The sequence below is a fragment of the Scardinius erythrophthalmus genome (assembly GCF_964197995.2).
Source record: "Scardinius erythrophthalmus genome assembly, chromosome: 7".
NCBI lineage: Eukaryota > Metazoa > Chordata > Actinopteri > Cypriniformes > Leuciscidae > Scardinius > Scardinius erythrophthalmus.
The window spans coordinates 28,719,655-28,863,833 of record NC_138227.1 but is presented as its reverse complement, the minus strand read 5'-3'; the positions used below and the strand labels follow the sequence as shown (position 1 = coordinate 28,863,833).

General features: G+C 39.7%; 4 protein-coding genes across 9 annotated transcripts; all 4 read left to right on the top strand.

The window, feature by feature from the left end:
* Positions 1-10,203: 10,203 nt before the first annotated feature.
* On the top strand, positions 10,204-13,677 carry LOC308693189 (sialic acid-binding Ig-like lectin 14). 5 transcript variants are annotated; one of them, XM_081369982.1, is made up of 8 exons: positions 10,204-10,319; positions 10,502-10,584; positions 10,850-11,245; positions 11,579-11,869; positions 12,090-12,350; positions 12,560-12,658; positions 12,911-13,028; positions 13,225-13,677. In XM_081369982.1, the coding sequence occupies exons 2-8, from the start codon at positions 10,515-10,517 to the stop codon at positions 13,322-13,324; spliced, it is 1,335 nt and encodes a 444-aa protein (XP_081226108.1). In that variant the 5' UTR covers positions 10,204-10,319; positions 10,502-10,514; the 3' UTR covers positions 13,325-13,677. The 5 variants fall into 5 exon arrangements, with proteins under 5 accessions (XP_081226108.1, XP_081226111.1, XP_081226109.1 ...); XM_081369985.1 differs by having other exon boundaries at positions 10,850-10,999; positions 13,225-13,668; XM_081369983.1 differs by having other exon boundaries at positions 13,228-13,660.
* Positions 13,678-45,974: 32,297 nt separating this feature from the next.
* Positions 45,975-76,975, top strand: LOC308693185 (cell adhesion molecule 2-like). Its single transcript, XM_081369978.1, has 8 exons — positions 45,975-46,010; positions 72,792-73,187; positions 73,521-73,811; positions 74,032-74,292; positions 74,509-74,607; positions 74,815-74,932; positions 75,069-75,123; positions 76,257-76,975. The coding sequence occupies exons 2-8, from the start codon at positions 72,971-72,973 to the stop codon at positions 76,614-76,616; spliced, it is 1,401 nt and encodes a 466-aa protein (XP_081226104.1). The 5' UTR covers positions 45,975-46,010; positions 72,792-72,970; the 3' UTR covers positions 76,617-76,975.
* A 20,884-nt stretch (positions 76,976-97,859) lies between these two features.
* On the top strand, positions 97,860-98,999 carry irgq2 (immunity-related GTPase family, q2; the record flags this gene model as incomplete). The annotated part of the gene is made up of 1 exon (XM_081369993.1): positions 97,860-98,999. One exon carries the CDS (start codon positions 97,860-97,862, stop codon positions 98,997-98,999), a length of 1,140 nt encoding a protein of 379 aa, XP_081226119.1.
* Positions 99,000-116,730: 17,731 nt separating this feature from the next.
* On the top strand, positions 116,731-136,912 carry LOC308693694 (B-cell receptor CD22). 2 transcript variants are annotated; one of them, XM_081370780.1, is made up of 18 exons: positions 116,731-116,963; positions 126,998-127,030; positions 127,503-127,550; positions 127,654-128,058; positions 128,965-129,285; positions 129,364-129,621; positions 129,730-129,996; positions 130,280-130,543; positions 130,634-130,912; positions 131,080-131,343; positions 132,317-132,568; positions 134,364-134,448; positions 134,624-134,732; positions 134,875-135,005; positions 135,318-135,375; positions 135,485-135,594; positions 135,761-135,815; positions 135,975-136,912. In XM_081370780.1, the coding sequence occupies exons 3-18, from the start codon at positions 127,514-127,516 to the stop codon at positions 136,233-136,235; spliced, it is 3,156 nt and encodes a 1,051-aa protein (XP_081226906.1). In that variant the 5' UTR covers positions 116,731-116,963; positions 126,998-127,030; positions 127,503-127,513; the 3' UTR covers positions 136,236-136,912. The 2 variants fall into 2 exon arrangements, with proteins under 2 accessions (XP_081226906.1, XP_081226907.1); XM_081370781.1 differs by having other exon boundaries at positions 134,624-134,714; positions 135,975-136,910.
* Positions 136,913-144,179: the final 7,267 nt, after the last annotated feature.

Sequence of the window (144,179 nt, the reverse complement as noted above, 5' to 3'; positions counted from 1 at the left end):
AAGGCCCTTGGATCTTTGGGACTGGCTCTGAAGTCCCTCCAGGAATTCCCTCAGCCGTAAATGCTGCTGCTCTGCTAGACACGGATGCTATTTAATTATTTATGTCAAATGTAAAGTCAGGTAGCCTTCACCCATGATATGCTCAAGCCTTACCTAATTGAATTATGTTTTTATATTTAATTTTCAGCTGCTGCCATGTTCTTTTAATACCTGCAGGATTGCACCTACATGAAAATTAAAATTAGGTTGAATAACATACTGTTCTTTCACCTCTGATATTATAACAGTTGGGTAAGTTACTTGTATTACTAACTACAAATGACATCTTCAACAGTGTAATTAGATTAATGTCTACTATTACTAATTACTAAATCCCATATCAACCTCAACCACTTGAACAATACAAGGAGAGACAAGAAACTGCACTTTTAATGCTTTCAAATAAACAATATACAATTGCATGAATTATTCTTGAATTGACCAAAGTGTATAGAGGGAGAAGATTACATAAAAAATATATAGCCTACTGTGAGGGACCAAGAGGTAAGGATGGCTGACGCGAAACAGTCGTTCCGAAGCTTTGCGAGATCCCGAAGCGCAGATGTTTCGAAACACTGATCCAAAGCGTGATTCAAAACACCTATGTCACGTGACTATGGCCAAACGAAGCCTCGAAGTGTTTCACTAAGTGTTTCATCAGGTGTGGTCCGCCGAATCAGCGTTTGATTGACACGGTCGGGAACAGACCACACAGTCGCACATCTGTATAAAAGTGAAATCAACGCATATTGACCTCGTGGGTTTTTGTGAGAGGAGTTTGATTTTGAGATAGCGGATTTTTGATGATATAGTGACATAGTGCGATTTGATTAGTTATAGGCAATTTAGGCTTGCATTTAAATTTAACATGAATTTAAATGAAACTGGAAAGAGATAGCAGTAATCTTTCCTCATTTGTATGTCCTAGCTAAAAAAATATTTCCGCCGTCGGCGTTAATGGCCTCGTGGTCAGTGCGCCGACATGTAGCGTCTTTGCACTCGGGCGTCCTGAGTTCGAGTCCCGGCTCGTGGACCTTTCCCGCCTCGTTTTTTTGTCATCTCTCTACTGTCCTGTCACAATAAAAGGAAAATCACCAAAACAATATATATATATATATATATATATATATATATATATATATATATATATATATATATATATATATCTTTGCATGCCAGTAACAAGTGTCCCTTGTGAGAGGATTTTTTCAAAGGCTGGAGAAATTATCTGTAAAAAAAGAAGTCCTTCCACAGCAGAGAAATGAATATTTTTGAATAAAAATCTCTAAAAAAGTGAGACATTGTGGCTTGATTTCTTTTATTAATATTCATTTTGCAAGACCAAAATGCACAGTGAGGAGCCTATAGGTTACAATCTTCACATATTAGAAAATTATAATAATAAAAAAACACCACATTTTTTTAATGGCTCGTCAAGGTTGTTTCAGATCAACACCTGCAAGTGACCACTAGGTGTCACCGTTGAGACGGGTGTCGGATTTATTCGAAGCCTCGAAACAATATGGCACATTTGGTTCAACTGTTTCAATTGCTTCACGAGGCCTCGATCTGGCCATCACTACCAAGAGGCAAGAACAAGGAACACAAGCTTTGCAAAAGAAAATGGGTCTTTATTTGAACCCAAGAAAAAAATAACTTTACAAACTCATAAACTTCTTACAACAAAAATAAACAAACAGAAAATGAGATCAAACAATTAGACAAAAACAAACAAACTAAAACTACTGACCTGCTCAATTCTTCTTCTTCTTCTTCTTTTTTGTTTTATTGGCAACCGCACTTAACAGTGCATTACTGCCATCACCCGGTAGCTTGGACTTTGGATCAGAAACATTCCTAAGCACCCCCCCCCCCTTTCCCAAAAAAAAAAAAAAAAAAAAAAAAAAAAAAAAAACCACTGGCGCTGCGTGTTCAGCTCCTCCAGCTTCCACCCCACTTCCCCACTTCCCTTTAACTCCCGCTTCCCATCCGTAACCTTATTTACCTCCAAATTTACTTACCCTGTCTCACATTATCCACATTTTCTACCTCTCTCTATAAGCCTAAATACATATTAATCCTACATTCTCTTCACTAAACCAGTATTATTCAAAAACTGAAACAACACATTAACCATATTATTCCCTATATCTGAGTCTAATATATTCTTTAATGTTAACTCTTTCCCTTCATTCTTCCATAATTCCTCTCTCAGCACTCCTCTTTCTTCATCATATCCATTACAATTAATAATCACATGTTCTACAGTTTCACTCTGTCCACATTTCTCACACAAACCCGTTGGATGCTTAGATATTAAGTGTAATGTTTTATTCAAACCGGTATGTCCCACCCTTAGTCTTGTAATTATACTTTCCTCCCTTCTATTTCTCCCTCTTTTTCTACCTTTTCCCACTTCCTTTTGTATTGCATATAAATGTCTCCCTTTACTCTCATTATCCCAATATTGTTGCCACTTCTTACTCATTTTCTCTTTTATTACTGATTTAATTTCTTTTAAACTATGTAGTAACTCAATTTCTACCATCTCTTCATCTACTGCCTGTTTAGCTAATTTATCTGCTTCCTCATTGTCTTTAATTCCCACATGAGCTGGGACCCACATAAACTGTACCTCTATATTAATTTGGTTCAATTCAAAGAGATTTTGAATTAAATCTGGTCTTGATTCTGACTTTTGATTATCAATACTAACTATTGCTGAATAAGAATCTGAACATATGACTGCATTTTTAATTTTTCTTTCCTTAATTATTTGTACTCCTAGCAGGATAGCCATCAACTCACCTGTATATACCGACAAATGATCACTAATTCTAGCTTTTTTCTTCACCATTAACTTTGGCACATTGACTGCCACTCCTATTCTACTTCCTTTTTTAGAAGCATCTGTGTAAATCTGTATATTATCTCCATACATTATTCTTAAATACTCATTTGCTCTCATTACTTCCATCTCATTATTTCCTTCATTCTGTCTTATCTTCAGTAATGTTAAATCTACTACAGGCTGAGGAATAATCCATATAGGAGTATGCGGATATATTACTCTTGGTACACATCTATAATTGTCTATCCCCAACTCCTTAATATCTTCTTCTACCACCCACCCAAAACTCTTATGTTTCTTTATTCCTTGCTCCCAACATTTTCCTAATATTTTCCTTGTTGGATGTACCTCATTCTGACTATTAAGATTTGTCCAATACACAGCCATTAACTGTTGTCTTCTAATACTAAGCGGCATTTCATTTGTCTCTATTTGCATTGCTGCTATTGGTGTTGTTGGATATGTTCCACAGCAAATTCTCAACGCCTGTGCTTGAATTCTATCCAATTTCTCTAACTGCGATTTTGCTGCCAACCCATATGCTATACTTCCATAATCTAGTACAGATCTTATCATTGCTATATATACTGTTTGAAGCGCCCCTCTATCTGCTCCCTACTCTTGTCCTGCCATACATTTCATTATATTTAACACTCTTTTACACCTATTCACTATCTTATCAATATGTTCTTTCCATGTAAGTCTAGTATCTAGCCACATTCCCAAGAATCTAACTGATGTTACTCGTGCCATATCCCTGTTATATATCCTTAACTTCCATTCATTATCTACTTTCTTGTTGGAAAATATTATAACTTGAGACTTCTCCACCGATAGCTTAAAGCCCCACTTGTATGACCATTTAACTACCTCATCTACAGCCTTCTGCATTTTACCCATAATGAACTTATTGTTTCTCCCTCTGAACCACCAAGCCCCATCATCTGCAAACAGTGATCTACCAACACTCCTATCCACCTTACTAAATATATCATTTATCATTATTATAAAAAGTACTGGACTTATCACACTTCCCTGGGGAGTACCATTTTCTATTATTCCTTAAGATGATATAGCATTTCCTACTCTCACCCTTATTACTCTTTGCTTAAGAAAGTCATTAATCCAATTAAACATTCTTCCCCCTACCCCCATCTCTTCCAACTTAATCATCAGACCCTCCCTCCATAACATATCATAGGCTTTTTCAATATCAAGAAACACAGCAATTACTGATTCTTTATTTGACAGAGCTTTCTTTATTTCCGCTTCCAAACACATAACCGGATCCATAGTTCCTCTACCTACCCTAAATCCACTTTGAAAAGGTGTTAATTTTCCTTCTTTTTCCAAAAAATATACTAACCTATCCGTTATCATTCTCTCCATCACTTTCCCTACATGAGATGTAAGGGCTATTGGCCTATAGCTAGCCGGCTTACTTGGATCCTTCCCTGGTTTCTTTATTGGCAATATCAATGCTTCTTTCCAACTTTGTGGCAGCACCCCCATTTCCCACACTTTATTATAGAATTCTAGCATTACTCTCAACGATTCCTCACTTAACTGCTTGATCATATAATAGCTGATTTCATCTTGCCCCGGAGTAGTTTCTCTCATTCTCCTCAGCGCTCGTTTTAGTTCCGTCATTTCAAATGGGACATCCATTATATCATCTTTTTCCTGTCTTTTCCCCAATAGATGAGGATGCTCTCGTAATACTTCCTCCCTTTCCCTCTTAAACTCTTCAGTCAGATTTTCCGTACTGTTTACTTTTATAAATGTATTACAAAACATTTCTGCTTTCTCAGTTTTCTATTGCTATAACTTCCCCTTCATTTAAAACAGGATATTCCATATCTTTCCTTATTCCATTCATCCTTCTGATCATACTCCATACTTCTCCTATTGATGTACTTCTCCCTATTCTATCACAAAACTCTCTCCAATGCTGTCTTTTTGCCCTTCTTACCACCTCTTTTACCTTTGCTTGTTCTCTCTTATATTCGATTAAATCTGTATAATTATGCATTCTTATTACCTTCTTGTATGCTCTCCTTTTCCTTCTAATAGCTTCATCACACTCCTTATTCCACCATGGTACCATTTTTGTCTTTCTTCTTCCTTTACCCTTAGGAATATTACTTACTGCTGCATTTTTCATAACTCCTATAATTTTCTCATTTATAGCTTCTACGTCATCTACCCTTCTTACTTCATTTATGTCTAAACCCTCCTCCACCCTTTTCACATATTCAGTCCAGTTAGCTTTTCCATAATTCCATCTCCCTTCTCTTCTTTCACTTCTTTCTACACAATTACTCATATTGGTACACATTTCAATCAAAATAGGAAAGTGATCACTACCTATATTACATTTCCTTAATACCCTCCAGTTAATTATTCCCCCTAACCTACTTTTTACAAGAGTTAAATCCAACACCGCTTCTTGACCTGTTCTAATGTCTACTCGTGTTCCTCCCCTATCATTCATACAGATCAAATTCATCTCATCCATCAATTCTTCAACCACCTTCCCATTTCTGTCAGTTACATTTCCTCCCCACATACTACTATGGGCATTGAAATCCCCACACCATATCACACTCTCTCTACTTTGCCCTTCTATCTTCAGCATATCTTCCAATGTCATTTGTCTACATGGATTATAAAAATTGATTATTACAACACTCTTATCATCCTTCCATACCTCCACCACCACATATTCCATTTCTCTCCCTATCCCCACCATTCTATACTGTATTTCAGATTTAATGAAAGTAACACACCCACCACCATTTCCCTCTTCCCGATCTCTTCTCACAGAAACATACCCTTTAATTACAAAATCAAATTTAGGTTTCAGCCAAGACTCTTGGACACATATCACATCTGGCTTTTCCTCCATCTTATTTAGGTAACCCTTAAATTCCAGTCCATTAGCCACCAAACTCCTAGCATTCCATTGTAAAATTACTAACATCAAAATTATTGTCCATCCCATGATTCTTGACTTGGCTGTATTTCTAAAGTTAGACCATCTCTAACCATTTCCCATGTTAGCCCTTTGATATCCAGGAACCTCTCTGCTGCTCTCACTATTATCTGTATCTTTTCTGTTCTTCTTTCAGTCTGCGCTGAACAATTTATGACCTCTGCCATAAATAACACAAAACTCTTTTTACTTACTATCATTGTGTCATCCGATTTTTCCCTTTCCTTTTCTTCATTTCTGATTTGATCGTTCCACATCTCCTTCTCCTCACTCTCTTTCTTTTTCCTTGTGTCTACTTTTTTAACTGCTTCCGCATATGACAGCTTATTTCCATCTCTTTCCTTCTGAATTTCTACTGCTCTCTTTCTCACTTCACATCCTCCATATGCCACATTATGGGCTCCTCCACAATTACAACATTTTGCTTCCACACCTCTTCCACATTTTCCGTACTCATGTTCTTCCCCACAATGTGCACATCTCTTTTTGGCTCTGCATACACTCGCAAAATGACCATATCTCTGGCAGTTATAGCATCTCAGCGGAGCACGCACATATTCTCTCACCCGAAAGCTAACATATCCAATCATCACTTTACTTGGTAGCATTCCTCCACTTTCAAAACGCAACATTACAGAAAGACTATCTTCCTTATTCCCTTCCCTATTCCTTTGCAATCGTTTTGCTTCAATTACATTTCCTCCTTTAATATTTCTCATCAACTCTATCATAGTGACCTCCAATGCTACCCCTGTAATTACTCCACATAACCATGATTTTCCACCTGTTTGATTACAACTTGAAATCACTTGTTTACACACAACCTTCATTTTCATCACCTTATCCCTCTGCTCATCATTATCACAAATCACCATCAATGCTCCATCCTGAAGTACTCTTGCACCCCTAATCTCTCCTGATTGTTTCCTCAACTCATTTGTTAACTCAATTGGGTTTACCCCTTTTACTCCTTGTCCCTCTTTAAATCTTACAATCATTTTTATTTCCTCTCTCCTTTCACTTATTACTTCCCTTTCGCTATCCTCGTCTGTACCTACTGACTCCTCTTCATTATCTTTCTTCCTCTTATTATTTGTTTTTTCAACACTTTTTATTCTCCTTCCGTCCACTTGTGTCCAACCCAGCTCATCACTTTCATCTTCAATCTCTGATTCATCAATTCTAGCTCTGGTTTCTGATCCAACCTCCTCTTTTTTCTTTTTCCTTGATTTCCCCATCGTATTCTTCTTATTTCAGCAACTTTTATACTTAATATAATTCAGTATACTTTATTTCACACTCACGACGGTTGCACACACAGTTTAGTCTAACTTCCGTTTCCGGTCCGTCCACCAAATCCGTCCCCGGAAGCTGTACCACACTCCAGTCCCCACTTCCGACCTGCTCAATTGAACAAAGCAACAGCTTATACATACAACCGGCGTAGCGTCATAGAACGTCTCTGAAAAGGTTCACGCCCACTTTTAGGGGAAAACAATCCGGCGAGCGCCATACACAGTAACGGATTGAGGACGTGTACTAACCCTTACAAACATGTAATTTGTATTTAAACATTTTTTTTTCACACAGTAGGCTACCCCTATTATGTATTTGTATTTAATTATTTTTTTCCACACAGTATTTTGTATTTTTTATTTTATTTTAAATACATTTCCATGTATTTATGCCCATCTCTGCCTGCCATCATCATCAATTTCGTGCTGTTATGGAAATATCATGAATTACGGATGATGCTATCGAAAGCTAAATCAGGCAAGTTGTATAGCTGGACAGAAACGTGCACTCAGTAGCTACTCTAAATATAAAGACACAATATTATACATTTAAAGATGTTTACTTATTAAAACCGTAGTAAAATCATTCACTGGCTACCTGGTGACTCGATGAGGTACGAGTAAATGTCCGGGTAAGCCACTGGGTGGGGTTGATAGACCAATTTGACGCTGGTAGAATGAAACGGGATATGTTTTTAAGTTGCCCAAATTAAGTTTATAAATGTATCGTTCACGCTCTATGGAAGGCAGGGTGGACATATAATTACTCAACGTATTTCATCTAAGTGATTTCTGAAGTTATACACGTCTGCCGGCTGTGTACGGACGTTGTTTTGTGCCGCTATTTTGTATTGAAGTCTATGGGAAGTCTGGTTTGTTTTCCCCTAAAAAGGGGCGGTTACAAAATTGACAGTTAAGTTCCCGGATGTGCCGGTTGTATGTATAAAGGAAAGGATGGGCCCATTACAAATTAAGAGGGGAAACAATTCAACTTTACATTCAACATATAACCATAAGTAAATCAAAGTCAAATCAAACAAAGGTATACAATAAATAAAGAAAAGAAAAGCAAAATGTAATCAAATATCATAAATGTACAACCAAATAAATCAATTGATAAAGACATTAACATTTCTTTCTCCCCCGGGCAATTCCAGCAAATGGTATGTTCGGGCGGAACCAATAACGGTTAAATTCTCTGTTCCTGCCCGGACTCTAATCCTTGTTACGCCAGGATGCGGCTGCAGCGGACCATGTCTGAAGTTCATCACGAACGGTAAACTTAAACTCAAAATAGAAACAAATATAAGTAACATACAACGCATCTAATTTGTGTGCACTTCAAATCAGTAACAATGTATATAAAATGTGCTGTAAATGTAAACATATGAAAACCTAACATTAAAGAAATAATTAATATTGTTTGTTTTGTGTGATTTATTATGATCCATCACTATACAGAAACAAATGAATATGAATGACAAAATAAGTTTAAATAAAAGAGTATTCTTAAATGTATATCCTTCGTGTAAATGTATGCATGTTGGCGTATGTGTATGTGTGTGTGTGTGTGTTGATACCACCATATTACCGCTCTTGTGCGGCCACCACTCGGGCCGTCACACATACCTTTTAAAAATGTATGTTAAATATACAGAATTGTTCCATAGTCTAATGCAATTACATCAGATTTTACTTTAAATTACAGAAGAATTAAGAGTAATCCCTTTAATTAAATTACAGTATTTAGATTACTTGGTAATTAATTACACCCAACACTATATAACTAATTAAAATGTAAAGGTGAGAAACATGCAGACCTCTTTTTGTCTGGCTGTTGTCATGGTGACTCATAATATCTGCGCTCCATTGATAATGGCTTTTTATAGTTGTGGTGCACGCGCTTAAAGGAGAACTTGGTAGCTTTTTTAACTTAATAAAACTGTCTAGAAATCATTTGGATGGTTAAACAACCTGTTCTGGTGATATTGGTGACTTTCCCCGCTCCCCCCAGCGTTCCCAGGCGGAAAACCAACCTTGCAACTTGTTCACTACCGTCCCGGCAAGATAGAAATTGGAAGTCTCGTGAGAAGCGAAAGCGAGAACGAGCGCGAAACACAAATTGCTTTACGGCAATTCGACATAAACACACACGCATGTATGATGTATTACCAGATTACCCACCTCGATAGACATAGCTCCACGCGATACAGTTGGCTTGCTCCGATCAAAACAAACGCACATGAGCAGCGGTAGAGAGGGGGAGGAGGCTGCCGCAAGTGAGTTTTTTACGACTGTGTTGTGAAATATACGCCCCACCACAGCTGTAGGGGGAGCTCGTGGGGAAAACATGCGACAACAAAAGGGAAAATCAGCGAAGAAGTGACTAGAGTTCGCTAGAGTTGCCGAGTTCTCCTTTAACTCAGAGTTGATTGAACTAACTCATTTCAGCTGTTCTGTAACCGAAAACTCAGAGTTTCCCATCTCAGGGTAAGTCAACTCAGAGTTCAAGTTTCAACTCAGAGTTGGTTGAACCTCCTTATTGAAACGGGCCCCTGTTCTTCATGTGCTCAGCTCCCTTTCTTGTTGAGTCCTTGTTTGTCTGAGTGTGTTCACTTCCTCTTGTTCTCAGCTCCCTTTATAGGTGTTATTTTGCCCTCATGGTTTGCTAGGTCTTCATATACTCTCTGTTTGCTACATTGTTTGTTTGATAGTCTAATGCAGTTTTTAGTCAGAGCTTATTTTAGTCGCACCTTGTCTCGTCGTATGTCTACTCTTCTATGTTCCTCCTGTGGTCAAGTCAGTCTTGTTTTCCCCCCTCTGGGCAGTTTTTGTTTGCATTTTGTTTTATTTTTTATTATTAATAAAGTCTGGTTTTCCCTGCAATTGAGTCCTTGCTCCTTCCATCACCCCCATACCTGACAGAATCAAAGTATGGTTGATGTATGTATTTTACTGAATTATGCTAATTATTTCCATATTTATGCTTGTCATGCACAACAATCCCTTATTTGTGCAAGTCAGTTTAATGAGGAAGTGCTCCACTAGAGGAAGGATGCAGCTTGTACACCCATGTGCTGCTTCTGCAGTTTTACAACTAAAGCTTCTGAGAACACTGTGAACGGTTTGACTTGAAGCGGTAAGGTCAATTTTAATGCTGTCAATTTTAATTTCATATGCAGTTTTCTTTTCTGCCACGACACGTGGTTTATATATACACTGCCAAAGCATTTGCATTCAAATATTGAATAATATATTGGAAATTTGAATGCATAGCATTTATATTAATGCTCAAGCAATGTTTCTTTTTGTTGTGTGCAGATCTGTGGAATGCATGTTTAAAATGCAGATCATTTCAAGCTGTACAATCCTCTCTATGTTAGCATTAAATATTTTGTGTACAGGTACGTATAACATTTTACAGTAACTTTTAAATTTAAATATTTGTATTAAATTTGAAAATAAAAATATTTTAATAAAACTATACCTCACACTCCTCAACCATCACTGCACTTCTATTAGTGAAATACTTGTACATCATATACACTACATGTGAAGTTTGTGTAGCTTCATACCTGCACATGTATTGAGCAAGAACAGGCAGCTATTATTGTAAGATATGAGATGTCCTGTGTCCAGGCATTTCATCACTTTCTTCTGTTATTCAAGGCAAAAGTAAAGCGGACTGGAACATCACCTTCAATCCACCAGTAATTACTGCAGTTCCAGGATTATGTGCTCTGATTTCATGTACCTTCACCTATCCAGAAGCAGCAAAACCTATTCTTAATGTACAGTGGATAGCGTGTAATACAAATGGTAAATGTCCAACTCAGGGAAGTATTTTCATGGGGAAAGTGAGTACACAACAAAGAAACAAACTGGAAGAGAAGAAAACCAAAACAGAGCGGATTAAGATGCTTGAACCTGATCTGACCAAAAACAACTGCAGCTTCATCATGAAAGATATAAAAGCAGAAGATGAAAATGAATATACATTCAGAGTGGAGGGGCAGACACCACATAAAAGCACATATAAACCCAGAGTTAAAATTATCATTCAAGGTAATGCTTGCTTGTGTTTGGCAAAGTTTAAAAGGTCCTGCCTTGTTCAGTAGTCTGATGTTCTCTTTCAGTTCTCAGTTGTTTCAGAGGGATGTTCAGCTCACTGCACACTTTCTGATGCTATGATTTCATAATCTCAGCAGAGGAACTATGTTGGACATGATCTCTTAAAGAAACTGAAACACATGGCTGTGCTCTGCTAATCACACTGCTTTTTCTTTTCATCTTAGTAAAATATGCTTTTGATCTGAATCTGTATTCAAAGAATGACTCAGTTATTTACACTGTGGAAATCTGCAATGTCTACATTATGTTGTGTGCCTCTCTTTGCAGACGAGCCTAAAATGGGTATTATTCCTCCTCTCCGTGAAGGAGTGGAAGCCAATCTGACATGTTCAGCTCCTTCTCCTTGCCCGGAAACTCCACCTGAAATAACATGGTGGATCAAGACAAGAGAAGAAAATATCACCAATCTCGAGGATAACATCACTCTGATCACCAGAAGCCTTTACACCTCAACTTTGCTCTTGACTCCAACCTCCAAAATGCACAATGCCACTGTAGGATGTGACGTGAGCTATGGAGACAAAACCATCAGTGCCAATAGGACTCTAGAAGTCACGTGTGAGTACAAGTATACATATTTAACCAAACTTCTTGAAAAGGCATGTTTCTTTGACAATTGCTAAAAACAAAAAATCAGAAATTCAGTTGAGAAGAGCGTAGGCGTCACTGCTGAGATCTACCATCTTCTACCATTGATCAATGAGTAGAACTAAAATTATTTATTACTTGCATACTGAGTCAATATGGAGTCAAAACTAATGCAGTTGCTCTTTTTCAGATGTACAGACTCTTCGAATTCTTGGCAATGACACAGTGATGGAAGGTGACACTCTCCGCCTGACCTGCACTGTTGAGAGTCGCCCACCGTCCTCTGATCCTGTATGGAGTTTCAATGGAACTGCAGATAAAATCAGGAACTACACGTCTGCAGAAAATCTCATCATTACCAATGTGAGAAAGGAGCATGCTGGGATATACGTCTGTGAGATGACTTATATGATGGAGACTTTGAATGCATCCATCACTATCAATGTCATTCGTAAGTAGAACCAGATTCCACATGAAATGTTGGTAACCTAACAATGTCACAGACTTACAAAATTACAAAATTGACAACATGTCAGCAACTGTTGTAATACTGAATTGTGACACATCTTGGAAAGTGCATTGCGTGTTTGCAGGGGACAGCCCTAAAGTCTGAATATATGTCTTTATTAATTATAACATCAAACATTTATCACATGCTAGGTGACACAAATGAAGCGAAAATAGACGAGTCCTTCACTCCCGGAGGTGGAAACTTGCTTGGCAAAGACGTTCTGCTTAATTCCACCAATACAACTTCAGGTAATACTCAGCATTTTATGCACTTTAGACACTGTATGTTTATTTCGGGGCAATTATGATTTAGCCAATTAGCCAATGTTCCTGGATTGACAACTTCCATTCAATCCATCACTACCAATGTCATTCGTAAGTAGAACCAGATTCCATTTGAAATGTTGATAACCATGACATAGACTTACAACATAATTCACTTATATATAGACAAATGTAAGAAATTCAAGACTATAAAAATGTTGTGTTCTTAAATTCAAGGTAAAGAAGCTATCCAAATGCAAGTGGACATTGGAATGATAATAGGATTTTTGTTTGGAATATCAGTTTCAGCAGTCATCTTCTCTGTGGTTTTGTGCTGTCACGAGTCTTGGCAAAGGTAAGGAAGTGCTTAAAATGTCTACATTTTGTTGCGCCTCCTGCATATCTTATACTATTTACATGAAGGTGTACTGAGTGATATTGAGATGGGATTCTGGTTTATGTGAAAGCATGTGAACACTGTTGTCCACAGTCATGATAATCAGTATATTTTACTCCATTTGCTTGTCTTATTCCCTGAATATGTTTTCCAGCAGAGACAAGATACATGAAGTGATGGACACAGACACAGACACTGAAGTTATACTGGAGGTTTTTTATGACCAACAAGGACATCAGAAAGTTTATTATTAAAAAAGCACATAGGAAGGTCCTTAAATTATGTTGGATTTTGCTTAATCTAAAATTGTAAAATATCTGGAGGTTATTGCTATTTCATTTGTTATGTTTATATAATTTAGTCAATATTTAATACAGGCTATACTTTTTACAAATACAGTACAGAAACTTACAGAGCTTATTTTTTTTGCTTATTATTTTGAGCTTATTAAAAATCCTTATCCATTTATAAATGTATATTGTATTATACAATATAAAATTATGAATTGAATAGTTTTGTCATTCCATATTGTTTTCTTCTTGCTCCAGGTGTAGTTTTTTTTTTTTACAATTAAACTGTGAATTACTTCAAAGTGTTCAAATTCATCATTTCACCTTTTCTGTGTTTTACAGTTTTTTCCAACTGCTTACACACGTTTTCAAAACTATGTCTCCTTTTTTCAAAACTCTACACACAATTCCCCAAACTGCACACACACAATGCAAAATGCCTCACATCTTCTTCAAAATGTAACACTGCATTCAAAATGCCATAAACACAAGTCAGAATGAAGCATTTGCATCAAATGGCAAACACTTCTTTCATAATAGTACATTTTTGGATATACCATGTAAACACTGTTGTTCTAAATCTAAAGCTCTTTGGTCTTTCATAGGCTTATATCTACATTTCAATACAATGTTCTACAGGGGGGGGGTCCCAGGAATCCATTATTTAAAACAGATTATCTGACCTGTGACCTATTTAGGCCTATACTGCAGTAAAGCAGTGATTGGTTAGTGATCAGTTACAGTTTTTCTCGATTGTTTACACACATTTTCTGAAAGCATGCCTCATACTCTCAGAACTCTACACACAAATCAAAAAACACACACACAATGGGCAAACCCCTTCAATTCTCCTGCAAAATGAAACTTTACATTCAAAACAATGTTACAGTATTTCTTCTCAAAATGGTATTTTGTTTTCAAATGACACACACAAACCATCACATGAATAGACATTTATAAGAACCAGTTGAACACTGATGTGCTCAATGTAAAACACTATGATGAATGGAAAACACTTCTCCAGTCATCATAATGACTTAGGCCTTTTTTTTTGTTCAGTGTTACACTTTCTACAGTACATACATAAGTGTGTTGTAAAATATCTGAGAATATTGTTTTTATACTCAGAACACACAAATACACGGTAACAAATATATTTTATTTTTTCCACAAAAAACAATGTACACAGTGTACATCCCCAACCAACACAAAGCTGCACATACAGTGGTCTACATACAAAACAACAGAAGAATTGACTGTATACAGTTACAGTAATAAAAAAAAAAATCCAATGTTGGCATCCATTGCTCATTGAAGAGCTGACCTGTTGCCCTTTTATGCTAAAGCTCTGATTGCTAATTGTAAAACTGTGTGACGGGTGTTTGCCCATGTGATGAGTCAGTGTGCATATCTGAATGGCAGTGTGTTCCTTGTGAAAACAAGAGATTTTCTGCATGAAAATTTTGCCAAAAGCAGAGAATTGTGTGTAGTGTTTTGAAAAAAGTGTGTTTTAGAACAACAATTTGAGTGTAAAGCAGGAATTGTGCTTGTAGTTTAGCAGAATTGGCTCAGGGGGTTGGTGAATGAGTTACATGTACAGGTCCGTAGCCAGACTATTGAAAGGGGGGGTTCTTTTTTTCAAAAAGTGGACCTTTTTGCAGTTTTTCTCGTACTTTTGTATTTTGTTTTTGTATTTAAATTGTGTCCAATTTCCTGTGCCCTGGGCATCAAGAGTCAAGGCCCCGGCAATTTGGATTTCTCTGATCTACATATGTGCAATTTAGGACTTTTGAAGGCCAAAAAATTATAAAAAAAATAGGCTAGCTTTAAAACCTTATCATTAGATTATTTGTCAATACCTCTCCTCATCTTCATATTTCTTTTTCTCTCAGTCTTCTTATCCTGGCCTATTTCTTCCCCTCCTAAAGCTGAACTTAGTCTTTTCATTTTCGTCTGTGTCAGTGACGAAAGTAGGCTCAACTGATATTTATACGTTTTATGAATAATTTTCTTAGAAAAGTTAATTTACTCAAGGCTAAAGCTGTAGCCTAAGTCAGTATTGACATTAGGAACCTTCTGCAAGCTTTGGAATTTGAAAACGTCTGTTTTTAAATGTTAAAAGTAATTTTAAATAATGCACATTATATACTACGTGCATCGTGCGCTGTGGAAACGCGTCAAAGCATTTTCAGGTATAATTATGCAGCATTAATGCACGAATGATTTTGAATGAATATTTTCATCATGTCGATATACAATGGTCACATAATATTAAAACTAATCTTGCTATTGATATCTTTATTAGACTACCGACCCTATAGAAAATGTCCGGCTATCGAACCTAAAACGAACTTTACCGCGCTCAACCAGGGAGTGCATTTCACGAATTAGTAATCGCTGGCGTTCAGCGGGGAGGGAGGAAAGTCTGCGTGAACCCGCGTAGATGCACTTTATGCAGTGAAGACTGTAAAGTGTTTGATAACTTTATTCAATTTCTGTGTATTTCCTCCTACTTGTCAGTGCCCCTTAGATGTCATGTGCCCCTGAGCAAGTGACCAGTTGCCCTAATGGTTAATCCGGCCCTCACCTGCCATGTCTATAGGCTTGCTTTCGGGTTATAGCCTACTATTATTATTTTTTACAGTCTATGGTTATAGCCTACTTTCCGCGACTGCGCAACTGGGTTAGGTTGCCAGGTTGAGGTGACAAATGGGTTGAAATTGTATATGGTGTGTGGATTGTGTGAATATAATGCATTTAATACAAGATCTGGCAACTGGTCAACATTAGACAAACATATTGGTCCGATTATACATTAAAGGTGTTTGGGCCATGCAAATTACGGGAGTTTCCTGGGAGAAATAACAAACCGGGAGGGGTCCGGGAAAAACGGGAGTGTTGACAGGTATCCGCGGCACACACACACAAGTCCAGCTACAATAATCATATTAATTTGAAACGTCAACCCAGAATATTTGTCTCTAAGCATCAGGCCCGGAGTGGGTAATCGGGAGAATCGGGAGTATTCCCGGTGGGCCGCTTCACTTTTGGGCCGGGCGAGGATTTTTTTTTTTTTTTTTTTTTTTACATTTCAATGTCACATTAGTTACATTAGGATACACACGTTCCGCATTCTGCCACCACAGCGCGCAACCATACACAGTAAAAGAAAGCGCGCAACTCAGCATGGGTTGTACCATGTGAGGGAGTTCTCCCCTCCCCTCCTATAGAAATGGTTGGGTCCATAGCCCGTCTTTTCCAGGTCTTTTCAAAACGTTTTCTCAGGGAGGCTACCGCGACTCCGCCGGCGCCTACTGATAGCTGGGCCGGCCGTAAAAGGCACACTGGATGCGTGGCGTTTCTGTTGCGTGTCAGCTGCGTGGCGGCTGCATCGCGTTTTCCATGTCTTTGCACACCAGAAGCGTGTCTGACGCGGCGCTGCTGCTGCTCGGTGACATATTGGTGATATATTTGACATATGGGGAGAGAGTTGTGGAAGGCCTATACTGTTAAACATATATAGCAGCAAAGACAACGTCGGCAGTGTTGACGGCAATATAGACTATAGAATATTTCGTTCTGTATTGACAGGTGCAGTATTTGAAAATCGATAATATTTTTTTAAATTGCATTTATATTTGCATTTATGTCAAACCCTAGACACTTTCAAACATCAAAATGACATTTATTAATATGTATTCGTGTCAAAATGTCATATAAACATCTTTTCCTATTCAATTTTGCCTGAAACGCTTCCAAGACGCTTGCGTGTCGCGTGAAAAATAGGCGTCGGTTCTATTTCTAGCAGGCAGGCGTTTTCCGCGCGGCTCGAGCCGCGCCTGAGACGCGCGTATCACGCACGCAGTGTGCAAGCTCTAACCTGTTAACATGGGAGCCGAAATAAAAACGGACACGCCAAGACGCTCACGCCACGCATCCAGTGTGTCACCTATGGCGACAAATCAATGCCAATAATCACCGAGCACACAACTAGTGCTGTCGCGCGCGGTAAATGACTTCCGCGAGAGCATAACAGATCTACACACGAGGAAACGGGAACTCGCGAGCTCATTCAAACCCACCGCGCGCGCATGACATCTCCTCTGCACGCAATACAAGCCCTCGCGCGCGCGCATGATCATTCCCCACGCCCTCGCGCTTGATCTTCTCTCACCTGTCGCTTTTGCTCGCTCGAACTATTTTATTTTTGTCAGTAGAGGGGCGGGACTTACTGTTTTAATAACATCAAATGTCATTGGTTACTTCCCCTTTTCCGGAAGTCGGTTGTGATTGGACGCCAGATATAAGATGACCCTTAATTCACTTGACCGACCTGGCTTCCTCAACGGAGCAGATGCATGTGAGTTTTTTATTGTTTATTAATGTTTGGGGTTGCACGACTACTGAATTCTGCTAGTCGATTTCTTATCAAAACAATACTCGAGTTACTCGACTACTCGTCGTTCATGCTACTGTAAATTAAATAGCTAGATCTTATCAATACACATTTATTAATTCATAGCCTAATGCAACAATTACATAAGTAAACTCTCAAAACATTATAATTACGACATTTCATTTTTAAATTTTCATGTAACAGTCTAAAGCCAAATAAATAGCCGTTCTTGCCTTTCATTTCAGACGTCTGCTTCTAGGGGCCGTTCACATATCGCGTCTTTTCCGCTCTCAAGGTTGTTATTTCAAATGTAGGCGCGCGGCGAGCGCGCTCATAATGAAAGAAACATGGTGCGCTAGTTTTTCCAGGCGGGTTTTTCCTTCTCATCTCCAGAAATAGATCTAGTAGTAAAGCTAATGCAAGGGCTAGAAATAAATGAATCCTTTGCTGAATGATACTTCTTCGTCGTCATCATGGAGAGCGCAGTTTGGTTGCATAGCGACGACAGACGCCACGGGAGCGCAAGCGCTTGTAGGAGACAGACAGCGGCACGGCCACGCGCGCTTTCCACACGTTTTTAGACGCAATATGTGAACGGCCTCTTGCAGAGTTGGCCAATTACAATATTTTTGTCATCCTTGATGAAATACTTCCACACATCTGACGCGTGGTGTCTGTTGGTGACGTTCGCAATTTTTAATTAATTTATGGTTAATGGACGCTCGAGTAGTCGATTGTTTCCGACAGCGTCGACTAGTGGTTGAAGTAGTCGATCTATCGACTACTCGACTAGTCTATGCAAGCCCTAATTAATGTATAATTTAATTTAATGCATTGTTAAAATAGATTCTTACTAGATATACACTAGTCTTAGAGGTACTAGTGATTGCATTCTTGTGTTGTTAAGAGATATTTACAGACTGTGATGGCGCATTTCCATGGTTATTCACATTTTATATTTATAACACTATGATTTGTTATTTGCATTAAAATATTTAAAAGAAATTGGAGCAAAATGGGAATGCAAAGTCATATTTGCTATAGTTCACCACTACATTACCACTACTCCCATTCACCATTATAGCCTATACGTTTACCCAACTAAAATTATATTGGTTCTGAGAACCTCAGAAATGTGAAAAGTGTCCATTAAATAGTTGTAAATATACTAAGGGCTTTGGATGAAAGATAAATAACGTGTTTATATCAGCAAGAGTTGTTGTGTAAGCTTTTTGTTATCATCCGGTGTATTACTATTATGCCAATTTTAAATATAAAAGGAATTCTGACTTCTAAAGGTAAGATACAGTACACAGCATGAATGAATACACCCCTCTGAAACCCAAGAAATTCAGAAATGTCTCTTTACATCTAGTGCATCTTTAGTTTTTTTTAAAGATATGTTATGTTTAGATGGGGTGTAATCATTTATGCTGTGTACTGTATTGCCTACTTAATTTTTCTCTTATTAGGTTATTATAGCTTACAAAAAGTTAGATGATTACGATCACTATATCATATTGTAATATCTAATGTTGCTGGGTTTAAGCACATTTTGTTCCTCTGTATTCTGCAGCAAATTCTGAAAAGGCATCTTTTGGAGGAACTTCTCTCTAAATTTGAGAGAGCACTTTTGAGATCTCCACTTGACCTGGATTACATGGAGTTTATGTGCCGTCAGCAGCTGTACCTCCTGCAAGCACTCTCAAGACATGCAGAAATACCCTACGAAATCATTCAGGCTCTGCAGGCAGTGTTTGAACTAGTTAGACAACCATCATATTTCACAGCTCCACATGCAGTGGTGGATTCAACTGTTGGTCTGAGAGGACGTCCAAGGTTTGCAATTGAAAGAGAAGAGTTAGCAGAGATGCTGCAGACAAACCTTCCTGTGCATTACATTGCAAAAATGATGGGCGTTTCCACTAGAACCATCTTTAGAAGAATGAACGATTTTGGCCTTTCGATCTCAGGGTTGTATAGCAGCATCACTGATGAGGAGTTGGATAACCTTGTGAGAGCCATTAAGGATGATATGCCTGTTGCTGGTTACAGAATGGTCAGAGGGAGGTTGCTGTCTTTAGGAATGCGTGTGCAATGGCAGAGAATAGCTGCCTCAATGCACCGCGTTGATTCAGTTGGAATCCTTTCTAGATTGGCCAGCTTGGGATGTGTGGTGCGAAGAACGTACTCAGTTCGAGGTCCCCTTTCTCTTGTGCACATAGACACAAACCACAAATTGATACGGTAAGTTATATATTGTGTGTATATAATTTTTAATTAATTTTTGTTGAACAAAAGAAAATGATATGAACTTTCTTTTTTTAAATCTTGTAAATAGATACAATATCGTAATATTTGGTGGTGTGGATGGGTATTCCAGGAAGGTATGTTTACAGTCTGTGTTGATATATAAAAAAAACACTGTTTCACCATGTTTGTATTTGATAGTTTTACTAGTCATCTGGTATCAAGATCATTCCATTCACTATGATTTCTATGAAAAAATATTCCTGTTTATTGAAAATTGGCATGTGTAATACATTAATTTCCAATGCATGCTATATTTTCTCCTACCTATATTTACTTAGTTGCAATTTGTATTTGCAGGTCATGTTCTTGAATGCAGCAAATAACAACAGGGCATCGACAGCATACCACTTCTTCTCAGAAGCAGTCCAAAAATTTGGCTTACCATCTAGGTGAGTATAGTAAAGAAAAAGCATTTGAATTTTATGTCTGGAAATGTATTGTAATATTGAAAAATGAATAAATCAGGGTCAGGGGAGACCAAGGAGTGGAGAATGTTCAGATAGCCCGGTTCATGTTCTCTTCAAGAGGCACTGACCGAGGAAGTTTTATATCTGGGAAAAGTGTCCATAATCAAAGGTAAATTACAATTTCAATTTCTAAAAAGGGTTAGTTTAATTTATATTTTGTAACTTCAATAATCTTTAGGTAGCTTTTCAATGTCACTTATGTAACAAAATATTTTATATTTATTAGTAAGTGATCTCAAATGCCTTTCGCTGCATTGTTTTTAAACCTAATTATTGTTTCTAATAGGATTGAGCGCCTTTGGCGTGATGTCAGAATCATGGTTACTAACAAGTATTCAGACACACTGCATTCCCTAGAGGCAGAAGGATTGCTTGATTTATCAGTGGCCGAGGACCTTTTCAGTGTGCACTACACTTTTCTCAAAAGACTTCAGGCAGACTTGGACACATTTTCAGAAGCCTGGAATCATCATCCACTCTCCTCAGAGGGCAATCGAAGTCCAGAGCAACTGTGGCAGATTGGAATGATGCACACAAATATTGACCAATCAGAGAGATACGAGGTATGGTAAACCTGCTTTAGTTACTCTGTCACCACTCTGCTGTTTATGTATTACTCTTGAGTAGATTTTTGATTATGTATTTAACTGCTATACCTTCAGGACATGGAAGAGCCAGATCTAGACTGGGACATGGCAGCATCTTATGATGCCTGTGAAGATTTCGGAGTTGTTGTTCCTGAATTTGATTCCCCTTTGTGTTCAGATGGGCTGAGGGCTCTCGAACTCCTGCTGAATGCAACTGGTCCTAATACCCCTGTCAAAGAACTGTATTTGCTTTGTCGGGAATTTGTTTCAGCAAATAGGGTGTAACAGAAGAAAAAAAAACACATCAAGCATAAAGACAGTACTGCATAGTGCCTTTTATTTTGCATTGAAGCTGTATATTGATATACATTTTTATTTCTGAATTGAGTTTTGGAACAATTTAGCAGCAATCTTTGCTGCATTTTTTGCAATATGTGTCTGATTTACAAAACTAAATAAAAAAAAAAGAATAAACTACATTTAAATATCTAAAAGCTACTGCATCCCTATCCTTTTTAAATACTAACACTAGAACAATAACGGAGAGAACACAGTACTATATTAGTAATCCATCTCATGAACGACCAAATTCTCTGCTATAGCTTACAGCCTGCCTCATAATGCCAAGGAACTCGGTATAAGTCCCTAGGTGCCGTGTAGGCAAGGTCACAGTACAGGAACATGCGTTTACAAGAGGGTAGCATAAATTGTGCTCACCATATCGTAGCTGACAGTCATGATCAAATTCTATGTGTATTTTAAATTTTTCTCTTTCTGCAGAAGTAATGGGAACATGTCCCTGACCAGTAAGCCACTGCATGAAGCTGCTGACGGTGATCTTCTCTTGTTCTGCGTCTCCTTTAGTGCAGTCCTCTGTTTTATCCACCTGTTCGTTGTCAACCTCACCTCTGCTCTCGCTACCACTGCTCCCTTCTTCTGCAAGAAAACAACCAGAACCATTTTTGTGTCTGCACCTTTACTTGTATTTACAATACCTGACATTGTATTTTTTAAATAATAGTAACTGAGAGCAACATACTAAAACTGATATAATTTAAATGTAATTCAGAGATGTCACCTTCGTCTTCAAGGCTTTGAATGAAGTCCTGCAAGTAGTTCACAATTCTCGATTCCCTCTGCCGCTTTACTGAACCCACCTCACTTAAAATTGGTGACAGGGCCATCGTGAGAAAATCTGCATCAGGCTGCAAAGAACAACCTTTTATTATACACATCTCAAAAGCCATTATAAAGAAAATGCAAATAACAACACTTACTTTTGTAAAATGGCCAGGAACAAATAAAGGCTGAAATAAAGTCTGATTTTGTTTCACCATTTCATGGAGGCCATAGAGCTCCAATCCTTTGCACATCTGCTGTAGCATTGGTAGGATTCGCACAGAAGAATGCAGGACAACAGCACTGCATATAAGAGTAAATCCATAAAAAAAGTAAGTGTACAAAAAATAACCTTGTGTTCATAAAGGTTAATAAAAGTGGTTGGTTCAAACAAAAGGGACTGAGTATAGAACATTAACCCTTGTGTATCAATTAATAAAAAGTTACACATATGTCCATAATGAACATAAATGTCAGTGTCAAAGAATTGTCATAAAAATTAAGCTTGGGAGCACAGACTTAAGGTTGGTCTTATTTTAAAGAAGACCCGTGGCAGATAATTGTTTAAGTTAAAAAAAAAGTTATAGAGGTTTAAGTTTATGAAAATGGTTTATGAACAATATTTTATATAAAATATGTATTTTATGAAACATGTTTAACTCTAAAACTGCTAGAAAATCAAAGCCAAAAATTTAAACATGTCATGTTTCAAATTTGAGATTGATATCTCAAAAAAATGAGCTTTCAGTAAGATTTTGTTTGGGCGCAGTACCAAATTTTCCCCATTAGATGCCAGTAAAGCTCCACTGGAACACACAGTGGTTGGATTTGGGTTATTATACCCAAATATACCATCTGGCAAAAACAAACAAACATAAATTTAATTAAAATTGTTAAGCCTGGCCAACAAAATGAAATCCTATTAAGAAAGATTGCATCATTTTATAGTTAAATGGCCCTGGGATTACAAATTGCTTTCAATTTTTAATGGCTTTCAATGGGGACATTTTTGTCCAATAGGTTCTGAGTGTAACTATTTTGTGCAACAATTTGTGCAAAACAATATTTGTTTTTGTTAGGAAATGGGGGTGAAATACTCAAATTACAATAAAAACACACACCTGTGCCAAATGTATGCAGTTGGCATTAACACATGCAAAATAAATAATAATAATAAAAAAAAAATCTACAAAAAAAAAAAACCTGAAAAAGACACAAATGTCCATAAGGATGCACAAGGGTTAAATGAAAGTAAAAACTGGGTTTAAACTCTTACTGAATCTCCATCAGATTAGAAAAGCATTTTTAAAAATTATTTTACAGACATCACCCACAGGCATTTCTAGTTGAAGAAATACTATAAAACAAAGCTTGAAAATGTTACATTTATTATATAAATTGTTACTTTTTCATGTCAGGAAATTACACTTTTGAAATTCACCAAATGAAATACCATTTTCCAGTACCATGGAAACCCCGTAAAAAGCAGGGGGAGTGGGTCTATGCTTATTATAAGGTTACAAAAATCTAACCCCAATGGGTGGATCGAGAGAAAAAAGTAGTAGAGATCCAGATTGAAAGAGAAGTACAAAACATCACAGAATCACATAAAGTATACTACACCTGACAATGTCCTCCTTTCTATCACACGTTAGAGGTCCAGTGTACCCACATGCTACAATTCCTTCAAAAAGGTCAAGCAAGGCTGTAGTGTCTGCGGTCTCGATCTAAAGAAATAAAACCAATACTTTAATGTGTACTTTGATTTGACTATTGCCAAAGTATACACACATTTATTAATTCCTAATTTAGGTTGTAGAGTTGAAATAAAAAACCTTAGCAATAAGATCTAGCAGGTCTGCATCTGTTACATCAGCCTTTGACAGCTGATCTTTACTGATCTCCCCAGTAGAGATGAAATTGTACATCCACTCCATGAAAAAGTTCGGTGGAGGGCCATCCTGTGTAATGCTCACAGCCATTATTTCACCAACTGTCCTAAAGTACAACAGAGCAGGTCATAAATTGGCAAAAAGGCATTTAATGAAAAACTCCATATAGAATACTAATAAACATACCTGAAATTGTCATTCTGAAATTCTGTAATGGAATACTTCATATTTTTCCCAGAATTCCCTCCCTCGAAGAATTTTGCCTCAATCCCGGCTATCATTTCTGTGGAAAATATTATCAGTATTAATAAACAAAGGAACTGAAGTAAGTTAAGAAAATGGTGACTATATTTTATAAAATTGCATAAATTTATGCAATGGCACTGCTGCACATAAGGACAAAACATACCCGTCAGGAATTCTTTCATAAGAGCACCACTGTCTATCCCAGGCTCTCCAATGAAAGTAACTCTGAGGGGATTCTTTGGAGAGGACTTCTTCTGCCGCTTCCATTGTGTCAAGCCTCGGTTGAACATGTCCTCCCTTGTGACGCAGACACTGAAAATGGTTGTAGGGTCTATTGCCTCTTTAAGTTTGCTGACTAATTCTGTAAGGCTTGAGAAAAACATATTACAGATGCATTATTTAGTTTTTGGCCGAGGTAAAAAAGGCACTATAACTTAAACGCACCTGTTTTGCTTGTCTTGCTTTTGTTCTGTAATGTCCAAATCTATGTTTGGTCTATCTTGAATTCTAAAAGAAAGAATACAATTTAGCTCAATACAAATTACTACCACACACACCAACGGTAAAGTTTGTAGGTTAAAGCAATAATTTCATGAAAACACAAAAATAATAACCTTTCCCCACAGGTACTTGCATGTACTTCAATGAAGTCTTCTGAATACATGGCAGAACACACAGGACAAGGTACCTTACAAACAAATGCAGTGAAACACTTTAAAAATGCAGAAAACCTAAATAAAAACAAATATCATAATCAAGTAAAAACGAATTACCTTTAACATTAATTAACCTGAAAATTAATCTGAAAATAAAATGTACTCATTTTTAAAATTACAACATTTCCTTCTGTAAAACTGCACTAAATAGTCCTGCATGCATTGGTCTTACCTTGACATTAATCACTGCTGAAGAAGAATCCAACTCATCCCCTAACTGTGGATGTAAACAAATGTAAAATGTATGATTCAATGTGAGAAATCACTTCATAATTTTTAATTTAGATGACTACTTACATTCCCACAAAAACTATACATTTTTGTGGAAGTAGATGGCACTTCGGTATCTGTATGTTCCTTTTATGTAAATCAGAGTTGTCAGACATGGTTGCATTCATTAGGGTAACACAAAATAATAATCTTGTACCAATTAAAAAAGTAGTAGACTTACAGTCAATCTGACTCGTGTCTGACGTGTTAATCATGTTAAATCCATTATTAAAGGGGAATTATACATTATTCAGAAGTTAAACTGATATACGCATGACACTGAACAACCTACATTGGCATGATCATCCTCCACTTTTGTGGAAAAGGAAGGCACTTCTGTATCAGACAGCGAGTAATCTCTGGGCTCCTGTAACAAATAAAATGCTAATTAAAAATTTTGACAATTGTAAATTTTACTTCAAATTTTATTTACTATGAGTGAAATGAAAACATTATTTAAAAAATGAAATTGACTTTACTGATTCACAATCACTGATGTCGATACACATGTCTGTCTCGCACTTCTGGACGTGCACAGCCAGCAGCTGAACAGGCATATCTGTTAGACATTTAGCGCATCGTGCCTGCGGCATTTTTTCAAACTCTTTTGCGGAGTACGGTAAAGGGGAGATGTCTAGAGTATTTTGTAGAGGCATGATATAAAGACAGCCCTTTGCTCCTGCAATTTTGATGAGATAGGACCCTGTGTATCCTTCAGCTTCCGGTGCAACAATGTTCAGCTTTCGCTGACCTGATCCACCTGAGTGAAAAAGATCAGAAGCCATTATCAGCTTATATCAAATAAATGTTTCAGAAATGAATGAATATTCTATTTCACGCTATTGATAGCCAAGGTAAACAAACTAAGACAAAGTAATTTTGTGAGAACTTTTAAAGCGGTCTTACTTTTAGCAGAGATGCCACTCAAAGTAACAATCCAGTCTAGTGATGTGTTAAATTGAAGTCACAATAAAACTTAATAAAATATCAACCAAGTTATCTTACCAACAGCTTTATAGAGCATCCAGGCTCCCTCCAATGAGTCCATTTTTGTGTACATCTCCAACAGTAGTTTAGATATCTGGAGGTATTAAACATCTCAAGCTTTATTAAGACAAGGCTGGCTACATAAAAACAATCAGACAATTAAATATACAACGAGACAAATTATATATAGTGAGCCTAATTAAGCTGAATGTATAAATTGTTTACATGTCTTAACTATGCCTGCTTTTAGGTAAATAAACAGTAATTTTGAAAAGGGTCCCTTTATATGTAAAACTTGAAGTGCAAGACCTCAGAGTGGTCTGCATCCTCTGGGATGGCAATTGTCCTCCGTCCTAATCCAGCCTGTAGAAGTATCAACTCATCAGAGGCTTTTGGGGTCCTTTCAACACTTTTATTAAGCAGAAAAAACTATATTGGCGTTGACCTGGCAGGCCTTTTTTTAGCAGTAGGGATAAAGCCTTTTCGTCCCTTGAACAGACCAGGGAATGCTCTGAGAGGAAAAACAATCTGATATGTCAATGATGTAATATTCTATCAGTCTTTAAGCATAATACCAAAGGGCTCATCTAAACTTCCAATAACAGGACTGTTATAACTTATAAATGTTTAGGAAGATATGCTTGAGACTTATGCCTAAGGTTTGCTTCATGCTACTTGAGGATTGCTACTGTAGGTATTTTAATTATTAGTATGTTGTTATTATTATTATTTGTCTACCAGTACTTTGTTGGCACATACTTAAAATGTCAAACAGAACGAGAATTTTAAGGGTTTAAATTCTTATAATGTGAACTATAAAACTGGGTTATTTGATAGATCCAAACCTGGCCATACTCTGGTCCACTGAATTTCCTGACGCAACACTAAGGGTCCGCTGTGGTCTCATTGCAGACTGCACCCTGTTGCCAGGGTTTGCCTGACCCTGTAGCATCCTGCCTGCTGTGACCTGCTCTCTCTGAACCTGCCTTTCATCTGTTGAAACCATTCAAAACTGTATACAAAACTGAATCCTTTGTGCCTATATACTACTCAAAGCCAAAGCAATATTACTATGGCCAATGGAAATTATTACATTCAAATGTAAGACAGGTGTGCAATGCTTATTTTTTTAATGAAATGCCGCACAACACAATTAACTTACCCATCCGTGATGATGAGCTTGACTCACTAGTAGTTAGGGCACTGCGTAAAAGGGACACAACATGCCTGGCAGCATTCTGCAACTCAGCCTAATGTAACGTTAAATGAATAGAGAAAGCATTATTAGCCCCAACTCTGAGAACAAAGTAGCAAGAAGACCACATGTATATAAGTTAGTCCAATAATAGTAATTATTCCACTGTTAATCTATTAAAAAAGTACTTACGAGTATTCGTCTATTTATTTGCTTTAACTACTAACGTTACATACATAAAGCATAGTCAAGCCATGTTTGTGGTTGTTGTGGTTACTAGCTGCAAGCTAACGTTAACATTAGTTAACTTAGTTGCTAACTGGCTTCATAGAATACTGAACAGAAATCATGTCTTGGACAGCTAATCTGCACCTTTACAATGTTTTCAAACAAATAAGCATAAACCAAACATGAATAAATAATTTGCCAATCACTAACATTACCTACCTCTCTTTGATCCATCTTGCCGATGCTGAACATTGATCGGTAACGGCTCTGGGTCGTACCTTTGCCGCTCTTGATTGAAAATAACTGGGGGAATGATCATGCGCGCACGAGGGCGTGGGGAATGATCATGCGCGCGCGCGAGGGCTTGTATTGCGTGCAGAGGAGATGTCATGCGCGCGCGGTGGGTTTGAATGAGCTCGCGAGTTCCCGTTTCCTCGTGTGTAGATCTGTTATGCTCTCGCGGAAGTCATTTACCGCGCGCGACAGCACTAGTTGTGTGCTCGGTGATTATTGGCATTGATTTGCCGCCATAGTCACCGGCCTATCGGTACGCGTCAGGGAGGATGGATGGGAGGAAGAGGCCAGGAGGTAGGCTATGGAAGCTTTGTTTCCGCCACAGAATAAAACATTTTAAAAGATAATTGCGACTTTTTATCTCGAGTTTACATCTCGCAATTCTGACTTTTTTTCTCAGAATTGCGAGATATAAAGTCAGAATTGCCTGAAATAAAGTCGCACTTGCGTGTTAAAAAGTCAGAATTGTGAGATATAAAGTCAGAACTGCCTGAAATAAAGTTGCAATTGCGTGTTATAAAGTCAGAATTGCGAAATATAAAGTCAGAATTGCGAAATATAACGTCAGAATTGTGTGAAAAAGTTGCAATTGCTTCTTATGCTTCTTATAAAGTCTAAGATTATTTAACCTTTACATTATTTGTTAACCCATGGTATTAATACTAACTACACAATAGTACGAGCTGAACTGTTGCTTCATTTATCCAATTTTAAAAAAGTGCTAATTTGGAATTCCACCATGGAAAAAGTGGGCCGGTCTTGGGCCTGAAACTCCCGGGCTGAAAAGTGGCCCCACTCCGGCCCTGCTAAGCATTGATTAAAACAATGATGACAATAATCACATTAAAAAAAAAATAATACAGTTTTTGCCCATTGCTTACACACGTTTTGCTAAATTTGGCTCATTGTGTCAAAACTCTACACACAAGCAAATAAGACACAACACTAGGAAATAAACCATTCACATCTATGTCAAATTGAAACTCTGCTATCAAAACCTAACAATCCTTTGTCAAAATGTCACTCTGATGACAAAATGATATCCACTTGCATCATATGAATACACTTTCAGATCAGCAGCAACACACTAGTCTACTTTATATAAAAAACTGCAGTCTTTTGCTTTCAATGTTTTTATTCAGTTCCACAGAGGGCATGTTTTCACAACAACCAAAAAATTAAATACTGTTTTCAAAATCATTACATTAGTATATTTTACAGTACAGTAAATTCAGTTAAATCAAAAATAAAGACAAACAATACACTACTGTAAACACAGAAAAACACAATTGTGATCAAGTGGGCTTATGGATCCTGCCGTCTGTTGGGGTCTGGCCACAGGATCTCATCAACATCACAAGCAATGTCTTCTCTCGCTAAGCATCGGGGAAAATATCCCCTTGTGTGTCGAATCCATCCCTGGATTGACCTCACCTCAATGTCTCCGCAGGCCTGTTCCATTGCCTGCAGAAGAGGCATACGGGCATGTGGTTGGCGGTCATATACGCGCCATCTCCAAGCGGAAAAAAATTCCTCTATAGGATTTAGAAATGGCGAGTAAGGGGGCAAGTACAGAACTTCAAATTGATCATGGTTGGTGAACCAGTTCTGGACCAGAGCAGCCCGATGGAAACTAACATTATCCCAGACAACAACAAACCTGGGCTGCTCTGGTCCATCCTGTACAACTGCATCATGAAGTGCATCTAGAAATGTGATTATGTGTTGTGCATTATAGGGACCCAGTTTGGCATGATGGTGCAGTAGCCCTCGAAGACTTATGGCAGCACACAGTGTGATGTTTCCCCCGCGCTGCCCCGGGACGTGCAAAATTGCCCTTTGGCCAATTATATTACGTCCCCGTCGTCTGTTTTTGCTAAGATTGAATCCAGCCTCGTCAATGTAAATACATTCATGCGGCTGTTCAGCTCCATCCATGTCCAAGATTCTCTGTAACAAAAAATACATATTGTGGATGGCTTTACTCAAAGCACACACTTACACTACACATACAGAACCGACCCATCCCACCACACAGGTACCTGTGTAGCTTTCTGAATGTATCTATGTGGTACTAATCCAGTGGTACATATTCATCTGTTACTGGACTGCACCCATTCTTTATTGTAAATGTAAAGGACTGAAACACTTACTTGTACATATTCATGTCGAAGTTCTTTGACCCTGACACTGTTCCTCTCAAATGGGACCCTGTACAGTTGCTTCATGGTCATATTGTGCTTTACCAAGATCCGTCTGATAGTTGTGATGCTCACTCGATTTATGTTGTTGAATGCTTGCCTATCTGCAAGTATTTGTTGCTGTAGCTGGTGGAGACGGATTGCATTGTTTGCTCTGACTAGGTTCACTATGGCAAGTTCCTGCTGTTGGGTGAACAGGCGTTGGCGTCCACCCCCAGTAGGTCTTCTAGCCATTCTGTAGAAAAATGCAACCACAAATTGTTCTCGTCTGCTTCTTTTTTACAGTACTGTGTATACTGAACTTTACTGTATTTACCATACACAGTACTGAAACATCTCAACACGTTATCACGGTATGTTTCACAAAACTACCACTTTTGTTAAAAAAGGAGCATTAGCCACCCTGGAATACAATACATGTGATACAGTAATGTGATATGGTACAGTACTGTAAATACTCTAGATACAGTCTGAGTAGAGTAGAGAGTTGAAGACATACCTGTTTTCCAGTCGGAATGTCCTTATTATGGATGCAACTGTGAAGCGGCTTAAATTAGGATGGACTCTCTGCCCAGCTTCCCTCATAGTCAGGCCATGGTTTATGACATGGTCAACCAAAGTTGCCCTTATGTCATCCGAAATAATGGTCCTTGCGTGGCCTCTTTGACCACGTCCTCCTCTCTCTCTCTGTCCTCCTCCTCCTCTCTCTCTCTGTCCTCCTCCTCCTCCTCCTCCTCCTCCTCCTCCTCCTCCTCCTCCTCCTCCTCCTCCTCCTCCTCCTCCTCCTCCTCCTCCTCCTCCTCCTCCTCCTCCTCCTCTGCCTCTGCCTCTGTCTCTAGCTCTCCCTGCCTCCATGCTTGCAAAGTTCTCAAATGGCTTAACTGAGGCCTTTTTGTAGCTGGCTGATTGGTGTTCAGTTTTGTAAGTAAGTGTTTTCAGGTGTGTGTCTATGTCTTTTCAATTAACCAATGTGTGTTGTATTTTGAATAGATGTGTTTTCCCAATGGTACCCTGAGATTTCATTTTTGAACTAAGTGTCTTATGTATGAAATAGTGTGTAGTGTCTAGGAGCAAGTGTGTTGCAGAAAGGAGCAAGTGTGTTACAGAATTGCAACTAAAGTGCAAAGCAGCGCTTTTGTTTAAGGTATGGTTACACTTTGTTTAAGGTATAGTAACAACAACTTCAAGTTATGTTACTTTGGTTTAAGCATGTGTCTATAGTGTTCAAGCAATGGGCAAAAACTGTAATAATAAAAAAAAAACTTAAATTCTGGACCTTTGGCCGTGAGGGGGGGTTCGTTCGAACCACCCGAACCCCCCCTGCCTACGGGCTTGGGTCATTGTGTCTCAAGTACCAGTATTTGTGTGTAAACAATTGAGAAAAACTGTAAGCAATTAGTGTTTGCACATGTGAGGAGTGTGTCTGTGTGACCTGGTGAATAAGTGTAGCATTTTGATTGGTTGTGTTTGGAAAAGGAAAGCAAGTGACTTCCTGATAGATCTTTGAGTTTTAGGCAGAGAATTGTGTGTAGTGTTTTGAAAAAAGTGTTTTATGCAATTGAAAACTGAGTCAAAGGCTGAGATATAGCTTATGGTTTTGAAGATTTGGCATGTAGTTTTGCACTTTGAGTGAGAGGTTTCAAAAATCGTGTGACATGAAAAGATTTTGTGTGTACGCAGTTGGTAAAAACTGTAAAGAATGTTTGTAGAACTTGTAAAGCAAACTGTAAACCCCCCAGGTGTATATTATCCATACATATGAGAAACTGTGTAGAACATGGAAATTTGAGTTTTTGTTGTTGTTGTTGTTGTTGTTGTTGTTGTTGTTGAAAAATGTGAGTAAAATATTAGACCTATTAGATATAAAGATTACAGTTTTTCTTGATTGCTTAAACACATAACACCATTTATCAAAAAGCACACATATTTCCCTAAACTATAAACACTATTCCCCTGTTTTGACACATGAGTCAGATTTGTTGAACTGTCACTGCAAAACTCTACACACAAATCCCTTAATTTCTCATTGCTTAGACCATGTTGTCATTTAGAAAGCACTAGCATTCAATATTGTTCACTCAAGTCAGCACAGCTTCAGCTCAGTTAGCACACAATTACCCAGGTGGAAACACTAAGAGTAAAAATTGAACACACATCAATCAGAACCTTCAATAGATATATAAAAGGGCCCAAATCAGTTTATTGGGTTTTGGAACAATGGATCCAGAAAGACATGAAGGAAGAGATCGAGAAGGGATAAGGAGGAGGAGGCGGACGAGGACGAAGGGCAAGGGCAAGAAGACAAGCAGTCTCAGATGTTGTAGTGTGTGTTTGTGAGGGCTTTTGTGTGATGTCTGAGGGCAAAGTTTGGTTTTTCAGCAAGAGTGAATGGTTTTGAGTGTAGAGCTTCATTTTGACCTGAAAGGATGTTTGGGGAACTGGGTGAGACGTTATGGATTTGTGTTTACAATTTTTTCGATTGCTATGACAGATTTTTCAATACTTTTAACAATTTTCCAAAACTCTTAACACAGTTAGCATCCGCCTGTGTAAGCTATACTATTAACACATTTCTTGTTGCTTTAACACAAAATGCATACAGTTTGCACAAATTTAAAATGCTTGAACTTATTTTACACACAAGATCAAACAAGACCAAAACAATGGATTTTTCCTGCCAAATTTACCAATGCTTTACCACTGTATGTCAGAACAGATAACACCATGTTCTAAACCTAACCTTACAGGCTAAAGTCAAGGTAAACAGCTGCTTATATTGTGAACTGAAACACAAATATATCCCCTGTATTTTATTCTATTCTTACTGAGAAACAGCTGATTGAATTATGCAAATAATTAGAAGATGACTGTTGAGGCAAAAACAAGTAACTAACAAAATAGCATCAGGCATAAGAGACATCAGGATTCAAATTGTTTTTTAAGGCAACGGCCCCTAGTCTCACAGCGTTTCTTGATTTTTCAGGCCTATTGTTTGGTCTCTTAATCAACTGTCATCTACGAACATTCTCCAGGTCATCAATTGGTCAGGTCAGGTCGTGTACACTTTGTCAGCGTCAGTACACTTCGTCAACGTCAGTCGAATAACAATCTTCCCCTTTTTACAATACATAACTGTTAAGGGCTCTCTGGATAATCTGATATTTACTTAGCCTACTGTACGTGTTTGTTGCTGTCAAATTTATAACTTTTTCTCAACACATGACTGACGGCTATCTACGACTTCACAATTCTAATTTATCAATACTTAAACCTGTCCAGAAAGTAATTCAAATCTACTGCACATCATGAATGACCAAAATAATAATTAACAGACAGAGCTCGATGATCAATCAACTTAAAGCTCATCCTGTTCTGTGTTGCCTTCTCATCAGATTGACTCACAATCCTCAGCTTACTTTGTCATTTGCCTTAACCCATCTATAATGCTAAAACACTCTTTCCAGAGGTTAATGACACATGTATACACACTATTCAGACAGAATAGTTGTCCTAAACTAACACATACTGTACAAAACATGAATTCACACTCACACTCTTCCCTGACTATGAACCGCTCATATTTCTTATTAATATCTTTTATCTAAAAAGATTTAAATTCTAAGTGACATTCTAACCTTTTCCTGTATCTTTTATCTAATGTTTTATGGCCTATTAACCAGTTTCAAAGCATGTCTGTTCATTATCCATCTGATTTTAGAAAAGTCAGCTGGATTGTTTTGGTGCATTATCTTATTTTGCTCCAGCTTTCTTTGGCTGACTGATAACAGAAAGACAGACAGAGTACCATCCTCTTCCTCCACTCAAGCAGTCTCTTTCTCTCTCATTATAAGCAAATAATCTTTTCAACAGCCTCCTAGGACTGTAACTAAAATAATCATAGTCATATTCAATCGTTCTATGATCTTTTCTAAGGTTATCTTTAGTTTAAATACTCAATTTACCTAACCTTTGTTTTCCAGAAAATTCTCTTGAGTCATCTTTAGCCACCACCATGTCTTATAGTGGTCCTTTGTCATGTCTAAATGATCTATAGGAGTCAGAACTGACACATTAGTTCAGCATCGACACAAATCTCTGTGTTTTCCTTGCTCATCAGGCAACTAACATTACAATTTTTTTTTTTTTTTTTTTTTTTTTTTAAGCTGTCTCCACAACAGATAACCACTAGTTCAATGGTCTCTGCTGGCTCCTGAATGCCCATTCAGATCAGCTCTTAACCTATAATTGTCTTTTCTTCAGGGTGTTGTCCCCTGGCATAGTTGCAGACACTTGTCAGAAAAACAAGCCATTCAATCAACGCGGTTTCTGGTGAGTGGTATATAGAGGAACTCACATTTTCTGGGTCAGACGGCCGTAACTTCTCACAGCTCATCTCGCCTCTCAATGATCTGCTGATGCTGGTCGCCACTCAGTCAATCAGCGCCACTCTCATATCCATCTCACATAAAAACACCTCCATCAGGAAATGCCCAGTGTTTTTGCGTGAATTCCCCTGTCTTAGGTTGCCCTTTTGGCCAGAGGGTCTTACCCGTCTCTGGGGTAAACACTTCGTACACACGTGGTTACCGCTCTTTACCATCACAGAATCTGTGACCGTTTTCTTCAACATAATCTGTTGTTTTCTGGAGCTTAGGAAAAGGCGCATTCAAGAGTCATCAGAGCCATTCTGACCTAATAGTGTTCACAGGGAGACAGGTTAATAACAACAGTATTTAATCACTTAAATTCATTAATCATCTTAAAGGTAGCAACCTGCTTAGATTATAGTCAGTGAATTTAGATCACAATCGTACATTCAGTGTACTGTTACTTCTGTAGCCGGAGCCATCAGCCCTGTTTTATGGTGGAGGCTAAAATCAGACAAAGAAGCGGTCCTAAAATAAACTAGTCAAAAATGTCACTTCTATCATTTAAGGTCTGCATTATTATTTTAAAGACTTCTTTCCACATCTATGAATCTTTTCAACTGAAACACTGTGCTTTACACAGCCTCAGACAACAGCTTTCAGCTGATATTGAATGAGAGAGACTCTTGAGGCATTCAGGACTGGTACACTGCATTCTCATAAACTTTTAACTTCAGACTTTATCTACCATCTTTTTCAACTGTAGCCCATCTTAAGGCATCTTTTCCATGAATTACATGTATTGTAATTTAGACATAATATCCACTCAGAATGAGTCTCTGTTGCACTGAAACTGTGGCAGTTTCAGTCACAGCACATGCCAGATTCAGATAAGCAAACCTGTTTTGGCCAAATCACAATCTTATCTTTTAAAATCAACATTAACAAGCCTTTGTTTAATCAAATGCCTTTTACACATTTTACATTTAGCAACTGTTAATCCTGTAACACTGCTTCTGTTTATTTTATCTTAAAGAAATAATACGAATTATTCTAGTTCTTAATAACAATTTCATTTCAATTTTACTTCAATGTTTTCTCTAGGAGTTTATCAATCTGCTTCTATGATTCACTTTTGAGGCTGCTCCCTGCTTGTGATACATTTTTTTTTGATTATCATTATAAATCATTCATTAGATTTGTCTCTCCATATCATCTAAAACCTTATCAAAGCATTTCATTCAAAACACAATCATCCTTTTAGTGACCGGTACTTTTAAAATATTTTGCAACTCATTTAGTCTTATCCGTAATTTTATGTCAACCGGTACTTTTTATAGTTCTTTCCTTTCAAAAGGAATTCCTTACACTTAAATCTTTCAATCTTCTTACAACTTTCAAAAGTTCCAACTATCAACTTTATTTCTCCCTCATTTACTTTTACAGTCATACAGTGCGCATACAGTCACTGAATGACCCAGCTGACTGCAATAAAACACTCTCTGTTATTCTGCCTTTTATCTTTCTAACAGCTTCACCCTATTTTGCACTTCTGAAACATTGTGTTGTATTCAGGAAATGCAAACAGAGCCATTGATAAGCAGTTCTCTGTCTTTTCTTTTACAGTTGCAAATTCAATTACAATAGCCAAATTATAATCTTCATCATATTAACATTGATCTACTTTCTAATCCATATTAACACAGACTTTTCTTTAAATTTGTGTCATTTTGGCACTTTCTTTCTTTGGAGCCAGTTAAGTTATTGTTTATCTTTCCAATCACAATCAAACTTTTACTAAACATCATCTGCAAATCTCTTCAGAGCGTGAGCAGAACTGCTTACAGCATTTGCTCTCTTTTATCTCACTATTTATCAGGACTGTTCAGTTACTCTTCATACAGTATTAAAACTTTAACGTGTCATTAATTTCATCAACACTGGTTTTTAAAAGCTTATTCTTCTATCAAATGGTTAGTTTGCAGATTCAACTTAAATCACAAAATTGTATTATAATTATTCAGTCCCACTTATCTCTACTGTTTCACAGAAACCACAAGATTCCCTAAATCTTGTTCTCAGTCTCTAAATTACACACAGCTATCCTAGATGCTTGCACCTTCAACTCTTGTTACAAAAATATGGCAATCTATTCTTCAATACCCTTGTTTTCATAATATTAATACAATAAAGCATTCACATCGTCATTATTGGCAGAACATTAATTTTCATAAGCGACACGGAAAATCTAAATATTCTAAACGGGTTTCACAAAGTTTCTGATTAACTTTAGTCACACGTTTCTGGGGAAATTATCTCCAACCCATAATTTCCTTTATAAAACAATATATTTCCTTAAATGGCTTAATATCAACAAAATATCCAATCTCTGGACATTTTCTAATTTGATATTATCATCAACAACACTGATTACAAAACAAGTATACATTTAACATTCAGAAGCTGGTTTGAACAAGCAAGCGCTGTTGCTGTACTCCCAGCATAGCTGGACCCTTTAGGTTCAAAAGACAATCGTTTTACTTAATGAAACATTCCTTATCCTTATATCATGCCAATCCCTGTTAATCATACTCAACGCCCCATTTCCATCTAAAACTCACCTTTCGTACCATTTCAACTTAATTTGACTTAATAGTTCCATGAACTCTATCGTTCCCTACATGTCAGTTCCTTCTGCATCGACTCTTTTATCTTTTATCTGCTTCTTTCCCATCCAACAATTCACTGTCCGTTCACAGTTTTACACTCATGAACAAACTTCAACAACCCTTTCTGACTAGTAACGGATAAGTTAGCATTTCAGAAAACCCTGTAGGCTACCTTTGTACAATCTCATATGCTCATCATTCACAACACTGCTCAAATCATCAGTCATAGCTTTGCTCAAAGTTTCATCAGCCACACATAAAGATTTCCAACCGTTTTTTTTTTGTTTTTTTTTGTTTTTTTTTCATTGCAGGTAGCAGAAAGTAAATCAGCGTATGCATTCGTGTGTGCGTCCTTTACACACATGTTTAACACACACATAACAACCATTCTGTTTTCCCTCGTTCTTTTCTATTGATTCTTTTACGACATTGAGTCTTATCTTACTCAAGGTTCCCGCCTCGGGGAAATACATTTACATTTACCACCATCATTATTTCTCCTTTGACAGAAAATTGGTGTATAAAAATGATCTACTTTACTGTTAGATGACCCCATTTTGGCTGAGTTCCTCTTTTCTGGATTTCACAATTCGACACGTGTCTTACAGAATCTGTCAAACGTCTTCGACAGACCCGATCTTTCCCTTACCCCAAGATCGGTCGGGTGGTTTGTAATTACGTTTCACTCAAAAACTTCCTATAAGCACTTTCCAGCGCTCGATTAATTCTGATTTGACGTGGTTTTTTTTTTTTTTTTTTTTGGTTACTAGCACTTTTGAGTAAAACTAATTAATCAATAACTGTGATTCCCCTGAATCTGTGATTCCCCTGAATCTGTGATTCCCCTGAATCACCTGTGGGCTTTCCGTCCACCAACGAGCTAAGTGAGGTAGAAACTGATCCGAATTCCTCAGATCAATTCTTTCTCTTACCCCAAAAAATTTGTGATTCCCCTGAATCACCTTTCGCTCGTACCAAAAAGCAAAACTCAGCCAACATGGTTCATGTTCACTCACAATTATCAACATAATTTAACTGTCTCTTACCCGAGATGCTTTTACTGCCTCCGAGTTCTTTCTGAATCCAGTGGGTTCCTCCTGGCCCTGATAGCAGTTTTGGCTCTTCTCTCTCAATTCTGCGAGGTAAGACTAAAGCCTTTTGTGCTTTAGGGTGATCAGTCCGTCAATACGCTTTCTCAGGGCCAGAAGAAACCTCATGGTTCGCACTTCTGACACCAACTTGTTGAGGCAAAAACAAGTAACTAACAAAATAGCATCAGGCATAAGAGACATCAGGATTCAAATTGTCCTTAAAAGATATTTATTCTTGCAAGAATGTTCCCAGTCCATCCACAGTCCAGCTGCAGGTGGAGTGAGACCCAGAGCAGAGGTTGGCCAGCATTTTTATAGTGTTATCTCTTGTCACCCTTCACAGCACAAGGAACAAAAGGGACCCCCCTTGACCCCTCTTGACCCCTCCCCAGCACGGGAATCTCCTTACCTCTGAAATCTCACACACACACACCCTGCAGCTGTATCAATATCATAAAAGAAACTCAAAATACAGCCAAAGAACGCATGGCATTCGTTTGTTAAATCGTTGAAAATAAAATACAAAGAAAAGATGAATTTTTCCACAACATTTCCTCCTCTTTATCATTCTCTGATAAACAACATAGAAAAATTCACTCTTGTTTTCTAATCAAACCCATTATACTATTAAATCTTTAAGAATAGAATTAATTCAAGTCTTAATTCAAGAACAGTTATACCCTTCATGTATATCAATACTAAGCCCTAATTTGATTCAATCAAATAAAATCGCAAAACTTTTCTTCAACCATTAATTGGTCAACATTTTCTCCAGATATGTTGATCATCTCGTTGCCTCATGGACGTTCCATCTTCACCAATATGACACTTTGCATGCCGTAGAGAGGATTTTTTCCAACGTTGGCAGGGGAGATTTGTTTCTAGCACATATCATTGATCCCCTACTTTATTCTTTGCGCTGGCGTGTGAGGTTGTTGATGTTGGTTGGTATAGTTTAGGTCAGATGCTCGGACCCAGGTCTAACATCCTTCAATCATTTTCAAATCCTTACAAGATTTTCCCTTAGATCACGATCGCACCCCCACTGGAATGAGTCATTTACTGTCTACTGTCACCTGCGAATGGAGGCCTTTTGTTATTTTGTTTAGTGGGGGCTGTAGGAGATAGCTTTTGAATAGAACACTATAAGGAGCTGGTCAACCTCTGCTCTGGGTCTCACTCCACCTGCAGCTGGACTGTGGATGGACTGGGAACATTCTTGCAAGAATAAATATCTTTTAAGGACAATTTGAATCCTGATGTCTCTTATGCCTGATGCTATTTTGTTAGTTACTTGTTTTTGCCTCAACAATGACTTTTTTTTTTACTGGTGCCTTTTCTGTTCGTATATTTTGTATTTTCACATTATTCCATTGCTAGTGAGAAACAGCTGATTGAAGTTATGCAAATATGGGACAATGTGGCATTCCACTATTCCCGTCTAGTCACAGTCTGGTTTGACGCCCATCAGAGGATGATGTCCATTTTCCTTGCCCCTTACTTCCCTTTCCTCAACCCCATTGAGGAGTTTTCTCAGCCTGGAGATGAAAGGTTTTTGACCATCGTCCACAGGACCAAATGTCCCTCCTGTATGCAAAAGATGCTGCATACCAAACATCACAGCTGAACACTACCAGGATAAGGCAAGCCAAAAGATTCTTCCCAAGATGCCTTGCCAGGGAAGATATCAGGTGTGATGTGGATGAGAACGTGGACAAATGCAGAAGACCGCACAGATTAGAAGATGGCCTTTTCTGTTTGTATATTTTGTATTTTCACATACAGTAATACTGTTAATGGCAGCTATATTGCATATTTTTGTTATCTTGCAGAAATGTCCTGTTGCAAATAAAGCCGTTACTGCAGCAATTCTGTCTCTGTCTTCTTTTTTCATAAACCATACATTCTATAAAGCTATAAGAAGGGTCATTTACAGTTTTTTTCAGTCGCTAACAAGCGTTTGTCCAACCAGTTGTCACATTTTCAAAACTCTAAACACAATTAGCACAGCATCAGCCTTTTGTGGCCATACCATTCACACATTTCATGTCGTTTTCACACAATATGCAGTCAGTGAACACATTTCCACAATGCTTACATTTTCTTACAGTTTTTGCCCGTTGCTTGAATACATTTTGCAAAACTTCGCTCATTGTGCCAAAACTCTACACACAAGTAAACATGACACAAAACTGGGAAATATACCATTCACATCTGTGTCAAATTGAAACTCTACTATCAAAACCTAAACTCTGCTATCAAAACCTAACATTCATTTGTCAAAATGTAACTCTGATGACAAAATGACACATACTTGCATCATACATGTATGCATACACTTTCAGAGCAGGGGGAACACACTAGTCTACTTTATATAAAACACTGCAGTCTTTGATTTTCACTGTTTATTCAGAAGGCATATTTTCAGGAGGCACATTTTCAAACAACCCAAAATTGTGCAAAAAAAACAATTTTGTCCACATTTGCCCTTTGGCCAATTACATTACGACCCCTTCGTCTTGTTTTGCTCAGGTCGAATTCAGCTTCATCAATGAAAATGAATTCATGAGGCTGTGCAGCTCCATCCATGGCCAAGATTCTCTGTAACAAAAAAAAAAACATATTACTGTACTACAGTGCTACACATACAGAACCCTCACCCCATCACACAGGTACCCGTGTAGCTCTCCGAATGGATCCATGTGGTACTGATATGGTACATGTTCAGCTGCTACTGGATTTCACCAATACTGTATTGTAAATGTAAAGGACAGTTACACTTACCCGTATATATTCAGCTCGAAGTCCTTTGACCCTGACACGGTTCCTCTCAAATGGGAACCTGTAGAGCTGCTTCATGGTGATGTTGTGTTTTCCCAAGATGCGTCTGATGGTGGTGATGCTCACATGGTTTATGTTGTTGAACATTTGCCTGTCTGCAAGTATTTTCTGTAGTAGCTGGTGGAGACTGATGGCATTGTCTGCCCTCACTAGGTCCACAACGTCAAGTTCCTGCTGTTGTGTGAACAGGCGTTGGCGTCTTCCCCCAGAAGGTCTTTTAGTCATTCTAGAGAAATACAACCACAAATTGTCCTCGGTTTGCTTCTTTTTCTTACAGTACTTTACTGTATATACTGTATCATCCACTGTACTGAAACATCTCAATATAAGTAATCATGTTTCACAAAAACTACCACTTTGGCTGCAAAAGGAGCATTAGCACCCTGCAATACCCTGTTGTTTTACATGATGTGGTAATGTGATATACTGTAGTACAGTGCTGTAAATACCATCTGAGTAGAGTAGAAGGTAGAGAGGTGAAGACATACCTGTTTTCTAGTCAGAATGTTCTTACAGATGCCACTGTGAAGCGGCTTAGATGTGGGTGGACTCTCTGCCCAGCTTCCCTCATAGTCAGGCCATGGTTGATGACATGGTCCACCAAAGTTGCTCTTATATCATCAGAAATAGGTGGGTGCATGGCCTCTTTGACCTTGACCTTGTCCTCTTCGTCCTCCACGTCCTCCTCGCCCTCCTCATCCTCCTCATCCTCCTCGTCCTTCTCATCCTCCTCATCCTCCTCATCCTCCTCGCCCTCCTCATCCTCCTCATCCTCCTCATCCTCCTCGTCCTTCTCATCCTCCTCATCATCCTCGTCCTCCTCATCCTCCACATCTTCCTCTTGCTCTCCCTCCATCCATGCTTGCAAAGTTCTTGAAATGGCTAAACTGAGGGCTTTTTGTAGCTGGCTGATTGGTGTTCAGTTTTGCAAGTAAGTGTCTTCATGTGTGTATTTGAGTGGTTGCAATTACCCGATGTGTTTTGTATTTTGGATACATGTGTTTTCCAAATGGCACCCTGAGATTTCATTTTTGAACGAAGTGTCTTATGTATGAAATAGAGTGTAGTATGCAGGACCAAGTGTGTTACATAAAGGAGTAAGTGTGTTGCAGAATTGCAACTAGAGTGCAAAGCAGCGCTTTTGTTTAAGGTATGGGTACATCTGTTTGAGGTACGGTAACAAAAGCTTCAAGTTGTGTTACTTTAGTCTAAGCATGGGTCTATAGTGTTCAAGCAACGGGCAAAAACTGTAAGAGTTTAGGAAACTTGTTAAATGTATTGAAAAAACTGTCATAGCGATTGTAAAAAACTGTATAGTTTTGAGAATACGAGGATTAGTTTCAAGAAATGTGTTTACAGTTTTTCTCGATTGCTTAAACACTATAACCAGGCTTTTGAACTAAAATTTCAAAAACATAACGCCATTTATCAAAAAGCACACCCATTTCACTAAACTATAAACACTATTCCCTGTTTTGACACATGAGTCAGATTTGTTGAACTGTCACTGCAAAACTCTACACACAAATCCCTTAATTTCTCATTGCTTAGACCATGTTGTCATTTACAAAAGCATAGCATTCAATATTGTTCACTCAAGTCAGCACAGCTTCAGCTCAGTTAGCACACAATTACCCAGGTGGAAACACTAGGAGTCAAAATTTTACACACATCAATCAGATCCTCAATAGATATATAAAAGGGCCCAAATCAGTTTATTGCATTTTGGAACAATGGATCCAGAAAGACATGAAGGAAGAGGGATAAGAATGAGGAGTAAGGGCAAGGACAAGAAGACAAGCAGTCTCAAGATGAAATTCAATCCACTCTAGTTGCCCATGTCTTTGTCAATGGTATGACTATGAGGGAGGCTGGGCTACGAGTAAGGCCAAATTTGAGTCACTTTACCATTACCTCGAGAACCTTCAGAGAGGTGTGGTGGCAAACAAAATTATATCACTGAATAAGAGACAAACATTTCCAATAGTCTTTGATGAGGTTTATTTTCTTGCAAAAAAAGGCCAGCAGTCGTACAGTCACACAGAGTGACACAGAGTGTGACAGTGAAGGGAGGGCATCCTTTTCCTTTATAGTCTTGACTCCCAGAATGTTATCTTTCTTTATGATGATATTTCAACCATATTTGGAACATTCTTAGACATGTCCATCATATTGTATCCTTGAGTGGAGGCCCTCCTGTTACGTCCCAACACTCTTTACCATTCCAATACAATTCGAATTCCATATTAGAATATGATTTGTGTGTGCTCTTTTACTGTCATATGATGGTCACACACATCTTACTGTATATATATATATATATATATATATATATATATATATATATATATATATATATATATATATATATATATATATATATATATATATATAAAATAGAGGAGAGAGTAAAAAAACAAAAAAGAGTAAAACAGGAAAAAAAATGTTTTTGTGTGTGTGTGTGTTTTCTGTGTATGAATAAAAATGTGCCAATGTATCCACTGGTTGTGTCTTTTGTGTTCATCAAGTGAAAAGGTTTGTGAGGGGGGAACCAAGGGCTTGTGTGTCCTGTCTGAGAGCAAAGTTTGGTTTTTCAGCAAGAGTGAATGGTTTTGAGTGTAGAGCTTCATTTTGACCTGAAAATAGGATGTTTGGGGAATTGGGTGAGACGTTATGGATTTGTGTTTACAGTTTTGGGAATACGAGGCATAGTTTCAAGAAATGTGTTTAAGCAATCCAGAAAAACTGTAAGCAATCAAGAAAAACTGTAACAATAATTCAATGTCATCAGAATACAAATGAGAAAAGAACAATGAGTTAAAAACTAAAATAAATAAATAAAAATGATAGAGAATTACATGAGGGAAAGATAGCCTACTAATCTATACATCAGTTACACTGTACAAATTTTTTCATGTAATGTTTAAATTTTCATAAAGGAAAGTTTCATAAGAAATGTTAGGTAATGTAGGTTAAAGTTGAGACACTCACACAGATATATAACAAGCTTTTTTGTAAAAAATAATATATTTATTTGCAACCGTTATGTTACGTAAGTGCGTTCCAAACGGCTACATAATGGCACACTAGTGTCCTGCTCACTAGTAAGTCCCACTTCAAGAGCTCTACCGTCTGCCCTTCGAAGGGAGCAGGACATAGGGATGCTCATGAGTAATAAGCATTCGTCACTTATTTGGTTCCCCTTGAAACATTTCTGTTGTGGTCTATGCTATTTGCAGCTATTTCTGTATTTGGTTGTGTTGTGAACTTTTGCAGCGCGTTTCTGTATTTGGTTGTGTTATTTGGAGCACACGTGTGTTGTGAAACTGATGAAGATGTTTTTTTACTGTTCTCAATTGTGACCCTGGATCACAAAACCAGTCACAAGTCGCACGGGTATATTTGAATAGCCAACAATACATTGTACGGGTTAAAATTATTGATTTTTCTTTTAAGCCAAAGATCATTAGGATATTAAGTAAAGATCATGTTCCATGAAGATATTTTGTAAATTTCCTCCCGTAAATATAAAAAAAAACATTTATTTTTGTGAGTGAATGCAGCACAGTCGTGAATATAAATGGACAACTTTAAAGGAGATTTTTTCAATGTTTCGATTTTTTTGCACCCTCAGATTCCAGATTTTCAAATAGTTGTATCTCAGCCAAATATGTTCTATCCAAACATCAATGGAAAGCTTATTTATTCAGCTTTCATATGATGTATAAATCTCAATCTTTTAAAAAAATACCCATGGTTTTGTGGTCCAGGGTCACATTTGCTAAAACACAATTTCTGAAACCTCTAAAGCACTAGTGAAAGTGCAGAATTTTCACTTGCAAAGTGAAACTTTCGCCTCAAAACAGTTTTACCTGTGTTCAAAATCAAACTCTGCTCTCAAATCATAAGCAAAGTGATCAAAATGATATACACTATCAAGCAGTCAGTAAATAATACACCAGAAAATAGAAAACACATTGTTCAAAACATATAGTTCTTGAAAGATATCTATGGACTACTATTCTGTTTGTAGACTTACCCGTGACATCTTACTGTACCATCGAAAAGTTCAGGGAGAAGTACATTTTTAATCTCAAAACAAATTTAATATTTTTCCGTCATTGTCTTTTGATGAACGGAAACATGTTCTATCATAGTAGCTCAAAATTTATCAGAAATTACTACTCTGCTTTGCTCTTTGCAATTTTCTTTTGTTCTTCCTCTTCTTGTTCCCCTATTTTTACAGTACTGTACCCTGCATCTCACGAACTTGTCCTTTGTCTCTGTGATACTGTAATTCTTGTTCTTTGTTGATATGAACCTGCAACCAGTCAGAATCTATTGAGCAGTCAGTACTGTTAACAAATGGAAAGCACAATGTTCAGGGCCATACAATTTGTTCATTGTACATGTAGCACCCTGCTAAATTTATCTAATGTTTATTTTGTGTTCTGTTAACAAATACAGTATCTTGAAATATGGGCCAGTTCAATTGCCCTGGTGTGAAATACATTTTTTGTATTATTACGCGTGTTAATTCAGTTATAAATAGAGATGTTAAAATATTATTTTTCTTTTGAGAGTAACCTTTGAACCCTCTGTCACTTTATTTCGTATTGGATGGCCAGGTGTCAGTTTCATTAGTTATCCAATCAGTTCCATCCATAGAGCAGTGTAACAGCCTACCGGATTGTTGAGGGGGCGGGACTAAAGACCGAGCGGGGAAAAAAAGTTCGAGAAAAAAAGCCTGAGAGATCGCTGCGAGCTAGCTGTAAGTTCTGTGTGATTTATACATTGCTGTTCATCGATGTTGAGAACCAGTGGGGTATTCTGCTTGAGTTTTGTGAAGGTGCTACACTGTTAAAACGGGAAAGTGAGTGTTAGCTTGGAGCTGTTTGAATCTACAACGGAGATTCGGATGAAGTGAAACTACTGCTTGCTTAGCATGTGTGAACTGATAGCCACGTGTGAACTGCGACGCGCATAGCCACGTGTGAACTGCCTGAAATCCAATTTGCCACCGAGTTCTGAGTGAGTATGTGAACTAAAATGAACTTGAAAAAGATATCATGAAGCTCATTCGTTTTTTTTGTGGACTGTTGGCTAGTGTGCATCAGAGACTGCCATCCATGTTGCTGCAATAGATGTGCTCGGGATTCGTGCTGCAGGCCAGAGATGTCTGTGGTTCTCTTACGAGAGGTTCTCTCGTATTGCGTAGTTGCTTACGCTACGGGAAAGCCTTTCTTTCTCGAGATACTGAAGCCAAAAATTATCCTTAATTTTTATAATCTTGTCAACGCAGTGCGGCAGCCTGCAGACCTAGGGCAAGCTAACTAGCGTGCCCATTGGCTGCCCTGCGGCAACTGCAGCAGCCTACCGCTGAGCCCTTGGCGTGACGTCACGACCAATGAGCGCGCTTGGCGCGCTTAATGCGTCACAGCCCGCGAAAAGGGGTGTGGCTTAGCGTATGTAAACAGGGCTCGGAGGCTGCTTCTCTGATTTCTGTCTTTTCAGCGAAGCTCTTCGCATCGCTGCTCTCTGAGGAAGCCGCCGTCGAAACAAGCGACCAGCACGCCGAGGATCTCAGCCTGAGGACGCCGGCCGCCTTCGCCGCCTTCAGCTTTCCCTGCCTGCTTCGCTATCCGGCGATCATATCCTTTACTGCTCTGTGTTGTATGTGTTTGTGTGTTCGCCCCGCGACACACTTTTGCATCTAAAAGAGCGCGAGGCGTTGTTGCAAATGCCTCGCTCATCCTGTGGCTCGTGCAGAGCCCCGCTCAGCGATGGAGACCGCCACGTGGTTTGCGCTCTCTGCCTGGGCTTCGACCACGCAGCCTGCGCCCTCTCCTCGGGCGGCTGCGAACAGTGTGAGGACTTGCCGATGTCGACCCTGCGGGCTCGACTCGCCATGTTTGACGATCCTCCACCTTCCCCGGCTGCCTCTTCAGGGCCGCGTAAGAAGAAACGCCGCTCTCAAAGGCCTCCCGAGCCGGTGGTTATAGCTGAGCGCTCGCCGGAGCCCCTCCCGCGAGCCTCGCTTTCTCCTTCTCCCCCGCCCTTCACCGACGCGCAGCGGCCGGCTACTGCCCGCACTGCCGTCGCCTCAGGGGATGAAGCAGATGACGCCGCTGACAGCTGCTCTCTGCTTGCTTCGGACAGCGAGGAGTGGTCGGGCTCTCACCGCTCCGCCTCCTCGACTCCTGAGTCTGGCAGGTCCCGCTCCAGTGTCGACGCGGAGCTTTTCCGCCTCCTCACCAAAGCGGTCGACCGACTGGGATTGGACTGGTCCCCACCCAAGGAGCCCGCGCCTAACCGACTCGACGGGTGTTTTCTGCCTAGCCGCCGCCAAGCGCCAGCCTCTAGGTCAGCACCCTTCCTGCCTGAGCTCCACCAGGAGCTATCGAAGTCGTGGAACGCGCCCTTCTCCGCTAGACTCCGCTCGTCTGTCTCCTCGGCTCTCTCCCAGGTGGACGGGGCCGCCGAGAAAGGCTATACCGGCATCCCTTCCGTTGAGGAAGCGGTGGCAACGCACCTTTGCCCGCCGTCTGCTAGATGGCGCTCAAAGTCTGCCCTGCCGTCTAAAGCCTGCAGGACCACATCAGCTCTCGCCGGCCGCGCATTCGCCGCCTCCGGCCAAGCTGCTTCTGCCCTGCACTCGATGGCTGTTCTTCAGATCCTGCAAGCCGACCTCCTCCGCGAATTGGACGAGAAGGGCTCGGATCATACAGCCTTAACAGATCTGCGCAGCGCGACGGACCTTTCGCTCCGTGCTACCAAGACCGCTGCACAAGCCATCGGCAGATCTATGGCCGCACTCACCGTCATCGACAGACACTTATGGTTGACGCTGGCGGATATGAGTGAGTCAGAACGCGCTGTTTTCCTCAACGCCCCGCTCTCGCCCACCGGCCTCTTCGGCCCTGCGGTCAGCGGGATTGTGGACCGCTTCTCTGAAGTGCAGAAGGCGTCGCAGGCTATGAATCTCTTCCTGCCTCGCCGCTCGAGCCCAGCCGCAGGCCGCTCTCAAGCTCAGCCTCCTGCGCGCAGCTCCACACAGCGCTCGTCTCGGCCACCAACCACTTCGCAGCGACGCCAGGGCGGCCGCCCTAGGTCGCGCTCGACCAGCCGTCACAGACCGCCGCCCCCCCGGGGTCCGCGTCCCAAGATAACGCTGAAGTCTGAGCCCGCGAAGTCCTCCTAGCACCCGCAGGGAGGAAGAGATGGCTGAGTCCCGCTGCGGCCGGACCGCCATCAAAACGCCCAGCTCTGTCAGTCCCCTCAGTGCAGGCTACTGCAGCAGCTTACACTGCAGCCAACGAGCCAGTAATACCACTCGCTCGCCTGCACACAAACGCCGTTTTTACGGCGGCCCAAATAAATCTCAGAAAGAGTGTAAATTCGGGCTTTCCGGCTCCGGCCGAAGGTGTTGTAAGTGTAGAAAATGTGCCCACTCCCACGTGCTCACTGCTTCACACAAACACGGTCCCCATGGTAACGCGTTCAGAGCGCTCTCTCATAAAGCGGTCACACGCCGCTCGAGTAATAAGTGTAGTAAATGTGCCCACAACTCTGTGCTCACATCTACCTGTAACTCGCTCTGCCACTCGGTTACCCCGGGCAACAGCGGCTCAAGCCGAGGGTGTTATAAGTGTAGAAAATGTGCCCACTCCCATGTGCTCACTGCTTCACACAAACAGGGTCCCCATGGTAACGCGTACAGAGCGCTCTCTCATGAAGCGGTCGCAAGCCGCTCGAGTATTAACCCTCTGAGGTCTGAGCTGTTTTCTGGGCCCTGGAGGTGTTCTGACATGCTCTGACATTTGTGGTTATTTCTGTTACTTGTGACATTTTCATGGCTAAAGTCTAATTACACTGTATTCAGCACAAACTCTGCTACAATAATATATCAGCAGCATGTATGTAAAAGTTTGTAGTTTTGAGATAATGACATTTATGCGTGGTTTGTGAAAATACAAAAATAAATTCTCACTGAAATAAGGTCATGAAACCCATACTGATTATTTCTTCACAAGACTTTTGAAAATTGTATCACGTAGCCTAGAATATTTGCTCTAAAACTATGTGAGAATCACCCTGACTGCTCATTCAGAGAAGACAATATATTGATTTAAAAATTTTACGACGTGTTTTGTGTTAGAAAGCAATATGCGAAGGGGCGGATCACCTCATTAATATGAAAGCTTTCCACACCTGAGAAAGACAAAGAACCTCCCTAATGGCCCTATTAGGAGCTTATCAGGGCCCATCATTCTGACCAACCTTGCACAAAGAATGAGGAGATTTAAAAAAGAATGGCTTTTAAAATTGTTTGGATTTATTTACAACACAACATAATCCAAAGATACACAACAAAAAAGCACTTATTGAAGAAAGAGACCTTTGTGCCATTCCTAAAAACATTGTACATACCTTTCATTTTCTAAGGTGTTTGATTTTCACTTTACCATGTTCATGTACAGAGACATGTACTGTGAATGTTGAAGTCAGCAGGACTCAGTGGCATCTGGGCCCTGAAAAAAAAAAGTGAACATACTGATATCAAGAGAAAGGCCTGCACGATTTTGGGAATACATTTTAGATTTTTCTTGTTAAAATTGCTTTTTAAAATTCACAGAATACACACACACACTCACACAAATGTTTCCAACAATAATGAACACCAGGTTTGTTGTGCCTTGTAGGTATAGGCTATGCGCAGTGCTGCATAAAATAATAACAATATAGCAGCCTATATATATTTTCAAAAAGATTTCAGTAACAACTAAGCTAGAGAAAAATATATTGATTATCATGTTACTTCAAATGTTTCCATTCGTTATGATGATATGAAATGAGATAATAGTAAAAACATGAAGCCGTTTGGAGCGTTTTGCTTTTCCAAAATATGATACATTCAAACGCGATCGCGATCAAAAATATGATACATTAAAACGCGATCGCGATCAAAAATATGATACATTAAAACGCGATTGCGATCAAATATAAAACATTATGGTTAGGCCTACCATATACATAGCCTATCTACGTTTGAGCAGATATCCACAAACACAGTAACAGTAAACACGGGTCTAAATATTATAATATTCACCATATATCTAGCAACAGTTCAACTGCAATGTGAAATTTATGCAACAATAGCAAACTAATATGTAAGAATTTCTTACCTTATCTTTCTTGTCTTCAAATATCGTTCTTCTTCTTCTGATGTAAATCCAATGTAAGCTCAGGCACGTCTTTCAAACTCGACGAAAAGTGAAGTGAAGTGTTTTGTTGTTGAGGTAATGAGGGCGATCGCGTTCCATGTGGAGATTTGCATGTGAATATCTTTTGCGCGAGTGGGCGTGGCCGAATTAAAAATAATTAGGAAGCGTTTGAGAAGCTGGAAATCTTGTTGGTTTTATACAAATTACTTAAACAGAGAATATTTGTTTTCGTTTTGAATCCGATCATTTAAAAGTACACACTTAAATGTTTATAAAGGTGTATGGCTCATAAATGTGTAACAAGTATTCGCTGAGTTTTGTTTCAGTTTATTGACGTGCTCAAGAAAAAAAAGTTCACCGCGACGGAGAGGCAGAACGCACACACTGTTTATTTTCTTTATTTTACAAAAGCACAATGTTTTGATTTGATTGGAAGTGGACACATACAAAAGTAGAAATACCACAGATTCTTTTTTTATATTTATTTTTTCTGTATGACCATAAATGACGGAGAAATTTAAGTTTAAAGTGCTACAATGTAGAGAAAATCCAGCAAAACGCGCCGGCGCGTTTGTCGACCTCAGAGGGTTAAATGTAGGAAATGTGCCCACAACCTTGTGCTCACACCTACCCGCTGCTCGCTCTGCCAGCCAGTTACCTTGGGTCACGGACCCTCTAAAGCTCCCAAACACTGGCCGTGTCATAAGTGTAAACCCTGCGCCCGCTCACGAGCACGCACACTCACTTGTAGACATTATAATCCCCACGCCTCTCTCGCGCCTGGGATGTTTGACAGCAAATCACGCTCCATCCGATGGGACAGAGCTACTGAACGCTGTACAGTCGGCCAATACTGTTTACCAGCCCCCGTGTTCGAGCACCAGCGGCGCGCGCGCCGCGCCTTTCTCTCTGATACAGGCTCCCCATCCCGCGCAGCGCGGCGATCTGAGCCCAGAGACCATTCGACCCCTAGCTATGCATGCGGAAGCATGGGAAGCGATTCAGGGCGCGTCAGAATGGGTGCTGAAAACTATAAAACACGGCTATTCGCTTCAATTCGCTCGTCGCCCTCCGCGCTATACAGCACAGACGGAGACGAGAGTGAGTTCAGAAGCTGCGCACTTGCTTCAAGCAGAAATAGCGAAGCTGCTGCGCAAAGGGGCTATAGAACAGGTTCATCCTTCTTTGAGCGAGTCGGGCTTTTACAGCCGCTACTTCCTCGTGCCCAAGAAGGACGGAGCGTTCAGACCTATTTTAGATCTGAGACATCTGAATAAAGCCCTCATGAGACGGCCGTTCAAAATGATCACAACCAGAAAAATCCTCGCGCAGATTCGCCCAGGAGACTGGTTTATCTCTCTCGATCTAAAAGACGCATACTTTCAGATCCAGATAACTCCCCGTCACAGGCCATTCTTGAGATTCGCCTTCGAGGGTCGAGTATATCAGTACACAGTCCTGCCGTTCGGCCTGTCTTTGGCACCCCGTACATTTACGAAATGCATGGACACGGCCCTTGCTCCCCTGAGGAAACAGGGAATGCGAATACTGAATTATCTGGACGATTGGCTTATTCTAGCGCAGTCAGAGACGGAACTTGTGTCTCACAGAACAGCGCTTCTCAGCCATCTGGAGGAGCTGGGTCTCTCGGTCAACTGGACCAAGAGCTCGCTATCACCCCGTCAGTCAATTTCCTTTCTTGGAATAGAACTGGACTCGGTGGCTATGACGGCCAGACTGTCGGAGCAGCGCGCGCGCCGCATCCGCCTCCTCGCCGCATCCCTCCAAATAGGCAGCCGGGTTCCGCTGAGGACATTCCAGCGTATCCTGGGGCATATGGCCTCAGCTGCAGCAGTGCTCCAGCTGGGTTTACTGCGCATGCGCCCGCTCCAACGCTGGCTGAAAATGCGCGTGCCCCACCGAGCCTGGGCGGCCGGCGGCTTGCGAGTCAGAGTGAATCAGGGATGCATTTCAGCCCTGCAGCCCTGGCTGGCAGCCGAATGGTATCACACAGGAGTGACTATGGGAGTGATTTCACACCGGAAAGTTGTCTCGACAGACGCTTCCAACCTAGGTTGGGGAGCGCTCTTCGAAGGCAGACCGGTCTATGGCCGCTGGTCAGACCAGGAGAATCTCCTACACATAAACTGTCTAGAGATGCTCGCGGTCGAGAAAGCGCTCAAACACTTCCTCCCATTCCTCCACGGTCACCATGTTCTAGTCCGCACGGACAATACATCTGTAGTGGCCTACGTGAATCACCAGGGCGGTGTCAGATCAAAGATGCTCTGCACCCTGGCGGAACGCCTCCTCGTGTGGGCTCAGCACTCTCTGCGCTCGCTGAGAGCCGCGCATGTGCCTGGCCACCTGAACGAGGGCCCCGACAGACTGTCCAGGGACAACGTTCCCCCTGGGGAGTGGTCTCTACACCCCCAAACAGTCCAGTCACTGTGGCGACGGTTCGGCAAAGCGAAAGTCGACCTTTTTGCGTCAAAAGACAACGCTCACTGCCCAGAGTTCTTCTCGAAGAACGAGGACGCGCTGGCCCAGATCTGGCCCAGCGGCCCGTTGTACGCTTTTCCCCCGGTCTCTCTGCTGCCTCAGGTCATCGAGAGAATCAGGGAAGCGCGCCACTCAGTGCTCCTCATAGCCCCATGCTGGGAGAACCAAGCTTGGTTCCCGGATCTAATACAGCTGGCAGACTCAGCCCCCTGGCCGATACCGGTGAGGAGAGACCTCCTCTCTCAAGCACGCGGATCGATATGGCATCCCCATCCAGAGCGCTGGTCTCTGCATGCGTGGAGCCTCAACGATTACACGCTAATCTGCCAGACGGGGTCATGAACACGATCATACAATCTAGAGCCCCCTCTACGAGGCGGCTCTACATGTCGAAATGGTCAGTGTTTAACACATGGTGCACTGCTAAGGGGCTCGATCCACAGACATGTGGGGTATCGCGAGTACTGTGTTTCCTTCAAGAGCTACTGGACGCGGGCAGGTCCCCCTCCACGCTCAAAGTCTATGTTGCGGCCATTTCAGCGCTCTCGGTTTCTGAGCTGGGCCGCGCATTAGGAAGGAACGAGCTCGTCATCCGCTTCCTTAGGGGAGCCAGGAGGATGAACCCCCCGCGACCCCCCTCGGTTCCTATGTGGGATCTCTCTCTGGTCTTGGAGGCCCTGAGAGCGCATCCCTTCGAACCCTTGGAAACTGTGGATATGAAATACCTCACGCTCAAAACCGTTTTTCTGATAGCTCTGTCGTCAGTCAAACGAGTGGGAGACCTTCACGCGTTATCTGTTAACGCCGCGTGCCTCGAGTTCGGACCTAATGACTCCAAAGTCATTCTCAGACCGAGGCATGGGTACGTTCCAAAAATTTTGGGCACTCCCTTCAGAGCACAGGTCATTTCCCTCTCAGCCCTGCCGACGCACGGCAGCGAGGCCGATAGTAATCTCCTCTGCCCGGTCAGGGCGTTGAGAAACTACATTTCACGGTCCGCCGCTTTCAGGCGCTCGGATCAGCTCTTTGTTTCGTTTGGTGGGCGCACCAAGGGTCTCGCCGCCTCGAAACACAGCCTGTCCAGATGGATAGTGGACGCTATTGCTGCTGCTTATGCGTCTAAAGACCTGCAGTGCCCATTGGGCGTTCGAGCTCATTCCACTAGAGGCATGGCCTCGTCGTGGGCATGGTCCAGCGGGATTCCCATTCATGACATTTGTGCAGCGGCAGGCTGGGCCTCCCCCTCCACGTTTGTTAGGTTTTACAACCTGGATGTTCCCGCCTTGCAGGCGAAAGTCTTATCAGTCTAAGTCTCGCGTATGCCAGCCCACTATCTGTGCGCGGGCTACGTTGTGTGATTTAGCTCTACTGGTTGAGCTGCACTATGCAGGGAATTGTCAGTTAGGACCGGCCGTGCCGCTCCTAACCCCCTAGTGTGTGCTTATGTACGGCGCTAGCCCTCTTCGGGCTGCCCGGCTCTCCGCTATCACGTTCCCCGGGCTCTCCCTGGGACTCATTCAGTGGATGCTGGGCGCGCACGGCGTTGACAAGGGCGTTCCCGTAGCGTAAGCAACTACGCAATACGAGAGAACCTCTCGTAAGAGAACGTTTCGGTTACTCACGTAACCTCTGTTCTCTCTAGAAGAGGGAACGAGTATTGCGTAGCCCGCCGTGCTCGCGCCACGAGCTCATTTCGCTTCATGCGACAGAAACCAGAGAAGCAGCCTCCGAGCCCTGTTTATATACGCTAAGCCACACCCCTTTTCGCGGGCTGTGACGCATTAAGCGCGCCAAGCGCGCTCATTGGTCGTGACGTCACGCCAAGGGCTCAGCGGTAGGCTGCTGCAGTTGCCGCAGGGCAGCCAATGGGCACGCTAGTTAGCTTGCCCTAGGTCTGCAGGCTGCCGCACTGCGTTGACAAGATTATAAAAATTAAGGATAATTTTTGGCTTCAGTATCTCGAGAAAGAAAGGCTTTCCCGTAGCGTAAGCAACTACGCAATACTCGTTCCCTCTTCTAGAGAGAACAGAGGTTACGTGAGTAACCGAAACGTTTTCACACAGACGGACAGAGTTTCAGGACGGGTTTTCTTCATCGTGTATCTCACCACTGGATCAAACGGTTTGAAACAGAATGGTCATGTAAATTTTTCTGTCACCGAGGAACTGTGAGTACAGACAATATTTTTTTTTCTCAACTGAGCTCCAACAAGCGCGCCAACGTTATGGTGTCACTAAACTGAGACAGAAGTAGAAAAACCCTGGGGTATTGTTAACTGTCATTTCATTTGAACATGAGAACATTTTGGAAGGTTAACTCACCAAGTTCTGAAGAAAATATATAAATACATTTTGAGTTTAATTTTAAATCTTTGTGGTCTGATATTTAAGTGTGTGTGAGTGAAATGTGATTTGTGTGATTTCAGTTATTTATGTTTTTTTTTCAAATAAGGGTTATAGTGGCTAAGTTAAATATATATGTGTATGGGAGTTTAGTGAAAACAAACGAACACAGTATAGCTTTATTTCAGCTAACCAGGCCTCTCTACACTTTAGTAAGCGTTTCATGCCCGAAGTTTCAGTTGTTATATGTAAATCCTGATTTTAAATTCTAGTAACCTCTCACCAATTCGTTTCCCCATGCACATGATAAATCCTAAAAAAAAATGGAATTGTGAGAAGGGTTACACGTGGGGGCTCGTCCGGGATTTTGTTTACTGTTGTTTTGTTTTGTGAGCATGTTATAAAAAAAAATAAAATTAAAATAGGAAGTCAGTGCTAAACGAGGTAGCTTAAAAGCCCTATAGCCACTTGTGTTCCAGAGATTTTTTTTATTATTATTTTTATTTTATTCTGTTTATCCGAAGCTATTAACATGGATCCAGAACAGATTTTCAAATGGTGTAAAGACAAATGTGTTGATGCAAGGAAAGCATTTGTGCTTAGTAAAGTTTCTCTTGATGTTACTGATGAGACTATGTATAGGGTACTGGATGAGGCTGAAGTTTTCGGTCCCTGTAAAATAAGAGGACGATGTGTAGAACACTCCAATAAAAGCCAGTCAGTTTTAGTTGAAACTGTTAATGACATGACTAAGACTGACATACCTGAACAGTTACTAGCTGGAGATGAGTTTGGACCTTGGATAGTGAATGTTACTGAAACCCAGATTGTTCCTGTAACTGATAAAGGAGACTTCCAGTCCAAGTTGCTGTTATTCTTAGCAAATGAAGGGAAGACACTAGCTGATGTCACTGGCTTACTTACCTCTGCTTCTGCCCCACCCAGCTCTTCACCCACTGCTACACCCACCAATCCAGACCTGAATGCAACTCTGGTGAATGCCATCTCCTCACTAGTTGAAAAGTGTCAAGCCACGTCTGGCGATGGACCAGCCTATCGCAAGCTACGCATGTTCTCAGGTATGAAACCCACTCCACATGGAGAAGAGGAGTATGACGCTTGGGCGGAACAGACCACTCACATGTTGGACGAATGGCAGTGTTCTGATGTTGTCAAAAGACAGAGAGTAGCTGAGTGTCTTAAAGGGCCAGCAGCAGATATTGTCAGAGGTTTGAGAGTCACTAATCCCCAGGCCACTGCCAATGACTACCTTAAAGTCCTCGAAGCAGCTTTTGGAACCACAGACAGTGCAGCTGATCTCATGGTGAGGTTTCGTAATACTTTCCAGCAAGAAAGTGAGAAATTATCAGCTTACTTACTCAGATTAGACAAGCTATTGCATGCAGTCCATCGTAAAGGTGGAATTGAAGTGATTGACATGAACCGAACACGCATTGATCAAGTTGCTAGAGGCTCTCTGCCTCATGACCTCGTAGCCCTTCGCATAAGACTGACTTACAAACTCAAGCCTCCTCCCAGCTTTACTGAGTTGCTTCGGGATGTAAGAGAAGAAGAGGAGATGATTCTAGAAAGACCGAATGCAAAGAAGGTCACGTCTTTAGCTACTGGTAGACGAGCCGAGTGTGCTACAGCCTCAGTTGTACATGTACTGCCAGAGCCTGCGCCAGTCCCTGACGTAGCAGAGAAAGATCTTGCAATAGAGAATCTAAGAAAAGAATTTCAAGGTCTCAAGACTGATGTTGCACGTCTCCTTTCTGCCTCTGTGACTGCATCAGCCAGTGTGGCAGAGCACGTAGACCAGAACCCTAGCCAGAAAGCTACTGGAAACTCATATGCACGTGTGAAGGAGAGGGTTCCCAAACCTCAGTATCGTGTTGATGTCTTTTGCTACAAATGTGGTGAAGATGGTCATTTCCAGCGGGAGTGTCAAAATCCAGAAAATCTCAGAAAAGTGAACAAGCGCCTTTTGAAAATGAAACCGCCGACGGGAAACTTTCCAGGGGCTCGGTAGAGGAACGGCCTGATGCTCCGGATAGAATACGTTCCACAAGATGTGACACGCTACCAGAAAAGAAGGCTAACTTGCCAGAAGGTTTAGTAGGACCTAGCTCTATTGTCTCAGTACAAATTGAGGGCATTTACGCCAAAGCTTTACTTGATAGCGGGTCTCAAGTTACCTTACTGTATCGCTCCTTTTATGACAAATATCTGAAGCACCTGCCTTTGACCCCTATTGAGTGCCTTGAGATCTGGGGCCTCAGCGCAAAGGAGTATCCATATAATGGTTATATGTGCTTGAAGCTTGAGTTTACTGGAGATGTAGTTGGAGTAGCTGAGACTTGTGCTTGTGTGTCCAGATCCGGTCATGACAGAGGATGTTTCCCTTGTGGTCGGCACAAACACCTCAATAGTTCGAAGACTGTTCCATTCATGCAAAACACATGGAGGAGACAATTTTCTCAGCACCCTGTCTGTTCATCCAGTAATAAAGGTTGCTTATGAAAAGTTTCAGGAAACTTCTGACGACACAGCTGAAACAAAAAGAGGAACAGTCTGGTTTACACGAGACAAGCCTTTCACTCTGCCACCTGGCGGCGTTGCTACGGTTGTTGGTATTCCAAAGTTTCCTGGTGGTCTCTCTTGCCAAGCTGTCCTTATAGACCATCCAGAGGTAGATTGTTTTCCTGAAGAGCTACTGGTCATGCCGGTGGTTGAAAAGTCCACTGCTGTTCACTGTCGTCGCATCACAGTCACTGTAAGAAATGTGTCCAGTCATAATGTGACATTAAAACGTGGAATTCCAATTGCTCATCTATTCCCTGTAGATGTAATAAATACAGTCAGTGAAAAGGAGGGCCCTAAGCTGCTCACACCTCAATTGTCCCCGTCTTCTTTCAACTTTGGTGACTCTCCTGTGCCTCCTGAGTGGAAGGAGCGACTTTGTCAAAAGATGATGGAGAGAAAAGAGGTTTTCTCCTGCAGTGAGTTTGATGTGGGTTGTGCAAAGAGCACACAACACACCATTCGAGTGACAGATGATCGACCTTTCAGAGAACGTTCTAGACGTTTACCACCGGGTGATTTGGAGGACGTGAGGAAGCATCTGAATGATCTCAAAGAGGCCGGAATCATTTCAGAATCCAGAAGCCCATATGCTTCCCCAATAGTTGTGGTTCGCAAGAAAAATGGCACTATACGAATGTGTGTGGACTATAGAACGTTAAACAGGAGAACGATTACGGACCAGTATACAGTCCCTCGTGTGGAAGATGCTTTGTCCTGCCTGGGTGGTAGCCAGTGGTTCAGTGTGCTTGACCTCAGAAGCGGCTATTATCAGATCCCGTTAGCTCCTGCTGATAAAGAAAAAACAGCTTTCACTTGCCCAGCAGGGTTCTATCAGTTTGAGCGGATGCCGCAGGGGATTTGTGGGGCTCCGGCCACATTTCAGCGAATTATGGAAAGGACTGTTGGTGATATGAACCTACTGGAAGTGCTTGTGTATCTGGATGACGTGATCATCTTCGGAAGAACGCTAGAGGAACACGAGCAGCGCCTTCTTAAAGTCCTTGACCGATTGAAGGAGGAAGGATTAAAGATATCGTTGGATAAATGTCAGTTCTGCTGTCCCTCTGTTACCTACCTTGGACACATTGTGTCTAGAGATGGCATTGCTACGGACCCGGCAAAGATTGAAGCAGTGAAATCATGGCCCCGCCCAGAAAACATTACTGCTCTTCGTTCCTTCCTTGGCTTCTGTGGATATTACAGACGTTTTGTAAAGGATTTCTCCCGAGTCTGTTATCCACTCAATCATCTGCTTCAGGGCTGCATTGTATCTAGAAAGACAGGGAAAGGGGCAAAGAAAAATAAAGATATCAAAGAGCAGAGTAAAGCACAAGCAGCCACAGCAACAAAAGATTGGTACCATCCTTCTGAGAGTTTTGGAACTAGGTGGGATAAAGACTGTGAGAAAGCTTTTGAGGCTTTAAAGAGAAGTCTTACAGAGGCGCCTGTGCTGGCAATCGCCAACCCAAAACTGTCATATGTGCTGCATGTCGATGCGAGCAGGGAAGGATTGGGAGGTGTCCTCTATCAGGATCAGGGAGAAGGTTTGCGCCCAGTTGCGTTTGTCAGCAGAAGCCTCTCTCCAACAGAAAAGAATTATCCCACACATAAGCTCGAGTTTCTGGCATTAAAATGGGCTGTTGTCAACAAGTTGCATGATTATCTCTATGGAGTGAAGTTTGAGGTTCACACTGATAACAATCCATTGACATATATCTTAACTACAGCTAAATTGGACGCAACAGGGCATCGATGGTTGGCGGAATTGTCAACATATGATTTTAGTCTAAAGTATCGACCTGGAAAACAGAACGTGGATGCGGATGCATTGTCACGCCGCCCTCATGCAAATCAAAATGCTTCACATGAGAAGGAAACTCTGCTTGCCACCACAGTCCAAGCTGTCTGTCACATGTCTAAAGCCAGAGTACCTCACTGTCGCCAGTGCAGAGCTGTAGATCTCATGGGCTCATCTAAAGGTGCTGTGCCCAGAGCCTATTGTAACTTGTCATTTCTGAACACTAAGAAGTTGCCCAAATTGAGTGCAGCAGAAATCTCAAATTCTCAGCAGAAAGACCCATGCATTGGAGAAGTGTGGCGTGCTATAGTTCAGAAAAGTGCCAACCAAGCTAACAAAGAGAAACATTTGGATGTGTCATTGTTGTTAAAAGAGTGGGAGAAGCTAATAGTCAAAGAGTCTGTGTTGTACAGAACAAGCCATCCACCAAACAAACCAGCTTGGCAGCAGCTGTTGCTCCCACAAGAGTTCAGAACAATTGTGCTCCAGTCATTGCATGACCAGTCGGGCCATTTGGGGGTTGACAAGACATACGGACTGATACGGGAAAGGTTTTACTGGCCTCGCATGAAAGTCCAGATTGAACAGTACTGTAAGAGCTGTCCAAGGTGTATTCAGAGGAAAACGCTGCCTAAAAGAGTTGCTGAGTTGTCGCATCTTAACAGTGATGGACCGATGGATCTCGTCTGCATTGATTTTCTGACGATTGAGCCTGACTCCAGAAATATCTGCAATGTGCTCGTAGTTACAGACCATTACACGAGATATGCTCAAGCTTTTGCAACTAAAGATCAGAAAGCATCAACTGTCGCTAAGGTTCTGTGGGAACAATACTTTGTCCACTATGGTTTGCCAAAAAGGGTGCACTCAGATCAGGGCAGGGATTTCGAAAGTCGCCTTATCCATGAACTGTTAAGCATGCTTGGCATAAAGAAATCCCGAACCACTCCCTATCACCCTCAAGGTGACCCACAGCCTGAGCGTTTCAACAGGACTCTTCTTGACATGCTCGGAACGCTGGAAACGCAAGACAAAAGTAAATGGAGTAAGCACCTCAGTCATCTTGTACATGCGTACAATTGCACAGTGAATGAGTCCACAGGCTATTCTCCATATTTTCTAATGTTTGGACGACAAGCCAGGCTGCCCATTGACGTGACATTCGGAGTTTCAAGTGACGGCACCTCCACAAAATCCTACTTGAGGTATGTCAAAAACATGAAACGTGAGCTTCAAGCCGCCTATCAGTTGGCTGGGAGTATGGCAGAGAAGAAGAATGAAGCGAACAAGCAACGCTATGATCAAAGAGTTCGTTTTTGTCCATTAGATTCCGGGGACAGGGTCTTGATCCGAAACCTTGGGTTACAAGGGAAACACAAGCTTGCTGATCGGTGGAAAGATACTCCTTACATTGTGGAGAGTCAACTGCCTGGTTTGCCCGTGTTCAAACTGAAGCCAGAGAGTGGACATGGATCTGAAAAGATACTACACCGAAATCACATTCTGCCAATCGGACAGGAAGTGCAGTTGCGGCCTGAGATGAACAAGGAGCCCTTAAAACAAAGCAGAGCCAGCAGACGGCTCAAAGCAAAGAGAAAAGGGAACTCTGATACTTCATGTTTACCAGCACCCGAACAGGAAAAGATGGAGGCAACATCTGATTCTGAAGATGATGAGATGGGTGTATGGCATGACTATTATGTACCACAAACGCTGTCAGGACCAGAACCTCAAAACATTGATTACTGTGAGCCTTTTGATCTGGATTTGGATCTGGCTGTTTTGACAAGTAACTCAGAAATGGATGATGCAGTTGAAAAATCTGTCGTAGTGGAGGAGAATGACCATGTGGTACAAAATGTGACAGCAGAAAGTGTGCCACGAGAAAGAGACACTGGAATACAGACGTCAGATGTAGCTGAGAGACTTAACAGTGTAACAGAAAGCCATGACAAGACAACTCGGCCTCAGAGACTAAAGAAAGCTCCAACCAGACTAACTTATGACTTTTTAGGGACCCCAACGTCAGTGGCAGTTGGTACACATAGTGCTACTGTAGTTGAGATTAATGACCAGAAAGATTCTTTAGCCCTATCTCCTATTAAGAAATACAAAAGTTATTTTTACAAGTGGATAGGTTAAGGGGAATGTTTAATAATCTTCCTACCACAATCTTTTAAGAAAATGTGTTTATTTTCCTTAAAGTGATTTACGGTTTTAGACATGTCATGAGGGCATGACCATTTTTCTTGTGGGGGGAGAATGTAGCACCCTGCTAAATTTATCTAATGTTTATTTTGTGTTCTGTTAACAAATACAGTATCTTGAAATATGGGCCAGTTCAATTGCCCTGGTGTGAAATACATTTTTTGTATTATTACGCGTGTTAATTCAGTTATAAATAGAGATGTTAAAATATTATTTTTCTTTTGAGAGTAACCTTTGAACCCTCTGTCACTTTATTTCGTATTGGATGGCCAGGTGTCAGTTTCATTAGTTATCCAATCAGTTCCATCCATAGAGCAGTGTAACAGCCTACCGGATTGTTGAGGGGGCGGGACTAAAGACCGAGCGGGGAAAAAAAGTTCGAGAAAAAAAGCCTGAGAGATCGCTGCGAGCTAGCTATAAGTTCTGTGTGATTTATACATTGCTGTTCATCGATGTTGAGAACCAGTGGGGTATTCTGCTTGAGTTTTGTGAAGGTGCTACACTGTTAAAACGGGAAAGTGAGTGTTAGCTTGGAGCTGTTTGAATCTACAACGGAGATTCGGATGAAGTGAAACTACTGCTTGCTTAGCCTGTGTGAACTGATAGCCACGTGTGAACTGCGACGCGCATAGCCACGTGTGAACTGCCTGAAATCCAATTTGCCACCGAGTTCTGAGTGAGTATGTGAACTAAAATGAACTTGAAAAAGATATCATGAAGCTCATTCGTTTTTTTTGTGGACTGTTGGCTAGTGTGCATCAGAGACTGCCATCCATGTTGCTGCAATAGATGTGCTCGGGATTCGTGCTGCAGGCCAGAGATGTCTGTGGTTTTCACACAGACGGACAGAGTTTCAGGACGGGTTTTCTTCATCGTGTATCTCACCACTGGATCAAACGGTTTGAAACAGAATGGTCATGTACATTTTTCTGTCACCGAGGAACTGTGAGTACAGACAATATTTTTTTTTCTCAACTGAGCTCCAACAAGCGCGCCAACGTTATGGTGTCACTAAACTGAGACAGAAGTAGAAAAACCCCGGGGTATTGTTAACTGTCATTTCATTTGAACATGAGAACATTTTGGAAGGTTAACTCACCAAGTTCTGAAGAAAATATATAAATACATTTTGAGTTTAATTTTAAATCTTTGTGGTCTGATATTTAAGTGTGTGTGAGTGAAATGTGATTTGTGTGATTTCAGTTATTTATGTTTTTTTTTTTCAAATAAGGGTTATAGTGGCTAAGTTAAATATATATGTGTATGGGAGTTTATGCTCACAGTGAAAACAAACGAACACAGTATAGCTTTATTTCAGCTAACCAGGCCTCTCTACACTTTAGTAAGCGTTTCATGCCCGAAGTTTCAGTTGTTATATGTAAATCCTGATTTTAAATTCTAGTAACCTCTCACCAATTCGTTTCCCCATGCACATGATAAATCCTAAAAAAAAATGGAATTGTGAGAAGGGTTACATACAGTATACAGCCTACAATGCACTGTACTACAGTATACAATACTAAAATCAAAGGAGTAAACATGTGATCACTGTGCTGCTTCTTGTCTTTGGGCATCTTTTGAAACAGGTTAAATCAATTTTGAGTGGTTGTGTTCAATCAATGACATGATTGTTGCCACTTGTGTTTACCAGTGTGGATGATACTGTATGTGCATTAGAGTGTTTGAGAATGAGAATGTGTTTAGTGTTTTGCTGAAAAGTCTAAGTGAGATCTGCAAATTGTGTTTTACCATGTGAAATGGTTTAAGGTACTGACAACAGACTGCACAATTAGCTAAATGAGTTCAGGCAACAGAACTTTGTTCAGCCAATGGGTTTTAGTGTTTTAGCAATTGAGAAAAACTGTAATTTGTGGGTGTTTTTTTTCTATTTGCATGTGCTTTCTTCAGTTGCTGCACGTTGAGTTCTCTCGGCCACCTACATTATGGAATAAAAAAATGTGCCAATGTATCCATTGGCTGTCTATTGTGTTCATTTTGTGAAAAGGTTTGTGAGGTGGGAACCACAAGCAACATAACTTACCAGTTTTGGAAATGTTGTTTTGAATTTATTGCACCAGTGTGTAAGACTATGTTGTAGTGTGTGTTTGTGAGGGCTTGTGTGTGATGTCTGAGGTCAAAGTTTGGTTTTTCAGCAATAGTGAATGGTTTTGAGTGTAAAGCTTAATTTTGACCTGAAAATAGGATGTTTGGGGAACTGGGTGAAACGTTATGGATTTGTGTTTACAGTTTTGAGAATACGAGGCATAGTTTCAAGAAACGTGTTTAAGCAATCGAGAAAAACTGTAAGAAAGAACGTGTGAATATTGAGAATTAATTTAATAAATGTGGTCAACTTATAGTAAAATATATTTTTTCTTCCATTTCCATTAGACCAAAACTTAATTGCCTTTAAGTTTGCCTCTTCCAAATCTAAAAACAAATCCTTTGGCTATAGATACATTTGAATCTGTCAGGGTATGGCAGCTTTGACTGTGTTGTCTTTGTTTCATGTCTCTATGTTTGTTTCGGTCTCCTCCCCTTTTTTAAAGAGGAAGTGGTGGTATTCATTCATTCTTTCAGTGCATTTGTATTAATAAAGATAATAAATAAAATATTGCTATTTTTACTGCGTTTTTTTTTTTTTTTTTTTTTTACACAGTTTTTTTCAGTCGCTTTGTCCAGCCAGTGTTCACATTTTCAAAACTCTAAACACAATTAGCACAGCATCGGTCTTTTGTGGCCATACCATTCACACATTTCTTGTCGTTTTCACACAATATGCAGTCAGTGAACACATTTCCATAATGCTTACATTTTCTTAACAGACAATCTATACCTCCCAACAAAATTATGGATTGTTTTTGTAGTATTTACAAATGTTAACACACAACATCCCACAATAGCAAAAACAATATTCCAAACCTTAGATACAGTATGGACTGCATATATTTACTGTATACCATTTACATGAAACTTTTACCATTTTTGATGGTAAAATGTGATTTTGATTGCTAGCAAAATGTGTTGCTCTTGAACAATGTCACGAAGAAACAAGCTTTTCGAGTCCATATGCATCTTCCTGCAATGGCGCCACCAGGGGGTGGCCAGGGGTGGCCGTGGCCACCCTTGGCCGACTCCTGGCCACCCCACTGGCCACCCCGCTGGCCAGTATAAATTTTAGTAGCATCAGTTATGCATTTCATCCCTAATGCACAGCCAGGCAGGCCACTCTAGACCTTCGATCACACACAGTAGCCAGTACTCCCCCGGGACCCCCGCCCATAGACTGTAAAAAAATAGCCCCCGCCCCTCCGTCAATGCCGCTGTTGCGCGCTCAGACAGCAACAGCTCAGCGCGTGCCCGTCAGTCAACAATTTCAAAAGAAGTTAAGAAGACGAAGAAGACTACCGCGTCAGTTTGGGTGACAAAGTCATCTGAAGTCATTCCATAGCTTAATGTGAGGGACTGAAGTCTATTTACATCATTTAAGTTTATGGAAACTCGTTTTCCCTCCTCTGTGGCGGTCAATCATTCTCCATTCAGTATTCAAACAGCGCGCGCGCCTCTGCCGGTTGGATGCACGGTAAAACTCTCTCCATTATGATATATTCACATTATAATGCATTATCTGTAGATAAAAGGTTGTGGATTTGCATAAAATGACTTTATTTTGTTGGGGTTTGTTGCTGTTTTTAAACGACTTACTACCGTGTGCTTGTTAGATCACACACATCACAAGGACTATGAATCGGCATCAAACGCACAATAACTGGAATTTAAAACTGTGAAACAAATGATCAATAAACTGTTGGATAGATAGACACTAGGATTTGTGTGCTCGACATTTCTTTGCTTTGTGCCGTGAACTTTTAAATGCTCACTTGTTCAGCGCAGCGCTGCACACTGTGACTCCATGTTGCTTTGAGCACATCATTCTGCACCCGCGATGCGCATACACGCTTTGTGCGCTCTGTTTTGAAGCATTTCATATTATCATGGTTTTGCGCACTGAAAGATTATTAAAAGCCTATATTTTATATACCTAGCCTGCTCAATACATTTAAAATAAGCATCATTTAATTGTATATTATTTCTTTGTAGTGTAGGCTATATAAATATATACACTTCTGAATTCTTGACATTAATATATAAATATAATATATTTGTATCTGCTTTTCCCCAGTAACTGTTTTGTTTGCAATAAATGTACACCTTATGCCAAATATAATTGCAAAATAAAACAGAATTGTTGTGTAACTCAAAATGTTAACTGTACTGTTATTAGTCTAAGCATATTATATCATTAGTAACATTAAATATAACACAATAAACCATCATATAGTATATCAGTAGGAGTTTCCTTAAGTCTTTCTGATAGTTTTCTACAGGCCGGTTTACTACAACAGTAGAAAAAAATTCTGAAATTATGGTTTATAGTTTTGGTGTGCCACCCCAAGATTTTAAGTGGCCCCATCTGGCCACCCCTATGAAAAATTTCTGGAGGCGCCACTGTCTTCCTGGAGTAATGATGCTGAAAATGCAGCTTTTCATCACAGGAATAAATTACATTTTACACAATTTATTACATGACATACATATTTTTAAACAGAAATCAGTTATTTCAAATTGTACTAATATTTTACAATGTGAAAGTTTATGAAAACCTCTGCTTCTGCAATGATATCAGTTCAAAAACAATATATCAGTGAGAGAGTCAAGGAGCTACAACGACAATATGTCCAGGTATAGTGTAGTATATTTAATTCAATGTCCAGTTCTATAAGCTTTGCACTTTGCAAGTAGGTAACCTACACAGTACAGTATAGTATACAGTAATGACATGATTTACATAATCTTTGTTTTGAGAGTTATGGAATTGGAGGCCAACCAGGCCCCTCATGAATTCATGTACATAGATGAGGCAGGATTCAATCTGGCCAAAAGGCGTCAACCTGGACAAAATGTAATGTGGAGGTGGAAGGTTTATGACCATCAGCCACATGACCAGATGTCCCTCCTTGAAGTCATGGATGCTGGCTCCAAGGGTGGATCCGACATACCAAGCAGTTTTATCCCAGGTGCATCGCCTTGGATGATATCAGATGTGATCTTGATGAAAACATGTGGCCTAACCCTGAAGATCGCAGAGATTAGATACAGTAATTTTATGTTTTTTTTTGCTGTTGTTTTTTTGTTCAGAATGCTCTTGTGTGTTTCATGGATATTTTGTTCACTGTAAGCAATACTGTAAAACTTTTTCTGTTCTATCAAACCGTGTTTCTATTGTACCTCCTGTAGTAAACAGTAAAGGAATAAAAACTGATTTGCTTTTTACTGGAATGCTTATGAATGTGAACAGTACTGTACATGTGGACATACAGTTCCCAACCAAGAAATTTAGTGTAAAATGGTGAATTGCACGTTTTGCATGCAAATACCTGTAAAACTGAAACATAAAAGTCTATGCAGTTTTAGTAATGTCAAAAATAGCCAGGATTTTGAAACCTGGTGTACTTTGATTGACTGCATGTACCTTGTGAAGTGAAAACAAGTGTTATTCTTTGACAGAATTATTTAATTTTGAGTCAGATTTCCAGTGTTTTGGTAAAGTTAGTGTGTGCGCAGAGAAACATGTGTTTTGAAATGAAGAGTTAGTATATATTTAACAAAATGTGTTTTTGAGAAGTCAATTAACCATTTGGCCAATTGTGTTTTGTAGGTGTGAGTCTGTGTTAAGAGTTTAGAAAAAGTATCTGAAGTATGGGTAAGCGCTTGTTAGCGATTGAAAAAAACTGTAATAAGATTAAGTCTATAACTCCTTAACTGGCAACTGAAAATACAGTAGTAGATTAGACTTACATAATGTAGTTCTAAACAAATTCTACAGAATTAAACTTTAAACTAAAAAAATCTGAATGTGTAGATTGTTTGATGTGTAGACACATAATATTAACATTACATCTGTAGGCCTCTCTGTGGCAGCAGAAACTCTTTATCCCCATCGTCATGTGAAGATGAGCATTTGGTTGAGTGCACTTTATAACACTATTTATCATAATTTCTGGTGTATTGAGTTGGCTACTTACGACTGCCTTGGGTTCTGTTGGGACAGGAGGCTCCAAAAGACAGATATTACCATCAGAATATGTTGGGACCAATAAAAAACCCAACCCAAAGTAAAATATATGGAAATATCAAAAACAGGCTGTATAAAAAATAACACATGTAAATCTCTTACATTTTATGAGGCCCTTGGATCTTTGGGACTGGCTCTGAAGTCCCTCCAGGAATTCCCTCAGCCGTAAATGCTGCTGCTCTGCTAGACACTGGATGCTATTTAGTTATTTATGTCAAATGTAAAGTCAGGTAGCCTACACCCATGATATGCTCAAGCCTTACCTAATTGAATTATGTTTTTATATTTAATTTTCAGCTGCTGCCATGTTCTTTTAATACCTGCAGGATTGCATCTACATGAAAATTAAAATTAGGTTGAATAACATACTGTTCTTTCACCTCTGATATTATAACAGTTGGGTAAGTTACTTGTTTTACTAACTACAAATGACATCTTCAACAGTGTAATTAGATTAATGTCTACTATTACTAATTACTAAATCCCATATCAACCTCAACCACTTGAACAATACAAGGAGAGACAAGAAACTGCACTTTTAATGCTTTCAAATAAACAATATACAATTGCATGAATTATTCTTGAATTGACCAAAGTGTATAGAGGGAGAAGGTTACATAAAAAAATATAGCCTACTGTGAGGGACCAATAGGCAAGAACAAGGAACACAAGCTTTGCAAAAGAAAATGGGTCTTTATTTGAACCCAAGAAAAAAAATAACTTTACAAACTCAAACTTCTTACAACAAAAATAAACAAACAGAAAATGAGATCAAACAATTAGACAAAAACAAACAAACTAAAACTACTGACCTGCTCAATTCTTCTTCTTCTTCTTTCAGATTTTTAATGGCGGTTGGCAACTCATCTAAAAGGTGCATTACCGCCACTTACTAGACTGGAGTGTGGACATTATAATGACAACAAAGAAGACTGTTTAAAAACAAAAACAAAAAAAACAACAAAAAAAACGATTAAATTCTTTCGCTTAACCCAGTATTTACCTGCTCAATTGAACAAAGCAACAGCTTATAAAGGAAAGGATGGGCCCATTACAAATTAAGAGGGGAAACAATTCAACTTTACATTCAACATATAACCATAAGTAAATCAAAGTCAAATCAAACAAAGGAATACAATAAATAAAGATAAGAAAAGCAAAATGTAATCAAATATCATAAATGTACAACCAAATAAATCAATTGATAAAGACATTAACATTTCTTCCTCCCCCGGGCAATTCCAGCAAATGGTATGTTCGGGCGGAATAACGCTTAAATTCTCTGTTCCTGCCCGGACTCTAATCCTTGTTACGCCAGGATGCGACTGCAGCGGACCATGTCTGAAGTTCATCACGAACGGTAAACTTAAAGTCATAGACATGTATAGAAAGGCTAGATGGCTCAAGGCGGAGTCAGCTGTGTCGTCACTTGGCGGCCATCTTAGGTCAGGAGACTGCGCTGCTGCTCCCTGCTGCTGTGGACGGAAGGTGAGTGACATACGCCAACTAAAATGCTCCTAACTTGCTGAATTCTTGACGGATTTACAAACGGTTTGGTTTATTACAAACCTTATTAACGTGGCTATAATTCTGAATGCTTAAACATTTTGAACATAATTATTCATATGTATGCAGTATAATAGCTACATCTCTGACGTTTATAACAAACCAAACCGTTTGAAAATCGGTAGAAAATTGAGCAAGTTATGATTATTTAAAAGTACATGCACCATGTTATGAGTGAGCGAGCACTCTGTCGTAAGATGGCCGCCGTGTGCGGATGTCGAGCTCCATTGGCCAGCAGCGCAGACGAGCCATCTAGCCTTTATAGAGAGCCTAAGTCCCGCCCCTCCGCTTCCGGCTCATGGGACCTTACTTCGGAAAAAATATGTATGGAAGTCAATGGCGAGAGATAACTTATCTTTTTATTCCGTCTGAACTGTGCCCTGAACTACACATATGATGTTTGTCAATTTAAAAGGTAATTATGAAAGTCAAGAAAGTCGCAGTTTGTCATAAAACAGAAGAGTAACGTTTAGTTTTATGTGAAAATCGCTCAATGAACTACATCTCTCGTCTCGCACTATGTACGTCACAAGATCCGTTGCTCGTATGTGTGTATTCTGGCTCAAAACACTCAGGCATGACGGCGTAACGTTACGATTATAATGTAAGACTATAGAATAAAATGACAGACGTTAGCTTCAGTAAAGTTAGCTTCATTCATTGAGAGAAAAGGTATGACGTCGCATGTGCGCCTTCTGGGTTTGTAGTCTTTGTAATTACGTATTTTCACAGTCTTATACCTCAGCAGTTTTACATCAAGCTGCGACTTTCTTGACTTTAAAATGTATCTTTTAAATTGACAAACATCATATGTGTAAATCAGGGCACAATTCAAACGAGATCAAAATATTTGTTGTCTCTCGCCATTGACTACCATACAATATTTTTCCGAAATAAGGTCCCATGGTGGTCGACCGGAAGGGGAGGGACTTAGGCTCTCTATATGATATCTATGCTTAAAGTCCCCGTGAACCGGAAGTTGCAAACGACTTTTCTCCAGTGTTATGACGTATTTCCCAGTGAAACGGAATATTGAACAGAGGGCAGGGTTTTACTCTAGCGCTCCTCCTCTCCATCTCTGCTCATAGCAGACTAACGGTTTGAGGGGAGTGGTTAAGCGTTGCCCAAACCAATTCCTCAAACCTACGTCATCAGAGAAGGTCCTCCAATGCAGAGGGGAGGGGCATTTTCAGATTTTGATTAAAGATTACCATGGTAAAAATTTTTTTTTTAAAAATATTTTCTTGCACGGATTAATTGTTCACCACAAGACTAGTAATATGCGCTAACAAAGTAAATAGGGTCAATTTTGATTTCATAGGGACTTTAAACTCAAAATAGAAACAAATATAAGTAACATACAACGCAACTAATTTGTGTGCACTTCAAATCAGTAACAATGTATATAAAATGTGCTGTAAATGTAAACATGAAAACCTAACAATAAAGAAATAATTAGTATTGTTTGTTTTGTGTGATTTATTATGATCCATCACTATACAGAAACAAATGAATATGAATGACAAAATAAGTTTAAATAAAAGAGTATTCTTAAATGTATATCCTTCGTGTAAATGTATGCATGTTGGCGTATGTGCATGTGTGTGTGTTGATACCACCATATTACCGCTCTTGTGCGGCCACCACTCGGGCCGTCACACCTACCTTTTAAAAATGTATGTTAAATATACAGAATTGTTCCATAGTCTAATGCAATTACATCAGATTTTACTTTAAATTACAGAAGAAGAGTAATCCCTTTAATTAAATTACAGTATTTAGATTACTTGGTAATTAATTACACCCAACACTATATAACTAATTAAAATGTAAAGGTGAGAAACATGCAGACCTCTTTTTGTCTGGCGCTGTTGTCATGGTGACTCATAATATCTGCGCTCCATTGATAATGGCTTTTTATAGTTGTGGTGCACGCGCTTAACTCAGAGTTGATTGAACTAACTCATTTCAGCTGTTCTGTAACCGAAAACTCAGAGTTTCCCATCTTAGGGTAAGTCAACTCAGAGTTCAAGTTTCAACTCCGAGTTGGTTGAACCTCCTTATTGAAACGGGCCCCTGTTCTTCATGTTCTCAGCTCCCTTTCTTGTTGAGTCCTCGTTTGTCTGAGTGTGTTCACTTCCTCTTGTTCTCAGCTCCCTTTATATGTGTTATTTTGCCCTCATGGTTTGCTAGGTCTTCATATACTCTCTGTTTGCTACATTGTTTGTTTGATAGTCTAATGCAGTTTTTAGTCAGAGCTTATTTTATTCGCACCTTGTCTCGTCGTATGTCTACTCTTCTATGTTCCTCCTGTGGTCAAGTCAGTCTTGTTTTCCCCCCTCTGGGCAGTTTTTGTTTGCATTTTGTTTTATTTTTTATTATTAATAAAGTCTGGTTTTCCCTGCAATTGAGTCCTTGCTCCTTCCATCACCCCCATACCTGACAGAATCAAAGTATGGTTGATGTATGTATTTTACTGAATTATGCTAATTATTTCCATATTTATGCTTGTCATGCACAACAATCCCTTATTTGTGCAAGTCAGTTTAATGAGGAAGTGCTCCACTAGAGGAAGGATGCAGCTTGTACACCCATGTGCTGCTTCTGCAGTTTTACAACTAAAGCTTCTGAGAACACTGTGAACGGTTTGACTTGAAGCGGTAAGGTCAATTTTAATGCTGTCAATTTTAATTTCATATGCAGTTTTCTTTTCTGCCACGACACGTGGTTTATATATACACTGCCAAAGCATTTGCATTCAAATATTGAATAATATATTGGAAATTTGAATGCATAGCATTTATATTAATGCTCAAGCAATGTTTCTTTTTGTTGTGTGCAGATCTGTGGAATGCATGTTTAAAATGCAGATCATTTCAAGCTGTACAATCCTCTCTATGTTAGCATTAAATATTTTGTGTACAGGTACGTATAACATTTTACAGTAACTTTTAAATTTAAATATTTGTATTAAATTTGAAAATAAAAATATTTTAATAAAACTATACCTCACACTCCTCAACCATCACTGCACTTCTATTAGTGAAATACTTGTACATCATATACACTACATGTGAAGTTTGTGTAGCTTCATACCTGCACATGTATTGAGCAAGAACAGGCAGCTATTATTTTAAGATATGAGATGTCCTGTGTCCAGGCATTTCATCACTTTCTTCTGTTATTCAAGGCAAAAGTAAAGCGGACTGGAACATCACCTTCAATCCACCAGTAATTACTGCAGTTCCAGGATTATGTGCTCTGATTTCATGTACCTTCACCTATCCAGAAGCAGCAAAACCTATTCTTAATGTACAGTGGATAGCGTGTAATACAAATGGTAAATGTCCAACTCAGGGAAGTATTTTCATGGGGAAAGTGAGTACACAACAAAGAAACAAACTGGAAGAGAAGAAAACCAAAACAGAGCGGATTAAGATGCTTGAACCTGATCTGACCAAAAACAACTGCAGCTTCATCATGAAAGATATAAAAGCAGAAGATGAAAATGAATATACATTCAGAGTGGAGGGGCAGACACCACATAAAAGCACATATAAACCCAGAGTTAAAATTATCATTCAAGGTAATGCTTGCTTGTGTTTGGCAAAGTTTAAAAGGTCCTGCCTTGTTCAGTAGTCTGATGTTCTCTTTCAGTTCTCAGTTGTTTCAGAGGGATGTTCAGCTCACTGCACACTTTCTGATGCTATGATTTCATAATCTCAGCAGAGGAACTATGTTGGACATGATCTCTTAAAGAAACTGAAACACATGGCTGTGCTCTGCTAATCACACTGCTTTTTCTTTTCATCTTAGTAAAATATGCTTTTGATCTGAATCTGTATTCAAAGAATGACTCAGTTATTTACACTGTGGAAATCTGCAATGTCTACATTATGTTGTGTGCCTCTCTTTGCAGACGAGCCTAAAATGGGTATTATTCCTCCTCTCCGTGAAGGAGTGGAAGCCAATCTGACATGTTCAGCTCCTTCTCCTTGCCCGGAAACTCCACCTGAAATAACATGGTGGATCAAGACAAGAGAAGAAAATATCACCAATCTCGAGGATAACATCACTCTGATCACCAGAAGCCTTTACACCTCAACTTTGCTCTTGACTCCAACCTCCAAAATGCACAATGCCACTGTAGGATGTGACGTGAGCTATGGAGACAAAACCATCAGTGCCAGTAGGACTCTAGAAGTAAAGTGTGAGTACAAGTATACATATTTAACCAAACTTCTTGAAAAGGCATGTTTCTTTGACAATTGCTAAAAACAAAAAATCAGAAATTCAGTTCAGAAGAGTGTAGGCGTCACTGCTGAGATCTACCATCTTCTACCATTGATCAATGAGTAGAACTAAAATTATTTATTACTTGCATACTGAGTCAATATGGAGTCAAAACTAATGCAGTTGCTCTTTTTCAGATGTACAGACTCTTCGAATTCTTGGCAATGACACAGTGATGGAAGGTGACACTCTCCGCCTGACCTGCACTGTTGAGAGTCACCCACCGTCCTCTGATCCTGTATGGAGTTTCAATGGAACTGCAGATAAAATCAGGAACTACACGTCTGCAGAAAATCTCATCATTACCAATGTGAGAAAGGAGCATGCTGGGATATACGTCTGTGAGATGACTTATATGATGGAGACTTTGAATGCATCCATCACTATCAACGTCATTCGTAAGTAGAACCAGATTCCACATGAAATGTTGGTAACCTAACAATGTCACAGACTTACAACATAAAAAATTACGAAATTGACAACATGTCAGCAACTGTTGTAATACTGAATTGTGACACATCTTGGAAAGTTCATTGCGTGTTTGCAGGGGACAGCCCTAAAGTCTGAATATATGTCTTTATTAATTATAACATCAAACATTTATCACATGCTAGGTGACACAAATGAAGCGAAAATAAACGAGTCCTTCACTCCCGGAGGTGGAAACTTGCTTGGCAAAGACAATCTGCTGAATTCCACCAATACAACTTCAGGTAATACTCAGCATTTTATGCACTTTAGACACTGTATGTTTATTTCAGGGCGATTATGACTTGAACAACATTCCTCTCAATCAATCAGATTTTAGCAGTAGGTTTAGGGTGTGGGTTAAGTTTAGGATTTCCTGAATATGTTACTCTCACTTCAGAACATTGGACATTTTCTGAAAATTTGTAACAATCTGTGTTTTTACATTTAAGTTTTCGAAGATTTAATGAAGAAACTGGACATCTCAACGATACTCGCATTTGTGGCAGGAATGGCATGTTCAGCATTCATCTTCTCAATGATTTTGTGTTGTTGGGTGTCTTGCCACAGGTAGGCCATTTACTTCTTTTTCTAAAAACTGCCTAAAAGTCCATCAAACGTCATTTGTCCCGTATAGCGTTTAGAACATTTTGCACTGTCAGCTTCAAATCTCGAGTCGTATTTCCTAAATATATTTTCTTAACAGAGGCAAAAGACACAAAGTGGCAACAGAAAATCCGGACACTGACATTAATCTGGAGGTAAGACAGATCCAAATATTTTTTAAAGTTAAAACGGAAACATCACTTTAGCAACCTTAATGTCCAAATGTCACTGTGGTGGATTGCATTACCTACTCAACTTTTTTCAAATGAAAATTGTGTCATTATTTTCTTAAACTCATGTTTTCTGTTACTCATGTAAAAACATGCAATTGCTTCAAAAATAGTCCAAGTCTGATCCATATCACTTTGTGCAAACAATTTTTAAACTGAATCTCAATCTCAAACTCAATCTTCAAAATCTGCCACCTCAAGACAATGACGGGGCTCAAAAACATCTGTGTAGAAGTATAATGTAAATATATATATATATATATATATATATATATATATATATATATATATATATATATATATATATATATATATATATATATATATATATATATATATATATATATATATATTAATTATTATTATTATTATTATTATTATTATTATTATTATTATTTTTGCATCATTCAAACATGATAATATCAAAAAATGACAAAGGCTTTGACAGAATCCTCTGAAGTGACATCACCAGATGAACATTTTAGTGGTGCACAGAAAAAAAATCACTAGCCATGTTTCCTTAAAGGATGATTTTCACCAAATGAAAATGATGTCATCATTTGCTCACTCTCATGTTGTTCAAAACCCATAAGACTTTTGTTTATCTTTGAAATACAAGTGAAGATATTTTAATGAAATCTGAGAGATTTCTGTCCCTCCATTGATAGTCTACGCAACTACTCTGACGCTTCAAAAGGTTAATAAAGAGATCGTAAAACTAATCTGTACGAATCGAGTGGTTTAGTCCAAATTTTCTGAAGAGACATAATCGCTTCAAATGATGAACAGATTGAATTGAGGCTTTTATTCACATATAAACATTCATCAACACACACATCAGTTGTGGAGCTTCAGCAAGAACCAATGATGTTCATTCATGTTATGTATACAAGTTATAATATTTAAAAAAATTATTAATATATGTTATATGTAATGTTTACACACACATATATATATATATATATATAGAGATTTTTTTTTTTCATTTTTGGGTGAACTAACCTTTTAATGTAAATAAATAAATAAATAAAAATAAGGATATGTTCTGTATGTATCAGACAGTGCAGACAGATGTAGCTCAGACTGGAACCAATGAACAGACACCTCTTCATGGTCAGCTTGATGGAGGAACCACAGACACAGCAGCACCAACAGATGGAGCAGAGGACGATGAAGCAGTCGAGATGCAAGCAGGAGAGGTGGACTATGCCAGCATCGACTACTCCCTTCTAAAGAACCGACCACCTGAAGAGGGAGAGAGTGAACCTACAGACACAGACTACGCTGAGATCAAGAGGGACAAGAGAGGAGATGGGAAGCAAAGGGAGGCCCTTCAGGACCAGATTGAAACACCCAACCAGAAACAAATGGAGGAAGAGGAGGAACTTTATTCTAATTCTCAGGTGCTTAAAAGTTAAGGAGCTAAAAGTCTTAACATTTAACACAAGAACATTTCATTTTGTAAGGTCAGATGTTTAAGAAAATAAATAATGTATTACTTTAGAGCTTTTATCCCTTATGTGTCTATCAAAAATTGTTGGTGATTGCAACATAATACAGAATGTTACATTAGATTAGTCTCCAACATCTGTTTATATATATAAAATGTTATATATATATAAAATTGCGGAAAAAAATACATAATGTTTTTGTATTTCTCTTCATTTCTTCTTTCCTTTTTTTTTGCATGTTTTAAATATGTATTTAAGGAAGTTTCTGGACTTCCTGAAACTGCTGCAAATATATGTTTTAGTTAATAAAAAATGTTTCTGCTGATAGTTGCCTTCTCCCTTATTGTTTATACTGCTATATAAACTGGAAAATAGGAAAAAAAGAAAGGGAAGTGTCAAAATCTTAGAATCTTAGAATCAGAATCTTAGTATCTCAATGAAACGTTGTATTTGCAGTCAAGGCTAGTTCTAAGGCTTCTTTCAAGTCACACTTGGCCTTAAGTGTCATTTGCAAATTCTGAAGTAAAGAAGTGTTGCAGTAATTTCACAGTGTCACACTGTGGCTAGCAGGGTGAGAGCTGAGATCCGTGGAAATGGAGCGGTGGCGGGAGTGTTAATAAACATCTCCTGCACGCCACACCGGCCTCGTCCCATGGAGGAGCTCTGGATAGATAAAAGGAGGATTGACTACAGTGAAGGACGACTGCCGCATAAAAACATAATAAAACACGACATAAAGACCAAGCCTGTTCCTCTCTCGTCCTTCACTGTCGTCATTAGCAATCCGTTACCATAGCTTGCCACACACATATAGACCTCAACACGTAACCCACAAACCGTAATAGCTGTGACAACAACAAATGTAACAGAACAAAAGTAACAGAGAGGTGTAGGATTGAGTGCGAAACAAACACAAATGAATCTTCCAGGTGAATTGTTCAAACATAATTTCTCACAGAACTGAACATTCCAGACACCAAATCACCAACCCCAGAGCCATAAAAGAAGGCTCCAGCCAGCCAGTCTCCGTTGACCAACGAAAACCCCCAGCTAAGAACTTTATGGCCATGCAAGCTTCAAAGAAGATGAGCCTAACTAAAGAAAGAACTGGTCAATGTAAGATAGCTTGGAAAAGAATGATTGGCTCAGAGATAGCACAATTCAGCCCGATCAAGATAACAGCAGAAGCTGCTCGAGCCCACAACATTCCAGACTACCCCCTCCGTAAGGACCTCTGATAGACCTCAGGGTGTAAAATCGTTTCAAACCACAGAGCTGAGATTTTACCTATAACATAAATAAAATCATTCAAGAACAATTTTCAATGGACTTATAGATCAAGCATCATGCAACGACATGATTCTATATTGTTCCTACAATAGATGGGTGTATCTGATATGCTTAGATGCCATACAATTCATGTAATTGTTATAATTGTTAGATTTTTGAATGAAAATGTGTTGTGTTTCATATCGATATTATCATATGTTCTTAATTCAAAGGATGGCTTGATTGAAATCTGTGGAAAATGTTTCGGATTCTTATAATAGTAATAATGTCTTAGCTGTGGCCTCTGTACTCTTTGCTAGAGCTTAGAGAGTAAGGAGAGCACAGATAAGCTTGATTTATGATAAGAAGTGAAGAGAACGCTACCTCCTAAACAAAGACAGTGTCTAATTGGTTAGAACTGATCCAGGAGGCTGGGCGGACATTTGAGTTTAAAATCTTAACACCAGAACAAAGTTTAGAGTTTTCAGTGCAGAACCAAAATGCAGCGGGAGATGAAGATCTAAGACAGACAAGTAACCATGTAAAACGCACAGACGAAATAACCCAAATCAAGATCTGAAGAACATGGGTTAAACAGCTTCATTCAAGCCATCATCTACTCTTCTCAATTTCCTTTCTTTTCTTAGTTTCCTTTCTTTTCCGTTGTGAGTCTCGGTTCTAAGTTAAGTTTTGCGACAAGATTTCGAGCCACGTTTCTTCTGCAAAGCCAGCTTCAAACAAAGACTTTCATTCCGCCAGCACGCCACGTGACTGACCACGTGACCCAGACATCAGGCACGGAGACCAGCCAACGAACGGACCGGGAAAACCCTAAACACGCAACAAAAAGGGAATCCCCAAAAGCAAAGACAAGCAAGTACTGCCTCCAGACTCTTAAACTGAACTGGTGTATTTGATACTGATTTAATAACCTAGGAAACGATAAAAGGGTTAAACTAATGATTGATGGTTCATTCAGGTTGTGTTTTATAAGTGCATAGAAACTTGGGATTACATCATCTCACTCTTAAACTCACTCTTAAAACTTAATCTTTCCTTACTCTCTTTCTTTCTGCAACGCGTATGAATGTGTGTGTCTGTGTTAGATATTAGTTGTATGTGTTAGAATAATCAATAAAGTCTTGTTTGTATTTTAAAGAGAAATATTACTTGTGTTATTGTGCTTACAAATTTAATGTCTTAAACTTCTGATCTAAGTTACCTTGCTAACTATATAGTGTTTCACTATAGTTAGGATATTTATATCCGTTGCAGAGTTGATAATTGCAGCCAGTTCAAATGAACCGCGAACGAGTCATTTGCTCGGTTGTAATAAGTGACTCTTTTGAATTCCCTATAAATGAATTAATAATTCCTTTGAGCTAAATTGTAATCACTACAAATTACAAATATCTTACATATTGGTGGAGACAAATGCGGGAAGTTTAACCTAAAATTGTAAGCATATACGAAGTAATTATATTTTCATAGTAGCCTATGCGGAGAGATCCGAACCTCCGAGTCTGTGTGTATGAGGTATGCAGCGCGCGCCGCGCGCTCTGTTTGAATGAATGACCTGCTGCTTGAGCTGTTACTCTAGTCTAGTCTGCCTCCCCCATTTTATTCTTTTTATTTGTTATTTTATTCAAACTGCAGTAAAATAACCCAAGATATAAGATCCCACGCAACGATAAGGTAACAATTGAGCGTCTCCCTCGATTCTGAAATACTTTAATTATAGTTTAAGACATCTGCGTGTTCCAGAGTCTTTCAAATAGCTATAACGTTATGTGTGTTTGTATCAGTCAGAGAGATGAATTAAATTAAAACTGCAGTAATTAAAATAACCATGTAAAGGACGAACGAGCGTGTCCCTCGTCTAACGTGAACGTTAGTCCTTATTTATCTGATCGTCACTCAGTGCGTGTTCCACTGGGACGAATATTCTCCTCACAGATTAGTCTTTGTTTCTCAGGTTGTCTGTGCGTGTCCCACGGCAATCCCGTGATAAACTATAAACTTATCTGTGTCTGTTCAATTAATTCTCGTGTAAACACTGCGTATGTCCGAGTAGCCTATAGTTGAATAGGAATTATTTAAAGTTGTGTTCAAGTAAAGCTTGACGTTGAAACTCAACCAACAGTAAAAAAAAACTGTTGTTTTTGTGTGCTCAGATAGCACAGAGACGATCCACTGAGATCGTTATTCCATCTATTATACAGCGAAAAGCTGCTGTTGCTTCCTTTAAAGTTAAAACTCACTCTAAAAAAAAAAAAGGAAAAACTGAGTGAAGCCCCACGTCGTAAAACAGCTACGAGTGGCGTCCCATTTGTACAGGTTGAAATGCGCCGACGTTTCACGTAATATTATCAACTGTACGTGCATATTTCTTTGAACATTGTTGAAATGCGCCGACATTTCATGTAACATGCATTACTGTTACAAACTGTAATTCACATGTTTGCCACTAGAGTTTGTTTTGTCGCCATACATACAACCGGCGTAGCGTCATAGAACGTCTCTGAAAAGGTTCACGCCCACTTTTAGGGGAAAACAATCCAGCGAGCGCCATACACAGTAACTGATTGAGGACGTGTACTAACCACTGATCTATAGTGGTACTAACCCTTACAAACATGTAATTTGTATTTAAACATTTTTTTTTCACACAGTAGGCTACCCCTATTATGTATTTGTATTTAATTACATTTTTCCACACAGTATTTTGTATTTTTATTTTATTTTAAATACATTTCCATGTATTTATGCCCATCTCTGCCTGCCATCATCATCAATATCTTGCTGTTATTGAAAATATCATGAATTACGGATGATGCTATCGAAAGCTAAATCAGGCTAGTTATATGGCTGGACAGAAAAGAGCACTCAGTAGCTTCTCTAAATAAAAAGACATAATATTGTACATTTAAAGATGTTTACTTCTTAAAACCGAAGTAAAATCCTTCACAGGTTAGCTGGTGACTCGATGAGGTAAGAGTAAATGTCCGGGTAAGACACTTCTGGCCACTGGGTGGGGTTGTTTGACCAATTTGACGCTGGTAGGGACATGTTTTTAAGTTGCCCAAATTAAGTTAATAAATGTATTGTTCACGCTCTATGGAAGGCAGGGTGGACATATAATTACTCGACATATTTAATCTAAGTGATTTCTGCAGTTATACACGTCTGCCGGCTGTGTACGGACGTTGTTTTGTGCCGCTATTTTGTATTGAAGTCTATGGGAAGTCTGGTTTGTTTTCCCCTAAAAAGGGGCGGTAACGAAATTTACAGTTAAGTTCCCGGATGTGCCGGTTGTATGTATAGTTACAATCGTGACACGGAAGTCTTAACCAACGCTTCCGGAAGAACTCTGAACCCAACAAACTTCTTTGGTGGCTAGGCTAGCTAAGCTAAAGCTAAGCTAAGTAGCTGTTTACCATTGAGGCCTAAACTATGCTAAAGCCTCGAGCATTATTTACGGTTATCATTAATATTAACATCTGTGGTTAATGTGTCTGTTTGAACAACGTTAAAGTGATTTAACCATTTAAACACCTCGACTGTTACACCTGTTGGTCTTTTCTCTTCTTTCCTATTTTACCTGTCTCATACTTTACCCATATTTTTTTTCTGTGAAAAGGAAATTTCGGTTCACAATTATTAATTTCATTTACCTGCATTTTACTTGAAAAGAAAATACTGGTTTATGATTATTAATTGCCAAATTCTAATTTGATTTAAAAAAGGAAATATTAAATCAAGATTGAAGTTTTATTTTTCTAAACAGGTAATTTCTAACAATTTCTAGATTTATTTTTAATAAATCTGATTTCATAATTTTCATAATTTCTAAATTTCTCTTTTGATTCCTAGCTTGGGAGTGAAACACCTGAGCCTCAATAGGAGACATTGGCATCTCACTACAAGTTTCAAATAAATCAGAGATAAACCTCTCTCACAAAGTTTTATTTTTGAATGTTTAGTTGTTGGCAACTATCAATTCTATACTCGTAGTTCGACAAAGGCTCCAGAGCCATTTGTGGATCCAATCTCCTTCCCTCCTTTCCTTCTTACATCCTTCCTGTTCTGTCCTGCGTTCCCATCCTTCACATTTGTGGGAAACAAACCTGGAAGAGAACCATCCATCGAGTCTAAAGAAAGAGAAAGATAATTTTTCCAAAGAAAACAATTATTAGGTATTTGATTGGTAATCAAACCCTCTCTTGTTCTCCATACTCTCTCTGTCTTTGTAAACACAATTTACAATTTAACATCTTATCCAAGATTAATTAACAGAGACAAGTGTTGAGCAATCGCTTCATAGCATCCCGGCTGTAAGCGGTCCAACTGACGGTGTGTGGTGTCAATCCTGTAAAACTCGGAAAAGGGTATCCGCATTATTATTGTATTATTCTTCCTTGTAAACATAAACAATAATATTGTTTACCTTTCTGGAAATAGATTCTCACCGATAGGAAGCATTTACGAGAAAAATAATATTTCTCCTACTTAAGAATTTTCTTTCTTGTTTTATGGAAATTGGTTTTAACCTCTCTCTCTTTTCCCCTTTTCTCAGTGACACATCACAAGTTTAAACCAGCTTTTCATTGATAGAAAATATTTATAAAAATATTTCTCCCATTGAAAAAAAAAAAATCCTTTCAAATGAGATTTGTTTTAACCTTTTTCTCTCTTTTTCCCTCACTCAGTTGAGTGACGAAGTTTCCACATCACTAACCTACCTGTCTACACTGAGACCAACACTTAGACATTACAACACTTCACTATTTGTTGTACAGTCACTTAAACGACACTTAGCTGTTCAACCACATAGGCTTACACCCCACACAGATCTGTGTCAGTCTCTTCACCCCAGCGTGCCAACATGTCGCGGACAACAAACCCCACTGACGTGGACGCCATGCTCAGAGGCATTACAGACTGCCTCACACCAAAGACAATTGAACTGTTATTATTTTTAATAATAATCATAATTCTGAGAAGACTCCTGACACATGATTCAAGCCAGAATCAGAACCACAACCACGTGGAACTAACCAAGATCATCTGTTCCCTAAGCAATGCCTTCACAGCCCAGCTGACACTAAGCGACAAGCACATCACCCACCTTCAGGAGGAGCTGACACGTGCCCAGAGCCGCATGGACAAGCTGGAAGTGAAAGTCCAGGACGACTTCAAGCGTCGAGCTTGTCAACTTGTTTCTTTCAGCATCACCACTGCTGAGCAGAACAGAGTCCTCCATCCAAGAACTGCCATACAACAGGAAAGGTGAATGGCCGCAACCCAAAACATCACCAGCCTTCACCACAGAACTGTTCACTGCCAACAAACAAAGGGAGCTCATCCAGGCAGACTCCAAAGCTGCACAGGGGATGACCTTTAAAGATCTCAACCAGCTGGTTAAGAATATCACTCAGTTCAACCCGAACTCCACGGAGGGCCAAGACATTGAAGCCTACATCCGAGATATCAACTTCCATCTAGAGGTGAGACCACATGTGACTGACAGAGACAGGTTATACCTCCTCCGATCCACATCCGGTCCAGAGGTACGAAGCTTCCTAGACCGACAACCTGCTCATGTAAAGTCAAACTTCCAGCTACTATGTGAGACACTGATAAAAGAATTCACAGGCCCAGAGTCGGAACACGGTGTGTTAATCGCCTTGGAAACCAAACAAGGTCGACACGAGACTCCCCAAGCCTACTACCAGCGTTTTCGACAAGCCTTCTTTGGTGCACATAACTCACCTGAACAAGAAGAGGATGTGCACTTCAAAAACCTCTTTCTGAGAAACCTGCACCCTGGATTAAGTCATCATCTTGGTCTCGAGGCCGGTGCAGACACAATGACAATTCAGCAGCTACGTGACCTGACGCACAAAGCCTACATCAAACAAAAGATGTCCTCAAAGAAAGGTTTGAAAACATCCACAGTGTCAAACTCCTTCAGCCAAGACACAAGCTATGCACTGGAAGACACCCAGTGGCATGACAACACCACAGTCCTTCGCAAGGTGCACAGAGAACGTGACCCCCAGGCCAATGACGGCTACCACACCAACCGCATGGAAAAGCCATGGGACCAGCCACGCTTCTCAATGAACCCACAAGAAGGAAACAACTGGAATCCTAACTGGATATCCAAAGGCTGTCAACCAACGCATCCAAAAGCATTCAATGTGAGTAATCGACGACGAAACTCACCTCAGCACCACTCAGTCAAACACAACACTGAGTGTGCCCAAGAACAAGACAGTTTACCCTCAGAAGACATGGAGCAACTAATGAGGCAAATGAAAGTGTTCATAGAAAACAAGCTGAACACGAATGACCAACAAGATGAGTCAAATTCACTATGACTAGCGATGGAACGGAAGACCAATGATCATCTGGTACACCTTCATAATGAAGATGACGACCACCTGTTCTACAACAACACAGAACAGAGGGGTCTCTCACAGCCAACCACTGACAAACACCCAGAGGTACCAGAAAACACCACACTGGCTTCCCATCACTCACAAAGAAACCATCACACAAGCTCCAAACTCAAGAACCACGTGTGTGCTACAGTAACCACAGTAAGCACAGAAGGTCAGAAAGTCTGTCACAACCAGAAGGCATCACAAGAGGAGTGCAACAACGGAGACAAAGTTTTGCACCACAGCTTCACGCATCCATGCCAAACTGCCTCCCAATGTCCGCCAGAGAACTTCCTGCCTTACTGGACTGACCCCCAGCAGATCATAGAAGATCCCTTTCCTAAGGCAAAGATGCAACAAGCCAATCTTCATCTAAGCTCATCAAAGCTAAGCCAAGAAGCACGTGGGCAAGCCTTCAAGAAAAGGGGGGAGCCAAACAGACTGAGACAGATCTGACCATACATACATACATACATACATGCATTACCCTATGCCACTAACATGCTCACTAACACGTAGAGGTTAACCACATCTACCATGGAAAACATTCAACAAACATGTTTTCCCCACAGGTAGAAAACTAACTTCAGAAACTAGCTTAACGACTTAGCTACACTTACCATAGGAAACATACTAGCTATCCATCCAACAAGTAGAACACCTCTCATTACCCTGTGATACCTGACACCTTAGCTGCACAACAGTAGTTATAAGCCATACTAGGAACACTCAATTGTTTTGTTATACCTCTTCCTTAACTTTCCTTCTTCTTGTATTAGGTAAAATGCATGTCTACCCCCCTAAGGGTCAAGGTCATGGTAGTAGGATTGACGCACCACGCCTGACACTTGTAAGCCGCCTTAAAACGAATGTGAGCCAGAGAGCTCCATGCATGATGGGTCACATAATTGTTACCACAAATTATGTCACCAGAAAATAAAAGGTAAAACGTCTTAACGTAAAACAACTTAGAAGAGAAGATAACAAACAAACGTAATCACAGAATTTGATCAAAGAATCACCGTACTGAAACAAATTAGAATCACAATCCCAAAATTTAAACTCTATTCAATATAATAGACCATATTGAGAGAATGAACTTGAACTTTTAATACTTAAGTAATCTAATGCCCTGCACCAGTACAGTGACCAGTCATGGAGGTGTTGTCTTGTTGTTTGCTTTGTATGTGTCTGTTTCTTCTACCCGTGTTTCTCCAGCGTTCACCAATGTCTTCATCTTAACACATCGCCATACGAAGAGGGGATATGTAGGATTGAGTGCGAAACAAACACAAATGAATCTTCCAGGTGAATTGTTCAAACATAATTTCTCACAGAACTGAACATTCCAGACACCAAATCACCAACCCCAGAGCCATAAAAGAAGGCTCCAGCCAGCCAGTCTCCGTTGACCAACGAAAACCCCCAGCTAAGAACTTTATGGCCATGCAAGCTTCAAAGAAGATGAGCCTAACTAAAGAAATAACTGGTCAATGTAAGATAGCTTGGAAAAGAATGATTGGCTCAGAGATAGCACAATTCAGCCCGATCAAGATAACAGCAGAAGCTGCTCGAGCCCACAACATTCCAGACTACCCCCTCCGTAAGGACCTCTGATAGACCTCAGGGTGTAAAATCGTTTCAAACCACAGAGCTGAGATTTTACCTATAACATAAATAAAATCATTCAAGAACAATTTTCAATGGACTTATAGATCAAGCATCATGCAACGACATGATTCTATATTGTTCCTACAATAGATGGGTGTATCTGATATGATTAGATGCCATACAATTCATGTAATTGTTATAATTGTTAGATTTTTGAATGAAAATGTGTTGTGTTTCGAATCTGTAGCGACTGAGACAAATCAGACACAATTATTTGCCATATGCACACACCAATCTTTAAAACTTCCATCCGAGAGCAGGGTCCCAACCCCCAGGCGGGGTGAAAGGGGCCTGGTTGCCATGGCCGCGATCAGATAGGATGTTTTATGACTCTCAGGAATGCTAACAAGTAACTAACTCTGCCACAGATATCAGAACAAACTCTCCTGCATTCATTTATTGATGAACTGACTGACATGAAATGAACAGGCATTCCAGAACATTTTGAGAATGATTTACTGTTGTGTGTTTTGTCTTTTAATAATTCTGTTGATACTATGATCTCTTTGATACTATGTAGTTATTACAAGACCAACTGTCTATGTAACCATGTTTGGTCTCGATAAATTGGTGCTTTGAAGATCGAAATGATTGTGTACATGATATGCCAATAGCTGTGCAACACATTAGAATTACTAAGAATCTTCCTTAGTAGTGTCATTAAACACCAATCCAGCATGCCAGTCTGAGTGAGCACGCTTAAGACAAAGGCTTGTAAATCCTGGTGACAGAAGAAACTCCCGCCAGACAGTCCACCCTTCTCATTGGTACAGCAAACCCAGAGAGGGGTGGCCATTTCTCAGGCTTTATTAGAGACTGACCACAGTGACCGCTCTCTCTTCTCAACGCTTCTCATCCGACAACAAGGCAGCTTCTGCTGTTACTGGGGGAGGGGCTGGACCCCTTCCCCCCCACTTGGGCCCAGCTCCCTGGGCCCAAACAGGCCTGAGCAATGCCTGCCATGCTTTCATACTCCAAAAAGGGAGTCAGACTTTTCTTCAATCTAGAAAACAACTGCAACTTTACCATCACTGGCTCAACGATCCACTCCTGGTCTTCAAGCCAGGACAGCAGGCTTCGACTCACAACAGCCATGTGCTCGAAGCCACCATGCTTTTCTTCAAGGCCATAGACCCAATCAACGAATCCAATCCAAGAATTTTCCACGATTGCAACTGCCATGCAAGTATTCTTTGATGAGATTGCTATGAAATAAGCTGATGGTTCTTCTTCTCATACTGAGATCTTATTCCATAGTTCTATTTCCTGTTCCACACCACTCACCCCTTTACCTATGCATGTATGTATGGATGTATGAATGTATTTATGTTTGTTTAGTGTTAGTTATGTTTGTGATTTAGTTAATAAAATTTGTGCACGATTATGAATTTGGTTTCTGATCCTCTGTTTGCATACAAAGTCCCTTTTACGATTTTGATCTTGCTACATGCTAATTGCTGTACATAAGGAATAATTATCTTTCAGCGACCATGAACAATACATTTTCCTTAGAATAAATGAATAATCAAAGAGTTCTTTGGAACTGATTAATTGATTGTAATATTACTTTGGCTTACCTCAAAGTTAATCTGATTAACTGACCCAAATATTAATAATTAATCATAATTGGTAATTATGGATTATTATTAATATTTCCCCTTAGAGCTAATGTCCTTACATATCGATATTATCATATGTTCTTAATTCAAAGGATGGCTTGATTGAAATCTGTGGAAAATGTTTCGGATTCTTATAATAGTAATAATGTCTTAGCTGTGGCCTCTGTACTCTTTGCTAGAGCTTAGAGAGTAAGGAGAGCACAGATAAGCTTGATTTATGATAAGAAGTGAAGAGAACGCCACCTCCTAAACAAAGACAGTGTCTAATTGGTTAGAACTGATCCAGGAGGCTGGGCGGACATTTGAGTTTAAAATCTTAACACCAGAACAAAGTTTAGAGTTTTCAGTGCAGAACCAAAAATGCAGTGGGAGATGAAGATCTAAGACAGACAAGTAACCATGTAAAACGCGCAGACGAAATAACCCAAATCAAGATCTGAAGAACATGGGTTAAACAGCTTCATTCAAGCCATCATCTACTCTTCTCAATTTCCTTTCTTTTCTTAGTTTCCTTTCTTTTCCGTTGTGAGTCTCGGTTCTAAGTTAAGTTTTGCGACAAGATTTCGAGCCACGTTTCTTCTGCAAAGCCAGCTTCAAACAAAGACTTTCATTCCGCCAGCACGCCACGTGACTGACCACGTGACCCAGACATCAGGCACGGAGACCAGCCAACGAACGGACCGGGAAAACCCTTATTTTGTCATTTCTAACATTAATCATTTTTCGCCACTAGATGGCGCTGTTTGCCATAGGTTTAGTTAAACTTCTGAAAAACTTTATTTGTTATGCTTCATAGCTACAATCACGCAAAGCTCATCAGCCATTTTCCAGTTCTGCGCAGCAGAGAGATCGCGTTCTCTTTTCTTCCGATTCCAGTGTTGTGTAAAGTCCAGAGAAGCTTTGCTTGTAAGTTTATTGAATATAATTGTTATTTTATATACTTTGTGTCTGTATCATATTAAAATGTATATATTAGACGCACGTTAGTGGTGACGCAGGCATTATGCGGACATTTCAGGAGATCGCCATGTGATCACTTAACATCTAGTGTAATTTTCCGATATTAATGTAAACATTGTGTAAAGAGTTTTGAATATTGTTTCTTTATATTTAAATAAGCATTTTTGTATTTCTTTTTCAGTTTCACAAAGTAATGTAACATTGAGAGAAATAACATGATTACACTCAAGTAAAGAAGAGAATTGACATCCTCTGAGTGGTCATTGAAGCCTCTTCATCACGTTACAATGTTTAGCTATCTGTATATGCATGCCCAACGCACACGCATGCAGAGGACAGAATAGTGAAAAAGCAGCACGACGGGCAGAATACAACACTTATTAGAAGGACAGCTATCCAGTTATTCCACCCATTACAACTAACTCAAGATGGATGTTAAAGAGAAAGCTGAAGAGCAACAGCTGACCACATCACATGTCTCACTCAGTCAACTGGAAACCAGATCGGTAATATCTGCATCTTCCAAGAGCTCAAGATCGTCCACTGCGAGTATGGCGGCAACCAAGGCACGAGCTAATGCGGAAGCAGTGAGAGCGCGTACAAACTTTGTGGAAAGAGAGGCTGAGGTACTGTTAGAAAGAGCTAAACTGGAATCTGAATTGTTATCACTACAGCATAAAAAGGAGTTTGCAGCGGCAGCAGCAGAGGCTGAGTTTCTTGAAGCGGCTGCAGCAGAGATTGAGTCAGGAGAAATGAATATGGCGACTGACGTCACAGCGTTTCCACAGGAAACTATTGAAAAGCGTACAAAGGACTATGTGGACAGTCTTTCTGGATCAAGTTTTCATCGTCTCCCTCATGTTAAAGCAGAGACAGACTCCCGTGATCACGAACAGTTCATGATCTCGCCTGCGCTGCCCACCACGGCTGTCACGAGCAATGCCATACAGAACGTTGGCACACTAAACCACATTTCAACTCCTAAGCCATTCATAGTAAGCCAACCTAGAATGCCCACCACCCAGTTATCATTTCCCCAGCACACTCCTGTCAACCTGCCATATACATCATTCTCTCATAACAAAGCCTATGGACAAATTCCGGTTTCAGAAAAAGCGAACCAACCTCAGACTTCCTACCTCAGCGGTTCAACGCAACAGCCACCCTCCACAGATCATGCAGGTATGAGTGAAATAGCCAGATACCTGGTGCGTCGTGAGCTTGTGAACTCAGGGCTTAGTAAGTTTGACGATCGACCGGAAAACTACTTGGCCTGGAAGTCATCATTTATGAATGCTCTAGAAGGACTATCGCTCACCCCTAGCAAGGAGCTTGATCTTCTGTCAAGGTGGCTAGGACCACAGTCCTCAGAACAAGTCAAAAGAGTGAGAGCTGTTCATGTTGCTGATCCAGCAGCCGGTCGTAGAATGGCATGGTGCCGTCTAGAAGAAAGCTTTGGGAGTGCTGAAATAATTGAGAAAACACTCTTTGATAAGCTGGATTGTTTCCCTAAAATCAGCAATAGAGAACCCCAAAAGTTAAGAGAACTTGCAGATCTGCTCAAAGAAGTGGAGTCGGCAAAGCTTGGAGGCTACTTACCCGGGCTCTCTTTCCTGGACACAGCGAGGGGCGTGGCACCTATTGTCAACAAACTTCCTCATAACCTCCAAGAAAAATGGATGTCCCAAGGGTCCCAATACAAGCTTCAGTTCCAGGTACCGTTTCCTCCATTCACATTTTTCACAGACTTTGTATGTAAGGAAGCCTACATGCGCAACGATCCAAGTTTTGCATTCCACTCATCTCCAACTTCCCCTGTAAAGCCTGAAAACTCAGTAAGAAGAGGCGGACCACTGAAAAGCTTCATCTCTACTCACAAAACTGAGATTGTACAAACAACCAGCTCTTCTGATTCGCCGAATAGTAAGCCTGATATAAACAGACAATGCCCCATTCACAAAAAACCCCATCCCTTCAAACGGTGCAGAACCTTTAGAGCTAAGAGCATTGAGGAACGGAAAATGTTTTTGAAGGAGCATAATATCTGCTTCAGATGTTGTTCTTCGAATGACCATGTGGCCAAAGACTGTGAAGTTGTCATACAGTGCACAGAGTGTGATAGTAACAAACATGTCACAGCCCTTCATCCTGGACCACCTCCATGGACACTGAAAGCACCCAGCACAGAGCATGGCGGGGAGAGAGAAAGTGCAAACGCTAACATTAACTCTAAATGCACCGAGGTCTGCGGGGATACTAATGGTTCACGGTCCTGTTCAAAAATCTGTCTTATCAAAGTTCACCCTAAGGGAGAGCCAGACAAATCACTGAACGTCTATGCTATTCTTGACGATCAAAGTAATCGTTCACTTGCTAGAGCTGAGTTTTTCGACTTCTTCAATCTCAAGAGCACAGAATTTCCCTACACTCTGCGCACATGCGCCGGAGTCACAGAAATGTCTGGGAGGCGGGCTATGGACTTCATCGCACGTCCTTTAGATGGCAGTCTTTCAGTCCCACTCCCTACGCTCATTGAGTGCAACTACATGCCCGAAGACAGGTCAGAGATACCCACTCCTGAAGCAGCAAAACACCACTCACATCTCAAATCTATTGCTCATCTCATCCCTCCTCTAGATCCAAATGCTCAAATACTTCTCCTTCTTGGACGTGATATCCTTCAAGTCCACAAGGTAAGAGAGCAACGCAATGGGCCACAAAATGCTCCCTATGCTCAAAGACTGGACCTAGGCTGGGTTGTGGTTGGTGAGGTGTGTCTTGGTGCTGCTCACAAGCCTTCAACTGTTAATGTTTACCGCACGAACATTCTAGAAGACGGGCGTCCATCTTACTTTAGTCCGTGTCCCAATAAACTCTACCTCAAGGAGAAGTTAACTGCACAGCCAAGTGTTAAAGCCTCTCTCCTTCACCAATTTTCTCCCAGCCCAATAGCCACCTCAGTCTTTGAAAGAACGGAAGATGATGAAAAAATAGCCCCTTCAATTGAGGATGGGCAGTTCATTCAGTTAATGGACAAAGAAATGTTCATGGATGACACTAACAGCTGGGTAGCACCCCTTCCTTTTCGTGCACTTAGACAACGGCTTCCAAACAACCGAGAGCAAGCCCTGAGCCGTTTTAATTCTCTCTGTCGCACACTACATAAGAAACCTGAGATGAGAGAGCACTTCGTAGAGTTTATGCAGAAGGTCTTTGATAACAATCATGCCGAGCCAGCTCCTTCTGTGAACCCAGGGGAGGAGTGCTGGTACTTACCCTCCTTTGGTGTGTATCATCCACGCAAGCCTGGTCAAATTCGTGTAGTGTTCGACTCCAGCGCCCAGTTCCATGGCGTGTCTTTGAACGATGTGCTGTTAACAGGCCCAGATTTAAACAATAGTCTGCTAGGAGTCCTACTACGATTTAGGCACGAGCCAATAGCCATCACTGCGGACATTGAGCAAATGTTCCACAGTTTCATCGTCAGAGAGGATCATAGGAACTTTCTCCGCTTTCTGTGGTTCAAGAACAACGACATCTCTCAAAGCATGGTAGAATACCGCATGAAAGTCCACGTCTTCGGCAATAGCCCCTCCCCAGCTGTTGCCATTTATGGTCTCAGACGTGCTGCCATGTATGGTGAATTAGAGTTCGGTGCAGATGCGAGACGTTTTGTCGAAAGAGACTTCTATGTTGATGACGGACTAAAGTCACTTCCTTCCATCAACGAAGCTATCAGTTTGCTTAAGGCTACCAAAGATATGCTCGCTATCTCTAACCTAAGACTCCACAAAATAGCATCCAACAGCCCAGCTGTGATGCATGCATTCTCTCCAGCCGACTATGCCAAAGACTTAAAACATTTGAATCTAGACACTGATTCACCCCCTTTGCAGCGCAGTCTTGGCTTGAGTTGGGACCTTCAGAAGGATACATTTACGTTCCACGTCAACCTCAGTGACAAGCCATTCACACGCAGAGGAGTCCTGGCAACTGTGAACAGCTTGTTTGACCCTCTCGGCATGGTGGCGCCAATCACCATCCAAGGGAAACTGCTACTTCGTGAACTTTCGAATGGGAAGTCAGACTGGGATGCCCCCCTCGCAGCCGAAAAGAAAACTGAATGGAACCTTTGGAAGGATTCGTTGCAAGACTTAGAGCAACTAAACATTTCCCGAACTTACACTCTAATGTCCATTTCCCACTCAGTAAAAAAGGAGATTCACGTCTTCTCAGACGCATCCGTTCAGAGCATATCTGCTGTCGCATATTTGAAGGTAACGGATCACGATGGGATGTGTCAAGTTGGATTCATTATGGGTAAAGCCAAGCTAGCCCCACAGACTGGACATACGGTTCCCAGACTTGAACTGTGTGCGGCCGTCCTTGCAGTCGAAATAGCTGAACAAATCATCCAGGAGCTAAACATCAAACCAGACACCCTACTGTTCTACACAGACAGCAAAGTTGTATTGGGGTATATCTGCAACGAGACCCGACGCTTTTACGTGTACGTCAGTAACAGAGTTCAAAGAATTAGAAAATTCAGTCACCCAGAACAGTGGCTTTACATTCCAACCTCACAAAACCCTGCAGATGTTGCTACTAGACCAGTTCCTGCATGCCGTCTGACTGAAACAAACTGGCTCACCGGTCCTTCATTTCTGCAGCATCCTGCAACCACCCCGGTGAAAGAAGCTCCTTACAATCTTATTGACCCAGATACAGACGTGGAAGTGCGAGCACACGTCACCACATGCTTAAACCCTGATTCTGATCTTGGTTCTCACCGCTTTGAAAGATTTTCATCTTGGAGATCCTTAAGAAGAGCCGTAGCTTCTCTTATACACATTGCTCAGTCTTTCAGAAACAAAGAAAAGATGTGTTGCGGCTGGCACCACTGCAAAAGTTCGTACATGCCCGAGTTACTGACTCGAGCTGAAAGGGTCATCATCAGGAGTGCACAACGAGAAGCTTATAAAGAAGAAATCACTTGTCTGGAAAATGAGAGAGATGTTTTCAAGCAGAGTTCCCTTAAGAGGCTTAACCCTGTCCTGGAGGATGGACTTCTAAGAATTGGAGGCAGACTGGAACATTCCACACTCCTCAGCAGTGAGAAACACCCTCTCATCATACCTGGCCATAGTTACATAGCAACCCTCCTAATAAATCATCACCATGAGAAAGTAAATCATCAAGGTCGAATCTTCACAGAAGGAGAAATCCGGACTGGAGGATTCTGGATAGTTGGAGCAAAAAGACACATCACCAGTATCCTCCGCAAGTGCGTCATTTGCCGCAAACAGAGAGGTAAAACAGCTGAACAAAAAATGGCAGACCTCCCTCCTGACTGCATCAGCACAGAACCACCCTTTACTAATGTCGGCTTGGACGTGTTCGGCCCTTGGAATGTATCAGCACGCCGTACTCGTGGAGGTCAGGCCTACAGTAAAAGATGGGCAGTAATATTCACATGTTTATCCGTGCGAGCCATTCATATCGAACTGATAGAGTCAATGGACACATCAAGTTTCATTAACGCGCTTCGCCGCTTCTTCGCCATGCGAGGCCCGGCTAAGATTATACGATCCGACTGTGGCACTAATTTCCAAGGAGCCTGCAGAGAGCTGAATATGCTTGTGGTCTCGACTAAAGATTCAAGCGTGACCAAATACCTCAGTGAAGAAGGTTGCAAATGGATCTTTAATCCACCTCATTCATCTCACATGGGAGGAGCATGGGAGAGGATGATCGGACTTTCCAGACGGATCTTAGACTCCATGCTTCCTCAAATCAGCTCCTCGCATCTGACTCACGAAATGCTGTCAACTCTAATGGCCGAAGTGTGTGCTATTATCAATGCAAGACCCCTCGTATCCATTTCAACTGACCCTGAGTCACCTCTTCTCCTCACTCCAGCAATGATCCTCACCCAAAAGGTGTGTACCCCGTACGGACCTCCAGGACCCTTTGAAGGTACCGACCTATATCGGAAACAGTGGAAAAGAGTGCAATATCTCGCCAGCATATTCTGGGAAAGGTGGAGGCGAGAATACCTTGCATCCCTTCAGTCTCGCAAGAAATGGCAAGACAACAAGCCTAATATCAAAGAAGGAGACCTGGTCCTCATGAAAGATGATCAGGTGAAAAGGAATGAATGGCCAATGGCTTTGGTCACCAAAGCTATTTCCGGCACAGATGGCAGAGTCAGAAAACTGGAGCTGAAAGTCACTAAGAGTGGTACAGCTAAAACATTCTTTAGACCTATTACAGAGGTTGTTTTGCTTATGTGTTAAGTTACCTTGTGAATATGTATTCACTGGTTGAGAATTCAAGAATGGCATTATGCTTAATACCAGACGGGGAGTATTATGTCATTTCTAACATTAATCATTTTTCGCCACTAGATGGCGCTGTTTGCCATAGGTTTAGTTAAACTTCTGAAAAACTTTATTTGTTATGCTTCATAGCTACAATCACGCAAAGCTCATCAGCCATTTTCCAGTTCTGCGCAGCAGAGAGATCGCGTTCTCTTTTCTTCCGATTCCAGTGTTGTGTAAAGTCCAGAGAAGCTTTGCTTGTAAGTTTATTGAATATAATTGTTATTTTATATACTTTGTGTCTGTATCATATTAAAATGTATATATTAGACGCACGTTAGTGGTGACGCAGGCATTATGCGGACATTTCAGGAGATCGCCATGTGATCACTTAACATCTAGTGTAATTTTCCGATATTAATGTAAACATTGTGTAAAGAGTTTTGAATATTGTTTCTTTATATTTAAATAAGCATTTTTGTATTTCTTTTTCAGTTTCACAAAGTAATGTAACATTGAGAGAAATAACATGATTACATTCAAGTAAAGAAGAGAATTGACATCCTCTGAGTGGTCATTGAAGCCTCTTCATCACGTTACAATGTTTAGCTATCTGTATATGCATGCCCAACGCACACGCATGCAGAGGACAGAATAACCCTAAACACGCAACAAAAAGGGAATCCCCAAAAGCAAAGACAAGCAAGTACTGCCTCCAGACTCTTAAACTGAACTGGTGTATTTGATACTGATTTAATAACCTAGGAAACGATAAAAGGGTTAAACTAATGATTGATGGTTCATTCAGGTTGTGTTTTATAAGTGCATAGAAACTTGGGATTACATCATCTCACTCTTAAACTCACTCTTAAAACTTAATCTTTCCTTACTCTCTTTCTTTCTGCAACGCGTATGAATGTGTGTGTCTGTGTTAGATATTAGTTGTATGTGTTAGAATAATCAATAAAGTCTTGTTTGTATTTTAAAGAGAAATATTACTTGTGTTATTGTGCTTACAAATTTAATGTCTTAAACTTCTGATCTAAGTTACCTTGCTAACTATATAGTGTTTCACTATAGTTCGGATATTTATATCCGTTGCAGAGTTGATAATTGCAGCCAGTTCAAATGAACCGCGAACGAGTCATTTGCTCGGTTGTAATAAGTGACTCTTTTGAATTCCCTATAAATTAATTAATAATTCCTTTGAGCTAAATTGTAATCACTACAAATTACAAATATCTTACAGAGGTCAACAACACCAGCCTACATAAAGTATGGAAACAGCAAACAATAAAATAAATAAATAAAAAATATATAATAAAATGGTCCTAAACCTGAAAGTGCATAATTTATTTATGCTGCAGTGCATGCTGGGAACTCACAAATATCGAAAAGATTAACAACATTGTTCAATGGGAATTGAACTACTAGAATATTGTTGGTCTAACATGGGAAAATAATTCAAATTTCATATATTTGCCCAATGTTGTAAGGCCTGTATGTTTGATAAAAAGAAATAGCTTTTTATACAGTACATGCAAACTATGCTCAAGTGGATCATGACCATTGTTTTTCTTACATAGGCATCATAAAAATATCAGATGGGTGAAATTTGTGAAATTTGCTGATTCCTCAAGAATTGTAAATCAGTTGACCTGCTGGTTGCTCCTCTGTGATGACGTGTGTGTCTGTGTGTGTGTGAGCAGGATTAGGCCTTAGATAACAGGATTAGAATGTTCCATACGCTACTGAGAATCCTTAAATAGCCTGTGAGAGTGTCAGTATCTCATTCATCTTGGTGTGGTTTGATATTTTCTGTGGTCCACCACACTCGCTGTCATCCTAAATGATCTGAAATAAGGTACGTGTTTGGATGGAAACGGAAATCCACTTAAAGTGGTTATTTTATTCTCAATATTACATTGCTCCTAATTACATTAATTACAGTACATTGTACTTTTTGGAAAGTAACATGTTAGTAAGTAACTTTTTCTCTAAGGGTCTCTTACTTCTGGTACTTTATGTTTGTCATGCAGGTTTTGAAATTAAAATTTTTATGCATTTTATGCTCTGGACTTGCATTTGCCTTCTTAATTTGCAACGTTTAAACGCTATCATTATAACCCCGTGTGAGCACATTGGACTAGATCTTATATACTGTATTTGCCAGTAAATAAATTACATTTATTTTATATAAATGTACAGTTCATGTTTGTCGTCAAATTTTAGAATGCCTTAACTAAAATAGTAAAATATAAAAAAGTTAATTATAGTTTATATTTTAATTTATAAATATTTGATTGGAACTTGATCAAAGTACAATAAAAACAGTAATATTGTGATTTTTAAAATAACCGTTTTCTATTTTAATATATTAAAATGTAATTTATGACTGTAGTGACAAAGCAGAATTTTCAGCATCATTAGTCCAGTCTTCAGTGTCATGGACTGTCACTTTTGATTAATCTAAAGTTTCCCTTGAATACAAGTATTAAAAGGATAGTTCACCCAAAAATGAAAATTACAAAATTAGTGAATGGCTGTTTGAACGCATCGAAGGTCTTTATTAACCCCCTCAGAGCCGTGTCGAGCACTTTTATCATGGATGGATGCGTTTTGATGGGCTTCCAAAGTCAAACAGCCATTCATTCTCATTATAAAGCTTGGAAGAGCCAGGACATTTTTTTTTATATAACTCCGATTGTATTCGTCTGAAAGAAGAATGTCATATACACCTAGGATGGCTTGAGGGTGAGTAAATCATGGGCTAATTTTCATTTTTGGATGAACTATCCCTTTAATTTCTTAAAAAAAAAAAAAAAACTGTATCTGATTACATCCAGCACATAACTCTAACACTTCAGTTGAACACTATAAATGAAGTGTCTTCTGTATTTGTAGTTTAGTTGCCATTTTACAGACATGGCTGATGTGTTGAGGAGTCTAAACCTGCTGGAAACGCTTAAGGAGTCCATTGAGAAGAACAACATATCGGATATAAGAGATGCCATGGAGGACATGCTGATAAGCAGAATCAACCTTGCAATCGCTGGGGAGAGAACAGCAGAAAAAGCCACTTTTATCAACTCACTTCGAGGGCTGAGCCAAGACGACGAAGGCTCAGCCCGCTCTCCATCATCTGCTGCCCCAGAGGAACTAACCGTATTCCCGAACCCCAAACATCCTGACTATCGCCTCTTCGATCTGCCACCCATCTCTAGTGATCCCACTTTTCAGGCCGAGGATTATATAGAGCGTTTCAAAGTTATGCGGTACAACGCCATCATTATCACGTTCACAGAGAGTCCTAATGTTAACAGTGTGGCGGTGTGGAGGGAAGTAAGGTCTTTGCAGAAAGAGACAGTTTACTTTGTCTTATTAGCATCGGTGAAATATACAGAGAAAACACTGGAGGTGAAGAAAGCGAAAAGCTTAGAAGTGCTCAAGGCAGAAGGTGTTCCTCTCCCCAAGGTGTTCCTGGTACAACCTTCCGCTTTGGAGAAGCTGGACTTTCTAACGTTTTTAGATGTCATGCGAGGTGACCTTCCAGAGATCAGGGCGCATGCTCTTCTTCTGGCACTTCCAACATTTTCCAAATCCTTGGTCACTCAGAAGAAAGATGCCTTCAAGGCACTGGTGTGGGCTGCTGCCTCATTATCCGGTGGCGTTTCTGCCATTCCCGTACCCCTGGTGGCCTCCATGGTGGACGCTTCGGTTGGCGTACGGATTTTGACGAAGGCTCAGATCTCACTTTGCCTGGACGACGAGTCTCTGCAGCGACTGGCGAGGCAGCGGGGTCTCGACCCAGCCAGGCTGAAGGCTCTGCGGACCTGCGCTCTCTCTGTGGAGGTCAGCAAGAGTGAAGTTAAAAGACGGCTCGCCGAGGCCGAGAAAGACACCAGCACTGCAACCACCAGACTTGTGGAGCTAGCCATGCCGAGACACGCCAGATCCGTCAGCAGATCTTTCACCGCTATGCTGCAGGCGCTCAATACTGCTATTGATGATATGGGTGCTGATGCTGAGAAGGTGGTTACTATGGTAACAGGAGAGGGACAGTAGATTGAGCAGTACACAAAATTACAACATGCACTTTTCAATCTTGGATTGAAATGGACCATAGTGTTTCCTTAAACCAGTGGTTCTCAAAGATGTGCAAAGTGTGCAGTGTTGGGGGGCCTTAAACCAATGAGCAATATATTGAACTAAACTGAGAAGTAAATTAGAAAAACTGAGAAAAAAAAAACATAAAGGTATAGTTTACCCAAAAAGGAAAATTAGCCCATGATTTACTCACCCTCAAGCCATCCTAGGTGTATATGACATTCTTCTTTCAGATGAATACAATTAGGGTTATATTAAAAAATGCACTGGCTCTTCCAAGCTTTATAATGGGAGTCAATGGGTATATTTTTTTGGAAGACCATCAAAGTGCATCCGGTTGACCAGGGCTGGTTTTGTTTGAACCGTGAGAGGCTTCAAAGCTTACGCTACTCCTACATCCTACGTCATATTTGGCGTAAGTCGACTTGCGTACGGCCGTCTGCCGGAAGCTAGTTATTTTAGTTGATAAAGTTTTAAATATGGATATTTATAAGATATTTTTCTTACACGAACACATCGCTTCACTTCAGAAGGCCTTTATATTTAATTATTGTTTTTGTTTTTTTACAGTGACATTTGGGTTCATGATTTTAATGTTGTTTTAAAGACTAATGACAGACTGTTGATCTTTGAATAAAAATATGTTTGGTATTTTTACCGATTTTTTTACCCGAATTTCAGCCAATCTCATCTGGTCACCCTATCATGGGCTAATTTTCATTTTTGGGTGAATTATACCTTTAAGGTATATATTTAGGGATATAAGCTGTGACGGATAGAAGTACAGTGTGTTTAATGGATTGTACTGTTGTTTATCAACATACCGACTGTTTAGGTGATGAAACATCTTTCCAAAAAAAAAAAAAAAACAAGAACTTTTTAGTAGACAAAAGCCATTAAAACAGTTTTCAAATTGGTGAAAATTATATGATGTAAGACCATTATATAATGCATGCCATTATAATGTCTGTAAAGGGCCCTACACACCAGGACGAATATCGGCGCGCGTTATTCGCCAGCGTTTTTCAACGCGTTTTTTGTGTTCACACCCAAGCGATTTTCGCTGACGATGAGCCGAGTGAACATTCAAATTCATTCCCTGACATTAGATGGCGCTTAATGTAAAACAGAAACCACTCCATAACAGTTCTCTTTTATCAAGATGTTTGTAGTCGCTGTCGCGTTTGTCATATAGTTCTTTATGTTCCGACACCAACGAGACCTGCAGCTCTACAATCATCTTGCCTTGCATCTTCCTCGTCTTATTTCTTCCCGGCAGTGTAGACGCTACTTGGTGTATATCTTCTTTGCTGTTACGTATGTGTGCTCGGCAAGACCGTTTTGTGTTTGAGTGCCCCCAAGTTGTGTTTTACAGTAACTTCAGAAGCTCCAGACACGTGAACAAAAGCGCCAATCTCATTGGTCGGATAGTTTTTGACGCGGCGTGTCAAACGAAAAAAACGAACCCGAGGCGTTTTTTTAAAAAATTGCATTGCGTTTTTCGCGCCGGTGTGCACACTCACATTGGCGCCCTTTGTTTAGTCACGAGGCGCTAAACGTCGGGGAATATCGCGCGCGAAATTCGTCCCGGTGTGAACAGGCCTTAAGACTATCCCTCACAGCCTAGTTTGTATCTGTGTTAAATTCAATATGGCGTCTAACGTGACTAAGGTCAATAACAAGTTAATAAGTTAATAATAAGTTAATTTTTAATAGTTATAATGCTCCTTAGTTTGTCATATATGGAGGAATGCAAAAACATCAAGGGGGTGGAGGGGTGTTCCACATTTTTTATGCAACCTATTCAATAATAACAATAAAACATTTGTATTTTATGAAATTATAAAAAAATAAATAAACAAACCAATAATGAAATATATAATAGTAATAATACTATTGTACTGTGAAAAGTATAATCTTATCAGATCTACACAAATCACACTAATGATTCTGGACATTTTTTTATTTTTTTTTTTAAGTTGACAAGTTTGCACCCCTGTACAGTATGTGCGTAAAAACTCTATATCAAGACTTGATTTACCATAAGTATGTTTTAGAGAAATGGTACATTTAAAAAAATTTCATTAAAGATCAGTTCTGTTTTCTAACATTGCCCTTTGTTGTTCTCTTTCACGGGCATATGTGGTCATGAACACATGAAACCAGATTTCATTTCCTTTTCATACTTCACAGCTGTGGTAATTTGGTTTTACAAAATAGTCAAAAGTTCAATTCGATGTGCAACATCAAAACCCCATTCATTTGAATTACAGTAATGAGGAAATGCAATGACACAGGCCACAATGCATGTTTTTCTCTTTCGTTACAGCCACAAACTAAACACTGACACAGGAAGCTTTACAGACCCAATGACAAGAATTAACGTAGTTTTGTATAGCAAGAATTAGTCATTTTCAGAGCCTTATCATCACAATACTATATCAATGTATAATTTCAATTGAACAAACTACAGTATCAATATGTTCTCCTAAGTGGAGACAAATCTCCATGTGAGCAAGAACAAACACCACAACAAAACAACTGAAAGTCTCATTGTTAAGAAAGTGTTTCTGAATTGAATGAGTTCCTTTTAATGTGTACCTTTCTAAAATACAGTAAACTCAATTGTACAAACCTTTAACTAAATGAAATACTCAAAAATGAACCTCACCCTCATGTCGTTCCAAACCAAGACTTTTATTCATCTTCGGAACACAAATGAAGATCTTGTCACAATGAGAGAATTGTGTCCCCTCCATTGACAGCTACGCAACTACCACTTTGATGCTTCAAAAAGTTCATTAAGACTAAAGGGCCTTTCACACACTGAGCAGGATTAAGCGATGCGAATGTATGTCACGATGACGCTCTTGAATTGAAACAGTAGATCCATATGAAGCTACGCACACCATGTGATCAATCGCAGCACTTCAAAGACCAATTCTTTTTTTTTGACCAGTGTGTCCACGTTCTGCGTTCTGCATCACACACAAGAATGAACCTCATTGGTTCTTTTTTGGTTCATTTGGGTTTCAAAAGTCCTATTCGGACAGTAATACTGAAATGCCAGAAAGTATTTACAAGAACAATATTTCATCAATGCTCAAAGGAGAAAGAGAATAAAAGGAAATTATTTTCCTATTATTAAAATAAATATTAATTTATTCTTATTCCAAGCAAATTAAATTTTATTTACAGTAGCCAACTTAGAGAATCATGTGACTGGCCAGTGACACGTGTGCAGCGCATCCTTGGGTTTGTAGGATCACAAAACTCGCTCCTCCAGGCCGTCGGAATGCATGAGGTGCCCTGCAAATTTATTTTTACAGATGTCCATGTAACGGGTATAACTGAAGAGAATATTATTATTATTATTTAATTGGTTCCTGTAGTCTGTTATGGTGCAGTACCGAAAGACTCCAGCAGGGAGTGGGGCGAGTACAGAGAGTTAATTACAGATACAAGAGTTCCCTTCCCCCAGAGATCAAGGGAAACGCAACGAGTGTTCGTGTTTTTTTTTTTTTTTTTTTTTTTTTTTTAATATATCTACGTTCCCCTTTTCAGGTAAGCCCCTCAATATACTGATATTGATGTTAATATGAGTTTGACTATGTTATAATTGTGGAAAAAGAGATTTAGGCGCACATGGCGAACATGAAGTTTCCGAACCATCAGCACTGTATGTTAATATATGACGTTTTATTGGTATTTAACAGTTCGTATAATGAAAATATAGTGTTTTTACGCTGTTAAGATGAGTTGGCTGTAATATTATTATCTCTTAACACGGTTTTGTTCATATGTGACTCGTGAGTTTGTATCATACATGAGTGAGTGATAATGGGTCACGTGCTGAATCGTCCACGTTCAAATGAAGGCCAGCATGTTATCACCTCATTAAATGGATGATGTGTAAAGTGTTATTATTTTGTTGTGATAACTGAAATGTTATGAGATTGATATGCACTGAGTATAGAGTAGGCTATAATGTACAGTGTTGCATTCATTCTGATTTAGGCTATTATTCTGCATTTTCTTTATTTTATACAAGTTATTTTGTCACATACAGATGCAAGCTGTCTTGTTTATTGTGTGTGACAGGATGGATAAAGTGTTTTATGCCAACTGATGCTCATCTCTTTATTTGTTTTGTCGGTTAATACAATATGGGTCACTGTATATAGGGAATGCAATATTGTTACATGCAAGTTGTTATGCATTTCATGGTCATTTTGTGCAACATTGAATGGTTCTTTTATCCACACAGATAATACAGAGATCAAGGGAAACGCAACACGTGTTTGTGTTAGTATTTTAATATATCTATGTTCCCCTTTTCAGGGAGACAACATTTGGAGGCACCGTTAGGATGTTTGGAGTGAGGTTGGTGACCACACATCAACCATTTTTCAAAACCTACCCAGGTGTGGTAGACAGTGTTGGCTATGGAAGTTGTGGTAGTCCCGTCCGGCCCAAGGTGCATCCTGGGGTGCTTTATTCACTATAGAGGAAACAACAATGACCAGGCAAGGCAAAACACAAACCGATAGTCCAACCCACTACTCATCTCCCAAAATGGAGTCAGAGATTGAGAACTTGCAATTTGAGATGGATTGTTATTTCAGCTCACCATTGAACAGTTGATGCAAACAAATGACTTTTTTGAAAATATCAGGAGTTAACAGGGAAAAGATTGCACGAGAAAACGAAGCTCTCGTTTCATACATCAGTCAGCATGTTGGCGGATGGAGTCCGTCGATCCGTTCCAGTTGCTTCGTATACAGCAGTGCCGCGATCGTTTCCGTACCTAGTCTATTTTTGCTGTGCTGCAAATGCTGAATTAAAGCAACAGCGCATGGTTCGTGGTCAAACTGAACACAGATTGACCTGAAAATGTAGTAATCTCACCATAAATTTATTTAATTAAATACTACTTTTTTTCACAGTCATCTTAAGACCGGGGTAAAGCAGGGTTGCCGACTTTGGGACTTTGGCTGGAGTGAGACTCTGTAAAACATCAGTGCGCGCGCGTAACCCTAACCCTAATTTAAAAAATAAAAAATCAGTCCTTGTTTACTTAGTATAAACCCTGATTTATGAAAAAAAAAAGTTTTTTTCAAAATGTACAATTAATTGATTGATTGCACTATAAAAAAATAAAGACAGAGGTGATTAAATAACAAACACAACAACATCAAACCAATAAAAAATGTCAAAACAAAAGGGACACATAATAGTTACTCCACCTCCCCAGAAAACCACAACACAAGTTTCCAACTTTCACACATTAGGCCTGTTGTAGCCTATGCCACAGTGGCAGAGTTCGCCTGCTTCACCACCTCTGCAGGAGGCTCGTATCTGAAGCAGGGTTCAATCCGTTCATGAACGTTCATTGCGTCTGTCACGTGACAAATGAACGAAAGACTCGGAAAGTAATTATTTATGTTCCCTGTATATTATTTTTGACTGCATTTGAATGATTTATTAATTCAGAATATGATAAAGACTGCGTAGGTGGATGTGTCCGGGGAATTTGGCTGTTAAAAGTATAACATTTAAAGACCCTTAAATGAACGAAATGACTCGAAAAAAGATTCGTTAATTTTAATGAACGAGATCGAACAAACGAGTGAGTAAAATGATCCGAACTTCCCATCACTCACAGGGTGCCATCAAGTGACAGTCTGTTCCTGGTGTCAGTCTTGTTTAGGCCAATAACTGAAAAGGTTCGCTCTGTGGCAGGCTCAACACAATCTGGGTAACCTTTCAATCATTTGTTTGATCATCACACAAAATGGGGGAAAAAGTTTTTGCACTTTAAAAAAAGCAAAAATGTTTTTCACAATTTTAATCACATTTCCTGCATTTACATACATTTAGGGACTATAGTGATACAAAATCCAAGAAATAATTAAGTTGATTATGATAAATTCTGCCAAAAGGAATATAGTAGGCTACTAAACTATAAGAAAAATATGTCTTACTTTCTTTATTGTTTAAAAGGGGCCAATTGCCAAGACTTGAGAGAATCATTTTATAAAGTCAAAAATGTTCACCACTAATGTTTTGTGTGCAAATAAAATTTAAATAATGTGAGATTCAATTTCCATTGTAATATAGAAACAACATAAAGACAGTATATTTTAAACAATTGTTTAATGCCATTTTTTTTAAGAATGAAGTATTAGTAGGGAGGTTAAGTGACTTTTGACTTCAAGTCATGATGCAAAGGTCCCCTTTGGTATGGAAGTACCTTAGGGCCATAGAAATAAATTTATCCTAAGACACACGTGAGATCACATTTTGTATCTTATATACGCACATTTTTTAAAAATGGCCGCCGACCATACTTGAGAGGCCCATATCTTTGCTTCTGTTATAGCTATAATGACAAATTTGGTATCAACGTGTACATTTTTGGGGTCAAGGAGTCCAATAAAATAGGTACCAAGACTAAAAAACAATAATGTTGTCCTTACCATGACAATTGGAGGTGAAGTATGCAATTTTTTATTAAAAAACACATGCCAAACACACAGTGTTTCGGCGCCAGAGGTTTTTTCCTAAAATGCTCGATTTTGACATCTTAATTTCAAAAGGCTATATCTTAAAAGTGATAAAAGATAGAGACTTTCTGTAAATTAGAGAAATATTAAGGATGACCCAAAGTTTATGTAGGGATTACATTTTCCCATCTAATTTGCATATTATGACGTCATTATGGTGGCGGCCATCTTGGATTATAGAATTTTCATGAAAAGTCACGTTTAAATGATAAAATGATCAAATGCAGCACTTCTTTCCCCCCAAAATGTCCCTCACCTTCTGTATGCTATATTGCACAATACTGAATGCTCAGGTAAATAGTAAGTAGTAAACAAACTGTGTAAATCATTACTAATAAATGGTAGAAACAAACCGAATGCAAGTAGCGGTTGGCCTTTTGCTGTAGAGATTTTCTATTTACTACATATAGTAAATCATCCTCATTGGCCAAGTACTCAAAAGCCGGCATTCCCATCAGCTTGTGATAGACTATGCATAATAGCCCCTCTGCCCCGTGTCACACCGTCTCTGCTCCTGCTGCGAGCAGCGCGGCCAAATCTGCCTCGCGCGCACGCCGAGTGTGCACAGCTCGGACTACTGTCATTGTCATTGCGACTCCCCACCCTGCCTCCATGTTGCCCCCTAACTGTCCTATGAATACTTTGACCTCGTCTAACATACCCAGTGGCATTAGACAAACAAAGTCTCCACCACAATACTGTCGCCGCGATTGTGGAGAGGCACACACGGTAAAAATATCCCGCCTCGTTCCCCACAACACTAACACGCCTGCTAACTTCGCGATGAACACTCCGACCCCGAGAAACATTGTTCCCACCACTGACATTGGGTAAAGGACCATCTAAATTGGGCAAAGGATTCACCGTTTGTGCTTGGTGTAGGGCTATACTTTCACTTTCAGAATCAGGCAGATATTCCCCTTCAGAATCAGGGTCCACGAATAGAAGACCCAACACTTCATTGCGGGTAAGCTTTATTGATGCCATTAGATAATAATAATAATAATAATAATAATCTAATGCAAATACTCGCTGACGTTGACAATATTGCTCTGATAAAATGTCTCACTCGCACACTAGCTCCGCTTTTGTTCGCACTGATTCAATGCACTCTAGCTCGAAGATTTTGTATAGAAGCATGACGTTTTCGCTGACGTTGACAATATTGCTCTGATAAAATGTCTCACTCGCACACTAGCTCCGCTTTTGTTCGCACTGATTCAATGCACTCTAGCTCGAAGATTTTGTATAGAAGCATGACGTTTTTTTGAGTCGGGATGAAGTATGACATGTCTGCCATCTAATGGAGGGTAGGTTGAACGAAATTTGACACCCTATTTGACAAAATCGGCCGTTTTATTCAGTGGACTGCCTGAGGTGGGACCACGACACCAATCTGCTCCTAGTGACTGATCACTGAATTCGCTATATCTATGCTAAATGTTTTCAAGTAGTCATATGACACACATTCCTCTTTTATGCATGGCCTCCACCAGATATCTACTACCACTTTGCTGGTGTAGTTTCATTGCCAGATATAGCGAAGCTGGTGTTTCCCTCTCTCTTATGTGACGAGGAACACTGCCATGTTTCTTGGATCTGCATCTTACAGAGTTGAAAATTATTTGCTGCCCAATGGATGTTGCAGCCTGGAACTTCTCAGGTCCAGGAGGTGGCTGATCAATACCTGATCCATCAAGAAGCATGTGTAAGAATGATCTCAGCATGGGAGGGATAGAATCAGCTTCACAGGAAGTTGAGAAGGCACCTGTAAAAGCATGCTTCATGGGGAGATACTCTTGCCGGAGGATTTTGGCTGCTTTGAAGATGATGGAGACATCGGTAGAAGTGTTGTTTTTCATGTTAGCAACAGCTTTGCTCAGGTCATCATCAAATACAACGGACCAGACACGATTTATTTGTACTGATCTGATGTCAGGAATCAGGCGTTCAATATCCTTCCGAAGGCGTGTGGTGTTGCATTTGATGTTTGGAAATCCAAGATCAGCAATGCGCTCGTCATAGAGGGCTGTCAAGTCAGACATTGCCAGTGATTCCCCTGAGCAACGATAGTCCTCGATGTATTCGAGCAACTCATTGAGAACATGTGCTCTGATGACCTGAGTTGCATTACTTTCAGTTGAGTCACATCCAACAGTTTCTGCTTTTCTATAGAGCCTAGTCAGGCATGCACGATGATAAACAGCATTAATAGCAACCATGTCACCAGCAGCTAGTTCAGCCAATAGATGCCTGTCACCCACCACCTGAGCACATTCTTTCACTTTTCTATCCAAGCCAAGGGTGGCAGCCCTCCTTAGTTCCTTTTTTTTGCCCACTTTACCACAGAAGAGACACAGTTTATCAAATGGTTCACATGATGATGTTGAGGGTCTGGGTAAAGCGAGTGTGGTGGACTTGTCACTCATGCGCCATGTTTTTACTGGACTCACAGACTCTTCATGCTTTTTTCTTTTTCTTGCTCTCTCAACTTTTTGTTTATCAATCGCATTTCTGCAGCTTTTGTGCCACACCATAGGATTTTGAATCATCAGCTGAAATACATCCTGACTACCACCACTAATGTCCACTATAAACTCAGGCAGATCCCCTAATGCCTTCAGCTTCTGGATGTTATCTAAAGCTTCTTTGTAACATGATTGCAATCTTTCAGGATTGTTTCTCAGTTTTAATGATGAAGAGGGATCTATCCATCCATCCATCTTCTTCCGCTTATCCGGGGCCGGGTCGCGGGGGCAGCAGTCTAAGCAGAGATGCCCAGACTTCCCTCTCCCTAGACACTTCCTCCAGCTCTTCCGGGGGGACACCGAGGCGTTCCCAGGCCAGCCGGGAGACATAGTGTCTCCATAGTCTGTCCTAGGTCTTCCCGGGAAGGCGTCCAGGAGGCATCCAGAACTGACCGCAAATTACTGCAAAAGCTGCACCGATCCGTCTGTCAATCTCCCGTTCCATCCTTCCCTCACTCGTGAACAAAACCCCAAGATACTTAAACTCCTCCACTTGAGGCAGGAACTCTCCACCAACCTGAAGTGGGCAAGCCACCCTTTCCCGGCCTCGGATTTGGAGGTGTTGATTCTCATCCCAGCCGCTTCACACTCGGCTGCAAACCGTCCCAATGCATGCTGAAGGTCCTGGTTTGATGAGGCCAACACGACAACATCATCTGCAAAGAGCAGAGACGAAATCGTGTTGTCACCAAACCTGACACCCTCCGGCCCCTGGCTGCGCCTAGAAATTCTGTCCATAAAAATTATGAACAGAACCGGCGACAAAGGGCAGCCCTGCCGGAGTCCAACATGCACTGGGAGTCCCGCAAGCCAACCAGGCCCGATAGGACTCCTTCTTCAGCTTGACGGCATCCCTTACTTCCGGTGTCCACCACCGGGTTCGGGGATTGCCGCCTCGACAGGCACCGGAGACCTTACGGCCACAGTTCCGAGCAGCCGCTTCGACAATGGAGGTGGAGAACATGGTCCACTCGGACTCAATATCTCCAGCCTCCCTCGGGATCCGGTCGAAGCTCCACCGGAGGTGGGAGTTGAAGATCTCTCTGACAGGAGACTCGGTCAAACGTTCCCAGCAGACCCTCACAGTACGCTTGGGTCTGCCGAGTCTGTCCAGCTTCCTCCCCCGCCATCGGATCCAACTCACCACCAGGTGGTGATCAGTTGACAGCTCCACCCCTCTCTTTACCCAAGTGTCCAAGACATACGGCCGCAGGTCAGATGAAACGACCACAAAGTCGATCATCGACCTACGGCCTGGGGTGTCCTGGTGCCACGTGCACTGATGGACACCCTTATGCTTGAACATGGTGTTCGTTATGGACAAGCTGTAACTAGCACAGAAGTCCAATAACTGAACACCGCTCGGGTTCAGATCAGGGGGGCCGTTCCTCCCAATCACGCCCCTCCAGGTGTCACTGCCACTGCCTACGTGGGCATTGAAGTCCCCCAGTAGAACGACGGAGTCCCCAGTTGGAGCACTTTCCAGCACCCCTCCCAGAGACCCCAAGAAGGCCGGGTACTCTGCACTGCCGTTTGGCCCGTAGGCACACACGACAGTGAGAGACCTATCCCCGACCCGAAGGCGCAGGGAAACGACCCTTTCGTTCACCGGGGTGAACTCCAACACATGGCGGCTGAGCTGGGGGGCTATAAGCAAACCCAGACCAGCCCGCCACCTCTCACCATGGGCAACTCCAGAGTGGTGAAGAGTCCATCCTCTCTCGAGGAGTGCGGTTCCAGAGCCCAAGCCGTGCGTAGAGGTGATCCCCACTATCTCTAGTCGGAACCTCACGCACAATCTCAGGCTCCTTCCCCGCCAGCGAGGTGACGTTCCACGTCCCTAGAGCTAGCTTCCGTGTCCAGAGATCGGGTTGTCGAGGCCCCCACCTTCGACTGCCGCCCGATCCTCTCAGCACTGACCTCTTACGGTCCCTCCTGCAGGTGGTGAGCCCACGGGAAGGCAGCCCCACGTCGCTCCTTCGGTTTGAGCCCGGCCGGACCCCGTGGGGGGAGGCCCGGCCACCAGGCGTTCGCATACGAGCCCCAACCCCGGGCCTGGCTCCAGGGTGGGGCCCCGGCTGCGCCATACCGTGCGACGTCACGGTCCTCGGTTTAAGAGGGATCTAATGTTTTTTCAATCTTTAGGGCGGACTGACATAGGAAGCATAAACTCCAGTCACGGCATTCCATTATGGCTAATTTGAAAAAAGAAATGAAGTTGCTTTAACATCATAAGAGAGATAATATGAGCATTAACAAGCATTCGCAAAAGTAAAAAAATATCAAATAATGAAGCTAACTAACTAGCTAGCAACATGTAGGCTATGTGCTTGATTCAATAAAAATGACGCTAACTAGTCACTAGCTAGTTATGATGAAGCTAACTAGTTACTAGCGACCTAGTTATAATGAAGCTAACTAGTTACTAGCTAGCTAGTTACTAGTTATCTAACATTAAAAGCATTTTTCTATTTAATGAGGAAGTCATACGAACCTCAAAGTGTTAACCTGTCACCTCTGACCTTCAACAGCTGTCACAGCTCCTGGTGCAGATGGGATGTGTTGTTGCAGGAACTGATTTGCTATAGGCTACTCCTGACTGGTCGAAATCTCATGCTACTTAGGACAAATGTAATGTACAGAAGTAGCTGCACTGCTTAAATACAAAATTTAAGTTTTTGAAGGAAAAGATAAGTAAAGTCACTCTGATGACACAATTTTTATTTGAAATGTGCATTTTACCCCCAATTGTCATGGTATGGGGAAAATTTTTGTTTTTTTAAACTTGAAACCAATTTTATTGGATTCCTTGACCCCAAAAATGTACACTTTGACACCAAATTTGTCATTATAGTGATAACAGAAGCAAAGATATGGGCTCTAGAGTATTTTCGGCGCATTGGCGGCCATTTTTTAAAAAACCTGTTTATTTCTGATACAAAGTGTGATCTCACTTGTGTCTTAGGATAAATTTATTTGTATGACCCTAAGGTACTTCCATACCAAAGACGACCTTTGCATCATGACTTGAAGTCAAAGGCCTATTTTTTGGGCTTAACCTCCCTACTATATCACTGTAGCTACTGATGTCTCCATTGAAATGATTTTTTTCCTTTTGAAAATTATAACAACTTTTAATATAAGTGAACTTAAAACTTTCCTCACATAAACCCAAAAATAAATGTAATATTTACATGTGCCCTTCCTGTCTAACAGGTATGAAATATACAGAAATTGAATTAGGTTATCAAACAGTCCGCACTGCATACATTATGAATTAAATTAGATTAATCCTTATTAAAGCTGCAAGCATTCTTTAGTCAAGAGCAGTGAGTGATTTTCTCTGTTCCCTTTGTTCTTTGGTTAACTTTACTGACTACAGAATTAGTGGCTGCTGTCACTTTAAAATCTGCCGCTGCTGACAGGCTCTCACGCATCTCATTTTCTCATTTACTCTTGTTCATTTAAGACTTTATGTAACTAATTTTAAATTACTTATTGTTATGAGGATACTCGACAAAACTGACATTTTGGCATGTGTTATTGTTCGTTCCAGCGCGAAAGAGAACTACAATTTACCTCAACAAGGCGACATAATGAACAGCACTCGTCTCATTCGTGGAGGTGGAAAAAGAAGTTCTTTGTGACATGCAAGATTTATTGTATTAAAATTTAAATGCAAAAGAAAAGGCATATGAGTCGGCTGTTTTTGTCAATTTTAAGTTTTAATCTAAAATGTTTGCGATTTTAATATAAGTACATGATTAAATATTTGACCACTTGCCTGAGCAACTTAATAGAAGTAATGCATGGAGAAATAGGCCTACGTTGTTTAAATTGGGTTTAAATGTGCATACGTCCATTAAAGAGGGTATATGTGCAAAGAGAATTGCAATGCTGACAAAACAATAAAAGTTGCTGCATAACTTCTGGATTTGAAATAAAAATAAAAATAAATAGTGAAGTATGTGAGTAGTGTTTTTGTGGTACAGCCGCGGATCAGTTACGCACTGCAAACGCAGCATATGTGAAAGCACTATAATCAGGGCCATTGTACCTGTGCTGCGTTCCAGTCCACTTTTAGACATGCACTTGTGAACTTCCCTAAGCACTTCCCCTAGGGGGAATCCCCGCCACCATTTTGAAGTGCGTTCCACTTCGTGAAGTGAACGAGGGAAGTTTATATGGACAGACCCTCGTTCCCTCGATTTTAACCGAGGGAGCGAGTCTACTTCATATGTACACTTCAGGCACCTATATGTCCCACAATGCAGTACGATTGTGACGTCACCACATAACTCGTCTAATCACCACCAACAAACAACTCTATGATATATTAATTCTATTTTTTTTAATTGAAAACAACCTACACACCTATATACATTTGGATGCTGCATTAAACAAATTCTTAAAGGGAAAACAAATGTAAATCAACTACACAGCTGATTCCAAGTGATCAAGGGCTTAGGACGTTCCAATTCAGCCCATTGCAGTTTCCGCCAGTAGTGGGCACTCGCAATGACGTACATCCGAGTGAACGAGACGGAGGGAAGTTAGCAAGTGAAGGGCATGACAATTTTGGCCTGGAACGCAGCACTGGTCTGCAACTGCTGAGCTACCTTGAAGGTAAAAGTGATATCTGCCTACACTTCGGAGGATTCTCTGTTAACACTATCAGGAACAGAGTGCAAAAGAGCTTTATAAACAGCATGAGAAACCAATTATAGCTGCAAAACAGCAACAAACCGAGTAACAATCAATGTCCTGCACGCTTTTGGGACACTGATTTATGCTCACTGCCATTCTACCCTCTATATCTGTGGTCTGCTCTTACTGTGAGCTCTGATAAAAATGGAGATAAGGGTGACCCCTTGTGGTTGTAGTTAGTAATTGTTTCACTTTTGCAGCCTTTTTTTTTAAATGCCTTTATTCATGCCAAACCAGCTTACATGAAATTGTACATGAAAATTTGCTTACATGAAAAACAATTTGATTATTCCAAATATAACAACGGTGAGGTAAAAAGTTGTGTTAAAATGGTAAATCAGTAACCATGATAGTAAGGCTTCTTGGTGAAATTTTGCTAATTTAATGTCATTAATTTACTGGTTGAGCAAGGGCACTGTAACAAAAATTCAATACTTCCAATTTAAATAATTAAATAAAACTGTAATATATATTCCACACAAGAGTCTGTTTGTTAACTGAAACATGGTAGAATATGGTAAAAACAAAAACTCCAAGACCTCCATCATTAATATTATTTCTTAGGACCTCCTTTTTGATTTTGTGTGGTTTATTTTTCCATATGATGTAGCGTAACGAAAATGAGAACGTAACATTCTCATTTTCCACTAGATATTTTCCTCTACATCTCATCAGCAATTTCGATTTTGGCACGCTCTGCAGCAGCTGACCACTAAGGAGCGAATGCACAGATGGACGCGTTCAGCGCTTTGCATATCACAACTATTCAGTGTTTTTAACGACATAATGTTTATTTTGAGGTTCAGACATTTAAATACATAAACTTTATAGATGGGTTGATTTATAGTTTGTAAAATACATAATGGTGTCTATGGAATAGACAATTATATGGAATAATCAGCAATAACAATCCATTCACATATATTTGCAGACGTGTTTTATTTATATCGACACAAGTCGACTTACGACTTCTGAAAGAAGAATGTCATACACCTAGGATGGCTCGAGAGTGAGTAAATCATGTGCTAATTTTCATTTTTGGGTGAAATATCCCTTTAAGAATGTTCCTATCTTTTTTCTTAAGATTGTTCTTAAGACAGAACTTAAGAAATTTTAATTCTTGAAAAGAATGTTCTTAAAAATCATCTTAAATAACTTCTTAAAGTTAAGGGTAACTGCCAACTAGTCGTAGATCCCCATAAGGTATGATTCTTAATGAAATTATTGTTTTTTTTCAAATATTAAACCTTACAAAATGATAAAACTTGTAACATATAAAACTGTGTAACTACTGAAATATTTTACTTATATAAACTAACATCCTATTTGATCTAGCATAATTAGATGTTTGTGTTCCAGATGGAAATACTGTGCGTTGCCAATAGGGAGAGAGAGCCAGGAAGGCCTCTTAGAAATCGAGAAGATTCTCTCCCCCTTCCTGATCATGCACTGCTTAGACTTTATAGGCTGCCAAGAATCTCAGTAATGTATCTGGCACATATTCTGAGTGATAATTTGCTGCGGAAAACAAAAAAGGTCCTCTCCCCTTCCCATGATACTTCAGATAATGATTGTGCTATGTTTCTTTGCTTCCAGATTATTCCAAGCAGTTTTAAGTAAAACTGTGGGAATTAGTCAGTCCATTGTGTGCAGAATTGTTTTCAGCGTGTTAAGGGCTCTCAGCAGAATTGTAAAGAACTTCAAGTTTCCATCAATAGTGGCAAACTTAAGCTAAATGGCCTGAGCGTACCCATGATTCTTTCATGGGTGGCTATTAATATAATTAATATAATATATTTTTTATAATATTATTTATTTAAAACCCCTTACCAGAAAGCCCCCATTTTGGCTAGTGGGGCATACATGACATACCCAAAATAAAAAGATTGCTGCTCTTAAGTCATTCTGAATAGACCCATAACCAACATATATTTCGAAAGCCAAACCTTGAGAGTTTACAGTTCAAGACTAATTAATCAGACTGTTATTAATATTGAGAAAGAAAAATGTATAAAAATATAATGTGAATGTATTTTAACTACTTATATCCATAACTAATGTGAAGTCACAAGTGTGGTCATTCTTCATTTCAAATCTGAGGATGATATCTCTAAAATTGTGTTTTACGAAGCCTATTGTAAGATTATGTCAGGGGAGTTTTTAGAGAAGGCTGATAAGATGCTAAAATATTTTATTGCCCTATAAACACCCATTTGCAATCTATGACCAATGTCTGGTGAGGAGAACTGGTCTATTCATGCTTTATTGTCAATCGACGAACCTTTCACACCTCTGCCTGTATGAGACTAAAGGCGTTTTCACACCTGAAAGTCCGCACCAAGGTCAGAACCAAAGGTCATGTTTTGATACAATGTATACATTTGGTTAGTTTTGGTTTGGTTTCTCATTGCAATTATGCGAGCGCACTATAAAGAACTTTACATTACGTACTTGCGTCCTGTCGTCATCATCTATGGGCTGCATCTTGACATTGATTGGTTTGTAAACGGACGTGCGTCTGACGTCAGCGTGTTGTCAAGTCAGCGGGTAACTTTGACCATAAAGAATTAACAGACGCATATCGTGGCCACTATACTTTTATTTATTTATGGCATTACTCCCTCTCCCTGCAGCACCAACTATAGGCTACTCGAGGCTAGTTCAAATTCGCCAAATGAACGTCCTCGTTGTGCAAAACATTTTATTGTCGCCGGCAGGACGCAGGACAAATGTGTGTGTGTGTGTGTGTGTGTGTGCTGTGTACGTGTACGTGTACGTGCGCGCATTTGAATCAGCTGGAAGAAACGTGGTGGGCAGGACTGACAGATCTGCACATAAATATTCTTCTTCAGTTGTTTAGGCTACGCGGGAACCACCGGAACTTCCTGTAAATGGTCTGAAAGTCCGAACCAAACAGAAAATGCTTTCACACTAGAAACAAACCAAACTTTTGCTCAGTTTGATCCGGACCGAGACTACCTCTTTTCGTCGGACCAAATTTCGTCTGTTTGGTCCGGACCGTGGTCCGGGGGAGCTTTCACACCTGTAATTTTGATTCGGACCAAACTGAAAATCCGAAAGTCCGGACCAAACAAGGTAGGTGTGAAAGGGCCCTATAAGGGCGTTTTCACATCTGAAAGTCCGAACCAAAGTTCATGTTTTGATAAATTTTATACATTCGGTAAGTTTTGGTTTGGTTTCACATTGCAATTATGCGAGCGCACTAAAGAACTTTACATGACATACTTGTGTCCTGTCGTCATCATCTATGTGGGCTGAATCTTGACATTGATTGGTTTGTAAACAGACGTGCGTCTGACGTCAGCGTGTTGTCAATCGGCGGGTAACTTTGACAAGAATGAATGAACAGATGCATATCGTTGCCACTATACTGTAATTATAACGGCATTACTCCCTGCAGCACCAACTTTACTCGAGGCAAGTTCAAATTCGCCAAATGAACGCCCTCGTTGTGCAAACATTTTATCGTCACCAGCAGGAAAGGAGGAAAAGACTGCAAGCAATCCTGCGAGAACCATCGGAACTTCCTGTAAATGGTCTGAAAGTCCGAACCATACAGAAAATGCTTTCACACTAGAAATGAACCAAAACTTTGTTCACTTTGATCCGGACCGAGACTACTATTGGCCTCCATAGAATTCCAAAGCGGAAGATTAATAATAAAGAATGGCAACGATTTCAATAGGTGCCTATGCACTTTCAGTGCTTGGCCCCTAATTAAGGTCAGCACCAATGATTCTTTTGTCAGTTCTTATCCAAAACAGTTTGCATTCTGTGAGGAAATCATTGTTTTTGCAACCTCCCAGATAATCTCTTACCCAGTGAAGCACAAACAAAATAATAATGGCCCTCAGGCAACAGGACACTGGCTTTCCTAATCTTCGAGCTACATCCTCTGCATCAATCATTTTTTCCACAAGTTCAGACACCACTCCTTAGCATATTTCCGTCACTTTGACCTTAAAATTTTTATTTTCTGTGTCTGGAACATTTAGTCACTACCTTAATTTGTAGTGCTGCTCTTCAGCGATTCTGCTTTCCGAACGAGTAATAGCACCTGCCTGTTCGGCAACTTTGGCTGTTAATTCGCCTTCGCCTCTGTAAGTCTACAATTCTTCATTGACATAAATGTGATGATTTCAGCTCTTCAGCGTTGTTTGAATTTGTTTTTGATCATTTCTTCAAGGGAGTCTATTCTCTCGTTTAGGACTGTGATTTTGTTCTTTTGATGCTTATGTAATGAGAGATAACCTTTTGAATTTATTTTTTTTTTTGACGATGGAATACTCATCAGTGTTGTGGAGGGGACACGTGGAAATTACCCGCTGAAATCCATTTCTCTTACTAGTTGTTCTTTACCACTTACCTTGGTTTATTAAATTCTAGAGGATATGAGTGGTCCTTTAGTTTGTTTTTCAGTTGTACCACTCATCTTAGCATTGTTAGCATCCATTGCCAGTGACTAAAGTTTTTTTATTTCCTCGTTTAAGCTTATCAAGTCAAAAATTAACTTAAAGAATAGAAAAATGCTTGAGTATTTCAACAATATAAGCACTTCAGGCTAAACAAATTAGACAATCCATTAAAAGGTACACTATTTAACTTTTGGCCCTCTAATGATTAAAAAATAAAATGCATGCATTTTGCAGAACAGCATTGTCTTGGTTGTGTTTCGGCTTTGCGTGTCTGAATGAATTTGGTTTGCAGCACCGGTGTATACAAAAAAGATGTCATCTGAGTATGTAAGTGCCATATGCTGTTGTTTTGACTAATGGGAAAACTGATTTTTTTAATTGAATGACGTTACAACAGTTGTCAACAACGATTGCTAGTCTAATACGGTCAAACGCTGTTATTTTTTATAACTGATATTCTGGCCAAACTGACCATGGTAGTAGGCGTTATTCATTTATAGACTGTCATTGTTATCAACCAGTGGTCAACATCATTTCAAGACTCGCATGCATTTGGCAAGCCTATATCACTAAAGGATTTATTTATATAAATCAAACCTGTTCCAAATTGAACCCTAAGCCCTCTCAATCTTCCTCCGAGTCCACATTTTTGTGACGTATAATAATAATAACTAGATGTACCGCATGGCGGTACAAAATATGACCACCGCTCAGGCCTGCACTGGCTTTCTACAAAAATAAATGACGTGGAGCAATTTGGCTGTATTGCGTGTTTATGTATATACCTAAAAAAAGTAGTATGTGCATGTCTGTCTGTGTGTGTGTGTGTATGTGTGTGTGTTTGTGTATGTGTGTGTCTGTGTGTGTGTGTGTCTGTGCGTGTATGTATGCGTGCGTACATGTGTGTGCGCGTGTGTGTTTGTGTGTGTGTGTCTGTGCATGTGGATTTGTATGTGTGTGTGTCTGTGCGTGTGGATGTCAGTGTGTGTGCATGCTTGCGTTTGTTTGTATTCCTGCATGTGTGTGTGTGTGTTGGGTTGCCAACTTCAGAAAAGGAAAATGCGGGACAATCGTGGTTATTTATAGGAAAATGAGGGACACTCAAAATATTTGTACTGTATCACACAGTGTACGTCATTTCAGTGTCTGCAGTTAAGTTTGTGTTTAAAAGGTTATCAGACATAAACACATTTGTATTGCTTAACCTATTTATGTATTTAATTCTAAAAATAATTTTAATGTCATACATGAAAAAAGTCACATTACAAACAAACCATAGTTCAAAATAACAGCATTTATCTAAAATAGAAAGCTTTTTTAACATTATACACTAGGCTTACAGTTCAAAAGTTGGGGGTTAGTAAGATTATTTTTTTGGAAAAAAAAAATAAAGAAAGTAATTGCCTACTTTTATTCAGCAAGGATGCATTACATTAATCAAAAGTGACAGTTAAGATAATGTTACAAAAGCTTTCTATGTACTTTCTAAAAGCTTTAAAACATTAATAATAATCAGAAATGTTTTTTGAGCATATTATTCCCTCAGGTAGATTACATGTTTTCTTGCGTGGCTGGATGTTAGACTCATGAACAATAATCACGTTGTTTGCATTCGCCAAAATTGATTAGCCGAAATCAAAACGTGGACAGTGAAAGGAAATTACCGTTAGCGCGAGACGAGTCCGGCTTGAAGCGGAAGCGATCAGACGGCAGAGGATGTTCGCAAATCAAACAATGATTTGTCTCAAAACAGTGATTAAAAAAAGCTGTGATTGGATGATGACAGGTGTCGGTGATCATTCTCAAGTGTCGTGGTCAGCACTGCTGCTGTTGCTGTTGTATCAGTCAGTGGTTTATCAGCTTGTCAAAAAACGGGACACGGGAGGTCACGCACGGGACAAATAAATTAGGCCCAAAATACGGGACGTCCCGCCTAATAGACCCCTTTTGCGCCTACGTCACGGCGCTAGCTGGAGGCAAAACAAACGGAAAACTGGAGGCGGTTAATACAAACCAGCACAGATTCGGCTACATAATAAGGAGCTTAAATTATAATTTTTATTATTAAAAGTCATCTTGTTGTGTTCTTGGGTGCAAGAATCAATGAAAAATGAGTATGCTGTATCTGGAATTTTTATTTCTAGAAAATATTCATATCATTAAAATTGCACCGTAGTGTCACTCTTTACATTGTCGTCTTGGCGCTGGCTAGGCAGAACTGCGGATTGAACCACACAAGTCTTTACATGACCATTCAGCACATAGTTATATTATTATAGGCATCTAAATATATTTATATGTCCTCAGTTTCTCTTTACCCTCAGTTTCTCTATCGGGTAGGTGTAGAAGTCAGGCCACTCAACCGGAGGTAGCGTTAACATTAATCCTGTCAGTTCGTCCATTGACTGAGCGTGTACGGTCATCTGGTTCCGTCCGTTAAAATTAACTTTTGCAAATAACAATCGGCATCCTGGACAGTGAGTGACCTTGCACATTAAGACAAAATCGGATTTTCTCCAGTCATTGTTAAAAAACTCAATTCAGTAGATGACAAAAAAAAAGAAAAAAAAAAAAAACTTTGACAATCCCTATATGACCGCTTTTGCTAGCTACGCTAGCGGCGGTCTTAATAGTAAAAAGAAGAGGAAACATTTATTTGTATAGCACTTTTCATATGTGCAATGCAACTCAAATTGTTTTACAAGCATAAAAACAAATAATGGGAAAACAAATTCACAATGTCAATGTTAAAATATATTCGAAAACTATAAAAGGTTCACAATGTAAAATAAAGGAATTGGCAATATAGTTTCACCTCAATATCAATATAAAATAGTATAGATAAAAGAAAAAAACTCAGAGAATCAGAAGGTAAAATAAAAACATAAAACAGACTTGTACACAATTTCACACCATATTTTTATACTGATAAGCAACTTTAAAAAGATTTGTATAAACTAAAAATATGAATGCTAGTAGAAGAAAGAAGTAAAAGAAGTACCACCAGATCGTTTATGATTTACTGTTTAACCCTCAGACGGTCCTCGGTCATTTCTGACCGAAACATTTTCTGTTTTGAATTTCTAAAAATCACAGCTTCATCGGAATGTTATGAAACTTGGTGACTTTTATTAGCCTGACTACGTCAGACTTCGTACTTCCGCTCAATTTCAGTTCACTTCTGTAATAGCAACCGTTTTCCCTGTTTTCCTCCGGCCTCAAAACAGCCGGCCAATCAACGAACAGAGGACGGGCTGAGAGCCGTGACGTAGACGCTGATTGTACCGTGGATGCGTAGATTTACTTAACATAATCTGCAAAAGTCGTTCACAGCCATGTTCACTCTGGTATTACGGCCGATGGTTTTGTTTTCGCATCATACGTGTGATTACAGTGGAAGTTAGATGCGGCTGAGCCTGCATAACACACGCCATAACCAAACGTTATGTGATTGGCTTACGGGTAACCAATTATTTTAAACTTCAGACATGCGCCCCTCCCCCCACCCCCCTGCAAAAAAGACACACCCACCCACACACACACACACACACACACACATACAAACACACTTTTATACACATACACACCAATAATTTTGATTACAAAAAATCTGTTTTGAATTTTTTTAAATAACAGCTTCATCGGAATATTACGAAACTTGGTGACTTTTATGGCATTAGGTATGTGAACACACAAAAAAATTGAGGTCATGATCCGAGCATGCTAAGTAGTTGTAAAAAAAATAGTCACACTTGTGGTCTTGGGTCAAAAATGACCCCCATAGAAAATGAATGGGAAAAAAAAAATATATATATATATATATACGTATATATATATATATATATATTACATAAAGTGTTATAATTGAATGAATTGCATTTTTTGTTACAAATTCTGTAAAAAAAAAAAAAGTAAATGTGTCCATAAACAGCTGGGGAATTCACATGCCTCTCCATAGAGAGCTGTACATGCTATCTAGTGGTTACACAATGGTTCTACGCTTTCTCACCAGATGGTGCTAATCTGCTTAAAACATTTTTTTTTTGAAGGCCTAGACTCTATATTAAACTAAAATACTGCATTAAAAAGTTTTTTTTTGCCATTATAAATAATAAAATGTTTTATATATATATATATATATATATATATAAAACATTTTATTATTTATAATGGCAAAAATAGACCATAAATATTGCATAAATATTAATAAATTCAATAAAATTCTCTCAAAATACAAAATTAAAAAGAATAAATATTATAGAACAAAAATAAATTGCATTGGTTTTACTAGGATGGAGGAAGTTTCATTTTTAGGTGTCCGGTCACTTCTGACCGGGAAGGTCCAGGGTGTGACTCCGAAAGGAAGACCTTCTGAGGGATAATGTGTCAGAAGATTAGCGCTAGAGGATTTTAATCTACAATTTGGAATGTATCTCGGAAGACAGTCTGAAATGTATAAAGGTGCCAGATTATGCAGTGTTTTATAAACAAATAAAATAACCTTATAAGAAAATCCTTTGAACTGGCAACCAATGTAATTCCATTAAAACTGATGTAATATGTTCTCTCCTTTTTAATTTCATTAGTATTCTGGCTGCTGCATTTTGTATCTATCGTATTCAGCCAGTGTATATAGCATTACAATAATCAATATGAGAGAAGATAAAAACATGAATGAGTTTCTTAGCAAAATCCATCCACTTTACATTGCTTGACAGACAGTCAGACAACCTCTCTAATACAACAGTGTATCACACAATTGTATCATCAGCATGTAAATGATCATTTATATTCATGATTCATGTCATATTACTGAATTATGCTGCCGAAAGGGAGCTTGTATAATGAAAATAAAACGGGCCCAAGAATTGATCCTTCTGGAACACCATGTAATATTAACAGTCACCTATATAAACTAAAAAGTTCCTTTCTGTAATGTACGTTTTGAAATAATTGAAAACATTACCAGAGAGACCTTCAGTCTGTTCAGCAGAATACAATGACCAACCATGTCGAATGCTGCACTTAGATCCAAGAGGATTAAACCGATGCATTACCTTTATCTGTATTTAATCTCAGATCATTTACTACCGTATTATGACCTTGTCTGAAACCTGACTGATATTTCTATAAATTGATTTAGCAGTTGCAATGCAACTTTCTAAAATCCTACTCAAAAATTATATGTTAGAAATTAGTCTAGTTATTGAGGCATTAGGAAAAATACCTGTCTCCATGGGGAACAATTAACTATCAAATGCATAGTCTATCAAACAGTGCAAAACCTCTTTAAAAAATACTGTTGGTATAGGGTCAATATAGCTGGAAGATGAATTTAGCTGAGAGATCATTTGAAGAAGATTCTCCTTATTTACTGTCCTGAACATTTCCATTTTATGTGGATAACTTCCCAATTCATCCATGGAAAAATGATCAGTATGATCAATAACAGATCTAATCTGTATTATTTTGTTATTAAGAAGCATAGCAAAATCTCCACACATAGTTAAAGAGGGCTGATCTATCCAATTATATGGCTTGTTATTTAAAAGACTTAAAAAAAAAGAAATTAAATTTTTTTTTTTTATTATGCCGCTTTGACTGCCAGGTAGAAGTCAGTTTTGTGTGGTACTTTTCTCTGTTTACAGACATGACAAGAAATGCATGGATTAATTACAAATGAATGCAATTTCCCTCAACTATAAACACTTATACACTATATTGCCAAAAGTATTGGGACACCCCTCCAAATCATTGAATTGAGGTGTTCCTATCACTTCCATGGCCACAGTTGTATAAAATCAAGCACCTATGCATGCAGATGCTTCTACAAACATTTGTGAAAGAATGGATCTCTCTCAGAAGCTCTGAGAATTCAAGCGTGGTACCGTGATAGGTTGCCACCTGTGGAATAAGTCCATTCATGAAATTTCGTCACTACTAAATATTCCACAGTCAACTGTTAGTGGTATAATAACAAAGTGTAAGCAATTGCGAACAACAGCAACTCAGCCATGAAGTGGTAGGCCACTTAAAATCACAGAGCGGGGTCAGCGCATGTTGAGGCTCACAGTGTGCAGAAGTCGCCAAATTTTCTGCAGAGTCAATAGCTACAGACCTCCAAACTTTGTGTGGCCTTCAGATTAACTCAAAAACAGTGCATAGAGAGCTTCATGGAATGGGTTTCCATGGCCGAGCAGCTGCATCCAAGCCTTACATCACCAAGTGCAATGCAAAGGGTCGGGTGCAATGGTGTAAAGCATGCCGCCACTGGACTCTAGAGCAGTGGAGACGTGTTCTCTGGAGTTTTCTGTGGGGTTGTTTTCCAGGGGTTGGGCTTGGCTCCTTAGTTCCAGAGAAAGGAACTCTTAATGCTTCAGCACACCAAGATATTTTGGACAACTTCATGCTCCCAGCATTTTGGGAACAGTTTGGGAATTTCCCCTTCCTGTTCCAACATGACTGCGCACCAGTCAAGATGTATTCTTCGGCGTTTGCTGGCAGGCGTGCGTGTTTATAACAGACTCGCTTGCAGCAATATTTATATTTCCTGTTCGCCGATCAGGGAACTGAGAAATGTGAGAGAAAAGAGGCCAGTCCGGCCGAGGCGGGACTAAAAAACACTCTTTTCTCCTTTCGCCGGTGAGTGACGCGCGCAGGGGCAGGGTAGCTTTCTTGTAACGTAAAGAAAAACTAACCCCGACCGTCCGCTTCCAGGAGGAGCAGCCTCGGAGAAGGATGCCAGGTGAGTCCTCAGAGTCACCATAGGCAATTGAGATCTAATCCGCAGTCATCCCAACATGACTGCGCACCAGTGCACAGGTCCATAAAGACATGGATGAGCGAGTTTGGTGTGGAGGAACTTGACTGGCCTGCACAGTCAACAGGAGTCCTGGGGCCGGTTTCACAAAGCTATTTTAAAACGGTCTATAGTGTTAGACAAGTCTAAAATGTGCTCATAGACTAGTCTAATGCAAGTTAGACTGTTTCACAAAAATAAAGACTGACTTAATTTAGACCAAAAAAATTAGACACCTTACCCCCAGGCTAACTTGGGTCTAAGACTCTAAGGTCTGTTACTTTGGCAACCAGCAGTAACAATCAGTTACATTACAAACAGCCAAAAGAAAAGGGAAAATGGCTCATAATTTAAACATTTCTTCTTGTTACTACATTCTCCGCTAAATTTCCAAAGTAAAATGTCCTTGTAATACTCCAACAAACACATATTTTCCGCTGGGGTAAACTGCACTGAGCGGTTGAATGTGCTTACTCCATCCGCCATGTTTTTTGTTTTGAAAAGTGTCTTATTTTACCCAGAATGCATTGCAGTGTAGTCCTACTTAAGATAGTCAGAGTCTTAAAGGAGAACTCCGGTCAATTTTAACATTGAGCTAATTTTTTTGTCAATTTGGAGTGCTGTCAATACAGAGAACAACGACAAAAATCGGTGTTGCCTACACCGTGTTATCCTCTTTTTAAAATTTGCACCCTGTTGACTTCAATGGGGCAATATTTAAACCTGCTTTTAGCCTCTTAACATCCTTGATGTGTCATTACAAGTGCACAGGTCATGTGAGTGATTCCGAGTGAACACGAGTGAATCTGACTGCAGTAGATGTGAAAGAAATGGATAAAAATGATGTTATTTAAGCCAGCGCAAATACCTGTGTTTACATCCTGTTTTCGGTTGAAGTCCAAAGTAGTCGATTGCCGAGTTCAGGCGCATAGGTTTAGTTACCTATGATCATGCGCGTGAACTCGACAATCGATTACTTTGCACTTGTAATGACACATCAAGGATGTTAAGAGGCTAAACGCAGGTTTAAATATTGCCCCATTGAAGTCAACAGGGTGCAAATTTTAAAAAGAGGATAACACGGTGTAGGCAACACCGATTTTTGTCGTTGTTCTCTGTATTGACAGCACTCCAAATTGACAAAAAAAGAGCTCAATGTTAAAATTGACTGGAGTTCTCCTTTAAGTGCTTTGTGCAAAGGTCTGATTTAGATAGCTATCTGAAGTCTGACTATCTACTATATCTAAGCCATAGTCAAAGTCTATCTTTGTTAAACAGGCCCCTGACCTCAACCCAATAGATCATCTTTGGGATAAATTATATCTGCAAATGGTGGGCCAACTCCATATTAAACCCTACTAATTAAGAATGGGTGTCATTAAAGTTCATGTGCATGTAAAGGTATACATCCCAAAAAGCCAATATATTGTATCAGGGTAACACAGTTTGGAAGATGGATTTATGATGTACTCACTCATTATTAAAATTTGGTTAATTTTGAACAAAACAAGTTACATAGTGTACCTTTAACTAAGCATTCTAAAGGAGTAAAGTCCAAAGAAATCGGCATCATATACGTCTACGGCGCCATATTCCCCAGACTCTCACTTTTGCAGCTTGGTGAGTGTTAAGTAACCTAGATTTGAGTTTTCATATTTTATTAGCTCACCAAGTGAAAAATGTTCATGAGGAAAAACCGACTTCAGACTTCAACTGATGAGCCTGTGTTATCCGGGGTATAACACAGCACTATGACACTTACATATTTATCATGTTAGTTAAAAAAAAAAAATTATGTTAGTTCACACTGCATTAACTAATACAAAATTAGCCTTTTAACAATGTACTAGTAAATGTTGGAATTAACTAAATTTAATAAATTATGTAGAAATGTTTAATTAATTCATGTTAAATAACGTAGTTCATTAATGTTAACAAATGAAACCTCATTTTAAAGTGTAAGCACATTTTCTTTGTACCAGTTTTCAATGGGATAAAGTGCATTCTTTAATGTCTACTTGGCAGTAGCTATGTTTCCATCCAAAGCTGCTAATTTAACTTGCGTGCAAAATTGGAATATCGCATAAAACATTTGTTAATAAAGCAGCATTTCCACCCCATGTGCTCAAGAGAACAAAATTGTTTCTTCCTGGGAAATCGAGGCAACACATCTGTAATAAAAAAATACTTTGTATATCATAAATGACTTGTGTCTGAGTGTGCAGATGAAACACAATAAATGCTGTCACTTTTTTTATTTGGATGCTTGGTATTTGGGAACACAATCAAGTGAGACTCTTCTGGGAGGTCATTATACCACATCATTTTAATGACAGGCTTTGGCTGAGACATTTCAGAATGATCAAAGCAACATTTGAGATGCTGTGCAATGAAATTGGCCCGCTGGTTAGTCCAGTTATCCAATCACATCCTCTGTTGAGGGAAAGTTACGTGAGTTTTTTGTTGTGCGTCAAGGGATTTATTTAGTAAATGTGTTTCCATAGTTTATGCACGTTTATGCGCATGCGCATCGGATAAAAATTGTTTCGCTCAATTAGAAAATTTCTCTTGATGTTTCCGTCCAGTGTTTTTTTTTTTGGTTTTATTTTTTTTATCTGAAAATGTGCATAGCAATAGGTGGATGAAAACATAGTTACTGCACTTTTAGTCTGCTAATCTAGCAGCACATTATATACGTACATTACAGAGGTTTTATTTTCTGAATAGTTTCGACACAGAACTAACCACTGCCACAGGAAGTGAACTTCACGCTCAGATGACAGAATTAACATATCTCTTTATCTCTACCAAGAATATGCTTTTTCTTTTATGTCTGAATGTTTATGTATGCAAATATAACAAGTTAGAAGTACACATGGTTGAAGTTCTCCTTTTGTTTCTCGGTTTGAACGTCGTTAAGCTGCCCATTGAGAACAACTTATTCAATTTGAAGGTAAGAGAATTTTCATTGGCTTTTGTTATTTTTTTTTATCGTAGTAAAACACATTTAGTTGTCAAATTACACAATCTGTTAAACTAAAAAGCTCATGCAAGACAAGCACTGTGCTTCTTCAAACAAAACCTTTTGGCATGTGATTGTGTAATTTGAGTGTGAACATGTTTGATGTCTTCAAGTTTTAGATTTACTGTGTACTGTGTAAGGAATAGTATTTGTCAATTATTACAGCAATAAATTATTTAACTTGGAGTAGTAGGTCCGATTTATTTGTTATTGTAAATGCAGGGTGAATAAAGGAATTAAGGTGTGAAAAAGAAAGGAGAAACCGTCTGACTCATTCACAGCTGTGACCACCAAAACATACATATTCACCCACACACAACGACAAGCAGCAAATGTGCTGTCAGAGTTTGTTATGAAGACACTGGTTCTCAACATAATAATATACATTTATTTATTTAATTAGCAGCTGAAGGAATGATGGTTCCTGAAGGGATTCTTCTGCTTCTGTTTGGTGTGTATTGTCTGGATTATATACTGAATATGTTGATTTTTGTAAAACGATTGCCCTAATTTTTTGGTATACATAAGTGTTACTGATGCTGTTTTTCCTACAGTTATTCTTACAAGCTCCTTCGATGGATTTTTGGAAATAAAAGTGCCTGAAGAAACAGAGACAAAAGAGGAAGGGTCAAGTGTGACCATCAAGTGTGATTACTTAAAGAAAGAGAATAATTTGTCACTACTGTGGTTTAAAGATCCAGATTATAATATGGATTCACAAACGTTTAATGGGACTATTGTATACAGTATCAGAACAGAACGTCTACAGTCACCGGTTTACTCCAACAGGGTGAAATACATCACTAATGAATCACCAACATCGAAAATAAACGACTGGATAAAATGTAATTTAAGAATCACCGATCTACAAAAAACAGACAGTGGGAAGTACGGCTTTAGATTCATTGGTTCAGGAGATAATAAGTTCATGAGTAAATATATGAGACTCAACGTTACAGGTGAGCAGTGATTTACTGAATCAGACCAATTTGTTGTTTCCTTAAAGGTTGTTTTCTTGCATAAACAAGGTAATCGTTTACTTATCCTCATGTCTATCCGTATTCCGTGAAACATAAAACAGACGTTTATCAGCAAGTTCATGCTGCTTTTTAGACAATTAAACTGAATGTGACTAAGGGCTCCAAAAATTACAAACAGTAATACAAAACTTAATCCATACGTCCCTGACACTATTGTTAGTCTATGTAGATCCCAGTTAGCAAAGATATGTTTTAAGATTGTTTTGCTAACGTTCCCATTCAGTTTTGAAAATGTTATTTCTGCATGCTCTCTAAATGTTCCTAATGTCCAGATTTTTCAATGTTTAAAATTTTTTTTTTTCTTGACTATGCAAAAGTTAAGGCAACATTTTTTTTTTTTATCATTTTACATACATTACGGGAACAGGACTTAATGCAACTTTCAATGAGCGTTCAGTTAATGTTAATGGAAGAACGTTTGTTCTTAACTTTGAAATGTTAAATGTTAACCAAAGTTCGGAGAATGTTCCGTTAGCTGATGCCAAACACTGTACAGTACAAAGCCAGTACAGCAAAGTACAGTACATGTGAATAATCCATTTTTTTTAATCTACATAAGAGAAGATTATCAGTGATTCAGTACACAAACCAACTGTATGACTAGAAGAATATTGTGCCTGAGTCTTTGATTTTTGTCATCTTTGGAGCTCTTTATTTGTTCTACTGAGAGAAATAAAAAAACAGGTTTTGAAAAACATGATGGTAAACAAATTATTATTATTATTATTTTTGGTGAACTAACCCTTTTATAATATAGATTTCTTTGTTGGAGAAAATGTAAAGGTTCTAATCACTTGTTTTCACTCCATATTCTACTTATTTCAGACAACCCTTGTAAGGTAAAGGTCGAACCATCAGAGCTAAAGCATTCACTCAATGAGTCTGAAGAATTGACTGTTAACTGTTCCACGATTGGTTCCTGCTTGAAATATCCGGAGTGGCTTGTCGAAACATCAGGTCAAAAGGAAGAATGGCTGTCCTCCTCATTAACTGATGTACTAATAGAGAAGGAAGAAGAAGAGGGCAGAAGTGTCACCAAACTAAAACTCAATGTGACATGGAAGGATGATGAAAGAATTCTGTCTTGTCGTCCAGCCCAAGTTCAGGACAGCTTCCAGATTAGAAACATCACTCTGTCTGTGGAATGTGAGTGTCTACATCATGTGTCTGTAAACAAACACTGTAAATTTACTGCCATCCACTTCATCTCTTTTTCTTCTCCAGATGGACCTAAAGAGACAACTGCACAAGTGAGCTCTGAGAATGTGAAGGAGGGAGATTCTGTCACTCTCTCATGCGACAGCAGAGGTCACCCTAATGTCTCCTTCTCATGGTTCAAAAAGGAGAAAGTAGAAGTGTCTCAACAAATGTCTGACTTGAAACTAAATAATGTGAAACCAGAAGACAGTGGAGAATATTATTGTGAAGCTAAAAACAAGCATGGAGCAATGGAATCAAATATCATTAAAATTGATGTGAAATGTGAGTTTTGTGTTTTATGTAAACAGATGAAGAAAAACCAACCCCAATTCATAATCTGCTCAAATCACTTGCAATCTTTTAATCAAAATGCATTTCCTGTGCCTTCAGATGGTCCAAAAGGTGTCACAGTGAAACCTCTGGTCAGAGTTGAAGATCTCAAAGAGGGAGACAAACTGATTCTTAAGTGTTCAGTTAATACAAGTAACCCACTAGTCACTGAGTTTAAATGGCACAATAACAACAATATGCTACAACAAACTAATGATACATTAACCATCAGCAGTGTTACAGTAGGCGATGGAGGATCGTACTATTGCCAGGCTGATAACGGTATAAAAAAAGAGAAGTCAAATGAAATCCCAGTATCTGTAAAGTGTAAGTATTGCCATTTTCATTTTACTACAAACATGCTTAAATAATATGTTAAATATTCGAAACCCACATTAGTGTTACCTAATGAAGCTGTGATTGTTGTAGTATTTCAACATTTGTATTTTTTTTTTTGGCAAAATGAACTAATGTGTTTTTTTAATTACCGAAAGTATGTGAGATGCTGAGTCTCTTCACATAAATGAATTATAATTATATATTTCTACCAAAGCCTGCATGTATTTTACAGCGTGCAATGTTAAGCTTTCTAAAGCATGTTTTTAAACAGATTCACCACGAAACGTCACAATACGAGGCAAACACTCTGTAAAAGTGCACTCCAGACTGACTTTGAAATGCTCAGGTGATGCCAACCCTGAGCCAGAACAGTACACTTGGAAAAAGATACATGGACTGTCTTCTTTCCAGTCTTCAGTTCAAACTGGAGAGTTAAACATTAAAAATGTGACCATTAAGGATGCAGGGCAGTACACATGTAATGTTACCAACGCCATTGGATCAAGTTCAAAAACCTTGAATGTTGATGTGCTTTGTAAGTCTGTTTTGTTCTAAAATCTTCAGTTCAATCTCACACATCACACATCCAAATCATTGTCTTTTCACGTCTCCATAAACTCTGCAGATCCTCCATATAACCTCAGTTTGATTATGAAGAGTGAATTGAAAGAGTTTGAAGTATTTCCAATTATCTGCACGGTTCAAAGCTTTCCTATGTCAAAGCTCACTGTGACAGGACCTCAAGATATCAGAAATATTCAAAGCAATCGAGGGAACATCACTGAATCTGAGAACAAGTTAACTATATACTTGAACGTAACTGAGTCACATGCAGGGACGTACAAGTGCAAAGCAGAGAATACAGAGGGAAAACTAGAAACTGAACAAAAGCTAACTGTGTTGTGTAAGTATAATCAATTAAAATATCTACAAGTATTTTAGATATTTCAAGGACTTGAGGAACATTAGATGCTTTAATTTACTTTGAAGCCACCAAAAAAATCAATAAGACTTTGAGCATTACTTTAACTAACATAATTTGGATTTCATCTTCTAATCACGTGTTTGTAGATGCACCTAAAAATGTGACTGTAAGTTTTAAAGGAGAACAGACGTTTGGGAGTGAGCTGACTCTTACATGTGAGGCTCGTTCTAAACCTGCTGTGTCCTCAGTTGAGTGGATGAAAAAATTAGATGGACAATTAAAGACAGTTGGACATGGACATAAACTACACTTTCGTTCTCTGAATATCTCCGACTCTGGTCAGTTCGTCTGTATTGCGAATAATTACATTGGAAAAACAAGATCCCAATCAGTAGACATCAGGGTGAAGTGTGAGTACTTTTTCCTCGTTATTTGACACACATAAGCTTTTAGAAGCAAAAAATGCCTCTTTGACTTTTCTAAAAGATACAATATTGTCCAGTGTTTTTTGATAATTGCACCTATTTATCTCACAGTTATGATTTTTTTTCCTCACAATTGCGAAATGTAAACTCGTCAGAAGAAAGTCACACTGTTAGAAAAATCTGTAGAAATTACAGTATTACTGCAGCTACTTGCCAGTAACTTACTGTAGATTTAAATTGATGTTATTTACTGGCAACAATTTGTTCAAAATTAAATGAACATTAAACATTAACAAGTCTTTATCTTTACAGAATAAAACTAAAATAACATCCTCATGCAAAGCATTCTGGGAACCAAAATCTGAAGGAAAAAAACAGAAAAAGGTTGATGAAGATTTCTGGTTCCCAGAATGCTTTGCATTAGATTGTTATTTTATAATTTTATTCTTTAAAGACAAAGACTTGTTAATGTTTAATGTTCATTTAACTTTGAACAAACTGTTGCCAGTAAATAAAATAAATGTAAATCTACAGTAAGTTACTGGCAAACAGCTGCAAAACTACAGCAAATTTTTTACAGTGCAGAAATGTGCGAAAAAAGTCAGAATTGTGAGATATAAACTAACAATTGTAAGAAAAAGTCAGAACTGTGAGCAAAAAAAGGCAAAATTGCAAGATGTAAATTCCGATTTCTGAGGAAAAAAAACTTTTCTTATTGCATTTTGCAATTTATATTGACTTTTTTTCCCATAATTGTGAGTTTATATCTCACAATTCTTTTTTTCAAGTAGTTCTGACTGCCAATAGTAGTTTCTGACGCAATTTTGACTTATTAACATGCAATTGCAAGTTTATATCACACAATTTTGAGGAAAAAAGTCAGATATAAATTCACAGTTTTTCATGATAGTTACTTGAATGGATTAATATTACTGTCTGTTTGACTTTTTTTCTACAGATACTCCATACGTAAATATTGTCCATAATAAGACAGCTGAGTGTAATTGTGAGCTTGCAGTCTATCTGACCTGCAGTGCAGATGCGTATCCTCCCGCCACTGACTACAAATGGTACAGTGAGGGGGACAACGCCACCGTCCTGTCAGTCGAGCAGAACTTCACTGTTCTACCTCAGAAACCAGGAACGTATTACTGTAAAGCAGCCAATAGAATCGGAACATCACAATCCCAAAACATGTTGTCTGTCTGCTGTAAGTATGAAATTTTACATTTATAAAACAAATCAGATAATAAAATGCTAATGACTAGAGTAGCAAAATCAAATTAAAGATTCTCTAGAACTTCTTCCGCCAGAGTTTAGACACTTTTCTACAAATGCCGCTTTAGCGTAACTATGGTGAGCAAGAAAGTTATTTACCTGTTCTAAATAAAAGGAAGCTCTGAATCTGTCAAGCGCTCATTACCCTCTTGCGATGAAACCCCCCTTGTCTTGCTTCTGCTTTTTTTTTTTTTTTTTTTTTTTGCAATTTTTTTATACTCTTTTTGTTGATTTTCATATGTAAGCTGGTTTCTGCCATGGAATAATAATAATTAAAAAAGTAATTGCAACTTTTTATCTCACAATTCTGACTTTTTTTCTCAGAATTGCGTGATATAAGGGTGCTCCTATCAGGATTTTTGAGGCTGATCACTGATAACTGGAAGCAGTACTAACCGATACGATCACCGATAACGATCACTGAAATAATACTATTCTTAACAACAATGCATTTTAAGTATTAAAAAAAATAAGAGATGAGCAAGTATTAACAACTCTCTATTTATTTGCAAGCAACATGTGCAACATATTCCATTCCCTCTCTAACAGGTGATTAGGAACAACTAGAGCTCATCGAATATAGCATTCTTGTGAAATAAATAACAAAAATTAAAAACAGAACAGTCTTTATCAACAGAAAGCACTTAAATGTAAAACAATGTCTTCACTGTATACATTAAATATAGATTAATCATGATAAAGAGCAATGAGTGATTTTCTCTTTGTCTTTTCTTGTTTGATTAACATTAATGACACAGATGACAGCAGGCATATTAGGCTGCTGTCACTTTTAGACCGAATGCACGGATCCAATATACTGTTACACATGCAACTTATTTCCCAACTGTTTGTTCACTATTTTGACACATTTCTGTGTTTTTAACAGCCCGTTCTCATCCTAAGGCGTCATATACTGACACTTTTGACATTTCGTCTACATCGAACGCACATGGCACCCTTTAGCGTCAATATGAGACGCAGATAGATATGGGCCAGAAGGCGCCTCCTAGCGGTCTAACCCTAACCCTACACCAGACCTAAACCTACCCATAACCGAACAAAGCTCTGTGCGTCTCATATTGACGCTAAAGGATGCCATGTGCGTTCGATGTAGACGAAATGTCAAAAGCGTCAGTATATGACGCCCTAGGATGAGAATGTGTTGGTTTTTAACCATTTAGAACCTGAAGCTCAAAGTTCACATTCCTTCTCCGTGATCCACTCAGTTTTTGATATATATATATATATATATATATATATATATATATATATATATATATATATATATATATATATATATATATACATTTTTTATTTATTTTTTTGCCCCAAAATTTGCATGTTCCAAGGCTCTCAGCTTCTGCTTCCCATAATAACTGTGAACGCCCAAAATTATTGTCTGGCAGAAATGCCTCACACGCCTTCTGATTGGCTAAGCATTAATCTGACCTGCATGGACACTTTTTATTTTACTGTGTAGGCTAAAGATAGGGTTGTCACAGAGATTGTTGTGATATCTGAAGACAGTTATTTTAATGATATCCTTCAGGGAGTAGGATCATTTTCTCCAAATCCTAAATGCCTGATTAAAGCGAAATGCAGCAATATTTTGGACTACTTTAAAACTTTAACCGGGTTAGGTTTTGAATTTGAGGTCAGATCATGGTCAGTGTTGAGTTTTGAAAATGATGTGATCATGACATCTCCCCAAACCTCTCTTATTTTAGGTAACTCTCTTAAGGTGCTCTGGCAGATAATCTTACCAATCATTCTGTTGATTCTCATTGCTGTGGCCATCTTTCTGATACGCAGGTACCTATTTATTTATTCTTCTTTTTTAATTACTTAAGTGATAAGCTTACACTATTTATTAGTCTGTCTTCATATTAGTGGTCCTTTTAGATGTTGATTTTGGTTTGAGAGTTATTTAGGTCTATTTCTTTCTTCCAGTCATCATCTTCCAATAATAGTGCTCATTATTTTGCAGGACTATCATCAAGGCAAGATTAGATCCGCAAAGTGGAGCAGATAATCCATTGTGTTTTTTCCCAGTATTCCTGTCACGCTCTTCTACAGTGGCAAACTTACTTTTATTGGTTATTTAACTTAAATTTGTTTCAGTAACTGGGTTACTTACTTGAGCTCACTTTATTAATCATTGTTTTAAAAATGAAAAATAGTATCTGTTTGTTTAACAAGAGATAAATTCTGTTCTGTTTGGAATATTTTAAATCTCAGGGATCACGAAATAACACCCGGGAGAATTTGTCAATAGAAGAGATTCCTAAACCAGTTCATGGAAGGGTTGATCAATCACATCCAACACCCAATTCCCAAGATCCTACAGGAACACATGACCTCAATCCAAGGTAACATCTGAAGAACTGATGGAGACATTAAAGGGATAGTTCACCCAAAAATGAAAATTTGCTGTTACTTTACTCACCCTCAGACCATCCAAGATGTAGGTGTCTTATTTTGTCTGACTTGCAATATATGAATCACCAAGGACCACGGTTTCAGCTAAAAATCTTCTTTGCATTTCTATTGAAGAACCTACATCTTGGATGGCCTAAAGATGAGTAAATGAACAGCAAATTTTCATTTTTGGGAGAACTATCTATCCCTTTAATGTGTCCACTTTTTGTCATAAAATGAATTAATCTTTTTTTCCTCTTAAGGCTGAAATCTAATATCCACACGGTGTATTCTGCCATTAAACTGCCACAAATTAAACAGGTTAGAGAGTGTTTTTTTTCTTTTAAATGCAGCAGGATGCAATTGAAACATCAAAATAACAAACAACTGACATGTTCACGCTTAGAAAGATGTATTTTTGTTCTTACAGGGAAAACGTTCCCCAAAACCACAAAAACCTGGAAATACAGATAATGGCTCAGCTACATCTACCTTAAACTACGTCACTCTTGATTTCAAGGGACAAAATGAGCCAAAAAGGTAAATGTAAAATATAAAAATCAGAAGTAATTGCACCCCCACAATTTAAATAACACTTATCTTTAAATTGATAATGAGATGAGCTTAAAAATGTTTTAGATGTTAAAATTTAAAAATGTGACTGAGTGCAATGCTGCTGCTGTTAAATATATGATTGTGTTTTTAGAGCACCTGAAGATTCAGCAGTCTATTCCATGGTGTCAAAAAATAAGCAGCCAAAGGTAAGCCGTAAGAGCATTAACAAAATATTTCTCTTCTATTTCTTGAAATGTACCAAGCGAACAGCTGTTTACAATAAGCATACACCAAACAGCGTGTGAAGCAAATTTTTATAGTGTATATTGAGAGCATTTTGTTTTACTATTTCTTCCTCTTCCTAGAATTCCCAATTAGAAAATCCTGATTATGAGAATGTTTCTTCTGCATGTGCCTCAAGACTTCCATTCACCAATATAGACTGGGAATCTGATACCAGTGAAGAAGATGAAGTGAATTACTCCACTGTGTCTTGTTCTGCCAAACCTGATGTTAAAAAACCCAAACATAACCAGAGGAGCCGTCTTAGCAGTTCAAGCTCTGATGATGAGGACAGAACTGAATATTCAGCCATAAAAACAGAAACAGTGGGAGTTTCCAAATGAAGTATTAAAACCTTAATCTGTATTATAATTACAGTATTAGTTATTTGTTATTATGCTATTTGAAAGTTATAATTAAGACAATTGTATACAAATTATGATTCTCTTAGAGTGGTAAGAATGCCTTCCACTCCTCTTTTTATTTTTTTTCAGTGTGACTTGCCATTGCATTAATATAATATTGAAATATTCCGAATTATGCTTAAAGATACTATTCCTTTGTTTCAATGTGCCATATATTTGTGTGATCAATTCAGTTGTGCTTGCATGGAAAACAGATTCATGAGTTCAATTTCCCCAATAAATAGTGTGGATATTGTTTCACTATATACTGTGAAAAGTAACAATATAGCTATCTACTTTTATTAAACATGTTTGCCACTGAAAAGCACATGCTTAACATTTACCATATTGCTGAACTTTAGCTTTGCTGAGAACAACTGGTTGCATAAAACTGTGTATCCATAAATTACTTGTTTGAATAAAAGAAAAAGTCTCCCAGACTGAATGAATTCAAGAAGGGATGACATCACAGGTTCATTATACGAGAAGCAAATAATTGCAAATAACTGCAGTGTGATGCATTTAACATGAAACTTCATGCATTTGCATTATTGCTTAGTGAAATGTACTATTTTTTGTGATATTTAAATAAATAAATGGTGGTTGAGGAGATTCCCCCTTCTCTGTAAAGCGCTTTGAGTACAGGGAAATGTAATGAATATATATATATAAATTATATATATATATATATATATATATATATATATATATATATATATATATATATATATATATATATATATATATATATATATGTTATAAATATAATATAAAGACAGTAATAATTCAAACTCTGCAGCAAATGCCCCAGGACAACAGGTTTAAAGGAGAACTCCGGTCAATTTTAACATTGAGCTCATTTTTTTGTAAATTTGGAGTGCTGTCAGTACAGAGAACAAAGACAAAAATCGGTGTTGCCTACACCGTGTTATCCTCTTTTTAAAATTTGCACCCTGTTGACTTCAATGGGGCAATATTTAAACCTGCTTTTAGCCTCTTAACATCCTTGATGTGTCATTACACGTTTCCAGCCATGTTAGATGATTCCTTCAGAGTGAACACGGGTGAATCTGACTGCAGTAGATGTGAAAGATATGAATAAAAATAATGTTAATTCAGCCAGCGCACATACCTGTATTTTCTTCCTGTTTTTGGTCGAAGTCCACAGTAATCGATTGTCGAGTTCACGCGCGTGATCATAGGTAACTAAACCTATGCACGTGAACTCGACAATCGACTACTGTGGACTTCGACCGAAAACAGGAAGAAAATACAGGTATGTGCGCTGGCAATGTTAAAATTGACCGGAGTTCTCCTTTAATAAATATACAATATCCTGAAGAGCTCCCTATTCAAGCACAGCAGTCGCTAGTGATGTTACGTATGGCACTGAAGCTTCGATGTGTGTATCACACAAGCGACACAATTTCTAGTGAAGCCCCGTATCGGGGTGTGTATTGGTTTACTAGAGTCACGTGATCGATGACAAACGAAGCCTCACTTTCTCTCCAATCACGTGCGCGTTTCGCTTTGGGTGTCAGAAGGCTTGAACTCCAGATCTTATTTAACGAGTCATTGTTGCCTCAGTCTGGCTGATGGGTTCGTGAGGAGAGAGTGCTGTACTTTGAAAGTTAATCAATATATTACATTTAAGAATTTTTTTTCCCACTACTTAGGCTATTATTTTTTGTTGTTGTTGTTTTTTTTTTATTTTTTATTTTTTTATTAATCTTTGCACTTTTTGGCAATTTTAGGTAATTTGGTGTTGGTATTTGGGTTTAGGGTGGGATTAGAGGAGAGGGAATGTGGGTGTTTGTGTTTGGTGAAGGGTTTGTATTTAGAGCAATGGCAACAGCCAAAAATAATTAAAAACTTTATCACCTTTCTGTCATTCCTACAGTTGATAAGCACTATCAGTAACAAGTATCATAAGCACATTTAATAACAGATGATCCTATCAGACAATGTCCTTATTCATTGTGTGTGTGTGTGTGTGTGTGTGTGGAGAGAGAGAGAGAGAGAGAGAGAGAGAGAGAGAGAGAGAGAGAGAGAGAGAGAGTAGGCCTACATTAAATCTTATTGAATCATATAAGCTAATATTATATTGTCACACTTTAATGGGCAAATTAATTTATTAAATGAACAAATCAGACACAAACATGTAAGGCTTTTATTTGTACACATAACATTGAAACTATGGAGTGTGTTGTAGTTGCTTCATCTGCCAGAGCTTCTAACACAGGCTTCTGGCTGCTTTATTTTAAATAAGCACCAGATGGCGCTGTTCTCAACACTCTTGAAGCTTTGAATCTTTTCCCGGAACAGTCAGGGGAAAGCCTCAGTGATTCATGAGGCTTCATTTCCCCATCCCTAGCAGTCACATAAAATGCGAAACTGCTCAATGCAGAGCCAATCGGTGGAACTTGACGTCCAGCCCCTACTTTTTGGATGTAATGGGTGGAGCTTGACATCCAGATCCACCTCTCTGGATGCAATGGGTGGGGCTTGACATCCAGCTCCACCTCTCTGGATGCAATAGGTGGAGCTTGACGTCCAGCTGCCCCTCTCTGGATCTAATGGGTGGAGCTTGACGTCCAGCTGCTCCTCTCTAGATGTGATAAGGTGGAGCTTGACTCCCAGCGGTCCCTCTCTGGATGTAATGGGTGGAGCTTGACGTCCAGCTGCCCCTCTCTGGATCTAATGGGTGGAGCTTGACGTCCAGCTGCTCCTCTCTGGAGCTAATGGGTGGAGCTTGACATCCAGCTGCTCCTCTCTAGATGTGATAAGGTGGAGCTTGACTCCCAGCGGTCCTTCTCTGGATGTAATGAGTGGAGCTTGAAGGTCCAACCTCACTATGACCTGGGCTTCCCAAAAGCTTCGTAAATACATAGAACAATTGGCACTGGTGGTCTCTAGTATGATGGTCTTAACTTAACTCACAGTGCTTTTGAGAAAGGCATTTGGCTCTGCAGTGATCAGCACATTACAAGCAAGGAGTGAAAGGTGAAAAAACAAGACAGAAACAAATAAAATAAAGACAACCAAAGCAACAAATGGTATGTCAACTGGAAGTAACTATATGATTTAATCAAATTTAATAGTTAGGTACAAAACAGGCAAGTAAAGAAGATTAGGCGAGGAAAAATAATCTAATACAGCTTAAACATTTAATTAAATACAACAAAAGTGTGATATTATGAGAAATAAATGAAACAGTGTGCTAATGCACATTCAACATTGAAATGACTGAAATAACTGAGGGCAACAAAATAATGAACTGAAATTAAACGGGTGTGAGATGATTATCAATGAACCAATGAATCACCATGACAACCAATGAAAACATACATAGTAACAAAGGAAACATAATGAAGACTAACTAATCTTGGTGCTACTTAATATGCATGACATGTTTTATTATAGCTATTTTACTTCTGAAAAAGATTACACTTTGCACACCAAGTGTGATGTTCTCATTCGAGTATTTGACAAGAAAACAGACGTGTGCATTTAGTATACTTTACTGTGATATCAGACAGTTATTACACAGACAGCCGTCATCCCTCGTGGGCTTAATGCTAGTGCTCTGTTGTTTACACACCGTAATACGGCAGGCGTACCCCCGTGCGTCATAAGGTAAAACATCACTGTCGTAAACCTCATACTGCATATCCTAAACACTACATCACTCCTTTTTTTTTTTTTTTTTTACAATTAGATCCACTACTTCGGACATTTGTGACTTACTTACTTGTTATCTGTAACAACAACATTACTTGTCATACGTAGCTCGGCAGTACAAATGTAAACATATAATTCAAACCTGTGCTAGAACAAACACATTCAGGTAACTTATCAAGTGTGCTTAGAATGAACAGTATCAAAGTGCAACAGTACTTCATAATCACTGAAGTACATTCTTATGCATTGTGCAAATGGTTTTGAAAAGAGAAAGAACGCCTCGGTTACGACTGTAACCTCGGTTCCCTTTCGTAAAGGGAACTCCCGCTGCATCGATACTCGATACTTTGGGGAATGCCTTCGGCATGAAGCGTCTGAAGTCAACTATGGAACTATTCCAATCTTGATTGGTGCAACGTCACCCGTGACGTCGCATGTGACGGTGATCCGGAAGCTACAAAAGGGTCACAGGAACCAGGAAATGTTAGCTTCTGGTCTTCAGCAAGCGCTCTATGTCATCTTGTCTGTCCTATTTGGTGTTGTTTGTCCCGTGAAAAGAGTATTATTTATGGCGAAAAAAGAGAAGCTATTCAGGCAGTGTGCGTCCCCTTGCCCACGTTATTTAAGCGAGGATGACACACACACGCTTTGTGTAGTTTGTCTGGGAGTGGAGCATGCACGGGCGGTGCTCGAGGGCGCTGTCTGTGCAAACTGTTTTCAATGAAAAAGCTCCGCTCCCGTTTGAGCCTGTTCGATCAGTTAGATCAGGCTCGCGTTTCCAGTGCATCAGGTCCCGCGTCTGTTGAGGCAGCGCGCCGCTTGTATGCATGTGATTCGCACGTGGGGCTGGCATATGATACTGAGACGGTTGCGACCCTTTCTCAGTGTTTATTAACCAGCTCCACTGGTCTCGCGCACGGTTCGGAAGCCCGCGCTGCGGCTTCTTCCGACCGTGTTAAAGACACAGCGTTTGATTTATCTGTCTCCGAGGAGATAGATATTATCTATTAACACTAAATCACGTGGATATGGGGATTCGCCACCCCATATTTCCGTTAGTGAGGAGTTGCTGGAGGTTGTAATCAGGGCAGTGGTTAAATTAAATGTTAAATGGCCATATAATAAGCAGGAAGCGACTAAGAAAAATAAAATGAATGAGCGCTTCCTGCAGACCCAGTCACAATCTCCGTGTCAGAGCCTTCCCTTTTTCACTGATCTCCATACTGAGGTATCAAGATCGTGGAAAAATCCATTTTCATCTCAATTATTTTCCCCCATGTATATATTTACTCATCCATTAGGGAATCTAATGAAAATGGTTATTAGGTGATGGCTCGGGTTGAGGAATATTTTGCGAAATATTTTCTCCCCGACATTGCGTCACCCCTGATAGCTCAGACACTTCCCTCCAAATCTCGTACATCGAATTTGTTAGGGAAAGCATATATGGCGGTGGTCGAGCTGGTGCATGCCCACACACGATGGGGTTATTACAGGCATACCCGGCTGACCTCCTCAAGCAGGTGGACTATAACTGGGAGGTCTCACTCTATATTACTGAATTTCGTAGAGTAGCTGACTTATCTCTCCATATTATTAAAGAGACGGCCCGTGCTATTGGCCGTGGCAGCACTAGTCGTCTCAGAGAGACATTTATGGCTTAATCGCTTGTGGATCGGGGAGAAAGACAGGGCTTTCCTTCTCGATGCTCCACTTTCACCTTCTGGCCTCTTTGGTGACGCGGCAAGAACCGTTGTCGAGAGGCTTCAGGAGACAGAGCGACAATCAGCTATCCCCAGTTGTCAGTCCAGGTCTCATGGGGTTGCTGCCAGGGGGTAGCCTCATGGGACAGCCGCCAGCTCCTCATATTTTGAGAGGGTTCCCTCTTGTGCCCCCCCGTATAAGGCTTGGGGCCAGAGGAAACATTCTCGCACGAAGCTCTCCATACCGAAGACAGGTCTGAGGACTGTCTCTCGGGCTAAGACGGCTTCAACTAAGAGGTCTTGTCGTAACACGCAGACCCTTATGGGCGTTCCCCCAGGAGAGCGAGTACAGTAGTCTAGCCCCCTTATGCAGCCCTTAGGAAATCGATGTTCGCTTCCCGCCGCCGATGGCGCTTCGGGACACATCGGCTTCCAGCGAACACAAATCGCAGTATCTGCCCGAAGACGTTGCGGCACTGTCGAGTTCGCCGCCTCTCAGGAGGTCTGTAGAGAGCATATTTCGGTTAGTTCCTGCCAGTTAGCTGCTTCAGGTCACCGAAGCCATTTGGAAATTTATAGCCGAGGCCAGTCTCGAGGGACTGGTCCCCATAATGGCATATTTAGACACCCCGAGGGGTCTTCAAAATACAGCCTAGGGGGTCCTGCTTACAGTGGAGTTAATATACAAATATTATCTACTAAGGGTGGTTCACATGTCGGCCAGCCCAGAGCAGGGTCGGTTTTTGGAACAGGAAGTCTAGTCCCTCTTAACACAGGAAACCTCAAAGTGGGCTCTTCCTTGGTTTACGGGAGCCCAGGTTCTACAGCTGGCACTTCATAGTTCCTATGAGGGGGGGAGTTAGGCCTTATTTTGGATCTCAGGGTACTGGATCAACCTCCGAGGGGGTTCAGATTCAAGTTACCGACTGTCAGTCAGACCAGCTCCGAGGACTGGTCTGTCTTGATAGATCCACAAGCTCCTTAACTCCTCTTTCCCTTCTAACCCCATCACAGGAAGTTTCCGAGATCCGCTTTTGGGGGGAAAAGCGCATCAGTTCTGGACTCTTCCAGTCGGCCTAGCCTTATCCCCTCGCACCTTCACTAAATGTATGGACACGGCCCTTGCTCCATTGAGACTTCAGGGGGTCCGTATCTTATAGATGACTGGCTCATTTTGGCTCAGTCAAAAAGAACTAGCAATTCAACATCGAGATGTTGTTTTGCGCCATCTGAGGTGCGTGGGGTTGAGACTCAATGTGAAGAAAAGTTCCTTAACTCCTCTTCAGAGGACTACGTCCCTGGGAGTAGAGTGGGACTTAGTCAATGCGGGCACAATTGTCTCCTGCTTGTATAAATACTATCTTAAACACAATGAAGAGTATTAGGTTAGGCCAGGCTATCACTGTCAAACACTTTCAAAGAGTTTTGGGTCTTATGGCTGCAGCTTCCACGGTAGTACCCTTTGGTCTGCTCCATATGAGGGCTTTGCAGTGGTGGCTCAGGAACAAGGGATTTTCTCCTCTGGGAAACCCTTTTCGTACGATCAGAGTTACGCGCAGATGCCTTCGTTCTCTTGTCGTATGGAAGAAACCATGGTTCCTGTCTCAGGGCCCGGTTTTGGGAGCACCATGTGAGAGAAAAACTCTGACCACGGATGCGTCCCTCACGGGCTGGGGTGCGGTTATGGAGGGCCGTTACACCCGAGGTACTTGGAAGGACCATCATCTCACATTGTATATTAATCGCTTGGAGATGTTGGCTGTATTTTTTTTGCCCTGAGGCACTTCCTTGTAGACCTCAGAGGCCATCATGTTCTTGTTAGGACAGACAATATGTCAGTGGTCTCTTATATCAACCGCCAAGGAGGTTTGAGATCTCGCCCTCTTTGTAGACTGGCGCATCAAATTCTTCTTTGGTCCCAGGACAAATTTCTCTCTGTCAGATCTATTTATATTCCTGGGGTTGAAAATATGGGAGCAGACATCCTGTCGAGGCAGGGGCCGAGGCCCGGGGAATGGCGGCTCCACCCTGAAGTGGTTGAGCTTATATGGAGAGAGTTTGGCCGGGCGGAGGTTGACCTGTTCGCTTCTCATGAGAACTCTCATTGCCCGCTCTGGTACTCTCTCTCACATCCAGCTCCTTTGGGCTTGGATGCCACGGTACAGATGTGGCTGAGGTCACATCTGTACACTTTTCCCCCGATCGCTCTGCTCCCTGGGGTTCTAGAAAGGGTCAGGAGGTACGGAGTGAGACTACTCCTTGTAGCTCCGTACTGGCCGGCCCAAATTTGGTTTTCGGACCTTATTAGTCTCTTGGAGAGTCCTCCATGGAAAATTCCTATTAGGAGAGATCTTCTGTCTCAGGCTGATGGTATATTATTTCATCCCCGACCAGAGTTATGGAGACTATGGGTCTGGCCCCTGAGGGGGTCCCACCCATAATTAGGTTGCCCTTTCCACCGAGGTGGTCAGGACATCCATACTAGAACCCCACTCTACTA

What these genes read in the sequence shown, in the direction of transcription:
- LOC308693189 (XM_081369982.1), top strand. Translation starts at nt 10,515, where the DNA reads ATGTTTAAAATGCAGATCATTTCAAGCTGTACAATCCTCTCTATGTTA. An exon ending in TAGGACTCTAGAAGTCACGT is followed by an intron (nt 11,870 to 12,089) that starts GTGAGTACAAGT and finishes GCTCTTTTTCAG; the next exon opens with ATGTACAGACTCTTCGAATT. An exon ending in TTCCACCAATACAACTTCAG is followed by an intron (nt 12,659 to 12,910) that starts GTAATACTCAGC and finishes CTTAAATTCAAG; the next exon opens with GTAAAGAAGCTATCCAAATG.
- LOC308693185 (XM_081369978.1), top strand. Translation starts at nt 72,971, where the DNA reads ATGGGGAAAGTGAGTACACAACAAAGAAACAAACTGGAAGAGAAGAAA. An exon ending in TAGGACTCTAGAAGTAAAGT is followed by an intron (nt 73,812 to 74,031) that starts GTGAGTACAAGT and finishes GCTCTTTTTCAG; the next exon opens with ATGTACAGACTCTTCGAATT. An exon ending in TTCCACCAATACAACTTCAG is followed by an intron (nt 74,608 to 74,814) that starts GTAATACTCAGC and finishes TTTACATTTAAG; the next exon opens with TTTTCGAAGATTTAATGAAG.
- LOC308693694 (XM_081370780.1), top strand. Translation starts at nt 127,514, where the DNA reads ATGATGGTTCCTGAAGGGATTCTTCTGCTTCTGTTTG. An exon ending in AGTAGACATCAGGGTGAAGT is followed by an intron (nt 131,344 to 132,316) that starts GTGAGTACTTTT and finishes TTTTTTCTACAG; the next exon opens with ATACTCCATACGTAAATATT. An exon ending in AAACATGTTGTCTGTCTGCT is followed by an intron (nt 132,569 to 134,363) that starts GTAAGTATGAAA and finishes CTCTTATTTTAG; the next exon opens with GTAACTCTCTTAAGGTGCTC.